Source organism: Puccinia triticina, chromosome 2A, assembly GCF_026914185.1.
Source record: "Puccinia triticina chromosome 2A, complete sequence".
Taxonomy (NCBI): domain Eukaryota; kingdom Fungi; phylum Basidiomycota; class Pucciniomycetes; order Pucciniales; family Pucciniaceae; genus Puccinia; species Puccinia triticina.
In genome coordinates, this window is record NC_070559.1 from 7,255,217 (window position 1) to 7,396,804 (window position 141,588).

Sequence of the window (141,588 nt, forward strand, 5' to 3'; positions counted from 1 at the left end):
CTTTTGCACAATCAATTCAACCAAATCCAGAGAAGTTGATGATGAGTAGTTTAGAACAATTTGAAATGCCAGACACAAAATGATTGGGAGAGAACACACCTGGATCCTCCGTAGAGTGTAAACCACATGTTCCCGAAAACGTTCCCCGGGAACAGAAGGCCGCCCAACATTTGTACACCACCAGTGAACCGTGTTCTGAAACCGGCAATCGCATTTATAAATCCTACTGCCAGACTACAGTGTGCGGGTCAGCTGAAACGCCACCTCACTTTATGAGATACCTGGGTAGTATTAGATGCTGCTAGAAATACTCACGTCATCAAGAAAGATAATGCCAAAGCAACAACTAAGCCTACGAAAGAAATTCCCGAGTTTACAAGCGATGCCATCCCGAGAGTCAAGGCAATGGCAACAACCGAGATCGCTGCAAACCCCCTGAGAGCGGATGGTGAAAATGTTAAGACTAAAAAAGGGGCAATTACAATATGTTGTTATGCGGGCGTACCATAGCGGGAAATCCTTGTATTTCATGCACTCTAATCGATGCGGGTCAATTCCTTGGGAAGTTTTGGATTTCTTGAAAACCGAACCGACAAGGTGGTAGTTATGCAACAAAACATGCGAAATGGAACTGGTTAAAAAAACCGAAGCCAAAACCTGGACTACGTAGAAGGTGGCGGTGAAAAATGGAAGTCCGGTTCTTTGTATGAATTCCTCGTTAGCTGTCCCGTCTGAATTAATAGCCTGACGATACGGATATGGTTTCCCGTCAGCAGTAAGTAGACTGGCAGACATGAACGGAAAGTTTTGAATCAAGCCGGCACCTGAATCATATTGCTCAAAATCTAGTCAGTGGTTTGATAAAAAAACCCAACTCATTGCAGATATCTCACCAAACCAGGATTTTGAATAAACCAGAAAAAAGGCCAGAATAGAAAACACCAAAACAAAAAATTCGTGGATCTAAAATGACCAGACAGCGCTGGAAACTTAATTCCGAGGACCAGGACTTTTCGTTTAGTAACTTGAGAATTTGAAAACCTACTTGCGTATTGAGAGGCGTATACAGTGGTCCCCGGCCACCGACCAGTGACCAATCTGCTGATATGCTGAAAATTCCCATGCCTTCAAATGGTCGAGCTCCTCCAAAAATGGTCGTGATCAGTGGATTTTTCGGTAAAGTTAAACAGAAGACACTGATGGCTTGGACAGCCGGCGTTATGTATGTGGGGAATATTTCGTCTTGACCCCCGAAATTAAAAAAAGAGAAGTCACTTGTCAGACACGTCGTACGCGTACTTGGAAACTGTTTTATGGAGCAAGTCTCCCTTTCCTGATTTGATGAGTTCTCAACTTACAAATCGCGGCTGCGAGGAAAGCCTTCTTGAAGAACTTGACTTGGTCATCGGATTCAGATCCCACTTTAAACAATGAATTCAAAAGAGCGACACTTGGAAGCATTTCACTGGGGAAAAAAATCCGTCAAAAAACAAAATGATCTAGATGACCGGGTGTGCCTTACGGAAATATAGTGCGAGAGGGATAAATGAGGATGGGCTGTAGCAATCCCGCCCATGCAAATCCAAGTAGTTGCGAGCTCATTGTAATCCCAAACCAAACGCCGTAACTTAAAATCCGGTCAAAGTACAGTTCGTACGCTGAAATGATCTGTATTGATAATAGTCATTCAGGAGATATCGAACTGATGTTTGATTACATAGATTCAAAAACGGGCCAAATTCACCTCGGCTGTCACCGTTGAACCGCTTGCTGTGGTTCCCATTAAAGCGGAGAATCCTGCCTCTTTCTTAAATTTGTATGGTGAATTGTCGAGTTCAATAAGCGTTAGAAGTAGAAATCTCATCAGCTTACTGCTAGAAGATCGGAAAATCGAATTGCAGTAGAATGATGGGGTAGTTCAAGAGTGAGAGTTCACACCAAACTGAAAGGCCCCGGATTCCACCATCTAGGGCCCGGGATAAATGCGCAACTTCGTCCAATGAGCACCGAAGCTATCTGATTAAAGCTGAATCCGTCAGTGACTAGACCATATCACATGTGAGGGTGAAAACTTACTTGAAGGAACATTATTTTTATCGACATATGAACAGGCTTGAAAAAGAATAGCTAGTTGATCGGACATAAAAGCTGCTTCAATAATTCAATTTCAAGGAGCTTGATGACAAGAGTGGATTCTTACCTGTGTAACTGAAACGCCAAAGGCGGAAAGAACTACACCAATCAAAACAGATCTCACGGTCATGATTGGAGACTCGGGATCATCTTTCACCGGTACTATCTCTATTATTTCTTCAGTCACAGGTGTTTCAATCTTCTGGTGTTCTTCTAGACCCTTCATCTGAGCAGTTGGTGACAAGTCCAGGTGTTGTTGCGATGAACTGAGTTTGAAAGTATCAGAATTTGGACTACAGGGATGATTTTCTTCGGTAATGCCTGTTAGGTCTTGATTTGTCGTGTTTGGAGGCATATGAATTGGTATTTTATTGAAGTTGATTAGAGATTCGCTTGATTCAATCCCTTTTTCTTGGAGAGAATCATCCGCGATGGTTTCTTGAGGCCGATATGGGCCTACCAGTGGGTCCATCTATGATCTATCCAATAAATGTGAATGACTGAGGGAGTGGTAGCTTTGTCTCCTGTTCAGGAGGAGAATGTGATTTCGGAAGCTGGGAATTATTGGCCTCTTGAGTCGACAGATGTAAGCAAGTACATACATAATTTATTTATATCGCTAGGATTCAGGACATGGACAGCAAGCTGGATTAATGTTCGAGGTATGTATTCATTCTCAGCTGCGCCCAAATCTTAAACCATTTCGAACAACCGCACAATCAAGGTGTCGGTGGAGGCGCCCAGGACCTGCGATATCCCTTGGCACATGACAATGATTTGTTCCCGAGTATCCCCGCCGTTGGATTCATTCGGCAATAGCGTCTAGATTAGTCTTTGGCACTCGCAGAAAAATTAAGCCCGGGCCCGGGTCAATTTTGCGAGCCCACAATTACGAAAATTCTTCAAATTCTTTTTTCTTTCAAAAAGGAAACATATTTACTTTGATTTGAAGTCCATGAAGACATAACAATGGGACTTGTATACCATGACCGGCCAACCATAAACTCTTTTAACCAGTCGAGATAAGGTGAGCGATGTAAATTTGCTCGCGATTGGGTACTAAAACTTGATTGAAGCCGTTGTCTCGAACTTAACTAAGTCCCTCTCTTGCCTGAGGCTTTGCCGGAGGGACTGATGACTTATCAGGAATTCTTGCATGAGAGAACCGGATATTTCAGCCCTAATTTCGTTACATCCGCCGTATGGCCCGTATCTCATGTAACTCTCAACCATCATTCACAAGACCAACTTTTTATGCATTGCATGCTTTTTCTCATATTTTACACATTTTTCAGATTCTCTATTTCTTAACTCAAAGTTTTTGAACATCTGATTGAGAAAATAATAATTCAATAAAAATACAGCGCTTTGGCTGAGCGCGCTCGGAACTTTTCTGTGTTATCCGGTCAATTTCTTCAAAAATGTGACTTTTCAAAAAACAAAAAAAGGGATGAAGATTGAGGCAAGGGAGTCTGATATTATATGAGAAGGAGGGGCAGATGCAGGCGTACCATCCACCAAAAACTTAGAAGGTTTGCAATGGTCAGAGTTGAGTTCTGGTGGTTCAAAGGAAAACACCACCAAAACAAAAATATCTCTCATGCAAGAATCCCTGATTAGTCATAAGTCCCTCCGGCAAAGCCTCAGGCAAGAGAGGGACTTAGTTAAGTTTGCCGTTGTCTGAGGAATTGGAATGACGCATGAACCAAATTTTTCGTGCTGGTGGGTTAGGCTTTGTAAAACAGATTTAAAAGAGAGAAGAACCCATTCAGCATGCACTTTGGATGAGCATCACAACTGCTGCCCAATGAACGTCTCCGGTATGCCTTTTAATACACATGGATTTGAACCAGAGCTTCTTACCTCTTGATAAGCAACAATAATATTTACTAGAGGCTATGGCAGCTTTGCCGTTGCACTCCCAGGTCTCAGCATCTAAGCTGTATGGAATAATTGTGATCCTCATGAAGTGATCTCTGGATTTACTATTCAATAATGGTGTTTAAATTTGAAATCATAAATTTTTAAGCATAATATCATAAAATCAAAAAGCTTTTGATTGCTGATTTTTTATGTACTGTTTAAAAATTAACACTCTCCTTTAAGTGTTTGGGTGATACACATTTTTTTGGCTTGAAGGTTTATGATTTTATTCTAGCCAAAGTCTGCTGATGGAAAGCCTCTTCCTCAGGATATACAGACATATGGTCTTGCAAGCGTGTCTGGGCACATGTCCAACTCCTGCTTGGCCAGGATCAATCTCTGGGCCAATGGAATATGTGACTTGGAATGCACACTGCACATGCCAGTGATCAGACTCTGGCCCTTGTCTCTGCCTTGAAACTCGAAGGCAGCAACAACATACCCTTGAGGAGGGTAAATGTTTCTCCTGGATGGCAGGCACAGCTTTTGCCGGTGTGGCACCCTCACTTGAAATCAGCCCAGCGGGGCTTTGTCCCAAACCCGAGAAGCTTTGCCATGTGCCAAGCAGGGGTTGGGAGTGTGCCAGGCGGGCTTTTGGATTGGCCAAGCGGGCTTTGGGATTGGCTAAGCGGGCTTGGGGATTGGCCAAGCGGGCTATGTGATTGGCCACACATGCTTGGCCTTTTTTGGCTGAACTTTGGCATGTGCCCAAACTGGCTCACAACACCATACTTCAGGAATATATTAGTTAATCATAGACATTGATCTGACCAGATTGATGTTTTCAAAGTTTTATCAAATCATCAGATGGGTAGAATATACTTCTAAGATTGAGATCCCATCGTTCTCTCAGGTTGGTCTTTAGGCCACAGTACCTTTTGATTGAGTCAAATTAATATTCCCTGAATTAAAAGTAGTTCCAGCCTGAATGTACTCCAAAATTTTACTATGTGCACTCCACATTTTTGGCTTTTCCTCCATTTCTATGTGCAAACCAAGCCTTGTAATTCAATTTACTTTTCTGACAACTTTTACTTTGGTTGTCTGAGAGGTTGGAAATATCCTGAGGGTTAAGTTTGATGAAGTTTGGGAAAAAATGTAAACAGTTACAAAGACAGCTAGCACGCAAGGCTCAAGATTGGGCATTTGAGGTTTTGCATGGATATCACTTGATTGCAAATGGTGCAAATCTGTTGGCATCAGTTCAAATCCTGGTCTATTGCTAGAATGAATCATTGTTTGCGCAGACCAACAAGACTGACTGCTAGAGTGTAAGTTCACCATGATTGAAATCAAGTTAGTGTCCAACCTTGTCAAAGATCTTGAAACATGAAGATTGTGTTGAGAGGTTTGTTGATCTGATGTTTAGATTTGTTGGTCAGATATTGGAGGAATTTACAGAGAAAGTAGTGACTTGGCAATCTGAGATGTGTGGGTGTTGTACCACATTGTAGAGAAGTTGAGCCCCTCTTGATGACGAGCACAGACTGGTCATTGAGAGGAGGTTTTGATGACTGGTGGTCTGTACTGGTCATTGAGGTTCATCAATGTTACTCCCCTTGATGACTGGTACAGACCAGTCATTGAGGAGAGGTGTGACTCACCTTGATGAACGGATGGCAAGAAGATATGAGTCCACTCAGTGACCGGTACAGAAAAGTTATCAAGAGGAGAATCAGTCCCCTCAATGGCCAGTCTGACTGGTCATTGAGAGTTGCGACTCTCCTTGATGACCGGCACAGACCAGTCATGGGGAGGATATCTGAGCTGATCTGAGTCCCCTCAATGACTGGTACAGACCGGTGTGGTGCTCCATCCCAAGCCACAAGTAGTATTTTCAGTATCTTCTTTTACATATCTTCATAATTAAATTTCCCATTACCCCATAACCCTTCCCAAATACTTCATTATTATTGCATATTCAGATTCTACGCCTCATTTCACCTATATTCACTCACACATAGTACCCCTTTATCTTCAATGGTTCAATAGTTATAAAGGATATAAGATTTACAGAAAACATACAGTCTTCATTAGTTACAACACTCATTTCATTAGTAACTTACTTAAATCATCATGGTACATTCCTTCTACAGATATTTCCTCACATATTAGGATGGTTCATGTAGGGTTTTTTTAACCCTGCTGATTTTATAAATCAGCAAGCCTTCCCAGCCAAATTGGCTGGGACCGTGGGATAAACTGTATATTGATCTTGCTGATTTCGGCCCTACGTGAAACGTCCTATTAAACCCTTTACATACATTGCTCATCATGTACTATGCCTATTGTACATATTACATCATTGGATCTGTGCTTACCTATTTCAGTAGTGCTCATCATTACAAGTTGTTACTATGTTCACATCACCTTCCCCATTTGTACAGTCTTTTTTCCCATAGCCAGAATTCCTCTTGACTGCTCATCTTTCAGCTTAACATAAGAGCTGTCTTTCCCCCCCACTTGTAGATTCCCCAGTGAAGATTATGCAGAAATTATAGTAGAAATTCCTCATCACCCATTTGCTTATTGAAAAAATTGCTATTGCCCCTCAACTATTGCTATTGAACATTTCCCATTGCACCTTTGAGCTCACCATTTCTATTGAATCATTGCCATTGCTTCCCCCTCTTCAATTATTGCCCCAACCCTATCATCCTCAGTAGCCAAACAGTAGTTAAGCTCATAGTACTAGTTCCTAAGATCAAGTAGAAATCAGCCACAACTTTTTCTTCTTTTTCTTAGTGTTACTCTCATCCCCTCAGAATTAGTCAGGAAGGGGACTAGAAATCATGGCAGCTCAGACCTGACAGGAGTCCATACCAATGACCGGTCTGTGCCGGTCATTGAGCCAAGTCACACCTCTTGATGACCGGTCTGACTGGCCATTGAGGGAACTCACACCTCTCAATGGCTGGTTGACCGGTCTGACCGGCCACTGAGGGGATGCAGATATCCTCCCAATGACCGGTCTTCACCGTTAATCAATGGGACTGATATCTCCACCCAATGACTGGTCTGTGCCGGTCATTGAGGGGTCACACCTCTTGATGACCAGTGTGGAACTACTCAAAGGGGGGAATAGAGCTTGGAAGGGAGATGGATAGCAACACTAGTAATAATGTAAGCTATTCAAGGATGCTGGTGAGGCTGCCAAAAGATACCAAAGAAGCTGGATTATTGCTCTCCAGTGAGTGATGCCTGGAGATTCAAGGTTTTGAGATAGTTGGTAGATTGCTAATGCAATATCTGGACAAGTGAAAACTGCAAGATACATGCGCATGCCAACCAATCAACAATATTTAGCGCCTATTTGTTCAAATAGCTGTCTCTCAAAGACTGTTGACTGGGTTAACTGAGTGTTGGGAATCATTGGAACAGAAGTTTGCCGGACATCTAACATGTTGTGATCTCTAAGAAATTTGGTGAGGTACGCTTCTTGAGAGAGATACATTTGTTTATCCCCAATACAAGCTATGTTGGCTCCAAGCAGATGTTTTAATTTGCCAATATCGTCCATCTTGAAGCAAGCAGAGATCACATCCTTGAAGCTTTGAACATCCTGACTAAAAATCACCATTTCATCTACATAGACGTGCACAAAACATGCCCATGAAGGCGAATTGCTAACAAATAAACAGGGATCGGCGGTGTGAGAATAGAAGCTGGTTGGTGAGTAGAAAATTCCACTAGCCCCCTTCTTCAAGAATATATGTGTCCAGGATGAGTGATTATTGGTGTCTTGGCTCTGCACTTCTACTTTCCGCTAGCCTTCAGCGCTCCTCAACAAGCCTGATCTATAGCGTAATAATCCGCAAGTGAATAAAGCTCTGCACTCCACAAGCACAAATACACAAATAATCTCCGTAAGCAAAAGATAAGGTCAGATAAAACTCTTCTAATACTCTATTAAGTTGTGGTGTTCCCACTGGTACAGGCAGCAGAGTTCAGTCATCATAAGCAGAGTCAGTGGAAGACATTTCAGGATCAAGATTCAAAACGGTGGAGTAGAATATTCATGATTCTGCTTCCCCCTTCCGCCTCCGCTTCTGCTTCCCCCTTCCGCCTCCGCTTCCGCTTCCCCCTTCTGCCTCCGCTTCCGCCTCTGCCGGAGGTCTCTCAAGCAACAAAAAAGAAAGAAAAGAATGTAGGCCGTAGCTGTTGGATTTCAGAGCTACAGCCTACATTCTATTATTTCTTTTTCCTACTTGTTTCTCTTTACTCTCATTGTCAATTGTACTGCGGCTTTTCTTTCTCTACTATCCTTTCCCACCCTTTTTGTTCCGTTTAGTGTTGTTGATCTCTTTAGTTGTTGTTGCGGAGCGTCTAGCCTGTTGTTGTTGTGCGGTTGCGGATGTGCCTCAGACACAAGGGTTCGGCGCATAGCAAGCTCCGCTGGAGTTAAAGTCTGGAGAGATGGAGACCTTTGTTCCCCATGCAATTCCATCCTGATCCAAGGGGAAGACTATCACTTTCTGAGCATTCTCGATCCCTCTTTGGAGTTTTTCTGAGTATTATTCTGCCATCCTGATCCCATTTCTACACTGATTTTATTTACTCCACGCGCATTCTCTCATCCTCAAGCCTTGTTTATCCAGCTCCACTCTTTGTTGCGGACTCTACTCCGCATTCCTGATTCTTTCTCTCTCTCAAAACAACCGCCAAGGGTATCCATCATCCTTTCTTTTCTCAACAAATACCCCCCCCAACTCTGCTATCATCTTGTATCCCTGATTTCCGCTTGATTTGATGGACCGCCACAAGGGCAGCTACACAGAACTACCTACGGTCTGACACCGTAGGAGCTCCATAACGTCTGTAAGTGTAATTACAATTATGAGTAGTAAATAAGATGATGGAAAAGAAAAGAGAAGAGAAACCGTAAACCTCCACCCCCTTCCTTCCCTCCATGCAATTTGCCGTTCCCACCCGATCCCGCAGATCCAACACTTTCCCACACTAGTCCGTCAGCTCCGCCCACTTTCCCGCATTTCATTGTCCCAGACTCTGCTCCTCTCCAATGCTTGACCTCCCACACCCTCTGTCTAGCCCCCGTCAGTCAGTCTTTCGCCACCACCTCCACCCCAGTTCCACCCGCAGGTGGAACCCGCTTTGGCTGACTTGGCTCACCTGCTGATGCACCGCTGATACCAGTCCACGAGTGTAGTCCGCTGCAGTCCAGCCCTGTCTTTCCGCTCTGGTCCGACTATCCAATCCAAAATCCGCAATCCATGATCCGTGCATTCCATCTGCACGCAACTTTCCATAAGCTTTCTTAGTGTGCTTTCTGATGTCATCCTCAGTGCTTATGTCACCAGAATGCACTCCGTGCTCAGCTGCTCTGTGCATTCCCACCCGCACTATCTCCAAGTGGACATTCTACCACACCTGCCTATATAAATCACCACATCCGCCCCAGTTTTGAAGTCCTGCCCCCAGGATCTTCCCACACTAAGCCACATCTCTTCACACCAATCACCACATCCTTTCCCACACCTCTTCCCCCGTTGTCATGGAATCCTGCGCCCGCTGCATGAAACTTGGCCTCCCTTGTGTCTACTCCCGCGCCGGTTGCACCTGTAACAACTGCCAAGACTCAAAACACTGCTGCTCCTCCTTCACCCCCAAATCCAAGGGTTCTCACAGACGCCGCCAATTGCAAAACCACCCACCACCTCCTGGGTCACAAAGTTCTTGTGTGGAACGTTCCCCGTCCATTATCTCAGGGAAAATCCTGCACCAAATCGCCCTCCGCACACGGTGAGGATCTCATGACGCCTCCTCCCAAGCGTAACGAGTGACTTGCCACGGGCGGCTGCGCCACAGCAGCCTGTAGCAAGTACCAGGAGAGAAGCGGCAGCCAAATGGATGGCCAATGATCAGAAAAAACCCATGCAAATAAATGAAAGTTCCCTGTGGCAGCAGCCAGTTTTATGGAGTGGTCACTGGAGCTAAAATGAGCCTTTAGGAGTTCAAGACAGACTGACCAGTGACTGCATGTCACCATTGTAATGAGTTTCAAAACAAGAGCAAGCAAGATGGGTGGGGAAATGTGATAAATTCAGAGTGGGTATGTACTATCATTCTCATGAAAATCTAGATAAAAAAAAGCAGAAGCCAACTATCCGGGCCTGATTGTTGGTTTTGATGAGAACATTGACAGATTTCAACTGGATACTTAATTTTTCTGTAAAGTATTGGGATCTTCTGCTCTCAACACACTTTTGAAGCTATTTTTCCCCTCATGAATGTTGATGAAGTCTGTTCCGAATTCCCAAGAGGCAAAAGTGTCTGCACGGGCGGCTAGGGGAGTAGATTGCGCACTATCAGGAGAGGTAGACTCGGAGCTGAAGGATGCGCTTCTGCCACTCCTGGAGGCGAAGGAAGAGTGTCTAGAAATCGACGACCCAGATTTGTATGAACCAGGGGTGGTTAAAGAAGGGTGAGCTTCATGCATTGATGCTGGCTCTTCGTGCAGGTGATTTTCATCCGGGAACAGGGCCGTCGAACCAATCTCAAAGGAAGCACGAATTGTGGCTGAGGGATGATCATGAACTGGATACTGGCACGGCTCCTTCTCATGGTCTTCATCCCGGCACAGCTTTTCATAATCATCATCTCTCCATCCGCACCCCGCTTTACATGTTTGACGTGTGCCCTTCTTTGTTGCTAAGCACTGGCGGCTGAGGCCGCGGTCCGGGTCGGTTATTGGAGATCCACACCTACACGTAAGCTGCCGTCCACAATAGTACTCGAATGGTACCAATCCTACCGATCCCTCGCATCCCGGGCATTTTTCGTGCAGACAAATGATCGGACTAATCAAGCTGAGGACGCAGGTGAGCAGGAGGATCCAGCGGGAGGCTGGAGAGTCGCTGGGCATAGTTATTGGGGATGAATATCTAAAACGTAAAGGATCAATGTGAATGACAGTTTCACTGGACGGAAAGAAGATGATGATTAATGGAATAAAACCAAAATGCCAGAATATAGCACGAGCTAGATGGTTTTCCTTACCGATCTCAATAAAGATGTTGGAGAGAGATGAGCAGGAAATTCCTTCAAAAAGACTAGAAATGATGATTACTCCAAGTGACCAATAGCCAGAAAGATCCAAGCAAGTGATCAATCTCAAGTAATCTAAAACCAGATGGGAAATTTACAAAAGCGCGGCCCCAATCTTCTCGTTTAAATAAATGAGTAATAAACCTGCCGAATTCCATCGATCTTGCAGATGTTGTGAGGGCATCATGAATTGGTGGTGGGTTCAAACCAACTTCATCCTTCAAACTCATACCCTCGGCCGCACTCTTCATACGTAATGATGCCAGGGCAAAGACGAGCTACCTGAGGGAATCATGTATATATCTCCGGTCGAAAGTTTCAAGATGTCAAGTAGATCCATATCAAAATATCTACTTGGTGACAACCGGTTCTGTTTGTTGGCAGTGGCTTCAGAGGAGTTGCTGTCACGGGGCTCGCTCGTACCAGCCCGGATGAGGGTGCTCAAATTGAGTAATCGTACTTCAGCCCGAGAACTCCCGCCAATGATTTCCCGTAGGACTCAGTGGAATACATAGTCTGGGTATTACGCACACGATTGAACACCGGAAGCGCCAGATCGGCAACCGAACAGCAAGGAAATACTCAAAAACACAGGAATCATCACATATGCTCATGCTGAAAGGGTTTCAGCTATTTGTGTTTGTGTGTACGTAGTCGTTTTAACAGTATTTGGGTAGAGAACTTTGTAGGCTTGTATCAGTGATGTTTGCGCAGGTTTGCGTACGAGTTCCACCTCAGTCTCGATTCCCGGTTTCCTCTCGAACTTAACACAATTCCCTCCCGTGCTCGCGGGGTGCGAGCACCCTCCCGCCAGGGCCTCCCGCCAGGGCCTCCCGCCAGGGCCTCCCGCCAGGGCCTCCCGCCAGGGAGGGACTTACACATATTAGGGGGGTTTACGTTAGCCTGATTTCGAAATCAGTCTAAAAACCATGCTAAAAATTGAGGTCTGCTCATGCAATGCAAGGATATTCTAGAAAATAAATAGAGTTCTCAGCAAGATCTCCCCTGTAAAGGCCTTGCTGAAAGGAATGCTTATGCAGTATTTTGTTTAAGGGCCTGTACCATAGCTACTCAAAAAGCAGTTTTTTGGCCGGAAATCTGCTTTTCTTACAGAAAACAGGTTCCCCTCAAAAACGTGTACCACAGCACCCGTTTTTGGGGGGATCTGATGAGCTAAACTGCGCTGAGGACAGCGGGCACGATGTGGGCGGTGTTCAAGGTTCGTGGAAGGATGATGATATTTCATCAGACTGAGAAGAAAGAAAACAAAAACAGGAGAGAAAGAGAGAAAAGACTGAAGAAACAGACCTGAGGACAGCGGGCACGATGTGGGCGGTGTTCGAGGGTCGTGGAAGGATGATGAAAGGGTCCTTCCACACCCGCTGCCTCAGATGAACTACATACAACTCGTGACATGTATGTGAAATGATAAAAGACATGGGAGAAGCAGAAACCGGAAACAAAACCTGAGTAATGTACTCAACACCCCCCCTTGCTGAAACCATGGAAAGAAAAGAAGAAGAAAAAAATGAAGGAAAAGAGAGAAAGAAAGAGAAAAAGAAAAGAGAAAGGGAGTTATGGCAGAGAAGTGGATGAGAGACAAAGTATAGAGAGGAGAGAGGAATTTGGGAAGAAGAGATAAATAAAAAAAATTCAGAGATGGGTCATTTGACGATACCAAACATTTCACAATGTCTTTCCAGGGAGACACAAGGTAGTGGCTTGGTGAGCATGTCCGCAAGCATGTTCTTTGTTGAGACATGTAGAAGAGCGATTCCGGCGTTTTGGACACATTCTCGTATGAAATGATAACGTGCATGGATGTGCTTCGTGCGGGTGTGGTGCTCGGGGTTCATTGCAAGTGCCTCAGCGCCTTCGTTATCAACATGCAGAGGGATAGCGGTGTCGGGGCGAAGACAAAGTTCCGTCAGGACGTGGCGAAGCCACATGCCTTCTTTGCAGGAATCCAAAAGCGCCTTGTATTCGGCCTCCGTGCTCGACAGAGAAACGGTGGCTTGTTTCCGGGACTTCCAAGAGATAGCACCGTCTCCGATGCGATAGGTGTAGGCTGAAGTGGAGCGACGGTCATCCCACTACCAAGATGGATGAATTTGCAATGTCGTATATTGATCAATTTATATTGATCATTTTTTTTTTTTTATTATTCTTCTTGATACCTTTGTCTGTTTTCCATGTCTCCTTAATACTATTCTATAATCTCTCTCCTTCCCCCTGTGTTAGCTTCAAGGCACAGGCATCTTTTTTTTTTTTTGCCGAATAACATTCATAAATTTCTACATACACCATTCAATTCTTCCTGAAAAAAAGACATTGCAAGTTTTAGGATGAATCCAGGGTGGCTGAGGGTTGTCAATTTTTTTTCTTTTTCTTTTTTTTTTTACTTCCACCATTGATCTTTTATCCGAAGTCTGCAAATCAACTTTTTTTCTCAAAATAGGAAAAACATTGACCCCTGACCTCTCTCATGATACCATCCTGCACACATTTTTAATTTGGTTGGTTGAACTTGCTCAAGATATTGCATATCATACTTGAAGTGCTACATGCATAGGAGGCCTTTTTGAAATTGGTTTACCATGGTTTAGCATATTTTTGTCAGGTTCTTTTTTTTTATCTACTTTTGTTTTCAACCACAGATTAATGAGGAATATTTCCACATAAAATTTCATTGGATAATTTTTCTGCATATAAAACCCAGAAATAATGTATTTGGGGTCACATCCATTATGCAGCAGCTACAATCTGATCAGTTGCCAAATCTGACTACTTTGTTAGTTTCTTGGTATTTCTGCAACTATATCTCAACACAGCCTGGGAATTTTTCCATAAAATTGGTAAAAAAATGTTTAAAAGCCCCCATAGATTCATTGTGTACCTTGAATGACCACAAAATCCCCAAATGTAGCTGCTAATATCTGATCAGTGGCCAAATATCACTAATTTGGTAGTTTCTTGGTGTTTCTGCCACTATATCTCAACACAGCCTGGGAGTTCTTCCATGATATTGGTTTCAAAATGATCCATAGTCCCCAAGGATTCATTGCGTACCTGAAATGACCACGAAACTCCCTAATGTAGCCCCTACGACCTGATCAGTTGCCAAATATCACTAATTTGGTAGTTTCTTGGTGTTTCTGCCACTATATCTCAACACAGCCTGCGGGTTCTTCCATGATATTGGTATCAAAATTTTCACTAGCCCCCAAGGATCCATTGTGTACCTTAAATGACCACAAAACCCCCAAATGTAGCAGCTACAATGTGATCAGTTGCCAAATATCATTAATTTGGTAGTTTCTTGGTGTTTCTGCCACTAGATCTCAGCCCAGCGTGGGAGTTCTTTGATTATATTGGTACCAAAATGATCTAACACCCTTAAAGATTCATTGTGTACATTGAATGACCACAATACCCCCAAATGTAGCAGCCACACTGTGATCAGTTGCCAAATATCACTAATTTGGTAGTTTGTTGGTGTTTCTGCCACTATATCTCAGCCCAGCATGGGAGTTCTTCCTTCATATTGGTACCAAAATGTTTAAATGCCCTCAAAGATGAATTTTGTTCCTTGGATGACCACAAAACCCCCAAATGAAGCAGCTACAATGTGAATGGTTGCCAAATATCACTAATTCGGCAACTGATCACATTTTGGCTGCTACACTTGGGGTTTTTCTGGTCATTCGAGGTACTCAATCAATCTTTGAGTTTCGATCATTTTGTTACCAATATCATGGAAGAAATCCCATGCTGCGCTGAGATATAGTGGCAGAAACACCAATAAACTACCAAATTAGTGATATTTTGCAACTGATCACATTGTATCTGCTACATTTGGGGGTATTGTGGTCATTTAGGGTACAAAATGAATCTTCAGGGGCATTTAATCATTTTGGTACCAATATCATGGAAGAACTCCCATGCTGCACTGAGATATAGTGGCAGAAACACCAAGAAACTACCAAATTAGTGATATTTGGCAACTGATCACATTGTGGCTGCTAAACTTGGGGGTTGTGTGGTAATTCAAGGTACAAAATCAATCTTTGAGGGCATGCAATCATCTTGGTACCAATATCATGGAAGAACTCCCATGATGCGGTGAGATATAGCGGCAGAAACACCAAGAAACTACCAAATTAGTGATATTTGGCACCTGATCACAATGTGGCTGCTACATTTGGGGGTATTGTGGTCATTCAATGTACAGAATGAATCTTCAGGGGCATTTGATCATTTTGGTACCAATATCATGGAAGAAATCCCACTCTGCGCTGAGATATAGTGGCAGAAACACCAAGAAACTACCAAATTAGTGATTTTGGCAACTGATCACATCGTAGCTGCTAAATTTGGGGTTTTTGTGGTCATTCAAGGTACACAATGAATCATTGGGGGCATCTGAACATTTTGGTACCAATATCATGGAAGAACTTCCATGCTGCGTTGAGATATAGTGGCAGAAACACCAAGAAACTACCAAATTAGTGATATTTGGCAACTGATCACATTGTGGCTGCTACATTTGGGGTTTTTTTGTTCATTCAAGGTACACAATGAATCTTCAGGGGCATTTGATCATTTTGGTACCAATATCATGGAAGAACTCCCAAGCTGCGCTGAGATATAGTGGCAGAAACACCAAGAAACTACCAAATTAGTGATATTTGGCAACTGATCACATCGTAGCTGCTACATTTGGGGTTTTTGTGGTCATTCAAGGTACACAATGAATCATTGGGGGCTTGAGATCATTTTGGTACCAATATAATGGGAGAAATCCCACGCTGTGCTGAGATATAGTGGCGGAATCACCAAGAAACTACCAAATTAGTGATATTTGGCAACTGATCACATTGTAGCTGCTACATTTGGGGTTTTTGTGGTCATTCAAGGTACACAATGAATCATTGGGGGCATGTGAACATTTTGGTACCAATATCATGGAAGAACTTCCATGCTGCGTTGAGATATAGTGGCAGAAACACCAAGAAACTACCAAATTAGTGATATTTGGCAACTGATCACATTGTGGCTGCTTCATTTGGGGTTTTTGTGTTCATTCAAGGTACACAATGAATCTTCAGGGGCATTTGATCATTTTGGTACCGATATCATGGAAGAACTCCCAAGCTGCGCTGAGATATAGTGGCAGAAACACCAAGAAACTACCAAATTAGTGATATTTGGCAACCGATCACATTGTGGCTGCTACATTTGAAGGTTGTGTGGTCATCCAAGGTACTCAATGAATCTTCAAGGGCGTTAGATCATTTTGGTACCAATATAATGGAAGACCTCCCAAGCTGCACTGAGATAAAGTGGCAGAAATGCCAAGAAACTACCAAATTAGTGATATTTGGCAACTAATCACATTATGGCTGCTACATTTGGGGCTTTTGTGGTCATTCAACGTACACAATGAATCACTGAGGGCATTTGAACATTTTGGTACCAATATCATGGAAGAACTGTCATGCTGCGCTGAGATATAGTGGCAGAAACACCAAGAAACCACCAAATTAGTGATATTTGGCAGCTGATCACATTGTAGCTGCTACATTTGGGGGTTTTGTGGTCATTCAAGGTGCACAATGAATCTTTGGGGGCATGTGATCATTTTGGTACCAATGTCATGGAAGAACTCCCATGCTGGGCTGAGATATAGTGGCAGAAACACCAAGAAACTACCAAATGAGTGATATTTGGCAACTCATCACATCGTAGCTGCTACATTTGGGGGTTTTGTGGTCGTTCAGGGTACACAATGAATCTTTGAAGGTGTTTGATCATTTTGGTACCAATATCATGGAAGAACTCCCATGCTGCGCTGAGATATAGCGGCAGAAACACCAAGAAACTACCAAATTAGTGATATTTGGCAACTGATCACATTGTGGCTGCTACATTTGGGGGTTTTGTGGTCATTCAAGGTACACAATGAATCGACAGGGGCATTTGATCATTTTGGTACCAATATCATGGAAGAATTCCCATGCTGGGCTGAGATATAGTGGCAGAAAACCAAGAAACTACCAAATATATTAGTGATATTTTGCAACTCATCACATCGTAGCTGCTACATTTGGGGGTTTTGTGGTCGTTCAGGGTACACAATGAATCTTTGAAGGTGTTTGATCATTTTGGTACCAACATCATGGAAGAACTCCCATGCTGCGCTGAGATATAGCGGCAGAAACACCAAGAAACTACCAAATTAGTGATATTTGGCAACTGATCACATTGTGGCTGCTACATTTGGCGGTTTTGTGGTCATTCAAGGTACACAATGAATCGTCAGGGGCATTTGATCATTTTGGTACCAATATCATGGAAGAAATCCCATGCTGCGCTGAGATATAGTGGCAGAAACACCAAGAAACTACCAATTTAGTGATATTTGGCCTGGCAACTGATCACAGTGTGGCTGCTACATTTGGCGGTTTTGTGGTCATTCAAGCTACACAATGAATCTTCAGGGCCATTTGATCATTTTGGTACCAATATCATGGAAGAACTCCCATGCTGCGTTGAGATATAGTGGCAGAAACACCAAGAAACTACCAAATTAGTGTTATTTGGCAACTGATCACAGTGTGGCTGCTACATTTGGACGTTTTGTGGTCATTCAAGGTACACAATGAATCTTCAGGGCATTTGATCATTTTGGTACCAATATCATGGAAGAACTCCCACGCTGCGCTGAGATATAGTGGCAGAAACACCAAGAAACTACCAAATTAGTGATATTTGGCAACTGATCACATCGTAGCTGCTACATTTGGGGGTTTTGTGGTCATTCAAGGTACACAATGAATCTTTGAGGGCTCTAGATCATTTTAATACCAATATCATGGAAGAACTCCCACGCTGTGTTGAGATATAGTGGCAGAAAGAGCCAGAAACTACCAAATTAGTGATATTATTTGGGAACTGATCACATTGTTGCTGCTGCATAATGGATGTGACCCCAAATAAATTATATTTTCAAATATTTCTGGGTTTTATATGCAGAAAAATTGTCTGATGAAATTTTATGTGGAAGTATTCCTCATTAATCTGTGGTTGATAACAAAAGTAGATAAAAAAAAGAACCTGACAAAAATATGCTAAACCATGGTAAACTAATTTCAAAAAGGCCTTTTATGCATACAGCACTTCAAGTATGATGGGCAATATTTTCAGGAAGTTCACCCAACCAAATTAAAAATGTGTGCAGGATGGTATCATGAGAGAGGTCAGGGGTCAATGTCTTTCCTTTTTTGAAAAAAAGTAGATTTGGAGACTTCTGATAATATCAATTGTTGAAGTAAAAAAAAAAGAAAAAAAAAAATTGAGACCCCTCAGCTACCCTGGATTAATCCTAACTTTTTTTCAGGAAGAATTGAATGGTGTATGTACAAATTTATGAATGTTATCAGGCAAAAAAAAAGAAAGATTCCTGTGGCTTGCAGCCAACACAGGCAGAAGGAGAGAGATTATAAAATAGTATCAAGGAGACATGGAAAACAGACAAAGGTATCAAGAGGAATAAAAAAAAATTGATCAATACAAATTGATCAATATATGCTATATTGATCAATATACAACATCGCAAATTCATCCATCTTGGTAGTGTCCCAGTCTTCGGCCCAGTCGGAATCCGAGAAACCCGAGCAAGTGAGATCCCCACCCAGACGGAGCTTTAAGTCCTTGGTCGAGACAAGATAGTGGAGAATACGAAGACCCGCTTGCCAGTGTGACGCCGATGGGTCACAGAGGTGTTGAGAGAGACGGTTGACCGCAAAAGAGATGTCGGGCCTTGTGCACTGCAAGACCCATAGGAGTGATCCAATGAGCTGTGGGTAGGGACCTGGTGAGGGAGGATCTGAGGGAAGACGGCGACCGAGATTTTTGAAGGAAGAGTCCGTGGGGGTGGAAGCTGAGAGCGGCTTGTCATTTAGGAACCGCGTGCAGAGCTCCGATATATAGTGAGCTTGATTGAGAAAAACGTGTTTGTCCGCTAGATTTCGAGAGATTTTCAGAGAGAGAAAATGATTAAGTTCCTCATTGGCCCCGATCTTGAAGCGACAACCGATTGCAGCAATGATAGAGTCAACCACTTCGGGTTCACCCACTATTGCAAGGTCGTCCACATGAGTGGTTAGAGCACCAACAAGTTTACCCGAGACAATTTTGTAATATAGAGTAGGGTCATAGGTTGAGTTGGACCAACCAATCTCCAGGAGGGCCTTATGCAGCTCGATGTTCCACTGACGCGGCAATTGTTTTAGACTGTAAAGGGATCGGCTGACCTCACAGACCCAATCCGGGTGGAGAGGATCCTCGAAGCCTGGGGGTTGCTCCATGTAGACCGGAGAGTCCAAATGGCCGTTGAGGAACGCGGTTTTGAAATCAACTTGGCGGCCTTTCCAACTGCAACTGGCCAAAAGACTGAAAATTAGACGCAGCGTTTCTAGACGGAGAGTAGGGGAAAACACTTTGTTGTAGTCTGTACCATGAACTTGGGAGTAGCCCATGGCAACTAGACGCGCCTTGAGCTTTTGGATGCTCCTATCGGTCCGGCGTTTAACTTTGAAGACCCACTTTGACTTGATGATTTTCCTTTTTCCGGGACGAGGTACCAGTTTCCAGGTCTGCATGCCAAGGAGGGACGCAAACTCTTCCTCCGCTGCTTTAAGCCAACAATGCTTGTTTGGGGACTTGAGGAGTTGTCGCCATGTTTTCGGTGTGTCTATGTCGGAGTCGGCGACCGCATTTTTCGCCCAGTTTCCGTAGCGATCAGGGGCCTTGCGTTGACGATTTGAGCGGCGAGGAGGCGAAGAGATGGGTCTGGGAAGAGGAGAAGGGGATGGGGATTTTGGAGGAGGTGACGGGGATTTTGGAGGAGGGATTGGAGAATTGGGAAGAGGGGATGAAGGCTGAGGAGGAGAGTGTGGTGGAGAATTAGATTGAGGGGAAGGGGAATTGTGGAATGGGGAGGAAGGTGGATTGACTGGGGGGGAACGGAGTGGAGGCAGCAATATTACTGACAGATCAGGGGAGATGTCGGGTGAGTCCCTGGCGGAGGAATCGGAGGCTGGAGAATCCGAGTCAGACGAAATGAACTCCGGTACCCTTGACGCGTTTCCAGGAGCATGAATGGAAGCCGTAAGACGTCGATCAAAACGGGGCTTGAGGGGAACATTCAGGGGAGGCGGCAGCACGGGTTGATGTGCTGGAAGAGATGAAGTGATTGGGGAGGGCACCACACGAGTATGATCGGGAGGAACGGGATGGTGGTCAGATGTAGGGGGAGACGTGGCAGGGGAGCCGTTGTCTTTGGCCTGAGTGGCAGGGGAGCCGTTGTCTTTGGCCTGAGGTTGTAGAAGGGGTTGGTTGACTCTTGGGTCAGAGGAGACGGTGATCGGCCACGAAATTTTGGCTGACAAGGGGGGAGGAGAAGTGGTGAGCTTGGAACCGTAAGGGAATGTGTCATCTTGGAAGATGACGTCTCTGGATTTCACGACAGACCGGTTCTCGAGATCCCACACTCAATAACCATTTCCGTCCGACAAATAGGAGAGAAGAAGAGACGCTCGGCCTTTTTGATCGAGTTTCTTCCGGTTAGCTTCCGGAACTTTGTACCAAGCTAGGCACCCAAAAGGATGAAGATATGAAAGGTCAACTGAGGCTAGATCAAGGACTGTGTTTGGGGATTTGAACCCTGCTGGTGAGGTGCAGGGAAAGGAATTGTACGCGAAAAGAGCGTGTCGGAATGCGTCCGTCCAGAAGGACTTTGGCGTGTGTGAGCTGATGAGAGCCAATCGGACCAAGTTACTTATAGTTTGGTTAGTCCTCTCCGCCACACCGTTCAGTTTGGGAGAGTGAGGTGGTCCCGGTTCGTGTCTGATACCCGCCGACAATAAGTAAGAGGAAAACTCATTCGAGACATACTCCCCGCCGTTATCGGACCGTAGGGCCAGGATTTTATGGGCCCCACTTTTCTCAAAGGATGCACGGAACAATTTGAAGCAGTTGAAGGAATCACTTTTGTATTTCATGGGAAATACAACGAGAAATTTGGAGTAATCATCAATGAAAGTGATCAAGTAGGAATACCCCTTGCGTGACTTCACCTCGTACGAACCAACGTCCGAGTGGATGAGTTGACCGGGAGATGTTGCGCAATGAGGAGACCGAGACTTGAAAGTTTTCCGTGGCATCTTTGCCTGGATACAGGTCGGGCATTGCTGAACGGCCGTTTTGTTCATCACTGTTGGAATAATTCCGTTTGTTTTAAGCAGAAGTTTGAGAGGTTTTAAACCAATGTGTGAGAATCGGTTGTGGAGTCCCAGGAGAGTGTGATCAAAGACTGGTGGGGTGAGGGTAAGAGAAGAGGAGGAGCTCACAGGCTCCGAGGGAAGATAATAAAGGTTTCCCCGTCGATATCCTCGACCAACAGTATCTCCTTTTATGGAGACGGCTTCCGAGTTGTAGAAATCGCACGAGTTCTTCGAGAATACCACCGTCATACCTCCGTCGCAGAGTCCGGCAACCGAAAGAAGCGGCTCGTGGAGAGAAGGCACAACTAGAGTCTTGAGAGGTTTGCTCCCTTCGATCGGGAGTTGAGAAAGGCCACGGTGTGTGGCTTCGACAACGGAGTGATCTGCGAGGCGAACCGGCGTGCGATCCACTTTGAGGTCGAGAAGAGAAGACCCATCCGGCGTCATTGACATGGAACACCCGGAATCGATGTTCGCATCCCCCCCTTGCGGAGAATCGGAAGGGATGGACAATGAAACGACTGCGTTGCCGGCCGTGACTTCAATTTCGGACCCTGAGTAGTCAGATTCCGCATCTTCATCGTATCTGTGTGAGGACTGCCCAAGAGTAGCTGCAGAGGTTCTGCCGGCCCGGGCTGCAGGTCTACTGGAGGAGGAGGATTTGTCCTGTTGGTTGGCCTCCCAGCGAGCCTTTTGAGAGGCTTTGTGTTCCGCAATACGTTTTCGAGTGTTGTTACACGAGTTGAGATTGTGCGAATCACTGTTGCAGAGAGGACAGCGGCGAGTCTTCTTGGAAGAATCGGGTCGGGGTCCTTTGGAAGCATTGGATGAGATGTTTGGCTTGGAGGAGTTGGCCTTCGTGGAGGAGACGGAGATGATATCTCCTTGGGATTCCCGGCGAATTGCCTCGTTTTTCAGAGCAGAGACAATTGTCTCTGTTTGCACGCCTTCCTGGTTCATTAGATTAGAAACACAATGAAGCCAGTCGGGGGTGAGAGATCCCAGTAAGGCAGCGTTGTGAACGTCCTCTGGAGTGAGAGGCTTCGCGGGTGTGACCAAGGAGTTGAGGCGTTTGTACGATTTCGCCAGCGATTCAATGTGCGCATGGATGTCGTTACCCTCCATCTGAGCGTTGAGGAGTTTACGAATCCAGAACACGCGACCCCCAGTTGAGGAGTCCTGGTGAGCTCGAGACAAGTCGCTCCAGATTTTCGCGGCATTGTCCTCGTCAGCCAGATGTCGCAAGTTGGATTCATCTACGATTTGGACTAGGATGGCCCAGACAAGATCGTTGTCCTCGTCCCATGTGGCCGGTCGAAGATTGGGCAATACCGAGTCAAGTACATAGCTTACTTTCGCTGATTTGAAGACTCGATGTACCACCTTTTTCCAATTCAGGTAGTTGGATTCGGATCCCGGAGATTTGAGTATCGGGAGCCTTGCAATGGATATTTTCGCCGAAGATGCCGACAATTGAGAGTTGATGCCGACGTCGGCGTGCGTGAGTAGAAGGGCCCTCCTTGATGTCGTTGGACATTGAGTGTAGAGAGGGTGAGTAAAGAGACGATCCTTGAAGTGAGCACGAAACCGAACACCCGATTCGCCAATATTTAACGTGTCTAGCGATGCTTAATCTTAGCTGGAGGCTAACTGGCGCTCATAACCTGATGAGCTAAACTGGGCTGAGGACAGCGGGCACGATGTGGGCGGTGTTCAAGGTTCGTGGAAGGATGATGATATTTCATCAGACTGAGAAGAAAGAAAACAAAAACAGGAGAGAAAGAGAGAAAAGACTGAAGAAACAGACCTGAGGACAGCGGGCACGATGTGGGCGGTGTTTGAGGGTCGTGGAAGGATGATGAAAGGGTCCTTCCACACCCGCTGCCTCAGATGAACTACATACAACTTGTGACATGTATGTGAAATGATAAAAGACATGGGAGAAGCAGAAACCGGAAACAAAACTGTTCAAATCTGAAGTTTATTTCTGAGAACCAAAACCAGAGCTAAAAGACAAGGAGTAAGATATTGAATCACACACAAAAGAAGATAGAGACAAGTGATATAAAGAACCAACCCTGGAGACAGTATAAAAGAATCTGATGGACAATTGGAGAGTGATTTGGAAAAGAACTGGGATGAAACTGTGAGATAAAAAAATGAGAAATTAGCAAGGAAACGGAGTTGATTAGTTGACGATAGATGATGAACAAACCCTATTGATATAGGTGACAATCTGAATAAGAAAAGGGAAAGTGACACGATCTAAGACAAATAAATAACTGTAGAAAAGGATTGAGGATTAGTATCAATGAGATTCGGACTGCTAGAGAATCGAGATCGCGGGTTTATTAATCACCAAGTTGGAAGCCAATCAGGCTGTCCAGAGTTAAGGCTTCGACCGATACTTGTGAGCGCGGAGCGAAAGAAGGATGTCAACTGAGGAGAGCCGACAAAGTGTCTTGATCAGATGTCAATAGGATTAGGAGGATTGATGATCGATTTGAGAGAAGTAGGAATTGAGATCAATAGTGTTTCTAGTACCAGGTGAGCGGTACCGAGTGCATTTGTCAGATTAGGTTTAGGTTGATGATATCTGACTCGGTTGATGACTGCGAGGACAGCTGCAAGATGCGCGCGTTGCGCACGAGGTTTCAACAAAAACCTGAGTAATGTACTCAACAGGATCCAGTAATCAATTTCCTTCAGAAATTGCCAATTTCCAGAAACAGGTCTGACCCTGTTTTCTCAAGCAATTTCCACACTTGCTGCGCCCGCCCGTCCCACCTCTCGGACAATACAACACTCATCCCGGATAGTCCTGCCACCGATACAAAGTATTGGTTTGAGAGGAGCTCTGTCCTCCACCCTCCCGGACCATCTATCATATAGGTCCAAGAGGAATCCTCCCCTCTTTCCACCTGATATAACTTGATCGGTCCGAGAAGAATTAGTGGACTCTGGAGTGTTCCCCTTGGACTGATACAATGTATATGTATTGGTCTGAGAGGATCTGTATTCTCTTCTCCCTTGGACGGAACAACCTACTTCCTTCATATCACTCAAAACCACCCCTTCTTCCTCTCCACCCAATTTAACTAGATCTGAGAGGAAGGAGAGGTTTGGCCCTCCTGCCTTCCGTTGTGGACCAATACGTGTTTATTGGCCTGATGTTGAGGAACCCTGTCAGCCTCAGACTGCATAATACAGCCAATCCAAAAAAGCTTGGCTTCTTTGGATGGAATTTCCAGCGGAAATTCCTTCTGGATTTGCCAAAGCTGTGGGAACTTTGCAGATAGTATCTGCACAGTTCCCACAGGTTACGTACGTACGCTAGTCACGCAACAACCCCTGCGCCCTCCATTGCCAGCAAGCGCCAGGCCCCACGACGTGGGTCTCTTTGATGGCGCCATTGCCCTCACCCCAGCCGGCCAAATCCAAACCGGATATTCCCCACGCCCAACGTTGATATCAAGGCTAGTGCCCCCCCCCCCCCCCTCAGATTTTTTCCCTCCTCCCACCATCCGCGGGTCAATTCAGCAATCAGAGCAAAATGGGTAACACATTTTTTTGCAGCCTTTTTCTCATTCCCCCGCACCTGTAGCTGATTAATGGATCATCACCACCCAGAAGACCTCCCAAACCCTGAATCGTTGTTGATTCCCAAGACGCAGGAGGCCCCGCCTCCTGGCCGAGTTCAAGAGGCCCCACCGCCTGGCCAAGTTACCCCGGTCCACATTGACTACGTCCTTTACATTGAGAAAACCATCTATCAACCATCACCATCCAGTTGGGGTTGAACCACTGCCCAACCAGCCAAACAATGGATGAAGATGGTTTGCAAGTCCTCTCTTGGTCCCTTGGAGATCAATATCCAGGCGTTATTGTGGCGCCTCTTCCAAAACCAGGTCATCATCCACATCTGTGGAAACAAGGAGAACCTGGCGAAGTTTCTAGACAATTCGAACGCCCTTGGCAACATCACTTGGTACGGATCAATCTACGGACACGCCACCTACGGGGTCTCCCACCTCTTTCAGGTCAAAAATGTGAGCTACTTCTCCGAGTTCACCAGGGCAGCAGCTGCTGCCCCCAATAAGAAGGTGGGTTTCAAACTTATAATGGTAGACGGAAAAGTGGAAAAATAAAAAGTTTTTTCTATGCCACATAATTACTCATACTAGGCCTCAAGATACCATCAAATGGACCCCAGAAATGGATTCTACGGCCAATTTCACCCCTAGTCACCACTGGAAGCACCCCTGGACCCCCTCTAGTGTGGAAGTTACACCTCATGGACACCTATCACACGGCCAGCCCCAGTAACCCAGCTGTCACCTGCTTCAACCCAAGTTTCACAGTACACTTATACATATCACAGGATACAAACATACATTTTCCTGTCAGGCTACACTCATTACATATTAGCTAAATACACTCGTTTATATACAATATAGTATGACATCATTTACACTGTTTCTGCAGCCTCAGACTTTGTGTATACACTAATTACCCCTGTATGACAGCTCATGCAGTCTACTGTCACCTCATTCATGCGTTAGAATGTTCTTTTGTATATTCTGACATCATGTATGCACCCCTGGCATATTTAGAATGTTCTGTGGTATATTCTAACACCATTCATGCACCCCTGAGGGGTTATGACATCATTTGTATCTACTCCCACCAGCTAAAATCCCTCACCCTGCTATCTAGATTAGCTGAAACCCTAACCCACAAGCCTCTTTGGGGCTCCACTTTTGTCTATAAAAGGAGCTCTCTCCACCCCCAGTGGTCTGCTCCCCAGTTCCTCACCCAGAACTCACAAGTCACCCAACACTCATCCACACTCAAATCCTAAAACCCTTATAACAATAAATCAACCCTTATAACAAAGTAATTCAACCCTTATAACAATTAAAACACTTACATGTTGCCAGTCAAACAGATTTCATCTGGAACAGACCAGACCTATCACTTAATAAAACTTGCCAAGCTGAGCTTGGTGGGTCTTGTTGACTGATAACAGAAGGGCAGAGCTTGCAACTCCACCATACCCTTCACCATTCAGCAAAAGGGTTTCATTACCACTTTTGAGTCTTACACCGCAAAGACCAGAAGGATAGCGCAAAGGTTTGTTTTATTATTAATTATTTGGCCCACTCACCTTGTCACATTACTGATTGTTTGGGCTGTCTACAGGAAGCCCAAATCAACACTGCGTTGAGATTGAAATATGGGCCACCGGAGGAACGCGCAGTTCTGGAGCGCAAACAGCGCCTCCTGGCTGCCAATGTGAGTCTTTCTTTCCTCAATTTCTTGAGGAAAGAAACCCCGCATGCTGATAATCACCCTACCAGCCCAAAGCCAACACAGATCCAATCAACCCCGTGGTTGCAAAAATCCAATTGAATTGTGTAGCTCATACGGCTGGAGGCCAAGAGTCCCAGGCGCTTGTGTTTACCTGCCCGGAGGACCCAACGCGCACAATGCTCCTGCCCTTCAAGCAGTTGTGGGCATGGGCGCAGGCCATTGTCAATAATGAAGCGGGGGTTGACTACGACCACCCCCCAACTTCGGACCTCTTTGTATGGCGATTGAACATCAAATCTACGCAAAAACACTCCTCAGGCGCCCTCAAACCAAGAAAGAAGATATCCCCTCCAAGCAAAAGGGGTTCAGAGTCCACTCTGGCCGTTGGGAAATCCGCAAAGCGTTTTGCCTCGTTCTGTTCTTCAATCTCCTCCACCTCGGTCATGGTTGGTGTCAGTCAAACACCATCTGGAGATACCATTAGTGAGCTGGATGAGATCAAAGTTCTTCTGACCTGCCCCAACACCAATCCGGCGCCGCACAACCCAATTACCCATCCAGCCTTGAATGACCCAACCACCAATCTGGCCTATCTAGCGACTCCTCTCCCTTCAACAGTGGGGCGCAGTGGCTCCTTTGGTACAAACATGTCCTTGGCCATCAGTACTTGGTTCTCGACCTTCCTGAACACTCCAGCGCCTCTTGTCCCTGAATGTCCAGCCTTGGAGAGCATCACCTTGGAAGAGTTCCTCTGCGAGGCAAACATTCCAGTTACTGACCGCGCCACCTGCCTCCGCTTGGAGCTCCTTGGGATCGTGGACTGGCTTTATTTCAGATCAGCAACCAATTTGCAGCTCATCCAGTTGGGTTTTACCGCGGGAGTGGCCCGCTACCTTTGCGAGGGGGTGCCGCGCTTGTTTAGGCGCTATGGAATCAGAGCTATGTCTCCCGACAACGATGAGGACAACTTGTATGAAGAATAGGTTGCAACGGTCTCCCACCCGGTTCCCATCCTTCAGAATCAGATCTACCATTTTCGCCCAACAACCAGGAGGACAAATTGTATAAGGAATTGGTTGTGACTGTCTCCCACCCGGTTCCCATCCTTCTTTCTATTGTTCTATCTTAATTTACTCCAAATATCCAATCAAAAAAAGGGCCTTTTTACTGTCGGCTTGTTAGGAAATCAGATGTTTTTTGGTTGAGAATAACTGAAGTGTGTGCAATCTGCTCTTGTTAAGAAATCTCATGTGTTGTGGTCGAGAATAAATCAAGTGTGTGCAATGATTGAAGAAACAGATCTACTTGTGTTGTGCGTGGGGCTGTGTTGCCCCAGTCCCACTTTCTTTTTTTTTGTTTTCCCAGTCCGACAAACACCTGAAGCCTTCACAGGCGGGATTTTTGGCCAAGTCCCACCAAAAACATTGAAGGCGCTTCACAGGCGAGAATTTTGGCCCAGTCCGACAATGAAGGCGCTTCACAGGCAGGATTTTTGGCCATTGGCCAAGTCCCACCAAAAACTTTGAAGGCGCTTCACAGGCAAGAGTTTTGGCCAAGTCCCACCAAAACCAGCTTTCAGCTTTGCGCGTGTCATGTTGTCCGCGCTTCCATGCAGTTTTTTGAGTCTCTTAATCAACATAAATTACCGTGTATGTATGTACTTGAAAAATTTACCATTCAAGATGACAAATGATGTCAAAAAGAACAAAACAAGAGGAAAACATTGGAATAACCCAACACAGTTGAGGGACAAGTTTGACATTGAGAAAAATGAACCAAACACAAAAGTTACATGTACCCACAGGACCAGAACTCCGTAGCCATCAAGGCGGGGGTGACCAGTTCATTAATGTAAAGCTTGATTAGATCTACATCTTCCATCTCGTCCCCAGTGAGAATCAGGTCCCGGCGGAGGTGGCTCTTGAGGACAGAAAAGACTTTTTTGATTGGGTTGAAGTCAGGCGAGTAAGGCGGGAGGTATATAAGCAGGACTTGATGATTGTCGCAAATCTCCATAATTTGCCCGTCGTGATGGATGCAAGCATTATCCATGATCAAAACACTGTTTGTACCTGGAAAAGGGTTCATCGTAGGCATCTGAGGGGTGTTTGATCTAATTTAGTCGCTCCGGCCAGTACATCACAAATGAATGAGATGCTCACAAGGACTTCTTTGAGGAAGTACTCAAAATCCATCCGCTGGATTGAGCCCGGTTGAGCTATGACTCCAAGGAGACCGCAGGCAAAAGACTGAGCCTTGGGGAGTCGTGTGTGCGTTTGATTTTCTTGGTTCGGGTCCCTTTGACGGCCCAGCCACTTTGATATTGTAGTTCATCTACGCAAATTGCAGACTCATCTGCAATTTGTGTAAGAGTCAGCTTAAAGTTGGCCAACAAAAAGCGGAAATAAGATTAAAGCTCACCTATGAACACCAAGAATTCAGGAGGTTGATTGGCCACCTTCCAAATGAAGTCGGCCCGTTTGATCTCGCACTGGGAGGGATGGACGGTTGGACCGTTCTAACTTTCTTTTTAGTGAGTCCAAGTCTGACGCAAAGGTCATTGTAGATGGTTGACAGAGGGATGCGAATTCCAGTCGCATCTTCAACACATTTCTGGATTTCGTCCAAGTACAGAGTTGGGTCTGTCGCAAGGATGTCAAGCATGAGTTCTCTTTGATCGGGATCAACTTGAAGAGGCCTCCCTCGTTGGAGGTACAAAGCTGGGTCTCGTACCACATTGGTTGTGGTGAGGAATAGATCCTTCCAGCATTGGAAGGATTGAGGCGAGATTTGGCTGTCCAATAGGTCAATGACCTCTTCCCTTTTTTTTCCTCGGAGGATGAGCTTGACCGCCACCGCCTTCACTTCCGGTGCGTACTTGACAAAAACCATTGGTACCGAGAATCCTCAATACACTGCGGTTTGGATTTTGGCGGGCAAAAGGAGAGATTTAGCTCTCCAAAATCTTTGAGGAGAGGCAAGGGAAGAAACTGTGGCTAACCTGGCTGAATGGGTTGACTGAGAGGCCTAGGCTACCTGCTCGGTCTGATTTGATTGGCGGATGGTGGGAGGAGGGAAAAAATCTGAGGGGGGGGGGGGGGGGGGGGGGGTGCTAGCCTTGATATCAACGTTGGGCGTGGGGAATATCCGGTTCGGATTTGGCCGGCTGGGGTGAGGGCGATGGCACCATCAAAGAGACCCACGTCGTGGGGCCTGGCGCTTGCTGGCGATGGAGGGCGCAGGGGTTGTTGCGTGACTAGCGTACGCGTAACCTGTGGGAACTGTGCAGATACTATCTGCACAGTTCCTGCAGCTTTGGCAAATCCAGAAGGAAATTCCATCCAAAGAAGCCAAGCTTTTTCGGATTGGCTGTAGATGTGTTATGTATGTATGTACATACATAGTCCAAGTGGAGAAGATTCTTGCAGCAAGGAACTCGGTGAAGGAACTTGTGGTTATGGTACCCGTTTATGCAGAGCTGTTTTTATTGCTTGATAAACAGAATATTGAAAAAAGAAAGCTGTTTTCCTTGCGCGGGAAAAACAGATTTTGTATGGTACAGGCCTAAGTTCATGCAGGAAGCGTGCATGAGATTTGAAACCATCCGTGACCAGCAGCCAAAATCAGTCAAAAAACCTTATTAAAAATTGATGGCTGCTCATGCATGCAGGTCTATGCAAGGAAAATAAATAGAGTTCTCAGCAAGACCTCCCTTTAAAAGCCTTGCTGAAGGGAATGCTTGTGCAGTATTTTTTTTAAGTTTATGCAGGAAGTGTGCATGAGATTTGAAACCATCCGTGATGAGCAGCCAAAATCAGGCTAACGTGACCCCCCCTAGGGGGTTTCAAACATGGTGCAGGTCCCAGTTCAGGGACCCCATTTAAGGTAAACAAAGTTTCTGCAAAAAGAATTTTCAAATTATTTTGCATGTTTTTTTGGTAAACTTGGGTGCAGGTATGCAGGGTGTGATGCATGTGCCCTGATTTCTTCCTGAATTAGGGGTTCCTGCAACAGGACCTGCACCATGTTTGAAACCCCCTACAAACCTTACCAATTGGAGAAACCAGAACTGGACGCAAGGATACTGTGTTTTGCAGAATGCTTGGATCTAGAGATTGCCGAGTGGACCCGGGTACCCGCAACGGTCACGGGTACCAGCGGTCATTTTGGGTGATGATCTGAACGGATCTGGAGGCAGCAGGCACGATGCCGAGGAGTGTTTGACGATGGTGGAAGGATGAGATTGCATCATTCAGAGAAGGAAAACAGGAAGAGAAAGGGAGAAGAGAAAGAAGGAAAGAGAACAATGGAAATGAGAACATACCTGGAGGCAGCAGGCACGATGCCGAGGAGTGTTTGACGATGGTGGAAGGATGAGGAGAAAGGGAGCCTTCCACGTCTGCTGCCTCCAGTATACTACAAGAACATGTGAAACTGAAGTGAAATGTGAGAAAAGAAGTGACATGTATGTAGCACACAAATGGAGAGATAGAAATGAAACAGTGACAGCTCTCCAACTCAACATTGGGCACATTTAGATACCTGGACTTGGACCTGGCACCCGTAGGGCGAGTACTGGTGGTACCCGTGGCGGGTATCACGGGTACTGCCTACAATTCAACCCTCTAGCCGGTCTATTCCGGCTTCGAGGGTGGTGTAAACTCTTGATGACCGGCACAGACCGGTCATCAAGGGTGTATATACCCTCTTGATGCCCAATGTGGGCCGGGTATTTAGAGGGTGTATGTATACCCTCTTGATGTCCGGTCTGTGCTGGACACTGAGAGAGCATACAGTCTTGATGACCGGTGTGGAACTTCTATGCAAGGCATGATCTGAGCTTGGAAGGGAAGAATAGCAAAACTAGCTAAGTTAAGCTATAAAGTGCTTCAAGGGCTGCCTTCCTTAAATAAGCTCTGGGAGAAATGTACACTAGAATTTAATAGTGTGGCACAATCTGCTGAAGTATTCTAGTATCTAGCTGCTAATTCAAAACCTTAAATACCAGTTTTTTTGCGCATAAAGAGAGATGTTATGAATGATGTGATTGAGATTTTTATCAAGGGCAATTTATATTTATATTTATCAAATTCTAATATATAATTTTATTATCATACTATGATGATCTAATTATAATGATGTGATTAATGCAGAAGTAATTTATCAACTATTACTATTTAGTGCAAGCATGGGGAAAAAAGGAAACAGGAAGTGGAAAGGAAGGCCTCCTTTTATAGATAAAAACTTGTCTGAGAGTGGCTGTAGTGATTTGCAATAATGTATGTAAATTGTAATGTGAAATAAAATAGCATAGTGTGAAAAAGAAATTAATTTGGTGTGAAAAGAAATGGCTACTTTGGGAAAGAAAATCATGTCTAAGATGAGATTTACCAACATGTGAAATGTAAATCATTGAGGGGAAATATGTGTGAAAACAAAACAGCCAGGAGTAGATGTGCACCTAGTATGAGTATGAATCTACGTGTGAAACTAATATTTTTACTGTGCTGATTTGTGGTGTGATTGAATTCTGCTGGGTGGACTATCACGGGTTTTCTGGGTGATAAAGAGACGTGAAATCTGAGAGAAAAGATTTAATTTAAAGAATTTGTACTTAATGTATTTAATATGTAATTTATATTGTACTTTGATATTTAAAACTATACTATTTTGATACTGTTGATGGTTGATTGATCTCACTACACCGGCACAGACCGGACATTGAGAGGGTGTGTGTATACCCTCCCAATGTCCGGTCTATGCCGGTCATCAAGAGTTTACACCACCCTCAAAGCCGGCATAGACCGTCATCAAGGGTGTATCTACCCTCTTGATGCCCAGTCTGGGCCAGGTATCAAGAGGGTATGTATGCGTGTGAATTCTTGATTTCCGGTCTGTGCGGGACATGGAGAGAGAGTGTGTATACCCTCCCAATTTCTGTTCTGTTCTGGACATGGAGTGGGTGTGTGTATACCCTCCCAATGTCTGCTCTGTGCCAGACATCAAGAGTGTATGCCCTCTTGGTTTCCAGCACATACTGGACATCAAGAGTTTATGCCCTCTCAGTATCCAGCCAGTGCTGGACACCAAGAGGGCATCCAGCACAGACCAGACATCAAGACGGGTTATAATCCCTTGGTGAGCGCACTTGGCGGATACATGAGCGGGTACCCACCCTAGACATGGGTACCTGCTGCTTTTTCTCCCAAATTTGAATACACGGACCCACCCACAGGTGCTGTGTGCGTGTACCCGCCCACGGATACTGGGTACCACCCAAGGGCAATCTCTACTTGGATCATTCTCCAAAATTTCTGGTTTTGTTGACAGGGGCAGTCACATACCTTTCATATCTTTTCTGCATGGTGGACCTGACAGATTTCAGATGAGGCCCAAGGCCAAATCCACCCCCAGAGCCAATGTCCTCCGTTATATTGTATTGGAATTGGGTTAGAGACTAAACAAGTTCACATTCAGAACCGGGACCACCTTCTTTCCCCTACCCTCCACTGCCCATGGCCATTGGCCGCTGCCCTCTGCCTGTACAGAGGGGGCAGGGCCAACCAAGCGCTGGGTCATTACAGAAGGAGATCCCAGGCAGGAGTCAATCTGAATGCTGGGTTTAAAGTTAAGTGTGGACTTTTGTCTGCATGTGCTTAAAAAATCTTGAATTCAAGGTTGGCCTAATGTGTGGTGTAAAGTTTAATTAAAGTTAAGTGAATAGCAAAACCAGAAAATTTGAGAAAAATCCAACCATTCTGCAAAACACAGTAGCTAACCTCCCAACACAGGATACCTGCAGTGTACCTGTCTGTCTCCTCACATTTTTGACTCCCCAAGTTCTCTAGGTGGTGTTTTTTTCAATTTAGAGCCAAAATCACAAATAACTATGTAGATCCCAGGACGCTGTTGACCTAGTCTAAATATCAACATGAGGGGGATGAATCCAGCCTAAACAATTCTCCTTTTGGGAGATCCCCATGGTTATCAGACTGAAAAAAACCATAGGTATGTAGTAGATTAATAGTAAGTACATACAACCTGGCACCTGCTTGCCAAAGTCCAGTAATACTCCCGGGTGATCGGGTACATGTACCCATGTACCTATGCACGCGCTTGCTGGAGGTGCTTTCCAAATGGGTACGCCTTTTTACATAATTGGTAGCTGAGGAACCTAAGGCTGTATCTGTCAGATTGCTTATATTGAAATTGAATACCAAAACAAAAATCACCTCTTTTAGATCTAGTTCTCCAGTTCCTGTTATTCCAAGAGATGCCAAAGATTTACTAGTTTGAGATTGATTTTGTTTGCAGAGGCAGATGGATGTGTGTTTGTTAAGATTACTACAAGAGGAGTCGGAGGTTGGTTGGTTGATCTTAATACCACATCTGAGTGTGAATAGGGAATGAGATTCAGCTATACCGGTTATAACAGTTCTCAGAGCGTGAAACTTGAATAACAATTTTCATTCATAAGCAATCATTCGCCTGCCAAACTTATCCTTCTGATATGAAAGCTGTGGTAGCTTATATGACTGATAGCTTAAACTGACAGCGTTTGAGGCAGCTTTCTGAGCCCTTACTGGATGCAGAAACAGAATCAGTAAATGAATAACAAAAAAAAACAAGTAGGCAAAAGATAGAAAACCCACATAACTCCTCCTCATTGGTCAATGCTTGGCCTCCACACAAGGGCTGGGCGCTGGTTGGAGTGTTGATCTCATTGGCTTTGCTTGTATCTTGAATCTTGCAGTGGCAAAGATTTGATGTTGAGATTTTTTGATTGGTTGCGCCTACAAGCCATGGTGAATTCTCCAGTGTTGTTGGAGGAGGGATTGGTTTATATCCAGCAGATACCTGCTTGGTGACTAAGAATGGGGGAACCCGACTACAGGGGCTGGCACAGGGTACTTGCTCCTGCCCCCGCCCTATCTGGGGGAGCCGGATGGGCGGGTACCGCCCCACTTTTCTCAAAAAAACAGGCACCTGGTACCGCACCCAGCACTGCCCATGGGTGCGCGGCGGGTGCTGGTGGTACCCGCCAGGCAGTGCCGGGTACCTAGCAACGGGTCCAAATTGTTATTCCCTACAGGGGAGTGTTATGGCCTGGTGTTATACCTCTCCGGGGGAGAGTTGATGCCCGCTACAATCGTGTACATAGTTGGGTGGTACCTAGGGATGATAATTGGGCGGGTCTGCCAATGGGCCGCCCAAACCCGGTTGGGTTTGGCCGGGCTTGGGCAGCTGTTTTTGGTAAATCTCAAATGTTGGCCCGGCCCGGAGGACCCGCAAGAGATCTCAGGTCCGGACGGGCAGCCCGTTGGGCCAACCCCGTATCACCCGGGGGCAATCCCTGTGCGGATGTATGGACTCCAGGAGTTCCGATTCGGAGTTCCCAAGGCCAATCCACAAACCACAACCAGACTACCAGTTACTTCGACAATATTGGCCGCCACCCTCAAGTCTTGACGTCATGGCCGGGGCTCCCAGTTAGGAAATTGACATCCAGGTTACTGCCGGCCCAAATTCGCAAGGCCAACACAATACTAGTACAGACTCCGAACCAACGGTGGGCCAATGCCTTACATTACGATATTTAGGCCTAAACGCGTAACGCATCAACCGTTATTTTTAAGAAAAAGGTGTTAATTTTATCAAAAAAATATCAAATTTTCAATACTTTACAATAAATTACAGTACGTTTTTGGCTGTATCTATGAAAAATGGCCAATATTTTCTGTTATTTAGGGTATTTTTGCATATTTTTGCACCCGTGGGTGTTATAGTTAACTTATTTTATACACTCGATAATCTTAATTTTCTGTATTGTAACTTATTTTTTGATACTTTACGATACTTTACAGTTACGGTCAACTGTAACGGCCCACCGTTGTCCGAACCACCACCCACTCCAGCTACCAAAATCCAGAGCAAATCACAAGAGAAAGATCACCAAAGCAAAAGGCAAAAACTCACCAGCGGGGTTTGGGAGCACTTCACAAATATAATAGGTGAGTCTTTTGTTTCTTCTATCTTTGGCTTCCCTATCAAACAAGCTCAGTTAATGATTTATTTCTGTGTCAATATCTAGATTCCAATGGCAAAGAGAAGGCCAAATGCAACTGCTGCGATCTGAAACTCACAGGTGCCTTGTCCTCTGGAACCAACCATCTCCATTGTCACTTGAAGAAATGTATAGTCAAAAAGGGAGGCGTTCAAGTAGCCAAACAGTCCCTCCTGAACTTCACCACGTCAGAAGCTGCCGCTGGCTGGGCCGTCTGGATTTACAGCCAAGATCAATTTTGAACCTGCTTGGCCAAAATGATCATACAACACAAATACCCCTTCGCCATGGCCGAGCACAAAGGCTTCATCAATTTCATGAAAGAATCCCAGCCTCAATTCAAGATGCTAGGCCATCAGACTGTCCAAAACAATTGTATTAAAATCTTCACCCAACAAAAGGCCGTCCTCATCAAGATGCTTTCCAAGGACGCCAAGCAGGTTGCACTGACAACCAATTTATGGACCGCCTCCGATCAGACCGGGTACATGGTGGTGACCATCCACTATGTCACCAAGAGTTGGGACCTGGAGAAGCTCATCGTCAGTTTCCAACCGCTCCCCCCTCCCCACTTGGGCCCTGCAATTGCCGGCCAACTCAGCCTAGTGCTCCGTGACTGGAAGCTTATCAGCAAGATTGCATTTTGAGAAAATTGGAAGAACTGGAAGTTTTATTTCATCAATATCAACTGTTTGTTTTTCAATCATTACAACTTTTGTCTACTAGATCATAATAATGACAGAAACGGAAAAGGTGAAAAGACCGTTGTGGTGAGCCTAATCAAAACCTTATTACATCACTCAGACACTCACCAGGAAGGGATCACCGCCCAACGCCCTCTAGAAATCACTCTGGTACATGTAATCCACGCCCACAGACACTTTATAATAGCCTAGAATCATCTCTACAAGGCGCCTCAACTTCTCAGTATTCACTTTCATGGATGGCCCTCCACAATGGGTAATAAAATATGTACAAAATCAGGTTCAAAGTGGGAGAAAGTCCACCATCAAACAGAGCCAGACTATTAGGAAGGACCCTGAGTGTTCACTAGAATTAACTCCTCTATATTCCAGCAAGGCGTAACTCTTTCTCAGATGCATGGCGGCTGATGCGCCATGGTTATTGTTTTCCTCTTATGTCATCCCAAGCCATGTAGTAGATGCCTTGTTGGTTTGTTGCCTTGTCACCTTGTTGGAGGCTTTTTGTACTCTGTTCCCATCTTTCTCTTCGTCTCAGAACCACCTGTTGTCCCCTCACTATAAATGTAGAGCCTTTTTGGCCCATTCTGTTTGTCCCCCATCAGATTGTCACTTTGCATCCCTGGTCACAGAATAAGAATTACATAGCCTATTTTACCACATATTTTACAGTATATTTTCCCCCTTGATTTCGTCTAGAAAGCACTATTCTCAATACTTCATCAGCCACACTTTTCTTTAAGAGTCCATACTCTTATTCTTGTCCCATATTACTCTCCCAACCTGAGAGGCAGCTTTTCACGCACTCATCCCTCTCTAAACTCTATTCCCCCAAAGAGTAGTTCCACAAGTGGTGTCCCAACAGTGGCCTGAAGATCTTTAGATTTATAGTCTTGTCATTTCTAGGCTAAATAAATACATTAGTTAAAAATTACTCTTAAAAATTCTATTGATCTTAGTAGAAAAATTATTCTTACTTCTAGTTTAAATTCTTTTCAAACAAAATTCCGACCTCGAATTCTTCTGAAATACCTTTAAACTCGACGCACCTAAGTCTTTCTACCTTAAATAACTATATCATCAACTTAGTAGACTCTAGAAACTTAACCGTAGAAATACCGCAAGAAATGCCTAACGCCGGCAGACGAAGCTCTTTCTCCGGACCGTACCCTAGGTTCCATTTATCTAATATGGAAATTCCGCCGTTTGGAGGAAATACTAGACAAGCAAATGTTGGATTAGCGCCTGCGCCGATGGACGTTGGATCGTCGGTTCCGCCGGGGAACGTTGGATCGTCAGTTACGCCGAGGAACGTCGGAGCTATGCCAATAGTGAATAGTGGGCTTACATTTTCGTCAAATCAAGCACCCTCAGTGCCATTTAATCCTGGACCAATGAGAAATACTAGCCCTTCGACCACAGGAAGTGCAGCATTGGATCCACTCCTAGGAAATAACTTCTTAAACAGTCAATACCGCCCTGCGCCGCAATACGTAAACCAGACTCGCCAATCAGGCGCAGCAGCTCAAGTTACGTCACATTTCTTACAAACTAGCATTCAGCTCCCCGCCTATAACCCAGAACCATTTGGAAGGAAACCAGTTAAAATCAAAGCTGGCGCCAAAGGACTTATCTTTGATGGTACAAACATGGACATTGGAGATTTTATTAAGCGCCTGGAATACGCGGCTAGATTGGATGGCGCCCAAGGATCTGATATTGCTCTACAAATTATATTCTTCTTGGAAGGGGAATCTTTAATCAAAGAAGTACAGGAAATGGCGGAGCGGGAAAGACACGACTGGGAAAAACTCAAGCTTAAATTAGTTCAACGTTGGGGAAAAATGCTTCCGCTTCTGCAGTACACAAGGAATGATTTGGACAAACTTATTTCAACCACAATGGCGAAGGGAATCAAAACCCAGAAGGAGTTCCAGGATTTCAGTATCCAGCTAGAAAACTTAGTAGCCTACTTAGTACGCTGTCGACACATGGTTAGCGCGGAAGAAATCAGGCACTCGGTTCTAAATTGCTTATCTTTTCCTATCCGGATCGCCGTAAACCGCGAACTCATAAGAGATAACCACATGGAAATGGCCTTGGATGGATCTCACATTCTTCCGCCATATAACACTATCTTGGACTATATTAATAGAGAGCTTAGGACTATGGCCATTTTAAACAACGAAAACATTCAGAAAGAAATTCAAACAATTCAGCCGCCGGCGCAGAAAGCTCAACCAAAAGACAATGCTATGGATCAACTTACTAAAAGCCTCTCTAGCTGGAATGTACAAAAGCAGCCATCTCCATTTGTGTCCTCAAGTCACGTTCCTTATAAACCCGCCCAACTAGACCGGTCTCCATCTAGCTATAAATGTAATTACTGTCACATGATTGGACATACCATCCACAGGTGCAGTCAAGTTAACTTGGACGAAATCAACGGATTAGTAAAAAAGGAAGGAACCAATGTTATTTTACCAGACGGAACTCAAATACCTTATGATAGAACCAGGCCTTTTAAAACCGTATTTGACACTTATCACCAAAGCAGAGGACAAACAGCGGGGGTTATCAATCTACCGCCAGGAACGCATACGGGAAAAAAGGAAGATAGCGCACCAGAAGTCCAGACCTCTTTTGGAAAGCTTGAGGAGGTTGAATACGCGGAGGAAGACACTTTCGACTGCGACATTGGAAAGAGAACAAGAAGTGGAGCAGAATATCCTGAAGAGTCAGAAAATTCGAAAACAAAGAAAGTCAGAAACACAAAGGAAGAGCTCATGGACGTCGACGACGAGAGGATCCTGGAGATTGTTCAACAGGATGATTATGACCCAGTTCCGCTTCCCGCATCTTCAAGAAAAGAAAAACCCACACCAAAGAAGGTTAAAATCCTCACGCCTCAGGAATCTACCAGCGCGCCAACAAAGGAGAAACCTGCCCGCAAAACCTATGTGGAAAGACCATTAGCTACACAGTTCCCCGACACGGAAGAGAAGTTGGTCTCACAAATGTTAAATGAGAAAATTCAACTCACCATTGGAGAAGTTTTTGCCATATCTAACGGCGCCGTGGATGCATTCAAAAAGAAGATTAGTCCTAAAAGAGTTCCTATAGATCAACCTAAGACAACCAATGCTGTCGACGTCAACTCTGAAGACGAAGAGGAGGAAGCGCAAGATAGTGGTCCGGCGCATTACGCTTGCCCCTTAGGATATGTTGCCGTCACCATTAATGGAAAGCAAATTCAGGCGCTCTTAGACAACGGTTCTCAAGTTAATCTTTTACCCAGGGATCTAGCGGGGAAAATGGGGCTTATAATTACTCAAAAACCTATGAAACTGCGCGGTATCGGCGGACACAAGAGTGACATTCTGGGAATTGCGGAAAATGTACCGGTTAAAGTAGGAAATATTACAAAAGAAGTGCATTTCTGGGTCTCTTCTGCGACGGTACAGCCTATACTAGGAAAACCATGGTTGATAGACGTCTCAGCTACTATTCAATTCAAGGACAGCGGTGTGGAATCCCTCTCAATAAATAAAAATGGTCAGACTTACCTGGTTCCAATTTTAAACCCATCAAACCAAAAATACAAGACCACTTTTCCTGTCAATTCAGCCGCAACCTCGAGTCATTTTTTAGCTTCTGGCACCTTCCAGAAGTAGGTGATTGGAAGGTGCCCAAATATAGTGTAGAAGAAAAGTTAGTGTTTGCGGCAAAATATAAATCAACGTCAAAAAAAATCAAGCCAGTAAATCAGTTCATGCCGCAGAACATAAACTCACCCTTATGTAGTCCTCCTTTATCTAGAGATCCTTATGTAACACCTTTAACTCCTCACCCGCCTAATTTTACCCCTACTTGGAAAATCACAGAAGACCGCCTTAAAGTCATTAATTTCGGTCCACCCGGGTGGCTCAAACCTGAAGAACTTAAATTATTCAAACATATCATTGTAATGCGGCAGGGAGGACTTGCTTTTCGGGAGGAAGAGAGAGGACTTCTCAAACACACTTACGGAAAACCTTACATCATTCCCGTCATCGCCCACAAACCTTGGCAGCAGCGACCTATTCCAATTCCTGCCGCAATCAAAGATCAATTCATAGAGTTAGTACGGGAGCGCATTCGAACAGGTCTTTACGAACAGTCTTATTCCTCTTATTCTAGTCCGGTCTTTTGCGTCAAAAAACAAGATGGAAGGCTCAGGATTGTCCACGACTTACAAAAACTTAATAAAGTAACCATTAAGGACTCTGGAATACCGCCTTCACTGGAAGAATTAATTGAATCTTTTACCGGGAGAGCTTGCTACGGTCTGGGAGATATAATGGGAGGCTACGATGAAAGAGAGTTATCATTAGAATCTAGGCCATTAACCACCTTTGAAACTCCTCTGGGACGATTCCAACTTACCAGATTACCACAAGGAGCAACCAATTCTGTCGCCGTATACCAGGCGCAAATGATGTGGATTCTACAAGACAAAATTCCTCAAAATGTTGGTATATTCATTGATGATGGTGGTATAAAAGGTCCTGTTTCAGATTAAAATCAAAAAACTTTGGCAGAAAACCCTGGCATCAGGAAATTTATCTGGGAGTACGCCGTCACTCTGGAGCAGATCTTGTTTAGAATAGAGGAAGCTGGACTCACAATTTCGGGAAAGAAATTTGCATGCTGCTTCCCCGCGTTGGATCTCGTAGGTCATGTTGTGTGCAAGGAGGGCAGAAGAATTTCGAAAAAACAGCTAAATAAAATTGAAACATGGCCGGTACCGAAAAATGCAACGGAAGTTCGAGGTTTTCTAGGAGTCTGCGTCTATGTCAGGATGTTTATTAAGGGACTTTCAGAGCTTGCCGCACCGCTTAGAAAATTAACCAGAAAAGACGCGGAATGGAACTGGAAAAAGGAGTGCCAGGATGCGTTTGATCTTTTGAAACAGATAGTAGGTCATGATATAACTCTAAAGAAATTGGACTACTCTGAAGGAGCGGGAAAAATAAAATTAGCGGTGGATTCTAGCTACATCGCGGCAGGAGCAGTACTCACTCAAGAAGATAACCAGAAAGACAGGCCAGTCTTATACGAATCCGTGGTTTTTTCGCCGGTGGAATCCAGATATTCTCAATCAAAACTGGAGCTCTGTGGCGTCGCAAAAATCCTAAAAAAATTACAAACTCAGCTTTGGGGCCAGCAATTCGACCTCTTAGTGGACGCTAAAAGCCTTATAGAAATGATTAACTCACCTGATCTTCCAAATGCTCCCATGACTCGTTGGGTGGCTTTTATTCAATTATTCTCTTATAATTTGGTTCACGTCCCTGGGAAAACTTTCACTATGCCCGACGGATTATCTAGAAGACCGCCAGACGATGATGAAGGAGAGCAGCCCAGTTTTGACGAAGATGAGAAATGGATTAAGCCTCACCCCGGTTTTGGCGTCAAAGAGGTTAACACTTTAAATTTGGGGGTGGAGTGCGGTCAATTTCAGCAAGAAGGAATTTGGGGCAAGCTTCAAGAATATTTGCTCACTCTAAATAGGCCAACAGATACCTCTGACGCGGATTGGAAAGTCATAAAGCTTAAATCTGCCGGCTTCATGGTCTCTGACGGCAAACTTAAAAAGAGAAATAAACCTTTCCCGCAACTAGTTATCAGCAATCCAAAATACCAAGAACACATTCTGGAGGCGCTTCACGAACAACTTGGCCATAGAGGAGTGGAAGAAACTTACAAACGGACTAAGCTTAGGTTTTGGTGGCCGCACATGAAAAGAAAAGTCAAGAGTTGGGTCCAGTCCTGCGACGCCTGTCAGAAGAGAAGCCCCTTGAAACCTTTGGAACATAAGCACGCAACAGGGAAATCTACCATTTTTGGGCGCGTCAGTATGGATACAGTACATATTAAAGCGGGAAAGTGGAAATACCTAGTGATTGCAAGAGATGATCTCTCCGGATGGGTCGAAGCTGTGGGATTGGAAACTCTTAAAGCTAAGAAGATTGCGCAGTGGTTTACGGACGAATGGATTTTCAGATATGGCGCACCTCACACAGTTGTAGTCGACGGCGGGGCGGAATTTGGGAAGGAACTTCAGGATTGCTTAAAGCAGAAAGGATCCATGGTAAAAGTCACTACGCCATATTATCCGGAAGCAAACGGGATGGTAGAAAGAGGTCATCAGCCCATCAAAGATACCTTGGTTAAACTGGCTGGGACGGACGGGAAGAAATGGCGCAGCTACTTATCTCTTGTCCTTTTTGCGGATAGAGTTTCTACAAAGAGAACCACTGGTTATACGCCTTATGAACTCATGTTTGGCCAACCGGCGGTTTTACCAATTGACCTCGAACTGGAAACTTTCTTAGGGACTGATTGGGAGTCAGTAAAATCAACCGCAGACCTCCTATTTGCCAGAGTTTGCCAACTGGAGAGGAGAGAATCAATTTTGCAAGAGGCTTACAAGAACATGAAGGACTCCAGGGAAAATTCTGCCGAATATTGGAATCAGAAGAAACCAGACAGAGGACCGCTTGCGCCGGGATCCCTAGTTCTTGTGTACAATAAATCTCTAGAAAGTCAGTGGGGAAAGCTCTTTGAAAACCGCTGGAATGGGCCGTACCGCATAAAATCACAAGAAAAAAGTGGCTCATATACTTTAGAAGAACTTGACGGTCAAGAACTCAAGCGCAGGTATGCGGCGCCTCATGTGAAGCTGTTCCATTCAAGAAAACTCTGATTTTATTCTGGTGTCGTTGCTTTTTTTTGGGAAAGATTAAATTTTCTATGGCTATTCACATTTCAGACGTTAGATCTATAAGGGCTTTCAAGATTTAAAACAAAAAAACAAAAAAAATATAAAAGAATAACTCAAGAAAAGAATAGAAGATGATTCCTGTCAAAACAGGGGTCGAAAAATAAGTGCTAAACCAATAAAAACACACAAAAAAAAAAAAAAAAAAAAGAAAGAGAAAAAGAAGTGGGGGACTGGTGTCGCCGATAGGAAGCATAAATTAGTAAAATAAAAGAGTTAATTTCAGTAAAAAAAAAAAAGAAATTAGGGGCTTACTTAGTAGGCCATTTGAATCTCAAAGCTACCATTTATCAGCGCCTCAAATTCGCGCTCAACATGGCGGAATTCCAGGACCACCGGACGACTGCCGCAGGCACGGCCATTTCGACGAGCTCTTCTAGTTGGTTGATTATGTTGGAATTGCGCTCTGGCGACAAGGAGGCGGAGGCGTTGCCGAAAAACATGAAGTTGCGGGAGCTCAACAACCCGAGTAACATAGGAGGCTGCTGCATGTGCTCCAGCGATGAAATCTTCGTCGTCGGAGTGGATTAAGATAGGATAGTTTTGTGAACCTAGGGGATAATTATTTACTAAAGATAAGGGAGTATTGGTTTCGCCGTAACCGCTGCGCGCGTTTGTTTGGGAGTTTGGGTCCCAGGCACCATCAACAGGCGATTCGGGAATAAAAGACATGGTCAACAGGAGAAGAGGCGAAGTTTGTGTGTTGGTTTAGCAAGGACTGATAGTAATGAGGAATTTGGGGGTGGATGTGGATTTTTGTCATCATCTCAATCCCCTTTATGTAGCTTTGGGTGCTCTCCTTTTGCTCGGAAGAATCCGAGGACTTCGGAATTTCGGCTAGTTGGGAACAAGACCATCGGCTTAGATCTCTGCGACCACGCCGGACTACAAGATTTTGTCTAGCCAGTAACATGACCTTCGGCCCATCTCCGTGACCACAAGGACTCACAGCTTTCGGCTGGCCGTAACATGATCTTTGGCCTACATCTCTGCGACCACGCCGACTTCGAGCTTTCGGCGGGTCAGTAAAAATAACATCGGTATAAATTAAAGAAAACAAGTTTCCGGCCTAGGCCGGTCCAAAAACAAAAACATCAAGCATAGCTTGCACAACTTGGACTGGAAATGGTGCTTGAGGCGATAGCGGTAGCGCCGTCCTCAGTCAAAGGTGGCCTTGCTAACAACGCGGCGCACAATACCATCTAGAAGCTAGACCGGAGACGAATCGCGTGGTGCTTGCTGTTTGAGGGGTTTGACCGACCAGCGCACTCCCCAGTTTCTTTCCTCCATCTCGCGAGAGCTTTCTTACCACGACACACTTACATCTCGCCAACCTGTTCGGATAAGCATTTTTTGTGATCAGCTCAGTAACAAACCCTTCAAAATGAGTGAAAATTATAAAGTCCCTTCACATCAGCCAGCAGAAATCTCCTTAGCACAGTTCTGGCCCATCTATCTCTTTAATATCGCGCCGGGAACGTCCGCCGCAGACATCACAGAAGCTCTAAAAGAGCACGGACCTATCAGAGAATCTTTTACGCCACACGTCGGATCTGGGATGGAGTTATTTGCGCTGGTTGTGTTCACAAGTCGGGAGGGGGCTAATAAAGCTATTGGAGCTCTTGATGGCGCGAAAGCCGACGGATTGCTATTGGAAGCGCGAGCAACGACGAAGGAGGAGCGCCGAGATCTGGAACTTCTAGCGCGGATGACATAAACAGCCCTGGAGACGAAACTAAGGATAGCTACGCCGCAAGGATCACACCAATTTGGGGGTGGTTTCTCCACCCATTTCCACTAAAAATTCTTGTTACATTTTTCCTTTAGTTCTTCATCTAGCTATACCTTTTCATCGTCACATTATTTCCTGGAAGATTACTATAAAATCAAACAAGAAAAACAGCATAAAATTCACTAAAGAAATATAAATCAACCAAATCCTATTTCTGTCTCACTTGTTCATATCTTTTCTATTCTTCAAACTCAACTCAATTCTTTTTACGCTAGAAGGAAAATCAAACATACAAAAAAATCTGCCCAAAAAACAACTTGCCACGTCACAGTCTTCTTTTGCCTTGCCCTATTTTCTTTCTCCTCTCTTTGTCACACCTCACTCAAGGTTGGATGATGGGGACATCATCTAATTTGGGGGTGGATGTGGTGAGCCTAATCAAAACCTTATTACATCACTCAGACACTCACCAGGAAGGGATCACCGCCCAACGCCCTCTAGAAATCACTCTGGTACATGTAATCCACGCCCACAGACACTTTATAATAGCCTAGAATCATCTCTACAAGGCGCCTCAACTTCTCAGTATTCACTTTCATGGATGGCCCTCCACAATGGGTAATAAAATATGTACAAAATCAGGTTCAAAGTGGGAGAAAGTCCACCATCAAACAGAGCCAGACTATTAGGAAGGACCCTGAGTGTTCACTAGAATTAACTCCTCTATATTCCAGCAAGGCGTAACTCTTTCTCAGATGCATGGCGGCTGATGCGCCATGGTTATTGTTTTCCTCTTATGTCATCCCAAGCCATGTAGTAGATGCCTTGTTGGTTTGTTGCCTTGTCACCTTGTTGGAGGCTTTTTATACTCTGTTCCCATCTTTCTCTTCGTCTCAGAACCACCTGTTGTCCCCTCACTATAAATGTAGAGCCTTTTTGGCCCATTCTGTTTGTCCCCCATCAGATTGTCACTTTGCATCCCTGGTCACAGAATAAGAATTACATAGCCTATTTTACCACATATTTTACAGTATATTTTCCCCCTTGATTTCGTCTAGAAAGCACTATTCTCAATACTTCATCAGCCACACTTTTCTTTAAGAGTCCATACTCTTATTCTTGTCCCATATTACTCTCCCAACCTGAGAGGCAGCTTTTCACGCACTCATCCCTCTCTAAACTCTATTCCCCCAAAGAGTAGTTCCACACCGTGATGTTTGCCTGGAAGCAGGTTGCTTAGCCAACGCCTGGTTTTGGTTTGAGGTTGAGAACGGTTGAGTGATTGGTGACAGCGCAAATTGCTGTTTGACACTAAGATTTTGCTATTGATCTGCTCTTAGCGCACCGTTAGCTCCTGCTCACAGTTCTTGTATTCCTCGGTAAGTCGTGCTTACTTGGCCGGAGGTTTACTCCTTCTTAGGCCAGGTTCAGACAAAGGATTAGGGCGGGGCTGCCGAGGTTGTCTACATTTGCGTAGGCTCTCTATTAGTCCCTGCTCCTTTGCTTCTAACTGTTATTAGGACCTGGCTCCTTACCTGATTCAGCTCCTTTTGGGGTTGAGTTGGTTTGCGCTCGGGTCTTGCTCTTGTCAACTTTGCCTACAATGAGGAGGGCATGCTTGTTAGCTTTGCCTAGTCAGTTATCTGGTTTGCTTAAGTATTTACTCACCTTTGGTGATTTCCGTAAATCTCTCCAGTAACGACGATCAACAGGTTAATCCTGTTTTTTTGATCTTGCTATCCGCGGCGACTGGTCCTGCTTTCATCAATTGGATGCACTCAGTTGTCTCAGTCTCGCTGGTAGCTGGGGCTGCGGAAAGAGGTTTGCTTTGCTTACCAATTTCTGCAGCTGTTGCGGTTCGCGGCACTCTCCTCACTTTGTGAGCAGAGTGTCGCTCCCCTAGGCCTGTATTCTTACACATTTGTCACTGTTGACAATGCTTCCTCAAACACCGCCGCCATGACTAGACTTCAACAATATGTTGATGATTGCAGGACTAACCCCAGTGCAGCAACCTCGACTTATTTCCACTTCCGCTGCTTAGCTCATATCATTAACCTAGTCGTCAAGGACGGAATCAAATTTGCCGGCACCGCCATTGATCAACTCCGAGATAGTGTACATTACATCCATGGATCCTTGAGTTGCATGGACGCTTTTGATAAGGCCCCCATTGCGGTCAATATTGACATCAGGTTGAAACATCCTTGCAAGGATGTTCCAACCCAATGGAACTCAACTTATCTTATGATCGAGGCCGCTCTTCCCTGTAAGTTAGCCTTTGAAGAGCTAGCCATCCAGGACAACAAATATGAATATTGTCCAACCCAGCTCCAATTGGAAGAACTCGCTTCCATGGAAAGTTTCCTTGAACCCTTTTATCAAGGTATGTTGTTTATTAGTGTCAGCTTTCTGATTAATCATTAACCATTTTTTTAACTCATTCTTTTTTGTAGCTACCGTGCTATTGAGTGGAACACAGTACCCAACAATCAACTATGGATACCGTGCAATGACTGCTATCAAGAGACAAATGAAGGAAACTGCGGCTAATCCTAGCAATCTAACAAATGTTGATAAGATGATCAGTCTGATGCAGGAAAAATTTGAAAAATATTGGGAGCCAGCCAAAGAACTCCTGGCTGTTGGTCTTGTCCTGGACCCACGATACAAGATGCAATATCTCCGGTTTGATCTCAGCAGCCAACAAAGATGTGAATGAGCTCATCACTAATGTAAGGTCCGCCATTTTTTCACTATGGAAACTCTATGTTCCAGCGCCATCATCTGTCACCAAACCGTAGCAGTCAACCGCAACTGAGCTCAAAGAAGATCATTAACAAGGACTTGACGGTGTTCCATCAATATATGGCCAGAACCATGGAAGCTTCTCATAATGCACCCGCGGCTAAGTTGGATCTGTACCTCAAAGTACAAAATCTCCTTCTCTCTGACGGAGCCGATTTAGAGTTCAATGTCCTTAGCTGGTGGAAGATGAATGCCGCACGATTCCCATTGCTATCCGAGATTTCCAGAACCATTCTAATGATCCCAACGACTTCAGTTGTGTCCGAGGCAGCTTTCTTAACAGGTGGGCATGTTCTTGATGATTATCAAATGTGCCTCAATGAAGACTCCGTCAAGGCATTAATCTGCACTCAAGACTGGATCAAGGCCGCCAAGCAGGCGGCCTTGGGGTGATTTTTCTTGTTTTTTCTTATGACTTTATGTATGTTATTAGCATTACCTCTTCTTGGGTATAAGCTAGAAAAGGATCCACATGCAATACATTCCCTATAGGGGGTCTGAAAATTAAAAATAGCTTTCTTTTTTTTTTGGCTGGGGCCTGCGGGCGGCCCATGGGCTGCCCATATATTAAACGGGTTTGGGCTGGGCTGCAATTTGGCTGACAATGGCCCGGCCCAACCCGTCAATTAACTAGTTGGGCTGTCTCAGGTTGGCCCGCGGGCGGCCCAAGCCCGCCCAATTATCATCCCTAGTGGTACCTTTTCTTCCTTCCCTGGGGTTTTTACACAAACAAAATTGTCAACGGACACCCTCAATACCCACCCTGGGCAAACCCTAGCCTAACTAAGCCTCTCAAACGGATCCCCGTACGGGGCTACCCGAACTTAACCAATTCCCTCCTGGGCGCGTCTTCCTAGCAGAATCAATGGACAAGCCATATCGTCTGCCAGCATGACGAAATTCTCCTACGAATGCTCAAGACTAATCTAGACGATATAGCCAAACAAACCCAGCGGCGAAACAGGTCATCTGCCAAGTGATATCAGAGGTCCTGGGTGAATCGGTTTGACCGTTTAATGATACCTTGATTGTGCGGTTGTTCAGCATCGTTTAGCATTTGACGCATCGTACTACAACTGCATGGCTCACTCGGAAGTCAATACGACTTGCTGTGCATGTCCTTACTCCTAGCAATGATGTATTGTATTTTTACAAATGCTTGGACAAATGGGTTTTTTTTTAATCCTTTGTGCACCGGTTATGCACTTACCAAGCAAAGGAGACACCGGTATTATCCCAGTTTCTGACTCTTTTTTTTTCTCTCTGGCATTCCTTACGTTCCCACCTCTCGGTGAGCTAGTTCTGAACTCCGAAGATCCGAAACGTAATGGATCTGCAGGATTTACACAGCCCAGCTCTCTCGATATCTGGGAAATTCAGCCCCTGCCTCCTACAGGGTCCAGCCACGGCCATCACATCCAACTTTCCCCCCACATTGCCTCGTCCTTTCCCGATCACACCAATTGCACCACCGCTCACCAAGTTTCCGGCCCTGGGTCATTTCAAGCCCATCCATCAAAGTTACTTTTCCTCATCGTTTTCCGCCCCCCGTTTTGCAGCTGAGCTAACTTGAATGAATGGCCTTTATGTCTAGGAAGGATGGTCTTTGTTCGTTATTCTCCAGCGATCAAGGTTGCAGCAATTCGCATGGTTATCCAAGGTCACTCGGCCGACTTCATTTGCGACGCTCTTGGAGAGTCGATTTCAAGACAATCATTCAGCCGCTGGTTGGAATTGTTCCAGCAGACCCGCTGTGTCATTAGGAATCCGACCGATTATGAACGACTAGGTCGGCCGGGCCTCCTCACGAGTGAAGATATCCAATTCATGATTAAGCTGGTTGAAGACGAACCGAGCCTCTTCTTGGACGAGATACGCAAGCGTTTGTATGATTATCACGATGAGGCACCGCTTCTCTCTATCGAGGCAATTCACCAAAATCTTGTTTTGAAGCTTTCTATAACCCTCAAGAAGCCAAGTACGGTCAACATACGCAAATGCATCGTTGCAAAATGTCTATACATTGAGCATATGTGATTCGTTCCCGCCAAATTCTTGGTTTTCTCGGGTGGGTCTTATATACTTTCCACTTAATCAAGTGGTGCAATTCCAGGGAAGACAAACAAAAAGGGTGACACATGGGGCTCTCCTCTCCTTAGACGAAACAGCTATATGCGATCGTGATTTGCTGCGTACCTTTGCCCGCTCACCCAAAGGCACTCCCTCGGCTCTATACATTGTCAACCAAAATCCCGAGCGCATTAGTGTGTTACCTGCGATTAGTATCTCCGGTGTGATTGCGTTGGCCCTCACCGATAACACATTCAACGCTAAAAAGTGGGAAGATTTCCTGGAGTGGGACTTGGTACGTACTTGCCTGTCAGAGCTCCCCAGATATCCAATGGATCATCACTAATCTAACTGTTTCTTGGGCTCTGGCTGACGCTAGATTCCTCGGATGAATCCGTATCCGGGCCCCAACTCCATTCTTGTTTGCAACAACGCCAAGATCCACAAGGGGAGTCGAGTGGAACAAATTTGCATAGACGCTGGCATCATGATCAAGTATCTCCCAACCTATACCCCAGAGCTCAATCCAATTGAGCTCTGCTTCTCAGCCCTCAAGTACAGACTTCGCCGCTCGAAGATACTGATGGATAGTTTAGATCCGGAGTGGGATATTTGCCTGACTGTTGAATCTGTGATAACCCCTGAGTTGTGCTACAATCATTTCAGGCATTGTGGGTACTCCGTGCCTGAGGAAGAAGACTAATAATCCTAAAGATGCACTGCTTGGGTTGTTCCCTTGTATTTCTTTCCTATTTTCCCGCTGCGGTCGAATTAAATAAATCTATACACGGTGCACCTTTATCATTTTTCGGACTTCCAACCAACCATTGGTGAGAAGTCAACGTGTTTTGGGTGTGCTCATGTGTCAGCGGTTGCCGCCCCCTCCCCGCCTTAGAGAGAGACAGAGTCCGATGGGGACCTGCCAAATCTACCGCCGGGAGCGGTTTGCACCTGGCTCTGCAGATTATCCCACTCCCGACGCTTAACAAATGGGTTAAGCTTTTGGGCAGGGGTATCGGTATCAAATCAACAATGTGGCCCACTGAATTTGTGGGCCATCACGGGATGACTACACCGTGGGCAGTTCTAACCAACAAGCACACAATCTTAATCTGCGCAGCACATACGATTGACATGACAGTCGTCACCTGACACTTGGGCATTCATTGAGATGCCCAAGGCCAATTCCCTGACCCACGGCGGCTAGTAACCGGGCGAGTCGAGTCGCCCTATGATCCGAGTGTGAGGTTGGGGCAAATGTTACTTCTTTGCCTCCGTTTGGAATATTTATTTATAGTGTGAGGTTGGATACAACACCTACTAGCCAGCCTGATCTGATCTGTTATCCACCGATCAATCAGTAGCACACCAACAAATAACTCATCAATCTCCTCTCAAAGCATCATGTACCCCGGCCATCCAGATTACATCCTCTGTGAAGAAACCCAAAATGCCGATGCCAATTCCCTAGCCGTATGGTACCTATTGACATTCGCTGTCTTTTGTTCTTGAGGAATGAGATCCCAGTTCGTCCACTAAATAATAAGCCCCTTATTTAGCGGATCAGATTTTGATATTTGCTGCCTTCCATTCTTGAAGGATGAGCACCCAGCCGGTCCACAGGATATTGATACCGCTCTTGAGTGGACCAAAGTTTCTTCCAAGGCGTGGACTTTACCCTGGTCAGCTCATATCCAATCGATGCACTGGAAGGAATTCCACGATGGTGCTTTGGCTTTTTTATCTCAAAAGTGCTTGGCTCTCCTCCCTGCTATGCAAAAGGCAAACCAAGGAAAGGAGATCAGCTGGTTTGGGTCAATTTCCGGCCACCCAAAGTACAGACCCCCACACGGATTTCTGCTCCAAGGCCACCTGGACTTTTTGGGCTTTGGTGCGGCAGCTTACAAGGCATACCCCGCGGATGTCAAGTTTCGTTTGATTATGAAGGACCCGCGCAAGGAACCATCCGTTTTGAAGGTGAGCTAGCTATCTCTTGATCAATGAGATCTTTGCCAATCAAGAATACTAACAATTTCAATGTTTAACCTACAATGGTAGTATGCATGGACTTTGTCGGAAGATGCCCACAACATTGTCATCACCGGCGGCCCAAGAATGTTGCTGACCGAAACCTATAAGAGGTGCCTTGCCTCTGTGGCCAATTCCCGGGATAGTTGGGACATGGACGAGTTGGCGAGCACCGATAACGAGTCAAATGATCCCAGCAAAGGACATGTTGCCAAGCATCCACAAAACTATGTGCACACCCCCACCAACAATAGTAGCGACATCGAATTCGTTGACCTTCCAAAACGCCTCTTTCTTCCCGAGGAAAATCCCGCTCCCAATCATCTCGAGGAGGAAACCAATTTGAAATGCCCCGTCAAAAACCTCAGAGTCCCGATGGGTCCCGCGCGCCGTTCCATGGAACAAATCGACATGGAGACTTACCTGTGGGTTGCCCACATTGATGCGAAGGACACAGAAACTCGCGAACTCCTCAAGAAACATCATATCACGCACTGGACGTTCTTCCGGAGCTCTGACAAGGACGATCTGATGGCTCTTGGTTTCTCCATCGGCGCCGCACGCTCACTCTGGGAAGGCGTGCCCAGATTAGAGGAGTATGTTGATGACATGGAGCGTAACCAAGCGCTTAGTCTTGGAAAATAGTTAATTACTACTCGTAGTGGCTCGGTCTACACCTATTACATTAGTATTTAAATTCGCGACATACTGTTGATCAAGCGCCTTCTGGCTGTCGTCTCTGTCCCATTGCTGTAGCGTCCACCAACCCTCCGGTTCTCTCAGCTGTTTAGGTTCTCGGTTATACAGTTTGTGTCCTGTCTTGGTCTTAGTTTAGTGGCCTGTTTGTTCTCCTTGGGGTTAGACCAGTGGCCTGTTTGTTTCTCTCTTCTGTCTCTCTGTGTGCGCAATCAATTGCCGCCAATTCTGAGTTGAGTGGAATTGCCACTCGACTCAACTAGAAGCAAGATTACAAATCTTGCGTCTTGATTTGTATTCCGAAATGGGTGCGGCGGTTGATCTGGTCTCCAGAAGCCAACCCGTAGAGTCAGGGACTCAAGCCAATAATCCTGCTCCCGGCAGGTTGCTGTCACCATCGTCTTCGACCAGGAAATTGATGTCTCAAACGACTTTGACCAGGAAGTCTCCACCGTCTTGTAAAAAGACTAGACTAAATGCAGCACAAGCTCAGTGGCCCCAGCAATTGAGATCAGCGACGAAGCGAGCAATGTCCCGAAGCAGGCTATTTCAAGCTCGTCCCCTGTTGCACGCTCTCAAGCTGATGAGGTTCAGTCTGAAGTCGCATTGTGTCACGCGCAAGCAAGCGAGTTACACATGCAAGAAAACATGGAAATAAAATAAATATGAGGCAGGGGCGCACAGAGCGCACGCAGGGGAGTGAGATGGGAAAGAAAAAGACAAAAGTAAGACGTTGTATCAGATCTTCATTCTTCTTGTGCTTCTTGGTGGGCGAGGTGCCTTTCGAACTTTCCCACATTATCAGCAAGCTCAGTAACTACCCCAATAGTCAATCCGAGTCCTCGTAGTTCCGCTCGATCCAAGTTTGATGACCTGAACGACTTATAGTTTATCATGTCGTTCTCGACAAGGATATCTATCACCTTGGACGCCTCCCGCAAACCAATGAACTCGACATATTCACGAATCCCAGCGTTGGGGCCTGGTCGAGGACCGTCAGAGCTAACCGGAGCCTGTGACTTATTCTGGTGGTGTGATGAACTGCAGCACCCGCCACAGTTTGGTTGTGATCCGCCGATTGCTTGAGCCTTCGCTTTTGATGAGATTTGGTTGGCCGAGACTGATTCATAGCGTAAAACTTTGGGTGGAGATTGGAGGGAAACACCTCTCTCGGATTGTATCTGAAACAAATAAATGAGCGCAAGAATGAGGATGAGTTTGGCCCATCGATCAAAGCAGACATCAACATGTGGCTTACCAACGATTTTGCCCATATCTGTGCATTTCCGTGGGTCAAGGGAATGAATAAAAAGGGATCGGCGGGGTGGACGTAGACGGGAAGTCCTCGGTCGTAATGGGTGTTTGCTGGGTGCGTTGCGTACAGCTTCCGCACCATCAGTTTCACGGCATCTGAATCCGTCTCGTTGTCATCATCAAGCAGATCCTCAACCTCATCATCATCGTCATCCTCCAGATTGCGCTTGCCCGACTTCAGGTCCTCAGCACGCTTCGCTTCCTTTGCCTCGATCACCATCCTCTTCGCCTCGGTACGTATGGCCTCTTTAGCTAGGACCTGAGCATTGTGTGCTCGTTTGGCTTCGGCGTTTGGGTTCTTCATTTTGAGGGATAGAGTTGTTGCATCACTCTTGTTTTCGACAAGAGCCTCGATCCACTTATTGTAAGCCTCCTCATTATTAACAAGGAATGGCTTGCCCTTCGCAAAACCAGCCACCCGAGGGATGGAGACGGCCCAGGTGACCGCAGGCTTTTCACTTTTCCAAGATTCGATGACAAGCCGACCGGTGTTTACCTCGACGGCTTTGCATTCAGCCGAGAGTTGAGTGACAAAGTCGGCATAGCTGGTTGCCTGGTCTGCTGGGCTAGCCGTGATCGGAATGTCAAAAGATCGTTCAGAGCTGATTGGCACCCATATTTTTTTCCCTTTCAAAGCTTGGTCCAAAACGTAGAATTTGAAAGTGGTCTCGCAAATGACAATCTGAATCTATAATGTCAGCAGGATGGCATGCATATTGTATAACATCAGATATAACCCCTCAATCAAGCTCGAAATAAAAATCAGAGGCCAACCTCTTCTCTATTTTCCTTGTGGTCACTGGCCACGGAGCCGTCGTTTGCGTTGTCTGAGTTATTAATGGATTTGCCGGATACTTTTCGTTTCTTCCTGACTCCGGCGGATTTCTTGATGGGAGTTTTCTTCTTAGTAGCCGCGGGATGGTCAGTAATCACTTGCGTATAGGTGGGGAGTGTAGCAGGGCTACAGTTATACAGGGAGACATAGTCCCCCTGTACGCTCACGACCACGAGGAGACCACGTGGACTCCTGCCGGACGCAGGAGGTTCGCTGGCTCCCTATGACGCACCACCGGGTTCGGCCCGGAGTTACGATCTGTATCCTTTCTCTCGTCATGTTTTAGTCGCAGGGGCTTGGCGCCCCTTGTCTAGTTGTTTTGTCTAGTTCAGTTTCACGGCCACCATTTAAGGTGGCCTCTTTTGTAGGGGTTCTCCCCAGTTCGCCCTGTCTCTTGAAATTCAGAGATCAGTTCGTTTCCTTTCCTTCGCGCCTCTTTTTTCCGTCTAAGCCTCTACCAGCCTGAAGAGCCCCGCTTCAGGAGAGAATCATTGACTGCAGCATCGCCGCCCAGGAGAGGGTCAATTGACTGATCCATATTCGTGGTTGTCATGATTGGTGTTGATTGTTTGGAACCGATCGAATTGGGTTGAGCTGGAGAGGGGTGAGGAGGCAAACGGGCCGAGAATGGTGTTGAATAACAATACCGATATCGGTGTGAGCCGGCATGGAAGGATGCGGGCGGATGGGGCAATGCCAAATGGGCCATGGTCGTGGGGCCTCATGTGATCGTGTGGTATTTGATGGGCTTTGATTGTGGTGTGAAAATCCGCACAAGTCAATTCAAGCTTGTTATTTGTCTTGAAAATCCGCAGGAGTCAGATCCTGCATGATGGGAAATCCCATGCAGGCCGATGATCTTACATTGGGAGACAAAACTTTGGTCCAAAACTGGCTTGTATGATACAGCTAACCCAGGAGAGCTTGCAACTTGGCGCGCAAACTCCGAGACTTTGTGCCGCAGCGGCCAGACTTGTCCGCAGCTCCAGACATCCGTGCGCGCGGACCGTGCCCGGGGGAACCCGGGGGAGGAGCCTGCAGGAGAGCTGCCTGCCGCCGACCCAAACCCTGCCTGCCGCCACCACCAACCCACCACCCACCACCGCCGAATCGACTGCCAAGCGACGCCAGCCTGCCACCGCCACCAATTTCATCCATCCCCGTTGTCCATTCCATCCACCGCCGCTGTCGAATCCAGCCACCACCACCATCATCAAACCCAGCAGTCGCCACTGACATTGCAGCTTGGATTCTCTCACAGGTATGTTCCTATTTGATTTCCCTTGAATGTCACAAAGCTGATCCCTCCTCTAGACACCATGTTTGTCAAGTATTCAGCCTCCTTCAAATTCATCGTTGTTTGGGCAGCCCTTGATGGAAAACCACTCGCCGAAATCAACACGGCAAATGGATCTGAGGTTAGTTCTGATTCCCTCCGACGGTGGTGTGTTCTATACGAAAAGACTCGTTCGGTTTTCGTCGATCCCGAAACGTACAAAAAAAGGGGGCGCCCTTTGGCTCTCAGTGAAGAAGAACAATTGTTTCTCTTGGAGCTAGTCACCAACAACCCAACGATCTACCTACAAGAAATTCAGCAGGCACTATCCACCGAATGCAACCTCCAAATCTCAGTCCAAACCATCTCGAACGAGCTTCATGGACGCCTCCAAATGAGTCAAAAAACTATGCGTAAGGTAAATCCGAATCAAGACCGGACTCAACGAGCCAAGTACCTCCTTTTGATGGCCAACTTTGAGCCTGAATGCCTCGTCTTCACTGGTCAGTTTTATTTCTTCTCTCTCTGAATTTTTATTTGTATATAGTAGCTAACACCCTCCCTCTCTGAAAGATGAAAGCGGGGTATGTTTGGATGCAGTGATCCGCACTCGGGGTTGGGCTCAAGTGGGTGAGAGGACGTCACGGCTCCCGGTAGCGCGGGCTACCCACCGCTTCAATTTAATCCCAGCGGTGGCCCTGAGCGGGCTGGTTGCAGTGATGATACAGTCTGAAACTGTCAAGCGAATCGATTTCGAGACATACTTAGAGCATGTGTTGGTGAGTAGCTTGATGGATTCTGCGCGCGGCATCCTAACTGACCACTTTTTTTTTTGAAGCTTCCAAATATGAATCCATACCCAGGACCCCAAAGCATCGTTGTGATGGATAATGCGCAAATCCATCACAACGGGAACATCGAACGCATAGTCGAGGATCACGGCTGTCTGCTGATCTATCTTCCGGCCTACTCCCCCGACCTGAACCCAATTGAAAAGGGTTTTAGTGTGTTAAAATCATCACTCAGACAATATGGCGAACTTGATGGGGGCGAAACCGATGGGGAGGCAATCGAGGCCTTTGCAAGGCTTGTTTTCACCGACGAACTCATGCGAGGCCTGTTCCAAGGGTCTGGTTACACCGATTAATGGATCCCCGGACTACCGGCTGCCCGTTTTTTTGACTACCGGCTGCCCGTTTTTTTGTATTGATAAACAACTTGCTCAATTCTTTGTAACATTACTTTGTAATCAATGTGCTCGATTCTTTGACTTAACATTTGGTTTTTCTGCATATTTATCTGACTCCGGATGTAATTAACCACAAGATTGAGACTTCATTGGGAAAACGGGTCTGCTGAGATCCTCCCGTTCCAAGAGCCTCCCATTCCAAGAGACCCATGTGATGCGCAAACTCATCTTGGACCAATCAAATGGACTATTGATTGCTCCTTCAAATGGACTATCGATTATAACAACGTTAACCAGTTTTATTTACAAAAAGAGATGGTCGGAAGGAGGTTAGAATTTACATAAAGAGATGGTCGGAAGGAGGCTAGAATGCTGGAGCTACAATGTATTGATGACTTTGAAACAATAAGGAAAAGGAGTACATAAGAATGGATCGGGGGAGTAAGATACTTATTGGTTTCTAGAACCCTGGTTTCTAGAAACCTTCATTAAGTGATGCGCATATTTCTTTGCAGATGAGACAATGGATCGGGCGGGGCCTTCGGGGATACCTCTGCTGGCAAGCTCGTCAGAACTGAAGGACTTGAACATAGTCCAGTGAGTGATCCCAAGGGTTCCGATCCCCTCAATGACTCCGGGGGAATCTGGATTGACGTGTGCAAATTTGAGGAAATCCTCGAGGCTGTGGTCCTCGCCGCTTGGAGGGGTTATTGGTGACAAAGCCCGGGTGGGATGTTCTGGGGTGCTGGGGCCGGTCGGGCCGGTCATTGAGTTCGAGGCGGCCAGTTGCATTGGGTTCAAGAACACTCCCGGAGGCATTGAAAATCCAAACTGTGTTGGATATTGGAATCCGGCCGACGTTGTTGGATACTGAAACGCGGCCGAAACGGGAGCTGGAAGTGTGGGGTGAACTGGAGCTTGAGGCGGCGGTACATCCTCCTTGGTCTGAAATTGAAAGCTGTCCGATTTTGGGGGAACACGGAGGGTGACTTGGCCGGGGTTGGTCTTCTATGAATCTCATGAGCAGTCAGATCAGATCCTCAGCCATACATCCCAAGGGAATAAAGGGAATAGAACACACTCACAATCGCTTTGGCCCACATAGCAATTCGCTTGGGAGTCATCTTGAAAAACTCGTTGGGGTTCTCGGGATTGATGATCACGCTGACCTCGTGACTTCTAGTCAGGTGTTCAGCGGGTTCGTGGATACAGCCAAGTTGCTGCACCAAGTCCGTGAGGGAAGCCGCTTCCTGTGCACCTGCGGAGGGCCCATTGGATGGAGTTTCTTCAGAGCTGGGACCGGCATGCATGGTCCTGAGGTGTTTGTAGGCAGATTCTTTCTAAAATATCACACAAAATGAGGTCAATGAGACATTCCGACTGGGTTGAGGTGGACAGGAAAAAGCCACTTACCTGAGCTACAACTATCGGATCTTTCTGGACCAAGCGACATATAATCTGGCGGCTTTCCGGAGTGCCCTCGGCAACCAGGAGGAACTGGGTGAATATCTCATCGGAATCAATTCTTTTTTTTTTGGGCTGCTGAAAACACGCGTCCATTTGGGATAATCGCATTCCAAACAATGTTACCTTTTAGAGCTTGGGCTCGGGCAAAGAATCCAAGCCCCTCGTCTTCGCTGTGTTCAATCTCATTGATTGCCGTAGCTTTGAAACTCTCGAGATCGTAGTTGTGAGTGTCCCAGTTGATCATCAGCTTGCCAGGTTCCGATTTGACTTTATTGTATTGGGGGCCAATGGAACCAGCTAGGCTTCGTCGCTTGCGGAGGTTTGCAGCAGGAGGTTTGGGAAGGGGCGTAAATAGGATGAACTCGATACTTATGGGAACCTCAGGGCGGCCCGAAGTGGATCCTGCACGATTGGGAAGTGCCTGGCTGTGTTGTTGAGAGTTGGTAGCCAATGATTGAGATAGTATCAAGTCGCTCGATCGGCTGGTGGCTGGTGAAGCTGGAGGTAAGCCCGAGAGTGATGGGTCGACGTGAGACGGTCTTTGCTGGCTTCGTATGAAGGCGTCCCGGCGGCGGTTGCGATCCGCGACCAAGTGAGCAGTGCCATCAAAAAGCGAGGGCACGTGTCTGTCGGCAGGCGGCGTCAGTGGGTGGTGGAACCATTCGCGGTATTCGGACGGTGAAACTGAACGATAACAGGAGTTATTGTCCATCCCGAACCTGCTACTTTTACGGAAATGATCAATTGCGGCATAGAAATTAGTTCGTGGTGAGAAAAGGCCCACACATGATGATGATAAACCAAAATAACTCACGCGTGTTGGATTGTTCCCCAATGGCACAATGGTTCCAAAGGACCGTTGGGGTTGATTTTACTGGGGGTGGCGGTGGCGGGGTTGATGGATTTGGCGGTGGTGGGTGGTGGGTTGGTGGTGGCGGCAGGCAGGGTTTGGGTCGGCGGCAGGCAGCTCTCCTGCAGGCTCCTCCCCCGGGTTCCCCCGGGCACGGTCCGCGCGCACGGATGTCTGGAGCTGCGGACAAGTCTGGCCGCTGCGGCACAAAGTCTCGGAGTTTGCGCGCCAAGTTGCAAGCTCTCCTGGGTTAGCTGTATTTTCATGGAAACAAAATTTCCAAAAAATTGCAGATCCGTCCAAGCATTTGTAAAAAGACAATACATAAACATATATGTATGCTCATCTCGCGACTCCAGAGGCCAAGAAGTTCCAGCTCTCGATATCCAATTCTTCTCCTAAACACTCAACAAAGCTATCCCTCCCTGGATCATATATTGTCATTCTTCAAGTAGATGTAGACCTGCATCCAAGAAACCATCGCGGATAATATTCTCAGAGGGACCCTTATCGTGTCAAGCGACTCTGTTCAATTTGAATAAATTACCAGTTCAAATGCCCCCAGACACAACAAACCAAGATACAACAGGCATTTCCGAGGAAACTCCTCCCTGTAGTTCAAATTCTGATGCCTTCATTTCATCGAAGAATCACCTAGGCTTGTCACCTACTCTTCAGGTGAAGGGTCTGGAAGAACACCAGAAGATTGAAAGGTCGGTAACTGAAGAAACAAATGAGATAGTGCCGCTGGTGGATGATCCTAAGTCTCCAATCATGACAGTGAGATCGGTTTTGATTGGTGTAGTTCTTTCCGCTTTTGGTGTTTCAGTTTCACAGGTAAGAATTAATTCTTGCCATCAATTACCTGCTTACAATTCATTTATGAAGTAATTTTTGTTTCCAAACTACTATTTAGCTGTTCTATTTCAAGCCTGTTCATATGTCGATAAAACTCATGTTCCTTCAGGTAGGTTTTCCATTCTCAAGTGATGTGATCTAGCCACCGACGGATTCACTTCAATTAGATAGCTTCGGTGCTCATTGGACGAAGTTGCGCATTTATCCCTGGTCCTAGATGGTGGAACCCGGGCCCTTTCGGTTTGGTATGAACTCTTAATCTTGGAACTACCTGGCCTTTTTACCCAATTCGATTTTCCGATCTTCCAACAGTAAAGCTGATGAGTTTTCTACTTTTAACGCAAATTGAACTCAATAATTAACCAATTTAGAAAGAGGCAGGTTTCGCCGCTTTAATGGGAACCACGGCAAGTGGTTCCTCGCCCACAGCCGAGGTGAAATATTTGGCCTGGCAATGCATCTTTGTATCAACCATCATCTAACCTGGTCCTTTTGAATGATTTTTATCAATGCAGGTGATTTCAGCGTACGAACTGTACTTTGACCGGATTTTAAGTTACGGTGTTTGGTTTGGGATTGCAATGAGCTCGCAGCTCCTTGGATTTGCCTGGGCAGGATTGCTACAGCCCATCCTCATTTATCCCTCTCGCACTGTATTTCCGTAAGGTACACGAAGTCATCTGGCCCATGTTATTTTCTGACGGATTTTTTTTTCAGTGAAATGCTTCCAAGCGTCTCTCTTTTAAACTCACTGTTTAAAGTGGGATCTGAGTCCGACGACCAAGTCAAATTCTTCAAGAAGGCTTTCCTCGCAGCTGCGATTTGTAAGTTTAGGACCCATTAAGTCTTGAAATCTCCGCAAAACGTTTTTCAAATCCCCGTACGACGTATCTGACTCTGTGATTTGTTTATTTCTGAATTCTCCTTGACTGAGATTAAAGACGAAATCTTTCCAACATACATAACGCCGGCTGTCCAAGCCATTAGCGTCTTCTGTTTGACTCTACCTAAAAATCCACTTGTTACGATCATTTTTGGGGGAGCCCGGCCATTTGAAGGCATGGGAATTTTGAGTTTATCTGCGGACTGGTCCTTGTTTGGTGGCCGGGGACCGCTGTATACGCCTCTCAACACGCAAGTATGTTTCCAGCAGCATATATAAGTTACAAAAAAAGTGCCTCGGTCCTTGGAATCCAATTTTAAGATCTTTTATGCTCGTTTCAGATCCACGAGATAGTTGCTCTGGTGTTTTCCATTTTCGTCTTTTTTCTGGTCTATTCGAAATCCTGGTTTGGTGAGACGTCTGCCCTTATTCAACCCAAAAAAACAAACGAGTCCCCTTTTTCCGATCAAATCGCTGACTGGGTCTTGAGCACCACATGATGCAGGTGCTGGTTTCAATCAAAACTTTCCATTCATGTCTTCCAGTCTACTTACTGCCGACGGGAAACCATATCCGTATCGACAGGCCATTAATTCAGACGGGACAGCCAACGAGGAGTTCATACAAAGGACCGGACTTCCATTTTTCACTGCCACCTTCTACGTAGTCCAGATTTTAGCTGCAGTTTTTTTAACCAGTTCTATTTCGTATGCTTTACTGCACAACTACCACCTCATTGGTTCAGTATTCAAGAAAACCAAGACTCTGCAAGGAATTGACCCGCATCGATTAGCGTGCATGAAATACAAGGACTTCCCGCGGTGGTACGCCCACACAACAGCATCATGTAATCCCCCCTTTTTACAAGTGCTTAACGTTTCAACCGTCCGCTTTCAGGGGATTCGCGGCAATCCTGGTTGTTGCCATTGCCTTGAGCCTAGGCATGTCATCGCTTGTGGATTCTGGAATTTCTTTCGGCGGCTTATTTGTTGCTTTGGCAATATCTTTCTCGATGACGTGCGTGTTTTTAACAGCATCGCGTATCACCCGATTCTTTTTTCCAAAGTATTTTGAGAAGTTAATGTAGGATTTTTGCTGCTCGAGCGCTGTAGACTAGCAGTAGGGTTTATAAGTGCGATGGCCGGTTTCAGAACACGGTTCCCTGTCGGCATTCAAATGTTGGGCGGCCTCCTGTTCCCAGGGAACGTTTTTGGTAACATGTGGTTTACACTCTACGGGGCATCCAGGTGCGTTTTCTCTCAGTCATCATGTGCCTTTCTCATATTTATTTTTGTTTTGCTCATCAACTCGGCTGGATATGGAGGTACTGGCCCGCCAATTTTGCCAGAAGAATTTAATTTCCGCCCCTGGACTGCCAAGTTGGCCAGTTTTCTGCCAAAGTTTCCAAAGTTGTGGCGCTGAACCGCCATCCATGCCAAGGAACTTCGGAAACAGACCCCTCCCCGGGTAGAGCACCGCAGCGGTGCCCGGGCTGTGAGCCCGGACCGGTACATCTGTCTTGACAGGCAACCGGAGGGACATATACCCCTCTCAATGACCGATAGGACATCGGTCAGTGAGGTGTATACCTCAATGGCCGATATAACACCGGTCAGTGAGGTGTACACCTCAAAGACCAATACGACATCAGTCAGTGAGGTGTGTGTGTACCTCAAAGACCAATATGATACCGGTCAGCAAGGTGCCTCAATGACTGTTGTTGTAGCTGGATGACTGGTGTCATGGCAGTAATCAAGGCATGTATCTTGATGACTGGCATTATATCACCAATATTGATTGGGCTGGTCAGTGAGGTGTATACCTCAATGACCAATACGATATTGGACATTGAGGTGTGTACCTCAATGACTGGGACCGTACCAGTCAAGGAGGTGTGTACCTCACTTTTTATCAAGTATTGATGACCGGAACAATACCGGTCATCAGGAGTATATGTCCCTCCGGTTGCCTGTCGAGACAGATGTACCGGTTCGGGCTCACAGCCCGGGCACCGCTGCGGTAATCTACCCGGGGAGGGCTCTGTTTCTGAAGTCCCCTGGCATGGATGGTGGTTCAGTGCCACAACTTTGGCAAGTTTGGCAGAAAACAGGCCAATTTGGCAGTTCAGGGGCGGAAATTCAACTTTTCTGGCAAAATTGGCGGGCCAGTACCTCCATAGCTGGATTTGGTTGACTCGATTGTGCAAAAGTGCTGTACAAGGTATCATCGTTCTAAGGGATTTGAAATACGGACAGTATATCCACCTACCACAAATTCTCGTAGTGTTCTCTCAATTACTAGGCTGCGCTATTGGAAGCTTGTTTTCACTGATAGTTGTAAAAACCATCGTGAAGAATCAACGCGAGGTCTTGCTTTCTCCCAACGGGGACGGTGTCTTCTCAGGTGCTGAAGTTGCTGCGTACCAGGCGCATTCTGTCAGGTTTGTGCCTCAATTTGACCATGGAAAAAACGCAACATTTACTCAAACCGCACGGCAATCGGTGCCGTAGCTGGGGGATTTTTTCTAGACGCATGTTTCTTTTTGGTCAGAAATACGTTAGCCTTGATTGCTTCTCTCTGCTTCTACTCCAGCAAAAGCCTCTTCACAGTTTGTGAAAAAAATCTTGAAGTGATATAACTCAATCGGGATTTTTTGATTTTTTTTTGTTGATTGATAAATCAAGTCGGCGGTTAGCTGGGGAATTTTAGTCGGACTGATCCTTCCCATCCCGTTTTTCGTTGCCGAGAAAATTTGGCCGCGATACAAACTCAGTTCCGTCAACATACCTCTCTTTTGTGGAATCGCACAGACCATGTACACTTGTGAGTTCTTTGAGATTCATCAAAGCTTGCTCAATTTGAGGGTAAATCTTTACATCTTCTTCAAGCGGCCTACGCAGGAGAACCAATGCGTATTATCATAGGGCTAATTTCCCAGTTCTGGGCGCGCAAGTATCGAGCCCGTTGGTAAGGGATATTCTATCACCCCAGGTTACACGTCAATGTTCTCTTATCCCCGTTTGTTCAACAACCGCTCGGCTCCAGGTTCACAAAGTACAACTACATTTTATCTGCCGCTCTTGATGGTGGAACCGAGCTGGTTATTTTCTTCTTGGCTATGGTCTTCCAAGGTGGTGGCTCTCGAAAAATCAATTTTCCGACGTAAGTTACTCCACCCAACATGGAAAAAAATACTTCAGCTGAATTTCTGAGTTGTAACAATTTCACAGGTATTTTCTCAATCCTTCCTCATCAACTGCCAGAGATTATTTCTTCATGAGTCGCGGGGGTGATTAGTAGCGGAGATTCAGCTGGAGGCATTAGGGGGGTTCACAATAGGAATTCGTAAAACTTTAGAGTCCATTTTATTATGTATCAAGGTGCTTATTTTTTTACAATATGATAAGTTTTACTGATTGATCAGCAACATACAATCACATACAGCTTGCCATAATTTTAATTTTTGGGGCAGAAAGGCCTTAAGTTTTGGGTCAGCCTTTTTGCAAACCAAAAAATTCCCCTGAGCAAACCAGAAAAAGTGCACACTCCAAGGTTTTTTGAAGTGCACAGAAGTACACTCCAATATTTCCTTGAGTGAAGATAGTCCACTCCAAATTAATCTGTAAGATGATGACAAAGGTGGAAGAGAGAAAATTGTCTGCTCCATCCTCCTTCCTTCACACTTTTTGACCTCTTTTCCCACTGACTCTGCTCCAACATTGCTCTCCTGCACTTGTTTGTCACCTCTGCCCAACATCTGCATTCTGCACTTCTGGTTCTCCTCTTATCCAACACTTAACCTCCCATGTCATCTGTCTAGCCCCCAACAGTCAGTCTCTCACAGGTGCCTCTGCCCCAGCTCCACCCGCTTCAGCTGCCCCAGCTCACCCTCTACCCCACCACTGCTATTGAGTCCATGGCCTCAATCCATCAAAAAGAAGAACTGGCAATTGGCTCTGCTCTGCTATCCAGTTTCAGCTCCCACTCTGCAAGTTTTCTCAAATGTAAAGCTCTCTACATGCTTCTTTATGAGCATTCTGATGTCACCATGGGGGATCTTATGTCACCAAATGTGCCATCAGCTCAGCAGAGCATGCATTCACCACTGCTCTTCCCCCAAGTAGACATTCCACCCACCTGTAGGCTGTCAGTGGCGGTGATACCAAGAGCTACACTGGCTGATGAGATGAATCTTTATTATCTTTAAAGACAATATTGTTGAGATATGCTTATATCCATTATGTAGTATGCTTCAATCCATAACACTAACAACTTGTATATATGGTGTTGCAAGCGCGTCTGGGCACATACCCAACTCCCGCTTGGCCGAGTGCCTCCGGAGGTTGGGTATGTGCCCAGCGGGCTTGATTGGGCAGCTTGCCCAGCAGGCTTGATTGGGCAGCTTGCGCGGGGGGCAGAGCTTGGCACACAGCCAAGTCCCGCTTGGCCAAGATCAAGCTCTGGGCCAATGGCAAGACGCCGGTCATGAGACGCCAGCCCTCATCTCTGCCTCAAAAGGCAAGAACAACGTGCCCTTGAGGAGGGGAAACGTTCTCCCTTCTTGACATTGCACATTGGACATTGACAAGGGAGCTTTGCCTTCTCAATGGTCGGTCTGTAGGCTGGTCATTGGGGAGGAAATACTCCCTTCGCGGTGGGCAATAATTGTATTGATCATCAAGAAGGGAGTATTCCCTTCTTGATGACCGGTTTGTAGACCGACCATTGAGGACGGAAACTTCTCTCCTTGATGGCGGGCACAGCGTTTGGCGTGCGTGGCACCCTCCCTTGAAATCGGCCCAGCGGGGCTTTGTGCCAAACCCCGCCCACTTTGCGATATGCCAAGCGGGGGTTGGGAGTGTGCCAGGTGGGCTTGAGGATTGGCCAAGCGGGCTTTAGCGTTGGCCACGCGCGCTTGGCATTTTTTCGGCCAAACTTTGGTGAGTGCCCAGACAGGCTTGCAACACCATAGTCTATACTGAGTTGTTCTAGGAGTTTCTTCCCCCAGTGAATCAGAACTATTATTTCTCACTCACCAAATTTTCACTGGTTTGTCAACGGTGAAATTTGGGTTTTCCATCCCGCATTCCACACAACAAATATGCTTTTCTCATAAGAGATAACAGTGTGGTATAAGGAAATGTGAAAATTCAAAATTTCTTTCTAATACATATAAATACCCATACTACATAGGTCTCAAGATCCCACCAAATGAGCCTCAGAAATGGATTCTCTGGTCAATTTCACTCTGAGTCACCACTGGAGGTGTTGTGGTGATCAATTCTGGAACATGTGTCAGATTGTCCATGGAGCAATCAGTGCGGAGGCAACGGTGGGCCGCTACGCTACACTACGCTACAGGGCCACTTAGCGTTAGCGTAGCGGCAAAAAGCGGCCGCCCATTTTGAGTAGCGTTAGCGCGCTGTTAGCGCCGCTACGCTGTGCTACGTTTCAGCGGCGCTAACAGCGCGCCAATTGTTTGTTAGTGTTAGCGCGCCGCTACGCTGCGCTAAAGCGCTTTTAGCGGAAAAAAGGCCTTTTTTCAGCTAAAAGCACTGTGGCGCACCGTAGCGCGCGCTCTTTTGCGCCCTGCGTGTGTAGCGTTAGCGCAATTGCGCGCATCTGCGCTAACGCTACGCTAACAGCTAAATTAGCTGCGCACCCTTTGCGCGTAGCGTTAGCGCAGAGAAGGCGCAATTCCGCTAACGCTACGCTAAAAGTTAGCGGAATTCCGCTACGCTACGCCACGCTAACGCTACGGTTAGCGTAGCTGGCCCACCGTTGGTGGAGGGCAGATAACACAGAATGGAGTGTAGCGGAGCGCACAAATGAAGGTGGCGGCAAGCAGAGCTGGACTCAAAGTGAGCAGGCCAGCGTGGACCGGCTAGTGGAGGCAGTGATTGGGGGAAGCCGTGGCAGCCAAAGCGGGCTACATCAGTGGGCCTAGCTGTGATGGAGGCGGCATATGGGATCCTGAAATCATAGGTTAGACAGGGGTGTTATGGACTCCAGCCGTGCCAGGTGGAGGCAGTTGTCTGAGGGGATAATGCATGCGCTGCCCTTGTGGGTGTTCCATGATATCTGGAGCAGGAGAGAATCAAGGATGGATAGTGGTGTAGAAAGAGGATTTGAGAGGAACAAGGGGCTTGGAAATTCCCTCAGCGTTGTGTGGATTTGGCTGTAGTCTATGTCTCAGAAAGGTTTGAAGGAAAGTAATAAAAAAAGAAACGTGGTTGAATAAAATTAGAACTCAATAACTCAGGGTGAATAAACTCAGGATCAAGAAGCTCAGAAAAATGATGATATTCCTTGTGGTGCGGAGGTGGATACCATGTGGATCCTTCCTCCAAGTTTGGATGAACTTGGATTCCAGAGCTGTGACAGACTGTGACAGGCAGTGTGAAAGACCCTTGTGTACTCCACGCGTGCGCGTACACTAAGAGAAGAGAGGAAGGGACAAGAAAACAAAAACAAACAAAAACAAAGGAAACAAATACTCCCCCTAATTCTTGCATTTTCACGGAGTTATCTTCTTTATGTGGTGGAGCTTTATTTTACTGTTACTTTTGCAGAGCTTTATTATTTTATGTGCTTTTCTTTATTTACACCGCCTGCAACAATGGGTAGTTATATTACAGATAACGGTAAAGTAACGGTTTATAGCCGTTAGCATTACAGTTACGCATAACAGCAGTGCGTTACGTTACCCCCACAATGTAACAGAAAAGTAGTGATGTTTGTTATGTTATCCGCGCCCACAGAGCGTTAGATAACTGATAAATTCTGGGCTGGAAAGAGCCTATTTTGGCCTGTTAGCGCATTATCCAGTGTATAACACACCATAACAACCTCAAAAAGAGAGGCCATCATGTTGTGTGTGAGGCCAGAAAAGATTCTGTTACAGATAATGTAACAAGGCACTGCAGGTAGCAAGGGTAGTTATTTTACCCAAATTGTGCGGATAACACAAAGTAATGTAATTACCCATTGTTGTCACTTGGAGCCCTAAAACATTGGCGGAGCTGCGGAGGGGAGTTCTCCAAATCACCCAACTTTCTCCGGGATACATTTTGTGAGGGTACCAGTTTCTTCCACTCCAGCGTCCCTGGAACCCCACTGGATTGGAAATTACACCTCTTTGGACCCCACTCAACACCTATCACACGTTGAACACACACAGTCACCAGCCTGTCACCAGCCTCAAGTCAAGGATCAGGGCATCATGCTTATACATATCACAGGATACAAACATAAATCTCCCCATCAGACTAAAGTCATTACATAGTGTCAAGTTTGACCTTATGTCCAGGACCATACTATGACATCATCTTACACTGCTTCTGCAGCCTCAGACTTCATTTACACACTCACTGCATCTGTATGACACTTCATGCAGCCTACTTTCACTTCCTGTCACTTTCATGCGGCACCACTGCAGCCTTCTGACGTCATTTATGTACCCCTGGCATATACTGACATCATTTGTACATATTATGACATCATTTGTACCTACTGCCACCAGCTAAAATGTCTCATACCCCTGTCTAGCCTAGCTGAAACCCTAACCCAGGAGCCCCCCTCTCAAGGGGGGCTAAAATCTCTCACATTTGTCTATAAAAAGAGCTCCTCCTCCTCCAAGTTGTCTTCTCTTAGAGATTGCCAACTGGACCCCCGCGCGGGTACCCGGCACCCGTGGGCGGGTACCCGCCACATGGCGTCGGGTACCCGCGCACGGGTGCCGTGTACGGGTCCGGGTGCGGGATTTTGGGCAAAAAAGCACCAGGTACCCGGATACCCGCCAAAAATACCCGCGGCAGGCGGGTATTTCAGGTACCCGGGTACCCGCTGTTACGGTCACTTGATTCCTCGAGATGACCGGGACAGATCCTGGTCATCAAGGGGAATCAGCCCTCTCGATGACCGGGACAGACCCCGGTCATCCAGAGGAATAGTACAGCCCTCTCGATGACCGCATCAAGAAGAATCAGCCCTCCCGATGACCGGGATCTGTGGCCTGGTCATCGGGAGGGTTGTTTTCTCTCGATGACCGGGACAGATCCTGGTCATCGGGAGTGATGGTTCCTCTCGATGACCGGGACAGACCCCGGTCATTGAGAGGAATTGAACCCTCTAGGTGACCCGGACAGATCTCGGTCATCAAGGGGAATCAGCCCTCTCGATGGCCGGGACAGATCCCGGTCATCAAGAGGAAACAACCCTCTCGATGACCGGGACAGAACCCGGTCATCGTGAGGAAACAACCCTCTCGATGACCGGGATAGAACCCGCTCATCGAGAGGGTTGTTTCCTCTCGATGACTGGGACAGACCCCGGTCATCAAGAGGAAACAAGCCTCTCGATGAGCGGGGTCTGAGGAAACAACCCTCTCGATGAGCGGGGTCTATCCCGGTCATCAAGAGGAACCATCACTCCCGATGACCAGGACCTGTCCCGGTCATCAAGAGGAAACAACCCTCCCGATGACTGGGACAGAGCCCGGTCATCGGGAGGAACCATCACTCCCAATGAACAGTCTGTAGCTGTCATCGAGTGAGGGTGTTGGATAAAAAAAAGCACAAGTACCCGCGGTACCCGCAAAAAGTACCGCCGGTACCCGCCCGCGGGTGCCGTGTACGGGTACGGGTGTCTGAATATCACGAAAAACACCGCGGGTACCCGGACACGCGGCGGGTACCCGGGTCCACTTGGTGATCTCTATCTTCTCTCATCAGGGAAGAAACTGTGGCACTAGAGAGTGCCAGACCATAATTTTATCATTCAACTGCTCTGAAGTCAGTTCAATTTCAGTGTGCAAATTTTGTTTGATTGTATTTATAACTCATTGGAAATTATTGCCTGATTTGATGTGTCAAATATTTTGAACTCGTGAGTCACTTTTTATGAATTGCTGTTTTACTGTAGTCTATCTTATTCATAAGTTTATATTTCATTATCTTTCATATGGCAATTTGGCAGAACATGCCAATGTCTGAGGTTCAGTTCCCTCTCCATAAGCATTGAAGTTTTCTGTCAGCAGAGAGCATCTGTGACAAGTATCTTCAGATGGGTTTGTTATAATGAACTCGGAGCTTTAAGGTGTAGTGATATAAGTAACTACACGAGTGTACGACTTAGTACCGCGAACGATCACTAACCTTTAAGGTGTAGTGATATAAGTAACTACACAAGTGTACGACTTAGTACCGCAAACGATCACTAACCTGATCAGTTGTGATGAGAGTTAGCGAAGAGTTGTTTGATGAAACTAAATGAGTTGATTGCTTTTGCACACCTTTAAGGTGTAGTGATATAAGTAACTACACGAGTGTACGACTTAGTACCGCGAACGATCACTAACCTGATCAGTTGTGATGAGAGTTAGCGAAGAGTTGTTTGATGAAACTAAATGAGTTGATTGAGAAAAGAACCGATACATGATAAGAACGGAGTTTTATAAGATCAACTAGGTTTTGGAACAACTGCGGCACAACTACACTAAAGGCGGGAAAATGAGAAAGAACCAAAAGAACTACTTTAAGTTCAACACCCCCCCTCGTTCTCAGTTTTCAGACTTGAAGTCTCGGAGCTGGTATCCGAGATAACGAAGAAACATTTTGTGACGGCGGGTCGATAAAGATTTAGTGAATCCGTCAGATTGATTGTCGGAAGTTGGAATGTATTTGATCTCGACTTGATTGTTTTCAACGGCTTTGCGAATGAAATGGAATTTGACATCGATGTGTTTGGAGCGCTGTTGAAAAAGAGGATTTCTTGCCAAAGCTATTGCACCTTGATTGTCGCAGAATATAGGAATTGGATAGATTGGCAAGTTAAGCGAAGTAAGAAGAGTGCGCATGGAAATAGCCTCTTGAACACTGTTGTACAAGGCTTTGTACTCTGCTTCGGTAGTCGAGGACGCGACAGAAACTTGCTTCTTGGCACGCCAGGAAATGATAGAGTTTCCCCAATGAACCAAGTAGGCCGAGTAAGAGCGACGAGTATCAACGCAACTCGCGTAGTCTGAGTCGACGTAGATGAAAACTCGATTATCATTGCCGCCAACGTTGAGGGAAAAATCGACCGTTTTTGAAAGATAACGGAGAAGATGGAGAAAAGCACGCCAATGAACAATCCCAGGGTTTTCTAGATGTTGGGAGAGTTGAGAAACGGCAAAAGTGATGTCGGGTCGAGTCGCCACCGCCGCCCAGTTCACTAAACCAATCGCCCTTCAATAACTTATATTTAAATCCTTGAAGGTTTGAATTTCGTCTGAAGTGGCTCGTACCAATCTTGTGTTCGGAACCATGGGAGTAAGCACAGGTCGACAATTCGCCATGTCGTATTCGGCCAGAATTTCAGAGACATAATTTTCTTGAGACAACTCAAGATGATCATCGGCGCAAGATATTTTCATCCCAAGAAGAGAGTTGATCGGACCCAAATCGTCCATCAAAAATTTATCGTTGATGAACTGTTTGAAACGACCAACATCCTCTGAGACGACGACGAGATTGTCCACATAGACGTGAACAAGACAAGTCCAATTGGGATCGGCGGAACTGAAGAGACAGGGATCATTCGGAGAAGGGAAAAAATTTATGGATTCGAAGAAGGCGGACAGTTCGCGATACCAAACCCTCGGTGCCTGCTTCAAACCGTAAATTGACTTTACCAGATGAAGACAGGTCCCAGCCGGAGCATCCAAACCTTGCGGAATTCGTAGGTAAACCGTTTCTTCCAAGGTCCCGTTCAAGAAGGCATTCTTGACGTCCATCTGATGTATATCAAGATTGTTGTTGACACCGTAAGCCAACACAGAGCGAAGAGCTGGAAGCCGACCAGTAGGAGCGAAAGTCTCGTTGTAGTCGATTCCATCCTGTTGTGCACTGCCTTGCGCACAAAGTCTAGCCTTAAATTTTACGAATTCACCCGCAGCATTGGTTTTAATCCTGAATACCCACACTGTGCCCAGAAGAGTGGCGTCGGATGGTATTGGTACGATTTCCCAAACATTAAGACGATCCATCGCAGCAAGTTCAGCCGAAATAGCTTCTAGCCAATTATGAGATTGAGCTGAGTTGACTGCGGCTTTGTAGGTTTTGGGAACCGAGTTAGATTCTTGAATGGAGGAGCAACACAAGCTATGATTAAAGAACGGCACAAACCAAGGTTCGGTCGTCAAAGTTTTGTTGACCAAGTGAGCTCTTTGTTTGGTGGTAAGGATGTTACTCGGGTCAGTCGGGTCTGAAGTGATATATTTAGGCGCAGGCTGGTTTGCGGGAACGTAATACCAGTTTGGTTTTGGCACTGATGACGAAGAATCACAAGGAAGCGAAGTGAGTGGAGCCTGGGAGGAAGTGGGTTGCGCTGACGACAAGGAATCAACTGCAACCGGAGCGAGCGAGGGAATAGGTTGAATCGACAGGATAGAAGAAGATGGAGAAGTTTGAATGATCGGAGAAACTGGAAGTAAAAGCGATGACGAATCGTCAAAGGATGACGTCATTGTATCATCAAGTTCTTCATGTAGCTCCGCATAGACAGAACTTGCGGGGGAGATTCCTGGAAAACTAGCCTCGTCAAAAGTGACGTCATGGCTGTACTCAACCCTGTAGTCCGAAGTTAATATTCTCCAGTTTGGAATATTAAGTCTATAGCCAACTAAAACACCTCTCTTCGAGGTATCGTCAAACTTCCCCTGCCTTCTTTCCTTCGGAATGTTAACATACGCCCGACAACCAAATACACGCAAACGAGCAAGGTTAAAACAATATCCGAACCAAACTTCATGCGGAGATTTCCACTTTATTTTCTTGGTTGGCGTAATATTCTCGTAGAAAACGGCAGTCATAACGGCTTCCCCCCACAAGGTAACAGGTAGCGAAGCTTGCTTCAGGAGAGATCGCGCCTTCTCACTCGTCGTCCTATTACCCCTTTCAGCAATTGAGTTTTGCTGAGGTGTATAAGGTGCAGTGATATGATGACGAATGCCTTGATCCTTAAGATAACTTTCAAACTCTGCGGAGCAAAATTCGCCACCGCCATCGGTTACCAGGTTAAGAAGCTTCCTTGAGTGAAACGTTGTTACTTCATTGAAATATTCTTTGAACTTTTCGAAAGCTTGACTTTTTGATGATAAAATATATACATGTTTATACAAAGAGAAAGCGTCGGTAATTTTGAAGTAGTATGAACATTTCCCAACAGTGGCTGGCGTTATTTTGCCGCTGAGATCCATGTAAACATAGTCAAGGACACAAGTAGGCTTAGGTAGTTGACTAGTAAATGGTTGACGGTGAGATTTTGAAATGCAACACGATTCACAATTTGAAGTTGAGTAGCTTAAGTCAAACATTTTAACTAATGCTTCTCGGCTAGGGTGCCCCGCTCGCCTGTGCGCAAGTTCAGAGTCAACATCCGCTGAGCTTAGTGAAGCGAATTTAGACGGACCTTGAGCTTACGTAGCATTCAATAACGACTTGGAGGAACCCGGTGGTTGAACAACTCTGACCTGGCAGACAAAGATGTTGCTGCTGATATTTGCTTCGAAAAGGACGATATTCTTAACAATATCCTTAACAAAGTATTGAGAACCATCCCGACGGAGCAAGTCACAGTTGAATGCTGACAAGCGCGCGAGACTCAAAAGCGCGTGAGTTAAATCAGGCACATGAAGAGCCTTAACGACGAAAGATTTCCCGTTGTCACTCTTGATTTTGATGAGACTGCGTCCTTTAATAGGTAAAGATTGTCCGCTAGCAACGTTCACCGCAGAGTCGAATTTTTCGTACTCAGTGAAATTACGACGTTCAGGAAACATATGATCAGAGCAGCAGCTGTCTAGGAAGATCAGTGCGTTGTCGTGGATCACCGCCAAAGCTTGAGGAGTAGAAACGCAGACGTAGACCCCGCTAATATCTTTGGATGTCACGGCGTTAGCTTTCTTCTTTGAAGCAGTTTGACTTCGACGTTTTTTGTATGCTTCGGTTGCCTTATTCGGATGAAGTTGATAGCAATTTGACTTAGAATGCGGAGCATCCTCGTTGTGAACACCGTTTTCACAGGTTGCCACGACGGACTTGAGAGCATTTTCACTCTTTATGATAACCCCTTTGGAAGCAGATGAGGAGTTTTCAGCGTTCAAACTCAAATATTTAGAGTTGAGGAATTGTTTGACAGTATCGATGTCGATCGGACTCTTATTGAGAAGAAGATCTTTAGTTCCTTCCAGTTTGGAAGGCAAAAGGTTGACAAGGTATTCGGCTAATAGATGTTCATCAAGCGTTTGCTTTTCCATCTTGACAATTTGGATCCCTACCGACCGAACACGAGATAACCCTACATCTATATCCGTCAAAAATTGCTCGAGAGTCGAGTTGAATCTAATTTTTAGAAAATCTTGGTAAAAAACCGATTGATTTTGAGCTGACTTTGACTGAAAGTGATCAGTCAAAGCGGTCCAAATAAGATGAGGTTGTTTCTTATTTTCTTCAGTGATGAACTTGGCGTAGTTTTCTACCCCTAAGTTGCGACCTAAGATTCCCGCCGCGACTCCTTTTTGAAGTTTAAGAGTTGCTTTGGCAATCGGATCTCTTTCACCAGTGACCAAGTCAGATAACAAGTGCTCATCGACTCCCTTCTCAAGACAGAATGAGAACATGACATTTCGCCAGTCGTCAAAAGTAGTCCTGGTGAGAATCGGAAGACGATGGATAGCCTTATTGGTCATTGCGTACAAAGACTCGGGTTCAAAGAGGTTGCAGATTTAAGCACAATCTGGGCTCATAACCTAATGAACTCGGAGCTTTAAGGTGTAGTGATATAAGTAACTACACGAGTGTACGACTTAGTACCGCGAACAATCACTAACCTTTAAGGTGTAGTGATATAAGTAACTACACAAGTGTACGACTTAGTACCGCGAACGATCACTAACCTGATCAGTTGTGATGAGAGTTAGTGAAGAGTTGTTTGATGAAACTAAATGAGTTGATTGCTTTTGCACACCTTTAAGGTGTAGTGATATAAGTAACTACACGAGTGTACGACTTAGTACCGCAAACGATCACTAACCTGATCAGTTGTGATGAGAGTTAGCAAAGAGTTGTTTGATGAAACTAAATGAGTTGATTGCTTTTGCACACCTTTAAGGTGTAGTGATATAAGTAACTACACGAGTGTACGACTTAGTACCGCAAACGATCACTAACCTGATCAGTTGTGATGAGAGTTAGCAAAGAGTTGTTTGATGAAACTAAATGAGTTGATTGAGAAAAGAACCGATACATGATAAGAACGGAGTTTTATAAGATCAACTAGGTTTCAGAACAACTGCGGCACAACTACACTAAAGGCGGGAAAATGAGAAAGAACCAAAAGAACTACTTTAAGTTCAACATGTTATGCGTGTAGGCCAATTGGTGATCACTCACCAGAGATGACCATTGGCCCCCACCGCAGGCACCTGTCACCCTTCAGCAGGTACCTGTGTGCTGTTTCAGGTGCCAGTGTGGAGCTATTTCTTTAAACTCATACCAAAATGGAACACCCAACTGCCACCATTGGTAACTGCAAGCGCACACAGGAACCTGCTGAAGGGTGATGCCACTGACAGGTAACCACTGTAGGTGGCAATGTGACATCTCTATCACACATCCAAGCAGTTTTGGAATTAAGCACATATACATTTGTATGAAGACTTATGCGTCTTAGACTTCTATCCCTTTTTCTGGCAGGGCTGGCTTCCTCAAAATGTTCGCATGCATGTGTAGTTTGAGGCACAGGAACCAGGTTATTGTGAAGTGACAGCTTCTCCCAATGATTGTCATGTACCAGTTATTCAGGGGAGTAACAACCCCACTGGAATACTGGTCTGTAGTGTACTGGTCATAGGAGCAAAGTGCTTCTGACTAATACTTGTCAGTCACAGTCAGGCAGTCCTCTATCAATGGAATACCGATGATGACATGATCAGCCAAGGCGCGACTCGCAAAACGGTGGAGGCAATAATCTTGAAGGATTGGGACACTGAAGATTGAATACTCAAACCAGCACAAAGATTGCACAAATCGGTCTTGCCGAAAGACGGGTGTTTGAGAAGTAGATCATGTCAATTTATGGGCTGCCCAAAAGTGTGCGGCGAAGGTAAGAGTGAGGAGCAAGGTTGGGGACAGTTTCCGCCAGTTGGCGTGACCCTGCAAAGATCTACCCGGCCCGGCGAAAGAATCGTCCGCAGTCCTCCTGGCCGAGTTCCATCGGGAGGTGGTCAGCTTCCAGATAGCTTCCGGCTTTGTCGGCTCAGCAGCGCTCCCCACCGGACTGTCGGCTGGTAAAGCGGCTAGTTCTACCGAACTGACCCCGCCGAAAAAGTCTGTCATTAGCACTTCACTCATCGATCGACCCAGCAGATCCGAACGTGCACCAGGGTTTGAGTGGAAGATGTCGTAGGAATATGCATTAACCTGCCACAAAAAAAAGAAGAAAAAAAAAGTCACGATGTAAGTGATCCTGATGGCAAGAAGGCCGTCTAGAGGAGTTGACTTACAAAGTCTTGGAGAGTTGATGATGATGTTTTATTCATGCCCTCCAGATGACTCAAAACAAAGTGACTAAATCGATCCACAACAGCCACGCCAATGTCAGAATCTGCGTGATGCTAGGATAAGATATATGGAAGAGGTCAATCCAAGATGAAACAACGGCGGAGGGGATCAAAAAAAAAAAAAAAAAGACTTACAGAATAAGAATTTTCGCCCTTGGCTGATGAACCGGTAGCGACGATGTTGGGCGAGTACAATTTGCTAGTCATCGTATTGGCCTGGCAAGTATCGATCATGAAAAGCAGCTCGTTGTACCTATTTTTAATCTCCAGGATATCAATTATCTATATGACACCAGTTGGTGAGCCCTAACAGAAAGAACAAAATGGCTTACCGTTTTTTGGCCCACATCGTCTGGAATGCATCGGCGAGATCAAATGCACTGATCTCTTCTGCGTCTTGAAATTTGAGGAACTCGTCTCCACCATGACCGGTCATATAGACCAGGATGTTAGACCGTTCATCGGTCATCAGTCTTTTCGATCGGGGAGTCCCTTCAGCCACTCGACCTATCAGTCAGGTCATCGATTTCAGTGTTTCCTGCCATCTTCATAGTTTCCGGTATTGGTGAGATCTGACCGGTCAACAAGCGGATAAAGTTCTCGACGGACACTTCCTCTCCTCGGTAATCGACCTCGATCCCATCGCCGTAGAGGTCCAACTTCCTCTCCGAATTACTGTAAACCGTCCCTGGGAACATGTTCCTTGGGTTACACGCCATGTCGTCTGCCAGCATGAGGATGATGTTGGAGTCGGGAATCCCGAGTCGTTTCACGGACCGATACCTGGGAAAAAGGAATGGACGAGGAAATTGAGTGTTATGTTCCGATTTCGTCTTCTGCCCCATAGTCTCCTCCCAAGCTCACATGCCCAAAGTATTAGCAATGTGCTAGCCGGACGAAGGAAGGCAAGTGGATCGAGTCCAATTCACGTGGCGGGTTAACATATGTTCAAAGCGGTTATCAAAGACGTGTCCTGGACGCACGCGATAGTTGAACCTGCAACGGACGATCAGATGGGGAAATGAGTTCTGATGTGAGGCCCAATGACACGAAGCTCGGGATGAGACTGACCAGAATCTGGAGGTGCAAACCAAGACGGCCCAGTTGTTAGAGTGGTTGACCGCATCCAGTCGATTGGCCAGCAGTAGGAAAGCGAGTGGGATGATCGCCAGCGGTAAACATCTTTTCCAAGCCGGCGAGGTGAATGGTGTTGTTGATGGCATCACTGGACACAATCAGAGTGGGACAAGTTCAGTAATCAGTCCTGCTGCTACACAGTCATGTGACTGTCACCCATCCCTGTGACATCTGCCCGGGTTCTCCACTCCTGACACCCTCGTGACATTCCCGCTCAAGATTGCGTCATGAAGTTTCCATGCAACTTGGTTCCTCTTAACCTCCGAAATTCGAGCTGCAGCCGTTTCCGCATTCCTGGAAACCACCGATTGGAATTCATACATACTAGGATTCGTTGCGCGGTCGTGATCCAGGCAGGAAAGAAGTCTTGATCTCTTTCGAACTGACCCGTTCCGAGGACAGACGTGACTTCTGTTTGGCATCTCCCCAGACACTTTCCAAGGAATTCTCCCAAGGCCCACAGCCACAAGGATTCCTCAAAATACACGTCAATGACTACTACCCCTGTTGTGATCTGGAAGCTCAGAAGAATTGACATCTGTCCACTTTCTATCTTTCAATATCCTTCTCGTGTGGTCAATAGTCGATTGGATATCTCTCCTTCCTTCTAAGTCGAGACTGCAAGCCACAAACACCTCGTGTCGATCTTCATGTGTATCAGCCTCAGAAATGTCTGTCTCTGATCGAACTCGAGTCCGGTCGCGGCTCTCCTCAGAGAACGCTGGCCCCACGACTCCAACTATGGACTCATCGACATCTCATCTGCCCACAAGTCACTCCACCGGCGAACTCTTCACCACGCCAGCATCCACCGCCAGCTCCACACTCCTCGCCCAATCCTCTCCTGACGCTTATGCTAACGACCCTTGGTCACATAAACCCCTCTCTGGCCATAACTCTGTCGACGGCTTCGAGCCAGATGCGCGCTTACAAGGAAACATCAGTTTGGTCGCTCGTTTCACTCGCCTTACGACGCCCTTCTCATGATCTTGACGCCGTTCTGATCTTTCGTACCTTTTACAGACGACTCAGCGTTGCCCCTCATCTACCACCAGGCCTTCAATGCCACCGATCCCGCCAATGGAACCGCTTCAATCGCAAATGTCCATCGAGTCCTGGCCAGCAGTGGGGTCGGCGCCAGTGCCATAGAACAAGTCCGTTGATTGCTCCGCCATTTTCACGAAACTTGTACCTGATCTCCTGCCATCATTTGCTAGATCCTCAGCGTCAGCTGTGGTCGCTCATCACGAGTATCTAAGCAGGAATTCAGTATTGCATTGGCCGCTGTGGCCTTTGCTCAGCAAGGAAGATCCCGTGAGTAACCCTTTACACCCCCAAATCTAGCCACCATCCCCTCCAAGGTTAACAAACGATCCAATGTCTATTCTCATACCATCGAAGCTGAAAATGAAAATCATCCCAGCTTTGTGACCGACTAATGACGTTTATCTATCTACGTGCAACCCTAATTGTTTTTTTTTCATTTTCTTCTATGGTTGAAGCATTGTGTGTACAGCGGATCATCTCCAGAAAGGCATCATTCCCACTCCCCACACTGGACCTAGGCACATCACTCATCAACCCTGCAAGGACACAGGCTCAACGGTCTGCGTTTCCCGAAGATCCATGGTGCACAAGTCCCTCCTCAACCATGAAGAGCCGAGCTGCCGAAGCTTCGACGAGTTTGCCATTCCTGATCGACCAGGCCGAGATCTCTGCACCCAGAGCACCCGAGCCCCGGATGAATAATCGGATCGAACCCGACCCTCAATTCTCAAATTCACGCTTCTTGCCGAACTTCAACCCTCTAATACGTGACTCAGTATCGATCAGATTGAGTTCTCCCGAGGGATGGCTTCTCAAACACAACGTCTATACGGTCGAACACGAACGGAAAGGTACCAGTGTCCCACGAAGATATAGTGACTTCGTCTGGCTCCACGAGTGTCTTTTGAAAAGATATCCTTTTAGACTCCTTCCGATCTTACCGCCCAAGCGGTTGGCCAGTCAGTCTCCATCATATTCTTTCAGATATATCTTCCTCTCCCCTCTCTTCTTACGGATACTTTGCTCTCCCTCTCCCTCTTTTGAAAAACTTCCTGATTTTGCCGGCCTCGGATTTTGGGAATTTTGGTGGACGAAATCTCCTTCAATCAACTAAAATTTGACATTAGTTTCTGGTCATCATCTTGTGGCAGGTGATGACTCCCAGTTTCTAGAGAGACGGCGTCGGGGCCTGCAGAGATGTATGAACTTCTTGGTAAACCATCCAGTGCTGTCGACGGACTCCATCCTCACAACATTTCTCAGTGAGCCCTCGGACCTAGCCACTTGGCGATCGCATTCGCGGGTCCATCTGGTTGAAGAGTCAGTCACGACTCGTCTGACGCCGGCCGAAGAGATGTCAATTCCGGAAGACCTGGACAACCATTCCGTGAACTTCCGATCTCGATTGCCGCTGATGATCGAGCATTGGGGAAGGATCTGCAACGGCTTGGAGCGGATGGTGCGTCGGAACGAGGCGCAGAGTGTGGATCTGACGAAGATCCAGTTTGCGATCGGATCGGCGCTCGAGAGCGGGCGGGCGGCGTTGAATAGTGAGCAGTCGGAATGGACCCTGAATGAGGTCCAACGGGCCGAAGAGGAGACCGAGCTCGTCGGCCAACATATCGGCAAACACGCCGAAATCATCGAGCACCGCGCCGGCCGATTGAGCCTTTCCACCCAAGAACAAATCCGAGCGCACAAGGAACTCTTCACGAACTTCGTCAGTCTCTTTGAGCGTATAGACCGGCTCAGCGGGGACGACGTAGATGAACGACTTAAGCCACGGGCGGAGTTGAACACGCGGAAGATCGAAGCGGCCCGGGAGGCGCAGAAGCCGGGCTGGGAGGACGAAGTGGATCGGCTAAAGAATCTGGTCGAGCAGGATCGCGCGGGGATCGAGTTCAAGCTTCGGAGAAGGGTCTTTATTCGCTGGTGTTTGTGGCAGGAAATCGTCCATACTCTGAGAGTCGCCAGTCTCATTCGGTTCACTTGGAAAGAATTCGTCGATCATGAGCGTCAATTTTCCGAACGCTCGGTACGAAACTGGTCCGACTTGATCGAGATCATTGATAGTGTTTCTCTCTAAACAATTGTACACTCAAAACCTTTAATTGTCCACACACATACCTTTTTTGTTCTAATCCTGTGGTTTCAGAACTTGTCTTTTTTAGTCTATTTATTTGGTCATCGTGTCTGCTCCATAATCTGCTTCATCTTTTGAAATCAAAGCCACAAAAAAAGCCTGTTGATTGTACGAAAACATAGCCCATCGCTTTTGTGATATCTGCCAACCTTTTGGGAATCGAAGCTACTGAAAAAAAGGAGTCTGGTTGCGAAACATTGAGCAGAAAATATCAACAGGGGTTCTAGCTCATCGGTAGAGCGCTCGCTTAGCATCTTCACAAGTTGTGTGCGAGAGGTACAGGATTCGACTCCCTGGTACTCCATCTCCTTTTGCATCTACTTTTTCCATATCGTTTGTTGTCTCCTTTCCCTCCGCCATTTTTTGCTGTTGTGGGAAGGAAGTTAATAAATTTCCGAAACCAGCAAGCAGCGGTACGGTAATAAGCAAGCCAGCAGCGGTCACCGTCAAATGTGAACTGTCCTTCCATTCCTTCCTGGTTCACATTTTTCCAACTGCCAACAAAATACTGGGACATTTCACACATACACCACAACCCCATGAGAGCACCAATCACTTCAGCCCTTAACACACGTTCAAAAGCGGACTTAAAATTGTCGAAATGTCTGCGTCATATTGATGGGGCTGCGAAGCACCAGCAAAAGACAAGAGCTAGTATATATTAGCGCCTATAACAGCGATCCACAAGCGGTGTGCATCATATGATATAGGGTTCGGATTTTTATCAGAGGGGTGGGGTTGATACAGCGTAACTGATATTAGAGAGAAAGAAACTACATAAAAATAATGGGATGGTGTGCACTGAAAGGGACCGGAAAAAGGGAGGAAGACACGCATGTGTATAGTAGAGAGGCCGAGAGAGACACAGAGAGAGAAACAAGGGGCAAGAAAAGAAAGAGATGAGAGGGGTCTATTTTTTGAGGCTTCTCTTCTTGTTGTGGTAACCCATTCGTTTGGCGTATTCGGCTTCTTCGATGGCCGTCAATTGGTCGGCGCCGGTCCAATTAGCCGACGAAGTGCGATGACGGAACTTGGAAGTCCTTCCTCTGAATATTTCTACAAAGCCCGACAAAAAAAGCATCATCACATTAGGTATTGCTGGGGGTGATATGACGGGACGATTTCGGGAAATTGTTGAGGATAAGGGAAGAAAGCTTACCATCCATTCTGGGAGGAGGGATCGTGCCTCCAAAGACGTCATCAGGGTTGACCTTTCTCTGGTTAGCCAAGGCCTCTCTCAAGGCGGGACTCTGAGCCCAATCGGGCAACTTAGCCTCCTTGCGCTCGTGTTCGGACTCGTCGTCGTCGGAGTACTCGGAGTCGATATCCGGGAGCTCGATGTACTCTTCCTCGACGGCGACCTTCTCCTCTCTCATCTTGCCCTTAGCAGCCGGCTGGGTAGTGGGCCTATTAACCGGATTGCTTTGGTGGGAGCTTTGGCCCGGGTTGTTGGCCTGTTGAGACGGCCCAGTGCTTTTGGGAAGCCCGCTGTGCTGCGACATTTGCGAGACCGGACGCGAGGGCGGATTGGGCTTGGCTTGTGTGCCCTGCTTCGTGCTCGTCGAGCTTCCCGCATGCACCGCTTTCGAGCCGGTCGCTTTGATAGCCGAGCCTGGTGCAATTGGCGCAGTCCGGGTAGGCAAGTATGAGGTCGTGGGTGCTTTTTGTGCACTGGAGGGGATCTTCCCATGCGTTTCCGCTGTCTGGGGCGCCTTGGCTTTCTTGGGTTCCACAGTCCGATTGGACTCATTCTCCCCCTTTCGCTTCTTGGTGGCGTCTCCGGTCATCGAGGCCTGTCGGCTTCCCGGCTGTTGTACCAGACAAGGTTAGTTTGATTGCGCAAAGACCTTAGCGGTGACAAAGAACTCACCGGCGCATGACTTGATGGGACTTTGACCTTAAACGTAGATCGAGCTTTAAGCGCCTCCTCGCGCTCTTGTTTCTTCTTCTCGACTTCTGCCATCCTGGCCTTTCTCTCATTCTCGGCTTTGGCCTTTTCTTCGGCCTGTTTTTTCTCTGCCGCCAGTAATCGTCGTTCTTCTTTCAACGTCGCTTTCCGATCCCTCTCATCTTGCTCCTATGCAATCAGGATAGGGAAAAAATGTTAGCGGAAAGGTTTCAACTAAGGTTTGACTTTTGCTGTAGTTACAAACCTTTTTGGCGGCTGCAGCTGCAAGCTGCAAGCTTTTCAGTTCTGGCTTTTCAGGCTTGGCCTTACTCGTGGTCCACGAGCTAGCGATCGCTGCGCCAGCTTTGAAGACGCCCATGAGACCAGTCGATGCAGGAGAGCTGGGTGTTGCTGGAGCATTCCAGGCCGTTTTAGCCTTCTCCGATTGTCCAGGATTACGCTGATGAGGATATCAGGCAAAAAGAGATGAAAGTAAACATCAGCTCCAATCAATACAATAATAATCAAAAAACAAAAATCACATGAGCATAGTAAGCCTTTTACTAACCTTGCTGGATTCCTGGTTTCGCGAATCTTGTTCATGATCTGAAGTATTGAAGATCTGCTTGGCCTGTGAACGGACAATTTCCACGGAGGGCTCTCCATAAGTATCGTCATCATTGCTCGCTTCTTCCTCTGCCTCAGACTGCTTCTCGTGATCTCCGTTGTCTTCACTAGATTGGTCGGAATTTTCATGTGGGTCGTCCATCTCGTGTTGCTCGGATAGTTTGCTGCTGGCAACCGATCGGCAGTCTTCACCTTCCCCATCATCTGTAGCCGTTCGAGCTTGAGGATCGGCATGCTCGGATGCTGCGGAATTGGAAGCGGGTTCAACACTCCCAGAGGGCGGGTTTCGAGTAGACTGGTCCAGCACCGTTGTCGGAGGTGGCGAAGTGCTGGCTCCCACGGCTCCTCTCAAGAACGCCAGATGCTTACTTTCTACTTTAGTAGTGGGTAAGACCGACGCCATTTCAGTTGGGGAGGAAAGGCCGTTATACTGACCGACGGTAGCCAGGGGACTGATGCGAGCCTCTGGGGCCAATGGCTTGATCTTTGCCTCATGGGTGGCCACCATATGGCCGACCACACTACCACTACTAGTACGTTTCCTCTGCATTTTCGTCTCCGGTTCTAGTGACTGAACACTGCCGGCCCCACTTAGTGAAGCCTCAGGGCGCATCTTTTGGGATGCCGATAGCTCAACAGGGCGGATCTGACTCTGATGAAGATTGATTGGTTCCGTCAGAGGATGTGAAGTTTGAATCTTGGATGAAGTCGGGATTTCAATTGGCGCGCTGAAATCTCGGTAGATATTGTGGGGGTTAGTTCGTATTCCGCTAGTCCTGTCTCTGTCGATTTGCTCGCCAGTACCTATGTTGGTGCTGCTAGAAAAGGCTGGGCCTTTTGTGGTGGACACCGCCGACGGCAGAGCCTTGGAGAGGGAGAGTGCGTTGGGCTGAGTGACGAGTGATGTACGTGGGTTGACGTTGAGAGGAGCATCTGCACTTGGAGCCGAGGGATGATGGTGCACGCGTTCATGCATCGCGCTTTCTCGCTGTATCTTAGACAGTCTACTCTTGAGGTCCTCCATCCCTTTTTTAGCCGGGGCACCAGTGGTTGATGATCTGACGTGCATCATTCCAGGATTATGAGATCGACTCATCTTAGCATCATGAGATTCGGAGGTGTGATTGAATCCAGCATCTGTAGACGTTCGCTTCAATCCTGACCGCCGAGGATGCTGTGCATCGATTGCCGAAGTGGGCCGTGTTAGTGAAGACGCTAACGGGTTGTCAGCTACCAGACTCTGTTGGGCCGCAGCGGATTGTAGATTCGACAGAAGATTGATGGGCTTGGACAAGTCTTCGAGTGGAGAACCGGAAGCCCCGCTCTTAGTCCTTTCGCTCTGAACAGCAATTCCCAAGTTGGAAAGCGCTGCAGGAGTCTTGAGGGGTTTGTGTTGGGTCCAGGTGGCACCACTAGGCTTACTAGACCACTGGCTGTGCGGCGATTGAATGACGGACGAGCGCGCGTTCCCGGGAGTAAACAAATTGGATGCGGTTGGATGGCCGGGGGTACGAGTTTGGTGAGCTGCCAGTTTGTCTGAAAGGGAAGGCCCAACCGAGGCATACAAATTGCTTCGAAGGCTTGACGGATTGTCTGCCAACGGAATTTCTACAACGGTATCAACATGCGATTGAGTAGGGACTGTTTGCTGAGGCAGTGACTGCTCCGCCTTTTCATCGGATTCCTGTTTGACCATAGTCGCAGCCGTGATATGGCTAGATGATGGTTGAAAGCTCTCGTTGTGACTTCCTTGTGCTTGGCCAGAGTTTGAAGCCAACAATGTGGGTTCATTGACTGGGACAGTGGCTGGGTTTTCTGGAGTAAGAGGTCTGTTGACCACAGCTGGTGAGACATTAGATACTGTCGAGGGCGCAGTAGAATTGAAAGGGGTTGAATCCGATGGAGCTTTGATTGGTTTAGGATCAGATGTGCGGACGTCGACAATGCTTGAGGTTGCTGCTTGAGAAGGCGAGTTGTTTGTGTTGGATATCTGGGCGGAGTGGAGCGCCTGAGGAGGGATGGGGTCAGAATCGAAGCCAGCCGCGTCAACCGAGTTTGTGTCTGGAGCCGATGGCGAGTCTGACGGCAAAGGTGGTCGATGAGACTCATCAACACAAGCCTCAAGATGTTCAGTATGCGTTGACGCGTGCTGAGGAGGGGGAGATTGGGGCTGGGGTGGTTGAGTGGTAGATTCAGACTGAGAGATGGTGGGCGGAGTCTTGGATTGGGGTGGCGGAGTAGCTTTCTTTAGGGGTGACGATGTGGAAACTTGATCTGCTTGTTGCGTCGGGTGCGAGATTTGTTTCGGTGGGGGCACAACTTCCAAGGCCGATTTGGCAGAGAACAATGATTTGGGCATCGGTGGTGCCTCAGCGAGATGATGGTGATCGTCCTCCTCTTCTCCTTCTTGGATAGCAGACAATTCATGACCAGCTGCGGCAAAGACATCGTTAGAATCCGTTGCCGACTCATGACTCGGCTCACTTTCTTCAAGTTCCGAGTCTTGCTGAGGAAATGGACCAAGTGCCTTGATAGTAAAGGGGTCTGGATGATCGGCTTTCTTCTTCGACGAAGACGGCACTGAAAAGATTGCGTCCTCGTTTGTTCCGATTGGTCCAGATGATAAGATTTGTGAAGAAAGAAGCGAGTCGACCGAATTCCAGAAGGGCGGGGGCGGCTTAGTTTGATCGGCCGAGATGAGGGTGGAACTGCCAGCAGTTTTTTTAACAGGAGACTCGTATTGGTTATCAAGCGACGAAAGTTCCTTCTGTAGGCGCGATTCGATTTCTATGTGGGGATAAAAAACCAAGACATGTTTAGCTAGATGCCGTTTTTTCTTCTAAAAATAAAATAAAAGCACCTCGTTTTTCTTTCTCAAGCTGCTGATTGATGATTTCTTGGATATCTTTGCTGTTTATGTTGAGATGAGATCGTTTGAGCTCAGAGAGTGGGTGAGCTGAGCCAGATTGGTCGAGGTGATTCAATCCGATGTGGTCTGGCTTGGATACCTTCTTGGAGAGTCTTTTGGTCCGTTTACGGGATGGGGTCTTGATTATACCGGCCATAACAGCTCTAAGAAGGCAAAGAAAATAGATGAGGACCAGCGGGAAAGGACGTGTTTTTTTTTTCTTCTCATGTGGTGCTTACCGCGTGCCTGTTTTCTTTTCGGTAACCTTGGTCAAGGTCTCTGTGATTTCGCTGAGATGGTCTTCGAGCCATTTGTGCTGGTCTTCATAGAGTGAGCTGACTTGGTTTTTGATCTCTGAGGCGTAGTAGGAGCATTTCAATCGGATGTCGTCGGGTAGTGCTGATCCAGCGGGGAGAGTGTGAGAGGAGGGATCCATTCCGAGCCGCAATCGACGAGGCGATGGGGTGGCTGGTGGAAGTTGTTGGGTTAGGACTATGTAGTCTACAAGACAGGGACTTGGTTTGCCTGAGTTGGCGAATATGTTGAGTAAAGTGGTGGGGAGGAGAAGAGCGGTCAACAGGCCAGCCTGAGTTCGCCACCCGCTGAGCAAACACTGCGCCCACCTCGCTGATTACATAATCCCAGTGCGATCGACCAACTCAAACACTCACACGCGACGCGCCGAAACTCAACCACAGTACTCCCACTCCAGTACTGCGATCCAAAATTATTCACGAACACTCCTCAACCTAGAACTTGCAGAGCCCGTTTTCTCGCTGTTCGGCTCAGCCCTGCAGATTGGAAAGAATATTGCAAATAACATTTCAAGTGACTGCCATATTGCAGCTATGTATACTCGCTGATTTTTATCAAGTTGCTCACGCACCATTGCTAAAAGCTTCAGGGAAACCAATTTATGCACATTTATCTGTCCCCTCCAATTTTCATGCTTCTAGTAAGAAGTTACAAACACAATTCTTTTTGGGAAAAATGAAGCAAATGGTCGGACGACTCCCACATGTCCGCTGAAGTTGGCCAACAAGTCCCAAAAAAGAGGACTGGTGGACGCCGGGGAGCTGGTTGAGAAACGGTGCTGCGGGCGTAAACAAACTTTGGGAGTTGTTTGACCAAAACTTGGGAGTCATTTTCCCAATGCTCTATTTATTTACATCCGAATCAACTTTCAGATTTATAGGCATTACATAGACTACAGTGCCCTGCTATATCTCTATGGTCCGATATTTGCGGCTACAGAACCTCTCCTGCTCTCTCATGGAGAGGCTTGGTGGAGCTATTGTGCAGGATAAGTCTCATAGAATGAGCTGCTGAGTACCAACAATGGGAACAGAAAGATCATGTAGACGGAGGGTGCAAAACTCTGATGTAAAATGGAAAGGAGATCTTTGCGCAATGATGCCTGAATTTCTAGCAGTCCTGGACTCTTCACTTTCACGGATGTACAACAACAATTAATGCTCATTCAGATGGCCCAAGAAGATAAAAGCATATTACAGTAACTCCTCATCTCCCTTCGCCAATACATGTCAACCATGAGAAGAAAATAGAACGACTTCAATAACTACCTGCAATTCCGCTATATAGTCCTTCCCAGGCTACAGGGACCAGATCTCGCGGGTGAGGAGGTTTCGCAGCAACATGACCGCCGGCCAGTTCCCAAAAGAACACACCCCCCAGTCCCCGCTGGCGGACGAACTGAGTCTTCCAAGTCATGCTGGTGGGAGAATCATATGAACACCATTCTTTTCCGTCATATGAATAGGCCACTCCCAGTTGACTGTCATGATATTCAGTCGCGTTGGGTCGAGGAAGCGTCTATGGGTATACAGAACCGTACATGATCAGCTTCAGTCCTTTTCTCCTTAGCAGGCTGTGATTCTATCTCACATTGTACATGTGGGTGCCTTCACTTGTGGCCTCTTCCTGGGGCCCACATACACGCTCATAGTGGTGTCCACATATGCCAGTTTTAGTGATGAACGAGCGGGAATACATCGGGACTCCAAGTATGAGCTTATGTAGCGCCACGCCGCGTGAATGATAGAACTGGACCGTCGATGCTGCCGAGAGACCCTTGCCATTGTGGGGGTGAAGCGGGGCATGATGATTCAGTGTTTTATCCCAACTCCCGGATGCATCATAGGTCATTAGATAAATCCTGGAATCATAGTTTTATCACATTTATACAGTGTGAGACTCGTCAGGGTCAAGAAAACACATGGGTGGGGCAGTTCAGCTCTGTTGGAGAGAATAAGATGGTGCTTACCTATCAAGAACCTCGTTCATTTCGCGAAGTGGTAGATGAGTAGCGGACCATTCGCCCATGCTGGTAGCAACTGATAGTAAATAACGTTCTTGACGACCAAGTTCATGAGCCAGCTGATCCAGAGTCGCTCGAGTATGACGGAGTAACTCTAGCAGACCGCGCCCTTCGGCCGTGTTTTCGGGATGCTCGTAATCTAAGCAATCAAATGAGAAGCAAACCAAGCGACCCCACCATAAGTTTTCCGGTGAAGCGCATGCCGAAAGGGGGGCAAAAAGCATGAGAAAGCAAGCTTCACCAACGTCGATCCCGTCAAAGCCGTACTTTCTGCAGAGTTCTTTACAATCATGGGCAAATTTACGCATGGCGTGTTCCGACTTGATGATCCGTTGGAAACTGCTCGTGATCTCTGCTCCTGCACCGCCGACCGAGAGCTGGCACCGCAGTTTAGTGTTTCGATATTTCATGATTGCAATCTCACCCAGATTGCCCTGTGTCGAGTGGACTTGTTCGCGTTAGCAAAACAGCGGGCCGAATGGATCACGGAGGACTAGTATCTATCGATCCCAAGTCAGCGAAACCCACGTACTTTGAATCCCGGATCAAACTCTGGACTCCCAAGAGAGGGCTCAAACGGTTTCTCAATATCGCCCCAGGGATCCGACAAGGACACCTCCCCGCTTGGACTGATCTTGGCAAACGCATACCTACAAAAAAAGGTAAATACGAATGCAAACGCAAAAATAGACTGATTAAATTTGTTCGGTGTGTTTGAAACGAAGCCCGACCGAGAATAATCAGTGTGAAGACGCACAAGATTGTATTTAGGTGGTAGTAGGCTGCGTGGGAAGGCGGAAAGGGCGGCTTGGAATACACGGTCCTGAGGGGAGGGGCCAGTGAAGTCACCAGGAGTCAGAGATGAGCTGTTGAGGTTTCTAGGAGCAGCTGCCGGGGATTATATTACCAATTCGCATAGTAACTGTTCCGGCACGCAGATGGAGCGTGAGCAACAGCGTAGGTTAGTGCTTCGCTGGAGCCGATGGTCAGAGGATGCCGTACTTACCCTCCAAGCACTGGTTCTGGGGGGTTTTGTGGTCCGGTCGATTGGGCGTGGGTCGGCCGGGGTGGTAATGGAGGCTTGTGGCCCGGACGGGTGTGGACTGGGGTATGCGGGCGTCAATCAGCTTGGTTCTGTTCCTTCTCTGGCTTGGCATGTGGAGCAAACAGATGAGACTTACATGGGATTTTGGGGGCGATGTGATTGATGAAGTTCTTCATGTCTGTGGATGACGTTTGTTTGCAGCACTTGGGGCTGGGCCCGCGATTTATGTGCGGAGGAAGGGTGAGCTCAAAGCCCAGGGTTGGCTGTAGATGGATGATAGGGCATCCATCCATCGCCAACTCGTTATTTTGCCCACCAGCACAGAACCATGTCGCTTCAGAGGATGATGTCCTCAAAAGATCTGTTCCGAAAACATCCAACTGAAAGACCTTTCGTAATTCAAATCCCCTTTAGAACTCTCAAGACGCACGTCACTGTCGTGCCCTTGGGCGATGCCCTCCCGGTGCCGAGGCCGGGGAAGGGGCTTGGCATGTGCAAGGCTGTGTTTGAGCATCCTCCCCGTTTTTCACATTTCAGTATTTGAGAATCCATCCCGCCCGCTTGGTGCTGCCTGCCCCCCCATCTTGCCATCTCGCCAATCAAATCCCGAGCTCTTTCATCACTCTGCCATCTTCATTACGACTATTCACGAGCAATGGCCTCAACTTACAAGATCGTCACTCTTCCCGGAGATGGTATCGGTGCGTCGTATGGGCTGAACGGGCCACTTGTGCTGGCGAGAGGCTGATGGAGATTTTGCAAGGCAGGCCCGGAAGTCATCGAACAAGCAACCCGAGTCTTGGATGTCATCTCGGAATCTGGAAAAGTCAAGTTTGAAGTGGAAGCTTGCGATTTCGGCGGCATTGCCATCGACAACCACGGTAACCCACTCCCACCCTCCACCCTCCAAGCATGCCAAGCGGCCGATGCAATCCTCCTGGGTATGTCCATATCAGTTCCTACTTAACTCGGTGTACCAGGCGCATCACTCACATGCGACTTACGTACTTAATCTTTCTATCTATGGCCTGTCGATCAAAGGCTCGGTTGGAGGACCGAAGTGGGGTGTAGGCAAAGTGCGACCTGAGCAAGGCTTACTAGAGCTGCGGAAAACCCTTGGCCTATATGCCAACATTCGACCTGCACTGTTTCCCTCCGAGTCGCTCGTCCAGCTATCGCCTCTCAAAGACTCGATCGCCTCTGGAACCGAGATCATCGTGGTACGGGAACTGATTGGAGGAATCTACTTTGGCCAACGAACCGAGGCAACCTCCTTCGAGGCCGACGGCGGAGAGGCCAGCGTAGCGAAAGATGAGTGTTCCTACAGTGTCGCCGAAATCCAAAGGATCGCACGAGTGGCAGCTTTCTTGGCCATGACCACATCACCTCCCATGGCCGTTCATTCGGTCGACAAGGCCAACGTTTTAGCAACTTCTCGTCTATGGCGAAAGGTCGTCACCGATCTGTTTGCCAAGGAATTCCCTCAACTGGCCTTGGACCATCATCTCGTCGATTCAGCTGCCATGTTGATCTGCTCCAATCCTAAGAAGCTAAACGGAATTGTGCTGAGTAAATTGCGCTTGTTTTTTTTTTTTTTTCTGAATTCTAGCTATGGCGGGTTGTTGACTTACCATGTTTCCGCGACAGCCGAAAACCTCTTTGGCGATGTTCTCAGTGACGAGACATCTGTGATCCCAGGCTCACTTGGGCTTCTTCCCTCAGCTTCCTTGGCCGGAATCCCAGACCGCAAGTCGAAATGTCTAGGAGTCTATGAGCCAATTCACGGGTCTGCCCCTGACATCGCTGGCCGCGGGGTCGCCAATCCTGTCGGTACGATCCTTTCTGTCGCGCTCATGCTGAGATACTCCTTGGGTCTCGATCGCGAAGCGGAGCAAATCGAGCTCGCCGTTCGTCGAGTTTTGGACTCTCCAGAAGCAGGTGGCCATGGCTTACGAACCGCTGATCTGAAAGGACAAGCATCAACCAAGCAGCTGGGTGATGCTGTGGTCTCAGCTCTCAAAAACATCCTATCTCCCTGATCAAGCTGCCCACTTTCACTAAACCTACGCATTTTCCGAAAGATCGTTGTGCTTGCATATGTAAACGTATCTTGGTTAATGCATACACATATTTCATCCTTTTCCCCATCGAGCTTGACAAAGCCTCTCTGGAGGAGAGCCCCGCAGGGTCTCTGTGCCTCGCGCGAAGGGCGAGCCTCCGACTAGGTTCGTTTCCCCATAGCCCACAAAAATTCAAGTGGCAGTGAACACCAACCGCATACTTTACAAGGCTAAAACCTGCCCTCCCTATCTGCAGTGAGATCGTAGGCAGACATCACTCATCTGAGTTTTCAACCCACGTTAGTAGATGAAGTACTAACCCCCGTTAGTAGATGAAGTACTTCTCACCTGGCCCGATGCATAGCTATGGTGAAGGGCTGCCTTTGAATAGCCTGCGGCCGGCTTAAAAGAAATATTGGTCAAATGGAAAATTTATTTCCAATCGAATGGTTTACAAAAAAATACACAGCGACTCTATTGATGTATTTGTCACTGATAATACATGAAGCTCAGCTTACATAGGAAACTCTATTAAAATCATAATGGTAACCGCGTATTCATGGTTGGCCTGCTTCTCATGATAGTGGTTTGCAGTTCAGGGGCATCTTTTCCTTGAGGTATCAAGGCGTCCTGATGGAAGAAAACGAAGAGATGCCCGGCTGGATATCGATCAGGCTGCAAGAAAGCTCTTGAACTCTGATGTCAACGAAGGTGTTTGTGTAGAGACGATCTGATAATCGTACTCTTTATGGTAGTTGAACCACGCGGCGGAAACGTAGTTCTTCAGCTCGGATCTGGCCGAGGTCACTTGAGAAAGCCATGAAAGTCGGTCGGCAGGAGTGCCTGCGTAGCCAAGCCTGATCCCAGAAGCAAGTTGTTAGCTGGGGCCAGTTAGATATCTCTCCTGCAATCGTCGAAGAGTCACTCACCCAGTCTCGCCAATGGCAAACATACGCCCATCGACGGCATATTTATCATGGAATTCCTTCATCGTGTCGAGAAATTCTTTACCAGTTTGAAGGGATTTAGGATAAAAGTCTATTCCAACCAAGTCAACAGTGGACATGTCATCGGGGGCATACTCGGCGTAGTTCTCGGCAGTGGAAATATTGGGCGACCACCACATCTTCACGTCAGGAGCAATGCTTTTGCATGCAGCAGCGACGGCTGCCCAGCCTGCTTTGAAATCCGCAGCATTACCGACGTAGGTCCCATCGGTTTGGTAACTAGAAAGCAAACGATTCATTCAAACAAGAGCAAGCAAAGCATAGTTGTGAGCACAGGTGGGTTCTGCAAGCGGTCATTTATGATCGGGGCTTACTAGTTCATCTCATGGGCAAAACGAAGCCAGACTGGTATTCCCTCGTCAGTGAATTTCTTCATTACTTGGGCACTTCATAAGATGGGTATGACAAGCAAAGTATCAGGACCAGTTAAGCCAGCGTTGGAAAGGAGAGAAGATGGAACTTGCATTGCTACAGCTTGACTATTATCCGAGCTGGTTAGTCCTTTCCAACCCTGAACTGGCATCACCGCCGGCTGGAACACAGCCTTCGAAGCTTTCACGTCATCCAGGACCGCAAGGAGTTGAGAGCCATCAAAGAGCGTCCCGCTGACTGCTTGCCCATACCAGCCGTAGGTGGAAGATGTGTGTCCGATGGCAGAGTTGATCGAAGCCATGGTCTGCCTAGTTCCTCCCGCATCACCACCGTCTGGAAGAAATCCAAGACTGACGGGAAGAACTCACTATTAGGGAGAATCTGGCACTTACTCGAAGGAAATTCAGTGATATGCAAGGACTCACTAGATGCCCGCATGATTAAGACTGTTGGCGTCTAGACCCAAGACTGCCGTGCTGGTAGATGCAGTGCCTGATGAGACAGGGACAGAAGCGGGAGTCGGCGAGGCCGGTTCTGCCGTGGAGTCACCGCTGACATTCACTGACGCCGAGATGGGCAAAGCCGATGATGCGGTGGAGTTTGGCGAGGCTACTGGCACAGTCGAGTTTGGCGTAGCCACTGGTACGGTTGAGTTTCCGATACCAGTCTGGTTGGTTTCCGCCACGGTCTGGGGGGTGGACTGACGCCCGGCAGACCTCGCAGGTGATCGACTGATACGCTCATGATCTGGGCAGGAAAAGAAAAATAAGGCGTGGTTGGTTAATAACTACACCGGGTACAGCTCACGGTAACCAATCGTGCACAACACTTTTCCTCGAGCATGATAACACAGGGACATTTGGGTAAGGATAGAACGCACCTTTTCTATGGCGATGTCGTCGACTGCTCGAAGAGGCATGCGACGTGGCTCTTGTCGAGCGACTTTCAATCGAAAAGTCGTCACAAATGGCGCCCAGCACCGCTAAGAAAGTTACGAAGAACGTGAAGAGAATCATATCTAAATAATTAATTTTGGCTCTAAAGGGTGGAATAGGTGTTGCCGCAAAATACCCTGCAAATGGGGCACTTCTTATAGGCCGATGCACACCTCTTAGGTCATTATAATGCACATGTTGACAAGTAGATACTGAGAGATGGTCAACCGGATTTTCTGGGCAGGTCCAGAGAATGTTGCCGTTCGCCCAAGCAGATGTCCTATAAGCACTAGTGGGTGTGTTACAAAGAAGATCTAGAGTCTGCAGCAGCGATCGATGATTTCATCATCTGTGCTGGTGTTTGCCATCTTTGCCCTCTGTTTTGCTCGTCAAAGAGCCGGACGGGTTGCATTTCCAGCGACTACTATGAGGGTCTTCGTGCATCGACATCAGTACACCGACCCAGCGAGCAGCATGATCTCGCGTCTCCCAAGCTTTGTGACGAAAGCTTCGACATAATCTTTGCCGTTAGCAACAAACGGGAACACTTCAACCCTTGAGATATCCCGTGCGGGATATCCGGCAAGCAATTTGCAATGTCCGAGGGGGCATCCGGGATATCCGGCATAGGTCCACAGATCACGCCAGATATCCGTGATCCAAGTGTCTCAAACCTGCGGATATTTCTGGATCCCACATTCCTATCACATTCCTATAGTTATAGGGATGGCAATTGGGCCGCCCAAGCCCAACCGGGTTCAGGCTTTAGCTTTTTGGGGAAATTTGTGATGTTGGCCCAACCCAACAGACCCACAACCATAGTTGGGTGTGCATGTGCTGCCCCTGTGTGCGCTGTGAGAACTCCTTTGGGATGGGTTGGCAGTCCTTTGAGGGGGAAATAACAATATGATATTCCAGCTAAGTAATACTACTGTTACGGGTGGTTTGAAAGACCTGCCCCTCTATTATACTACAGAATTCTGACAACAAATTTATTTATTGTTGTGGCGTGACTTTTATGACGGAGAAAACTTGTATGTAGTAGTCTCTATCAGACCTAGAGCAGTTTTAACAAGGACAAGATGCGTATACAACCTCTATATGGCGAGATGGGCAAAGAATATAATCAAGTGAGAATATGTTTTGTTGGGTTTTTAATGGTTTCAGCAGAGGGAAATGATGATGGAGTGTGGTATGAGATTTCTATGTTAATGTATGATGACTGTGTCTTCCGTGATGATGGCAAAATGATGACTGGTGACCACTGAGCTGGGGTGCCTGGGTCATGCTGGAAAAATGGTGGGAGGAGGGCCTCCTTATATATTCTTTTCTGAGTTATTTTTGCTGGTGAGGGCTGCACTCGAGGCATTTCTGCTGGTGGTGACCCTGTGGATTGCACTGCCTTCTGCAAGGGGTGCATAACTTAAACTGATGTTCCGCATGACAATGTGTGATTTGTACTTTTTAAGGCAAAGTCCACCTAGGTTGGTTGCACTGCCAAAGTGGAGGCTTTCTGACCGCATGCATTGATGTAAGGTCCGTGCAAATCTGTTGAGTTGTTGAGTGGAGGCCTAGTCAATGCAGTTTCCAACGCGCAGGTTGCGTGAGGTGATCTGTAGCTAATGGTGGAGGCCTGCCTAACTAGTAAATCTAACTATACTCTTCTATATATGCATGCCTTTTATGATTTATATGAATTTCCACCTGGGTGTGGCCTGTACTAAACCTATAATTGTAACCAAATTCTAAACTAAAAGAGCTAGCTGGGTAGTTGAAGTGAGTGACTAGGGTTAAGTTTCTATTTAGAATCTATTTCTCTAATAATATTCTATCATATGCTAGTATTGTAGGCTGTGAGTTGAGGTTTTGGCAGTTTTGTTGCGCGCAACAGATCTGGATCACCACAGCGCCCAGGTGGCTGCCGGTGGTGGGCTGATGATAAGTCACCAGATTGATGTTAAACTAGGTAACTTAGTTGTGTTCTTGTTCCTTCTGTTTTCTCTGCTACATCTAAGGTGTTCAAAGTTGAAATCATAAAATTTTCATTACATAAAATCATAAAACTTTCAAATGATGATTTTATATGTACCATTTTAGAAAGGTTGCTCTAATTTGAGTGTTTGGGTGTACATATTTTTTTCAGCTTAGAATTTTATTTTTATGGTGTTGTGATTTTATGCAAGTCACCTTTGAACACCCTAATCCATGTTCAATCAGTTTCAAACACATTTCATGTTTTTACATTTCACCTGAGTCATCTTTCCATCAAACTTGCATCAAGACTGCACATATTAAGCTACACTAAGCTTTGTAGCTTTGTAATTTAGCAGTTTTTGGGGCTGCTGAGCTAATCTTACAATGTAGCTGATAGTAATCTACAATTACAGCTACAAAGTTTTTTGAGAAAAAGTAAATTTTAGCAGACTAATACTACAGCTAAAGCTAATAGCCTGGAAATCCAGTGGCTCTGATCAGCTATAGCTTCTAGCAGAGCTAATGTAATTCAGCGTAATATGTGCAGTCTTGCCTGCATTGTGTCACAGTCCACTGGCTCAGGTGCAGTGTCTGTTCTTTATATTGGCTGTTTTCTTTCCTCTTTCTATGGCTGATGTGAAATGAATCTGATCCTTCTACAACCACTCCCATTCAACCCTACATCATGTCTAGTGATGGCTCAGCCCCAGTCTAGCTTATCAATTGACTGGATGTTTGACTTTGACCACAGAGTGGAGGACTTCCTGTGGGCTTAAATACTTGATCTGGAGGGAAAGGCTCAACCTTACTGACACCAGGGAGGGATCTGTTGCACTCTATAGAGAGTGCCAGACCATAATTTTGTCAGTTGCTTGGTATGATGTGAGTTCAATGTCAACTGTAACTTTGTTCAACCTTCTTCCCAATACAAGGGTAACTGCAGGTGAAGTTGTTGTGAAATGACATGTCACTCAATGTCAACACATCATTATCTCTCTGTTGAATTTTACACAAACCCGCGCGCGTACATTTGTGTGACACAATTTGTCACATAAAACCACACAGTTTACATGGTTTTGTGATAGTTGGCCCCACAGCGCCAAAGTCAAACCGTAGTACCAGAGCAAAATCAGACCTACCACTAGAGCTGACACTTTGCACCCGGGTACCCGCGGCGGGTCTGGGTACCTGCCTGAATTTTGACCCAGAATAGACACCCGCACCCGCTGGCAGTTACCTGTGTACTTCCATGGGTACCTGCCCACAGGTACCTAGTACCCGCCAATGGTCACTAGGGGCAAGCAGAGCTGTGCAGAATGGTGATTTGTGCGCAGGTACCTGCCTGAATTTGGACCCAGACTGGAAACCCGCACCCGCACCCGGCGGATACCTGCGCACTTCCACGGGTACCCGCCCGTGTACCCGCCAACGGGTTATAGGGACCAGCTCTACCTCCCACAGTATCACTACACTCCATCTAAAGTTTTAAGCATGTGTAATAGAAACAAATTAAAAAGAGCTGGCAGCTTTTTGGTGTGTGCCCTGAAAATAAATACAAAAACAGTTTCAGAGAAACCTACTGGGTATGGGTTTCCAAAGAGTTCAAAAATTGGGATAATTGAAATATGAGAAACCTTGGTCAAGCTTGAGGATCAAGTAAACCTTATCATTAAATTGGCCTAGTTTTCAGCATAGGTATGGCATACATCTACACAGACGTTGCACCACACATTTGGTATGATTCCAGTTCTTATAAACTTACTTTGTGGCAGACATGAGACTGCCTTCCAACCAGCCTCTAACTGAGATCCAACCAAATCTATGACTGATTTCAGAGATGGAACTTGCACACAAGTGCCAAGGAAACTCCCATGGTGACCACATTATGAAAAAGACTTTTAAAGTATAGCAACTTCAGAGGATCAGCCAACCAGTGGATGAATCCTAGTGAGTGATGTATTTCTGCCATTATATTAATGGGCAAGGAGAGTGTTTTGAAATCAAATTTCTATTCCTCAAAAACAGGGAAAAATCTAGGAAAACCTGTGTAACATGCAATTTGACTCCCAGCAATATGAAATGTGAAAATACCGGATTTATTTTTCCCTAACAATTTTACAAAGTGATGGAAAATTTAAGAATTTTAAATTCTGAAGTGTGAATAGCTTATCATTTGGGAATATGCACCTTGTTTAGTACAGGACTACAGATTGTACAATTATCATACCTTTACCCACAACTTACTCAAAAATGCAGTTTTGAGAGGCACAAGAAAAATCAAGGCAAAAGAGGTTGGATTGGTGGATATCAACAGGCACTTCAATATCCCCTTGCTTCCAAAACCAGATGGAGAAAAAATATGACAGCTTGTCTGAGAACTCCAAGGTGAAAATTCAATTCTTAAATGCTCACAAACATCTCAGCTTGGGTTATGTATGCCTCTTGTCTTTGAGATTTATTGTCTTCACATATTTGTCATATCTATTTCCTGTGTATTTCCTCCTGCACAGAGGATTCCTTAGTCACAGGTACCTTTTTTCCATGTGCATGGTGCAACAATGTGGTGTTTATTGCTCTTATCACTTTTTACTTAAGTAGCACAGGATGTCATATAAGACTTTGGTACTGCAGTCCTACTGTATCCAGAAGATTCAATTATTTGCTGCACAACAGCAGGATTGGCACGCACATGTGAGGAAAAGTGTTAAAAGAACTTTGTGTCTGGGGGCTTGAAGGTGGGCACAAGTGAACTATGGGCGCGCAGGGAAACTTGGATTGGTTATGTATCCTCCCAAAGTCCCCCGATGTGGTGTGCCAAATCTGTTTCAAGTATCAAATTACATAAAGTGATGGTTGAATACATGAGAAGGAGATATATTCTTAGATTTATTATTGCATAATTAGATTCTGAAGGTCATTTAACCCCTAGTCACTCACTTGAACCACTAGGATAGCTCCACTCAGTCAAAAGTTATTTGCATTAAAAGGTTTTGTCATAACATAATTACATAGTATAGGATTATAGTGATAGTACATATTATTTCATCTAGGCACAAGTACATAGTTAGGGTGTAGTTTCTACAGGTGCACACATGTACCCCTGTATGGTCGCATGACATCATCAATCACATGTTGGATCACACATTTATCAGAAGGCTCACTAGCTAAAATCCCTCAACGGAAGCTTCCATGCAGCAAAAATCCCTCACAGGAGAAGTCACACCAGCATAAATCCCTCAACTGACTTCCCCACAAGCAAAAATCCCTCACATTTTACTATATAAGGAGCCCTTCCTCCCCCCTCATTTGAATTCAGCATGTGAATAGCAGCCACCAACCAACCAGTCACTCATTCATTTAACAGTGCAATCTCAAACATCCACTCACCCAACACCTGTGATCATAATCAGGTTCTTAAATCGCTTGTGTCATTGCACATCATCTGCATTGTTTGATCTAAGTCTGATAGAGACTACTACACATAGTGATCTCTATCAAGGTTTTGCCACAACAATAAATAAATTTTGTTGTCAGAATCCTTGTGTAGTACAATAGAGGGGCAGGTCCTTCAAACCACCCATAACATAAATATTGCTCAACTGCAAATATCATATTTGTTATCTCCCCCTCACAGAACTGCCACCCGTCCCAAAGGAGTTCTCACATCTGGTGTCCCAACAGTGGCCTACAACCTTCAGAAGATTGACAAGTCAACTGATGGATCCCTGCAACTGACACATAATAGCAATGAACAAGTGAAGGATTCAAATGCGGAGTCTCACCTCAACATAACATTTGAAGATATGATCTCAACTGATGTGATCTTAACAGAGGTGATCTTAAGTGATGTGATCTCAACAGATGTGCTCTTAACCAAGGTGCTCTCAACCAGAATGTGATCTCAACCAAGGTGATCTCAACCAAGCAGAATGTGATCTCAACCAAGGTGCTCTCAACCAGAATGTGTTCTCAACCAAGGTGCTCTCAACCAAAATATGCTCTCAACCAAGGTGCTCTCAAGCAGAATGTGATCTTAACCAAGTCATCTTCACCTCCACCTTAAACACCAATCTAACTCCACCTTAACTCCATATTAACCCCATGGATCATCATCCAGTAAATTTGGTATCAATCATGCTAGATGGATGGATCAAGAGAGCAAGAGTCAATCACACCCACGGGGTCCATCAAGACCTTAAACTGATTCCATAGTTGTGAAGAGGAAAAGGGTCCATCATGACCATAAACTGATTATATAATTGTGAAAAGAATGGTCCTGCATGACCATAAACTGCAACTCCAATCAGCTAGGACCTTTATCAACATGAATTGCTGGATCAAAAGGAATAGAAATCAGCAGCTATGCCGAGGACTTACTGGCACAACCAAGACTGAAATGAATGAAGAAGAAAATAATTATGGCTCATACGGGATATCCTATCTCAATCTTCTAGACCAAGTAGTTTATCAAATTGACAGACATGGAAACGTGGAGAGACACCCAAGGAGGTAAAATATTGGATGACATTTGGCCCTTTGTTATATAAAATAGAAGTATAGTTAGGCCTTAAAAGGAAGGCGATGTAATGGAATGGAATCTGTCAGAAACATCAACCACATTCCTTTTCTTTGGGCCAATGACAGTGGTACGGAGTTACCAGGAGAGCGTTAGGATCCTTTGATTCGGGAGTGGCAGAGGGGGAAAAGGTTTACCTAGGACATACATATACTAGAATTTGAAATAACAGAAGGAGACTAGATCAGAAAATAGAATACCTGTTTGGATTTGAATCAACACCACACCAACAACTTATCTGAGGAACACAAGGAATAGGAGAGAAGGATACAAAATTTGGTAGAAAAAACAAGGATTTACCACAAAATCCATGGACTAGAATTTCAGACAGGCATGACAAGACAGAAGACGGGATGAAAAATTTATATCATGGAGAAGAACAGAAGACACAACATGGGACATTCATCAATTTCATTTTTGAGGAAGGTAGGTTATTTCCACCCTCAGGTTTGGGCAAACCTGAGGGTGGACATTGGCAAGTCGCTGGTACATGTACTGGGACTTGAGGAACAGTGTTTACTGTTCATCACACTAGGGAAGACCCAGCTGACTCCCAGTACATGTTGGCCATCATGCTGGGCCTATCCAAGCCTCGTAGGCAGTATAAACTGCCCATCAAGATCAGATAGGCCCAGATCAATGACCAGCAGGTGCTGGTTGTTGGGCTAGGGCTTCTCTGGCTCAATGGCAAGCACAAACTAGTCTTGAGTTGGCAGAGGCCGCGCTTGGTGACCAAAATGCACTGGTCATCAGCACCCTGGCTCTTTGAACTCAAACTCAAATCAAAATTATTCATCAAGCCTGGGAATCCCTTGCGCAATGACCAGCAAATGCTGGTCATCTATCTGGGATTTCACAAGCTCAGTACATGGCGGGCGTGTTTTGCCATCAGGGGGACAGAGATTTCCTGTACTTGGGACTCTGTTTGACCCACAAGTGGTTGACGACATGATGGCGGGGCGTACAATGTCTGCCAAAGAGCCGGCAGGCACACCGGTCAGATGGCCGGTGTAATAGCAGTATCAATGACAGCAAACAGATCATCCACACGACCAGGGCTGTCTTGATGACAACAGAATGGGTGGCATTGTGAAGAGCCCCCCACATGCCATAACCTTAAACACCGACCCCCAAGGTTGGTCATAGGTGGTAGAATACTGGCACTCAGACCCGGGCAGGCCGCAAGCCCAATTGGCAGTCTTATTGATGAACGGCAATGATTTTTACTTTAGAAAATTGGTTTTATTACACAAACTCAACAGGCAAAAAAATGTTTATGTACACCAAGGTGATCAGCAACTACAAACATGACACATAGACTATTACAAACTTTTTGAGCTTATTATCCGCAATAACGGGCCGATAGGCAAACAAAAAGAGAGCAAAACCAGGGCAAGAGATGAGGGAGGAGTGAGCAAGGAAGGAACAATGGAGGAAGGAGCGATGAAGCAATGGGGGCAGGAGCAAGAAGGGAGGATGGAGGAGGCAGAGAGGGGAGGAGGAGCAATGGAAGGAGGATGGAGGAGGGATGGAGGGAAGAGCAAGGAGGGATGGAGGGAGGAGTGAGAAGCGATGGAGGGAGGAGGATGAGGGGGGGGCTTGAGCCTTGGGAGGACAAGAGCATGCCTTTGTACTCTCAAAGTCAAGAAGCAGGTGACTTCACCCCTGCTGTTCAAAGTTGCCCCAAGGACTTGTGCACAGGACCGACTGCCATCTGCCCAGGAAACTGACCAAGTTGAGCAGCTCCCAACAGGTCTGGCATCATCACCGATAATATTTGGTCATGATGCCGGTCTCTAGCAAAGCGGACGTGGTTTTGCCAGGGTTGGGTCCGACCTCACGTCCTGGCCTTCAGAGATGGGGCAGCCCGTTGTCTGCGGGGCCCTAATCAGGCAATTTGCCATCATCTGGGGTCATTTTGGAATCAATCCTGCCTGCACGTTCGCTGGAAAGGCTGGATTGTCCTTGATTGCTCCCGCCGTGTAGGCAGTAAATGCTGTACACTGAGCTCCAGCTGAATGGCCAGTACATGCTAGCTGGTGAGCTGGGACTTTCCTAGTGCAATGTGTGGTTCATGCAGGCTCACCAGGCTGAGAAAAGCTTGGGTCCACCACCATTATTTGCTTGTCATTGAGCTGAAATTTTCACATGCCAGTGCCCCGTAATCAAGTGGATGGTGTCTCCATTTGATGGCCAGTACATACTGGTAATTGAGAGGAGAAAACCTCTATTTGATGGCCTTACAAACTGGACATTGAGCAGAGGATTTCTCCAATCAATGGCAAGTATAAATGGTCATCAAGTGAAGCTCTCCACTCCATGAACAGTAAACAGGCTCATCAAATGGATTATGTCTTGACTTGATGGCATTCCAAATCACCATTGATTGGAGGTTGTATCCACTCAATGCATGACCATACTGGTACTCAAGTGGAGGGTGATTTCCAGTACACACCGGCAAGTGGAGCCTGAGGATCCCTATATGTACCAGCAATTGATTGGAGAATCCCAATAGTTGAGTTTAACTCACCGTAACACACAAGATTGGATATGGAAAAACTCAGTATGAGCTCAGTATAAACATACAGCTGACCCACAATTGAGCTACACATGAAGAAATGGTTCACATATGGAAGACTTCCAGAGAGAAATTATGGTCTGGCACTCTCTATAAAGTGCAACAAATCCCTCCCTGGTGTGACTGGTGAAAATATATTCAGATTGTGTTTTCACTAGCAAACAAGATTTATCAGATCCCTCTGAATAAAAGCATTAGGCAATGAGAGCTTGGAGATCCTTGTTTTTTGTAACCAACCTTTACCGCAAGTCTCTGAGTTGACTCAACATGGCAGGTTCTAAAGATGTCATCAGGTACCTCTTTGCGGGTACCTTGTGTCCGTGGGCAGGTACCCGCCAGCAGGCAGCAGGTACCTGTTTGCGGGTACAGGTGCGGGTGTGGAAAATACCCCCCCGGGCACCGGTGACCCTGGAACATGTCACATGTATGTATGTGGCCCCCAGGGCCCAGATATCCACAGCACCCACCCACTCTGTCCGGACTCCGCACCAAATCATAATACACACCTTTGCCATGGGGAACAGTAGAAAGCGCCGCAAGGAGACCGAATCATCACTATCCAGTTCCCCAGCCCCATCTAAAGAAACTGTCAACAAGGATTGCAATCGAGGAGGACACAATATCGGCAACAATTCCAACGTTGAACATCTGCCTACAGGTTCCGAACATGTCGCAAACGTGCTCACGGACAAACAAGAGCTCAGTAAGCCACTCGCTCATCTAGTATACACATTCTATAAGCATAATTTGATTTTTTGTCTGCCTTTGAATATTCCAGGAAAGGCGCGACGGGTTCATAAGAATCAACTCAGCGGGTGCTATGCATTTTTTGATCCCCCTATACTTGCCGACCAAAAGGACAAAAATGGTCACCCAATGATCGCTTATCCGTGTAAGACGTCAGTTGGTTTTTTATTTTTGTTTTTCTCCTTAAAATCTTTGTGAATGTATCTAACTCTATTGGTGTACCTTTTCCTAGCTGTGGCAGCAAGATCCACCAACCAATTTACAAGACATCGCCAACAAACCTAGCAAAACATGTTGCCAGCTGCACCAAGAGGGAACGTGAGTCACAAGGGAATCAGAAACTTGGCACCATGGGGGTATCAGGAACGGGTGATATTGACCCACGCGAGGTGAATGCATCATTTGCTTTTTTCATTCTTCCTTTCATCGACTAAAGTCAATTATCTGGTAGGTCCCCCAGCTTTGTGCCATTTGGTGTGCACAAGCAGCGTGACCATTTACTTTGCTCGGAGAAACATCACATCTTGGACTCTTACATCCCATGGTCGTCAAGAATCTTCCAGCGCGCAGAACAGTCTCGAATGACATTGCAAAGCTATATACGGCTGTACAAGAGTCACTAATTGAATCATTCAAGGTAAGCTTGATCTCGTGTGCCTGCTCTCGGATTTGATTTGATCAAAATGACTCGTAACCTTTGTCTTTTCAGCATCATAAGGGTGCCATGTACCTCGGGCTTGACGCTTGGCAGTCTCCCAATGGGTTCAACATCTTAGGAACAGTTCTATATCGGTTGGTTGAAGAAGACAAAGGTGGCTTCCACTTGGATGCCGTGCCGCTTGACTTTGTAAGGTTGCAGAAGAGCCACACTGGCATTTACTTGGCCGAGACCGTCCAGCTTATTGTCGAAAAGTTTGGCCTGAAGGACAAGGTAAGTTCTCAAGACTCACACATCTATATACTCATCCTCTTCTGTGTAATTTCACTGATTGATAATTCTACTCATTTAGATTCATGGAATTGTCACGGACAATGCATCAAACAACCGCACTATGATTGAAGAGATCAAAACTTACCGGTGGCCTCGCTTCAAAGGTGAAACCCAATGGGTTTGTTGTTTTGCTCATGTACTCAATTTGATTGCCCAGATCATCCTGAGACCCTTCGGAAGCCACAAGAGAAAGAAGAATGTTGATCCAGTCTTAAACTCTGATAGCGAGGCATCAGACAAGGAGGAAGAAGAACCTGAGGATCGAGATGATCAGATCCGACTGTAAGTTTTTCTTATCCGCTGATAATCCTTCAGTGATTTCTAAACTGAAGGGACTGGTCACCGGTTTGATAGCTTGACCGGCGACTATCCAGATGGCGACAAAGACAACAACCATGATGAGGATGATAGTTCAATTGTCAACGATTCGGTACTGGCGGCCGAGCTCATTGATGATGAGGAGGTGGAACTTGAGGATGACGATGTAAATGACTTAAGTGAGGAAGAGCATGATGATCAATACACATCCAAATCATGCAAGAAAACGTTAGCCAAGGTAAGCCCATCTTTCTAGTTTCTGCTAACAAATCAGCCAATCACTTATATTTATTCAAATTGTTTAAATTTAGTTTTGAGCGATTTCTAGGAAGCTGAACAAGTCACCAAATTCAAAGGCTAACTTTGTGGAGATATGCCAAGATCTGGAGTGCTTGAGGCCGCATAACGTTGGCCGTGACGTCCGTACTAGGTGGAATTCAACCATGACTCAATTGGCTAGTATCGTGCGATGCTCGGAAGCAATGTAAGTTCATCTTTTGCTGCTTGCATTTCCAACCCAAGGAATTGATAAGTGTGCCTTTGAAGCCTTGAGTGGCAAAAAGACAGAAGGCATGGCCTATCTTGAGAATACCACATCAATGATGATGATATTTCCTTAGCTGCCGACCTTGTTGAGGTACTTGAACCATTTTATGAAATTACGCTGCAAGTATCAGTCCGTGGGGCCGCTCGAATATTGGACATTGTTATCTTTATCAACCAAATCACCTGTCATCTCTCTACCGTCATCTCTGATAAGAAAAAGTACCCACCAGCTTTGCGGAATGCATGCCGTGCCGGTCTCCAGCTCACGAATAAATATTACACACTGACTGACAACTCGCCTTTGTACCAAGTTGCTATGGGTATGTTTTGATTTCATTTTCTCATCATGAATCATGTAGACTGACTGTAATTCATCAGTCCTTCATCCGTCTTTCAAAGACGAATACTTTAAGCTAGCGAAGTGGAAACCAGAGTGGATTCAGGAATCCATCCGACTCACGCGCGAGATGTGGGAAGCCCACTACAGGCCTTCACCTCAGGAAACTAATTCCCAACCCCCAAATCCTCCTCCAAAGGTAACTGAAAAAACAAAAAATAAACTGTGTAACTAGTCTCATGCTAATCATTGATTTGAAAATCACAGCAGCCGCATGCAGGTATAGTCGCAGGTTTGGTTGGCGCCTCTGAAGCGCGTGGAGGTAGCGTCCCTACAGATCCGCTCTCTATGTGGCTTGCTGGAGGGTTGAGTTTAAATGAACTAGGAGGGCCGGTGAACCCCCTCAAATGGTGGATGCGACAACAACGCGCAGGTAACACTCATGGGGGTCTGTCCCAGATGGCCCTGGATGTTCTTAGTTGTCCAGGTAAGATTTTTCATCTTTCATCACTTTCTGATTGCGATACTCATTGATTTAATCATATACATATTAGCAACAACTGTCGACGTGGAGCGTGCTTTCAGCTTTGGAAGGGATTATGTATCTCTCCGAAGGCATCGACTTAGTGCGTCCTCAGTTACGAGAGGAATGGCTGTTGCATTTTACGCAAAGAACGGGGCGATACAGAGTGGTGTCTTACATAAATGGAAGACCAATAAGAGGAACGATGCAAAGTTCAAGGGCAAGGGCAAGGGAAGATCAACAGGAAACCGAATTAAAGAAGGATGATAGTTTCTTACTTATTATCTTGAAATGAATTGTTGGCTGGCATTTTTGCCTCAAAAAATGCCGAACACCCGCGGGTACCTCCCCCAGGTCCCCGGGTACCTGCTCCCTGCCCCTCAGGGGGGTGCGGGTGCGGGTGCGGGTGCCAAGGATTGGTGGTTTTTTTGGGGAGGTACCTGCACCTGTGGCGGGTACCCAGGTAACAAGTGACATCTTTAGCAGGTTCTGGTTTGCCTTCCAACAAAAACAACATAAAGGTTAATCCTAGTCCTGATTTGGAATAAGTTTAATCCAAGAGAAGCGGACATTGGAGCCTCAGACTCCAGCACCTAGTGAATCCCAAGAACAGATTCAATCAAAGAAGCAAAAACTTACAAGTGAGGTTTTGTCAGCCAGGCTACCATACTAAAGTAGAGCTGCCATAGTAAGAACATACAATAAGGAAGTGCAGAGAAGAAGTGCAGTTGTATAGCCACTCCAAACACCACTGTGCATACTGCACCACAGTTTAAGGAAAACCCCGGCCCTAAACCTGGCAACAGTAATTGGGATAGGAATAAAGCAGATAATGTAATGTATTTTTACTATTCTTTACAAAAAGTTGGTCCTAGATACCTAAGAAGTGGAGGTGGCTCAAACCAACGCTGAAACCGCTGCGCTAAATGTATTTGCAGCAGCCAGTAGCGTATTTTAAAAAGGCACTGTTAAATTGCAGCGGTGCTACGCCACTGTGTATTTGTATGTAGTGGTTGGCCAAGATTGCATCATGCGCCAAGAAATGAAGATTGGCAAACCCAATACACTGCAGCGGTAGCGCATTGGCACAGAGATGCACTACAATTTCCAAAAATACATGTATTTTTGGCTGATTACAATGCACTGTAATGGCCATTACAATACATGTATTGTAATGGTTTCACTGTTGCTCAAACATCCAACTAAAAATTTATAAAAAAAATTAAAGCCCTAAAAGCCACACAATTGTGACAGAGAGTATTAAAGGATCACATTGGTGAAACCAGCTGTAAGGAGGCAGCTAAACCTCAGATAAGATTTACTGGGAAGTGGTTGCCAAGCAACCCATCACCAAGATCCACAGGTCACACACATATCAGCCAGTTTAGAAAGGCTGTAACCTCAAATAGGAAGTATTGGAGGTCAGGCTTGGTGCTATGAGCCATAGCCCACATCCACAGTACAGGCTCTCATGTACATAGCTATCACTTACATGTCACAGACCACACACACATGGTTCAAGCAACAATGGGTAGTTACATTACATTGCAGTATCCACACAATTTGGGTAACACCTACCCTTGTTACCGGCTGTGCCATGTTACTTTATTTGTAACAGGGTCTTTGCAGGCCTCACGCATAACATAATACCCTATTTTTTGAGGTTGTTACTCCATGTTATTATCCATTAAATCACACGCTAACAGGCCAAAAGAGGTTCTTTCCAGCCCAATATTCATCTGTTATCCAGCGCTCCGCAGGCCCCAATAACGTAACAAACATGAGTATCTTCCCCTTACATTGTGGCAGTCACATAACACACTGCTGTTACAAGTAACTGTAACAATAACAGCCAAAAAATGGTTATGTTATCACTATTGGTAGTTTAACTACCCATTGTTGGTTCAAGAGGCTGGATCATATTGAATCCAGAAACCCAGACTTCATAATATTTCTACCTCTCCACAGATCAGAACTAATTAACACTTGGAGAACAGTGCATAGAGAAGGATAAAAGGTGCAGAATTGTGAGAGGAGAAAGTGAAGGAATTTTAGGGATGAGTAAAATTTGACCCCCATGCCAAGCCTTCTCCAGGCCTCCTCCCAGTGTCTGGGTCTGAATGGACTATCTTTTCCTGCTACACATGTTCCTGGAAGTTCAAGCATTCTTCCTCCATGAACCTTTAAACTTATGTGTCTTCAGCTAAGCCGTGTGACCTGTGTGTGAACCAACAGTGGGTCGCTACTTTACTCTACGATAACCAGGCCGGGAGAGTAAAGTAGCAACCTTCAGTTATTTTTTTCACGGTTATTGTTATTGCTAGCGCGCAGATAGCTGTGTCACGGTTATTGTAACTGGCCTTTCTTCATAAGGCTGTTACTGGTAAATTAACGAGTTATTGTAATGAAAGGCCAATTTTGCCCTAGAATGGCCCTTTCATACAGCGGTTACTGGTAAATGAACACATTAATGAGCAATGAAAGGCCAAATTTGCCCTAAAATGGCCTTTTATTGCTCAATATCTTGCTCAATAACTGCTGCTCTGCGCATAGATATTGTAGCTTCCTTGAAAAAAAAACTCTCCCTGAGTGTGTTATTGATATCACACCATATTTCACAGTGGTTACCAGTGCGGTTATTGTAGAGTGACCAAAAATTGCTACGATAACGCTACTTTACCAATAACTGTAAAGTAGTGACCCACCGTTGTGGGAACTGACCAAAGAAAACAGTATGGTTGTTCAATTATTACACAGGAACCAGGCTCTCCAAGCTCTGGTTAAGATGCCTTGGCCACTCCAGCTCCTGCATCCAATCCTCATCATGAGGACAGCCTACAGGGACATGAAGCCCAGATGGTCAGCTATCTTGATCCTTCAGGGCTTCAGTAGAGCCTGAGGTTGGCTAGTTTTTGCTGTGTGAAGGGTGAAAGGAAAAAAGGGCATAAAAAGCCAGGGACACAAGCCTCTCCTAAGAGAGTCCTACCGGGACGCGGGGGTCCTCCGTTCGAGAAGCTTACATTAGGCTAGGTATGATTAGGGTGTTCAATATTGATTTTTGAATATCATTTTACATAAAATCATGAGATTTATCAAAGTTTTGAGAGGCACTTGAAATGAAGTGAACCCTCAACTTTCACCCCATCAAAAGTTTGGACATGTAGATCTTATGATTTTATGTAGAAAGTGGTTTGAAAATCAATTTTGAACACCACAGATGTACTAGGGAACTGACAAGCTGCTCGCAGCTGGTGGAGATATTTCTATAGGAGAAAAATTACCAAGGACAAGGGAAGTGGGCGAGTTCAACTCAGCTTCTCCGAGGAGGCGCAAAGTGTCTTCGAAGTACGCGACTTCCGACGGAGGCACTTTCGCCGGGAAATGCCCAACCTCAGCCCGTACCAGCTCATAGCGCGCCCTCGAACTCCGCTCACCGAATCCTCGGCCTCCTTCCTCATCCGCACATCCCTGCCGTTCTTCAAGCATCCTATCAGAAGAGCCGCGTCCACCATGGCCGCCCCCGCCCCTGCTCGCGTACAGCCCATCGTCGTCTTCGGCCCCTCGGGAAGCGGCAAGTCTACCCTGATCAAGAAACTACAAGCCAGCCAGGACTGGCCCAAGTTTGGCTTCTCCGTCTCCCGTTCGTCTTTCTAACCTTCTCTTCGTCAAAAACTTGTGCTCATGAGTGGCGATCGGGACCTTATTCTTCGGTCGATCAGATACCACTCGAAAGCCGAGAGAAGGCGAATCTGATGGGGTGGCTTACCATTTCGTCACTCGAGACCAGTTCCAGGAAATGATCAAAAACGGCGAATTCATCGAGCATGCTGAATTCGGGGGCAATTGGTCAGTCGATGTTACTTCCTGGCTAGGTGAATTTCCTCAACATTTTTCTGACCATGGGGACGGCTTTGTTTTTTTTTTTTAGCTATGGGACATCGTTGAAGGCGGTTTCGGAGGTGTCGGAGCATCAGAAGAAGAGATGCATCCTGGATATTGATGCCCAAGTTGAGCAAGAATTTCCTCTACATCATGCACCAGAGCTGTGGATGAGTGCTGAATGCGTGGGGGCGTATGTTACAATCAAAAGGGAGTCAAGTTGATTCTGAAGAACCATCCCAGCCTCAGTCCGCTCATCATCTTCGTCTGCCCGCCCTCGATCGAGGAGCTCCAGGCCAGACTCGAAGCCCGAGGCACCGAGTCGGCCGAGAGCCTGAAATCGCGGCTCGGAATGGCTCAAAGCGAGATCGACTATGCCAAGGTATCTTCCCTGCTCATCTAAGTCCTTCCTCTCCATCTGCATACTCACCATACCTTTCTTTTCCCGCTTTCCGCTCATCGTTCTCGTATTTTCTCTCTCCAGTCTGGGATCTCCGACCTTATCATCGTCAATAAGAGTTTGGACGACGCTTATCTGAAGTTCCATGCCGCCTGCACCGTCGATAAGCGCGACGATCCGAGCCACTTTCCCCAATCCGATCCCATCCCTTTTTGATCCCGCCACCATCATCATCACGTATCTAGATAGACGTCCACAGAAAAGCTTGTACATATAGAGAAATAGAAAACAAAAGCAAGTTCATTTTGAATAAACCAATCCCTCTTAGTAAATAGATAAAGTAGATAGAACCGGTTCGATGCGTTTTTCATTTTGTTTTTCAGTACTGTTGAATGCAGTGTTTTTGTCTTTACCAGAGTTGACGATGGATGCGGATGTGAGATTGATTTCAGAAAAAGATGAAGAAAGTTGGAATAAGAGCATGAAAGGAGAAAGCAACTATCTACAAATACACTGATATGAGACTGATCAAGTTCAAGTCTGACACCACACATGTACAAAACACAAGGTCAAAAAGAGAATGGGAGTATGTATCTCTGCTGACATCGTGATTGGACTTGCTCCGGTACAACTTCAATCATTCTCAAGAGAGTCAGAGATAACAAATTGAAGGTTGCCATTGCTGCTTCTCACAGCCTCAAGTTTGCAACCCAACTTACTGACAAGTAGGCTCTCTCGAATCTCATCTACTATAGAGCATTTGCATTGGTTGGGTTAAATCAAGATTGTATAGTAAAGTAAAGACCCATTGTTGCTACAGGCTTAGGAAAACATTTTCCTTTTTCCTGAAAGTTAAGATGGTTGTGTAACTTGAGATCTGGGAGGCTCCCAGACTTGACTGGAAGTCCAATTTGCTTCACCTATGCATTTGGTGCTTTCATCCCAGAGACTCAGATTCTGGCCTGATTTCTGAATTATCTGAATATTTGGTAAAGTTATGTCCCTCTGGCTTGAAATAGCCACTCGAAAATAAATCTCAAAAACAGGGAGCTATGCCATTCTAGTATTCTTCAAATACAGCTGTCCTCTTGTGTCTCATTCCACTTGGTTTGTATTGCGGTGCTCTTCAGGGCTTGAGCCCGAGCCGATGCGGCATTGCGGATACTCCAATTGGGGTTGCGATTGTCTGGTCGTGCTCGTATGATGTCATATTTTGGCTTTCACGATCTGCACGCTTGGCTACAAACCTACACCCAAAGGCAAAGACTAGAGAATGGTTCCTCAGGCTTTTATCGCCGGCGCTAAGCGTACTGCGGTTTGCACAATCCTTGCCTTTAATTTCACTATTCTATCTCGCTGTTTTTGCACATTCAGCTAACTCGGCTGTATGTTCTTTACATAGTTCGGTGCTTATGGTGGATCTCTGAAATCGCTGACAGCCGCTCAACTCGGAGGACTCGCTTCCAAGGCCGCCTTAGCTCAGTTACCTGTGGACACGACGGTCGATCATGTGATTTTCGGCACTGTTCTGGGTTCGGATCCTTCAAGCGCATATCTGGCTCGCCATGTCGGTCATCTCAGTGGTTTACCCGTCACTGTACCGGCTTTGACGGTCAATCGACTTTGTGGAAGCGGATTCGAGAGCGCCATCCAAGCTAAAAACTTAATCGCTCTGGGTGAAGCTGATGTGGTGATCACGGGTGGGAGTGAGAGTATGTCACGGTGCCCCTACACGTTGGCTGGTGAGAGTCGATTCGGTAACCGCTATGGCGTGGACCTGAAGCTGGAAGACAGTTTGGCGCACGCTCTTATCGACCGGGTCCCTCATCCGACCCCCATGGGTATTACCGCTGAGAATCTGGCCGATAAATATGCAATCACTAGGGAGGTATGCAGCATCATACATCCTTATTTCCGCCAATCGTACCTGTCAGGATTCAGCTGATATAAAAACTTGAAACCTCAGGATTGCGATCGCTTTGCTTTGGAAAGCCAAAGAAGATGGGAACAAGGCAAAAAGGATGGAGCATTCGACCAGGAAGTCATACCGGTCGAGCTGGTCTCACGCAAAGCGACTATTCAATTCAGTGTAGATGAACATCCCCGACCTAAGACAGACGAAACTTCGCTCAAGAAGCTTACACCGGTTTTCAAGAAAGATGGCGTGGTGACAGCGGCGAATGCGAGTGGGATTTGTGATGGCGCATCTGCAAACATAGTGGTTTCGGAGGCGTGGCTCAAAAAAACCCAAGTCAAACCCCTTGCAAGAATCGTAAGCCATCATACCGTCGCCGTGGATCCAACTATCATGGGAATCGGCCCGGTTGGGGCTATTAAAGGTGCTCTGAAGTTAGCGGGACTCAGCATCGGTCAGGTAGATCTTTTCGATGTCAATGAAGCATTTGCCGCTCAGTGGTTGGCAGTCGCCAAAGAATTAGAGCTACCCTTTGATCGTTCCAATATGTTTGGAGGTGCGATTGGTACGTGAAGCTATAGCTAAACCAAAATGTTTACCTTAAGATGACATATTAAAACGGAACTCTAATATCATTTCCGTCTCTTTTGTAGCACTGGGGCACCCGTTAGGCGCATCAGGGGCCAGGATTCTCAACAATTTGACTTACAACTTGATCCGACTTAATAAAAGATACGGTGTGGGGGCCGCTTGTATCGGCGGGGGTCAAGGCATTGCTGTAGTATTGGAAAAGTGCTGAAGACACTTTTCTTTTCCCTTTCTTACATTTGATCTCCTTTGATCGTATAATCGCAATCTGTTTCCCCAATTGCTTCTGCTCATATTCAGTATTCATTTTCTCTCTTTATTGGGCCCTATAGCATTCCTGCATTAACCCCTTTTTCCTTTTTTGACGAGTGATTAGTGTAACACATACATCGTAGTTTGTGTCCTATTAGTATCTGGTTGACAAGAGTTGTATTACTTAGCCATGATTCATTTTTAGATTGGGTCCATAGTAAATGAGCAGCTTTTCATTTACTCTTTGAGTGTAATATGTAGAAATCTCAAATACGTCATTTATCACGAACCCTTCTAGGTGGATCATGTGACGAATGAAAGACACTCCAAAAAACCATCAATATGTCCTCTGAATCAACGAAGGTAGACACGCATTTATTCAAGACATGAAAACATTCTATGGCAATTATTATATTCATCTATGTACATATGTATATCCAACGTGTCCATAGCATACAATAATTAAGGGGAGACATCAAAAAAACAATTAATTTCCAAATATGAGGGAAAGAGTTGTTGGGGGGAGATCAGATTCTCTTGAACAAGAGCTTGATAGACTGGACGACAAGATGCGCTTGTTCACGAGCCAAGACGGTATCATTAAACGGGATCCTTCCGGCCTCGAAGCAAGCGAGCAGAAGGCCTATGACCGGGCGGCTGGACTGCTGATCGTCCGTTTTTTGAGGACCGGCGGTGCCGTCTTCCCCTGGGGTTTGTTTGTCCGGACTGGAACTGGTGGTCTCCGCAATAAACCAAGCATTTTGGTCCTTGAGAACCCGCGGTAGTTTCGAGTAGAAATCCTTGGTCCGGGCGATCAAATCATCCTCTGTGGAGAGTTTTGATTGCTCGACGAGCTTCCCAATCGTCTTTCGGGAGTTGTCTTTCAGATAGCTTCGTAGCTGAGCGAGCAGGTCGACTGAGAGCTTCTCCTCGACCACCCGGCTGCCGATCTCAGTCAGCTCGACTGCATCCAAGCCAAGAGATTTGAGACAGCTGAGATCGACCAATCGCTCGATCCATCGGTCCACAACCGCAGATTCAGCCCATCCGGTTTGGTCTTTTTGGGTCTCCTCACCGCTACCTCGGCCGGGACGAGTATCGATACCGTAGTACAAAGGATTGACTTGGATGCGCTCGAACAGCAACGTCCCCGCTAAGCACTTGATGGCTTCGGATCTGCTGATTCCTTTCCTCTTCTTCCCACCACCAGAAGCCAATTCCTGCAGTACAATATCGATATACAAACTCGAATCTAACTCGATCGTCGATTCTAGCGGCATTCCGGCCTTCAAGAAACTCTGGTATTTTTCCAACTGCTCCTCCTCACACATCACCACGAATTGTCCCGTGTTCGAGTTCCCCAATGGATCAGCGCTTGTCGCACCCACGAAGCCCTGCATTTGGACCAACTCTGATAGCTCGGTTTCGCTGGCCGATTGGGAAGCCGCTTCACCTGACTCGTTCCCCGAGAAATGCGTGGCGCCGTGGCGAGTACCCATGACGATCACCACTTCGGCCTTTAACTGGTCGTTCGAGATCTTCCACGATGATTCGCGAGGTAGGACCATGATTTTCAGCTTCCGTTGTTGAAACAGTTCGATCCCTAACCGCATCTCCCTCGCCGACATTCTTTCATTTAGCAGCATCACCCCGTGTACCAGCATGTCCGCCACTTCTGGATGCGTGAATTGTTCTGCGTAATACCACAATTCTTGAGTCGGCTCTGTCATGTCTTGGCGGCCCATACTCGATGCAGAGCATTGAACGAGCTGCTGAGCGACGGCTTGGCATTGATGTTTAGATGGAACGAAGATGAGGACAGATGAAGTCGGGCTCGCTTGGATAATTTTCCACACAGGTTTTACCATCACTTTCCATTGATTAGACGAGTACGGTAGATTGAATGGCAAGAATTCTACCCAAATAGGTTGTGAGCGACTACCGGGCGAGAAATTGGAGACCCGTCTTTCGTCAATCTTTAGCCAGCTTGAGAGTGAGCTGGGATCCATGAGGGAGCTCGAAAAACCAAGGAGGCGAGTGGTCGAACGATTCTTCAGGATAATGTTAATCATATTTTCGTAATCCTTGCTCATGTTGTGCAAGTCCATTAGAATGGTCAAGGTCCTGCTTCGGTAGAATGGGACCGCCACGGCCGAACCAAGTTTGGCAGTCATGACCACGATTTCTAAGGAGTCTATTGAAGAACTAGCGTACATTGAAAGATCAGAAGGCTCGACTAGGACAGATATTTTGACGGAAAATGCTTTCAAACTTCGGATCAAGAATGCGCTCAGCTGTCGTGCAATAGGTTTCCTATGGGCAATCACCAGAACCCGCTTTGCTTGATCAGAGCCCAGTTTCAGTGTTCGAGCGATAGCAAAAAGTGCCAGTCGATGGAGAGCTTGTTGCTCGGGCGCACATATTAGTGCATCGTGAGGGGTATGGAATAGCGTATGGAAGCATTGCGTTTCGATCGAAGACAGCTGATTAGACAATCCAGCTAATTGAGGATGTTCATTTAATCGAGCTAGCCGAGATGTTAAGAGGAGGGGCAATTCTAGCAGAGGCGTAGGTTGAGGTGGGATAGGACATAATTGGACATCCTTGAGCGGAACTTCTTTGAAACTATCCGAGCCGATCCAACGATCGGAGATAACTCTGAGACACAATTCTTTTGGAAGGGGCCCAGAACTGTTAGAGAAGGAGAGGATGAAATCCAGATCAAAGTCAGGGGCGGATTGGCGAAGGTAGATCCGAGTGATTCGAAGGATTTCTTGCTGTTCACCATCTTCGATCCAAACCCAGAACGGTTCACCTTGCCCATGAATCTTGGCCGACCAATCAAATTCCTGACGGGCATGGACCCTCACCCTCAGCAAGCTCTGGGTCAACGGTTGGAGAGTGTGCTCAATCGACAAGCGCGGAAATTGACGAGCTGCTCGTAAGATAACGCCTCCGAGTCGATCGTTTAATCTACAGACTGAAGCAATCTCTGGTGCTGTCATTTCTGCCAAATCTTCGACTTCAAGATCCCCAGCGCGATCGTCCAAGTCATGAATCAACTGATCCGAAAGACCAATTTGTGACAACGGATGAACGAACGGCCACATTCGCTCTGACATAACCAACGCAATCAATACAAGGTCAAAGTATCCATATGGCGTAGGCCTCTGAAAAACCCCGATTACTCAACTCTCTATACATTTGCTAATCTCGACCAAAACCTTTGAAGTCTCCGCAAATTTTTTCCAGATACTGATCTCGACCAGAGCGCGGACGATTCGGGCCGAGTTTTGAGCAACATAGGCGGTATCCGAGACGAGCGCGAAATCTTCCACGAAAGCGCGGGAAACGTGAGCTTGAAGTAGGATGCTGACTTTCCCAGCGGTTGCAGTTGGCCCGCCCTTAACCTGGCAGGGTGCTTGTTCTTGCAACTGCTCCAGTTCTTCTAATTCGGAATCTCGAACTTTGATTTGATCGAACTCTACACTCTGACTGAGCATTGCTAGCACCTGGATAAGTAATCGTAATGTATGACTCTTTAGCTGGCATTAAACTGAAAAGCATGTCGGAGAGGGTAGACATGAAACAGGAAGGACTTACATCGGCCTCAGTCATTTTTGGCCGGAATGACTGGTTAAAAATCTCGATGGTCGAATGCTTAATGTAATACTTGGACGCAATCCTGCCGAGCTCGGTAGGATCAAGCGATCCAGTCACTTGATCGAACTTGATCATGCCGATCTGGTGGAGTCTCTTGGCAGCGATCTCGATTAGTGAATGCCTCTTACTACCTAAGAACGGATCATCCTCCACATCTGAGATCGTGAGTCCGTAAACCATTGGATTTTTACGCATCCGTACGAATAGGTAAGTCCAACCAATCCACTGTACGCCTTCGTCTATAGTCCGCACCGTGCCTAGGGCAATCTCTGCGTTCAATGAGTCTACAATTCCCGCGATAAACCTCCAGGATCATGTGACAGTCAGCTACTATCATTAGGAACACGTCGGCAGTGTTAAACTCAAACTTACTGCGATTCGATCGGATGCTGTTGGGTTATGGCAGCAACATAATGATCCAATCGATCATGGGTAGTGCAAATGTACCCCACGCCATGGTCTTCGTACTGAGGCCGACCTAATAGGAGCAAAGGTATGAGCAACATGGCAAAACAAAATAGAGCAATGTTATAGATAGGTTCCGACTTACCAGCTCTTCCAAAGATCTGCAGGACATCGAGGATCCCCAGATCGACAAAGGAACCTTTGGAAGCGTCGTAGATTTGAGTACCTTTAATGATAACCGCGTACGCCGGTAAGTTGACACCCCATGCTAGTGTTGCTGTACAACAAAGTACCTGAGATTATGATCAGCACTGATAAGTTTTGTGCCAATTGTACTATTCGGCAAGCAAGTGTATACGTACTCGCGTAACACCAGCCTCAAACAAGCGTTCACTGATAGTTCTATCCGAACGTAACATTCCCGCGTGATGGATGCTGGGTATAAAGTTGAATCAGCTGGGGTAACACCAGACGTGAAATACTTGTGATCTCACCCGAAACCGTCTTGTATCAATTCTTTCATTTGTCTGTTGGAGGAAGCAGATAATTCCCGTTTGAATGAATCAAAACTGGCGTGCTCGGTGGGATCAAACAGCTCGAGAATATCCTCTTCCATGGCTTTCTCTTTCAACATCTGAGCCGTCTTGACAGTTTCCTTGCGCGCGTGTACAAACACCATCACTTGATGCCCCTCTTTGACTAGTTCTGATACCTGGGTTGAAAAAAGACATCGTGAAAGATTAATACAAGGCTGTATGAGATTCTTTTTCCATTCAAGGTGAGATTCACCTTCTCAAATGTGGCTTTGTCGAGATTGGTTCTTGAAGTGGCCGAATTAGGTTTACCGCGAACGCCGAGAAAATGTTGCTCCAGAGGTACAGGCCTAAAGCTGCTATCAAAGTAAAAGAGACCTTGCATTCTGTTGACCCTAAGGAAGTCAGACACATCGACGTAATTGGGCAAAGTGGCCGAAAGCCCTACGATCCGAATAAGAGATTGGGAGGATTCAACCTAAAATAGCCCAAGTTAGAAAAGTTTACCCATCTGATTTGCAGCGTCAAACCATGGTTGCTGGAGTGAAAGACACTTTACCTGCCGCAAGGTTCGGGCCACAATTGTCTCAATAACGGCCCCTCGGTCTTCGTGAAGGAGATGGACCTCGTCAATGATTAGTAATCGAACTCTCTTGATAGATAGAAGACAGGCAGAAGCATCTTAAGTTCTCAGTGATTTGCGGTCAAATTATATTGAAAGAAATGTTACTCACTGAGACGAGGCTCTCTTCACCAGAAGATTTACGCGTGACAACGTCCCACTTTTCGGGCGTGGTGACAATGAGATGTGTCGCGTTGATTTCTTCTCTGGTCAATTGCATGTCACCTAAAATTACCAACGGGCATTAGCGTCGACAAAGAAAGAAAGAAAGACTATACAGTTCGCCGTCTCAAACTTACCAGTCAGCTCTTTGACGACTGCGCCCAGCCAGCCGAGCCTCTTGCCCATTTTACGTACAATCTCGGCGGCTAAAGCCTTCATTGGAGCGACGTAAATTATTTTGAAGTCGTTCCTGAGGCCTTTGACTGGTTTATCAAGATTGAGATCGCCGTACTGAGAAATCGCTCGGAGAATAGTCAACATGGCCACATCTGTCTTTCCCTAAATTCAAGCAATGTAAGTTGAGGTAAGAAAAAATTGATTGTTACTATGGCGTAGTAACCTTCCGGTAACTTACTGCACCAGTGGGAGCACATATCAGCATGTTTTCATTGGTTTTGTACGCGATCGGATAGACAGCGCTCTGCAATCGGTTGAGAGTCTTATAACCCTATCTGCCATGAAGTGATATAGGGTGAGGGGGATTTGAAAATCAAGTGGGCTCAATAGAAGTTACTTTTCTGTTGATGGCGATGAAGCTATAACGAACCGAGAAGGATTTGCGTGAGATGGGATCGAGTTCATCAATCTCGATCAGATGTTCGTCCGAGCGCATCGGAATTTTATTGGAGGGGGGGATCATGATCTCTTCGAAGAGCTATCAAATGATTCGTTATGTCAGGCTTCTCTTGTCATGGTGGAAGCGTCCATAGATTGGATGTAACCTGACCTCATGGGTGGATCTGGTGGTCCCGATCGGAAGGGTGAACTTCTTCCCAGTGAGGCTTGTGAAGGCCTGTTGGCAGCCGTTGGAGAGGGTTGAGTCGAAGATGTGAGGGTTGATAGGCTGGTCTGTCAGGAACTGGTGGCGAGCGTGAAAAGAGAAAGAGATGGATTAGTTGAGGGAATCGAAATTACGTTCTTGATGATCAATTTGACTGACTCCATCTCGACTGAATAAAGGCCGGTTTGCAGCTTGAGCCAATTGTTGGGCTTTGAATGCGTCAAGATATGGAAGATCGAACGCGTCCTGCTGGATGTCTGTTCGAGTCCTTTGTGCGCGATTGAGGTCGACCCGTTCTGTGAAGTCAAACGTGCGAACTTTCTGGACGATTTGAGGGACGAGGTCGATTGCCTGGAAGCCTAGTAGGTCCAAGATCTGATTTGACAGCCCCTCCAAGCAGTTCGGATCTAGCGGGTCAGCCGAGTATTGCTTGAAATGGTTCTTGAAGAGGTGGATGATTGATTTTGCCAATTGCTCGTGATCGAGCTCGTTCGAGCCTGCCGGGTAAGACGAGATCAACAGTTGCCTGCAGAGGAAGAGAGAGAGAAGATGGTTAGTTGTTGTCTAGTAGGGTTTGATGATTTTTGATTGACTGACCGAATAGAATGGTGGGCAAATTGATAATCAGGATCTGAGAGGATGAGATCGTCTGGAGTGGGCAGTATAGGGTCCTCATCGATGCTGTTGAGTAGTAGGTTGCTGTCACTGCTGCTGTTAGTCTGCGTCAGTTGATCGAGTTGAGTTTTAATTGATGAGGCCAGTCGGTCGAGGTCTTCGCTCGAGCCTTCCATCTTTCCGTGGTGGTGTGGGTGACGTGGTGAAGATGGCGAGTGGTCGATTAGGGCCCGGAGAACTGTGTCTGGTTGACCCACCACTTCCCGTCAGCATTAAGAGAGCTCTAGATTCTCTAAACCTTAAATTAAGACACCTACCAAAACCACAAACAGCGTAACATGAAAGCAATGAACTATTGTGATTCCCGAACTTGTGGAAGTCCCTCTTCTGCGGGGGGGGGGGGGGGGCGGGCAGCCCTCGCCGAGCGACCCCTCCGAAGGAGGGACTTGAGTCTAAAACCGACTTACAACCGCGTCACGGTTGGCCAGTTTTGGTGTAGCCAACTTTTGGACGGCTGCACCTCCTGTACATCCATCTCCCCGGAGGTAAAAAGCTGGGTCGGAGATAGAGGAGGATGGTGCGGACCTCCTCATCCACTTTTCAAAAGAAAATATTGAAAATTGGAGGAGCAGGAATTTTTTCAAGATTTTGAAAATCTGAAAATCTGACTATTCAGGATTGAACTGAAGTTGATTCTTGGCTTCTCAACCAGGATCCCTCCTTCACAAAATTCCTCAAAAAAAATTCTGATTACTTATGAGACGAAAAGTCTTTGATAGAGTTTGAGGGTGCTGTTAGACACAAGCGGACAAGCGGACAGCGGTGGACAACGGCACAAGACAAACCTTTGATAGAGTTTGAGGGTGCTGTTAGACACAAGCGGACAAGCGGACAGCGGTGGACAACGGCACAAGACAAACCTAGACGGTAGTCAAACGTGATCAGCTTTAGCGAAGTGAGAGTTGAGCAATGTTGATTTGGTTGGAATTGCTAGCACACCTTTGATAGAGTTTGAGGGTGCTGTTAGACACAAGCGGACAAGCGGACAGCGGTGGACAACGGCACAAGACAAACCTAGAGAGTGAGCAGTAAAGATGAGACTAAAGAAACAATGGAGAGAAAAGATGGAAACGGAAACAGACCTAGACGGTAGTCGAACGTGATCAGCTTTAGCGAAGTGAGAGTTGAGCAATGTTGATTTGGTTAGAGAACCGTTACAAAGAATGAGATAGCGGTATAAAAACTAATCAACTAGGTTTACAACTCAAACGGAAAGCGGAACAAAGTGCGACTATCACAGAATATGCAAGATGAACTACGACTAGAATATGCATATGGAAAAACCGTCTAATATTACTATCCTGGGATGGCCATCTTGTCCTCTATTGATTACATAAGGAATGGTTTGGTTTGAAGAAAAAAAAAACAAAGTCATGTTGAACTAAAATTGGCTTGTAAAAAATCCTACACATACAATTTTTGAAATATTCAAAATCCTTCTTGATGGGGATGAAGACCCCCATCTTGAGCACACCCTGCCCAACGTTATTATTGACTGGGTATTTGGGTGTATTTTATAGGATTTTTACAAAAAAAAGGACCTCAGAAGCCCAACTGTGACACACGAGCATGCGCGCTTTAGACACAAGCCTCTCCCGCACTTCGTGCGGTCAACGGAGAGGCTGTACACGCTTGTGTGATTCCATGAACGCTTGGACGGATTTTCGAGCTGTGCAATGCTGTGCACTCAAAATCATGGGATGCTGGAATCCAAGTTCAGGATTTTATGACTTTCTGCCTGGCAACAATCATGATCTCTGAACCTCAAAGTAGATCTTTGATCCTTTGCCACAGCAGAAGGGATCACCATTGGTGGCTGGTGGTGATTGAGGTTTCTTTCCTCAACCATTCCATGAAGCGAAGCCATCAGCTCGATATATTGCTTAAATGTTTATTTTCCCTTGAAATCATTCAACAAAAATGTCATGTTTTGGAAGTGATATACTCGGACCAGAGGTTCCGCCTGATTGGACAGATTGTCTGGAAGACCATGATCTAGAATTCCTGCATTGCTTTGGTCAACAAGAGGTTGTACCATTCCAAGACAATCAAGCCTATTAGTTGTAGCGTGCCCGGCTGCTTCTTGGCTTCTGTCTGCCTTTTTCACCTTTGGGAGCTATGAGGTTCTCAGAAGTGAAGATGGGAGCACGCATGCCCTCCAAAGATGTTACAACTATGATCAATTTTGGGCAGTAAATTATGCTGTTGGTTGTGTATTTATTGCAAGGCTGAACAAATGGAATCATATCTTTACAACAGGATGTTTGGAAGATAAATGGGCTCATAAAGCTTGTGATTTTTTGAAGACAAGAAAGGTGAGCTATTGGAAAACAAAGATGATTGGTCGATAACAGGGCTAAGGTTCAAATCAAGAACAAAAGTGATGGTGAAGAGTTCCCAAAAACTGTTCAACTATGTACTCACCAATTTGACTTCAAAGAAAGAGGACACCTCCATTAGTCCGAGACATCATAGCTTGAAGGAAAAGTAAACTGACTCACCCTTTGAAACTGGAAAGTTGGCAGGAAAGAACTCCATTTGCTCGACGAATGCAAACTTTGCAACCAACGACTTCCTGGAGTTCACTGTTGAAGGTTTCTTCAAGGTGATTGATAACCTGTTGACTAGGTTCTTGTGTATTGCTTGGATGCTAAGAAGTGTGCCGGTTGAGTCAAACAGTTGCTGTCGCATCTCTTCAAGGAACAACCCCGGTTCAGAACGAACCAACTTGACCATGAATCAACATTCCTCGCTTGAGAGTGTCGGAGGCCATCCGCGAGTTTCGTAAGATTCAGGACTGCAAACAATTGCCTTGGTTTCTTGGTAAAGCAGCATCCATTGCTGGAAGGACTGCCTGGAGATCGTCTTGCCGAGGGTTTGACAGATGTGCGGTTTGGAAAACCCCTCGAGCGCCATTCGGACCGCCACAACCTCGATCGCTGGCGGATAGGGTACAAAAACCATGACGGTAACGAAGCGTGGTCGGTCGGGTTGGAGGTGTTTGTTGAGAACAAGGAGGGGAAGAGGGCACGATAGATCAGCTCCATGCAGTGTTGGGCAGAAAATGGCAGAAAACCAAACCTTTACTGGTGCTGTGCCTTGCTGTACACTCCAAACCCATAACTTTAGCCCAATGAAAATCTTGAGTGGTCCAAGATTAAGCAGAATCACAATACAGGCATAGGAAAACATTTTCCTTTTTACCAGGTGACTTCCCGTCGAGGATTCGAGGACCTCCCAGAAGTGATTCAGAGCCCAAAAATAGACTTTTGGGGTCTAAACCGTTGCACGGGATGTCCTCCAGTGTCCTGCTTTCGATGACCGGCACAGGAGGGGAGTACAACACTAAAATGCGCTGCCTTTCCCGGGCCAATCTGGTGCTGTTGAGAGTCCTCCAAAATACTTCAATTTACTTTCAAGTTTGACCGGATTCGGTTATTTGGCGGTGGCCGGGGTCGAGTCGATGAGACTTGGAGGATGATGTCATCCGTTGGGATGAGTGTGAATACTCCATTTCGGCGACAATCTCTGCTCGTTGACCGGCCAGCCCCCAATTCCCCACTCTCGACTCTCCCCAGCCCAAGTTCATCTCACCCTCAACCTCACCAATGGTAGTCCCATCGCCCTCTCTTCCAGCCAACTCCCGAACCGCCTCTCCTCATCGCAACCAGCAATCCGGCCCAGCGAACTATGAACAGCAGCCACTCCCGAGAACGTTAACCTCCACCACCAACATGAGCGTACCCAGGTCTCAAAACCGTCTCTCCTCGCGGAGTCGTCCATACATACCCTCTCAGTTCTACCAACAATCTGAGCATCTGCCTCATTCCAGTCAGAACCGATATTCAACCCCGCTCTCGTTCCACAGCAGCCATCATCAACCTCCCCACTCGCGCCCACCCCAATCCAACCAAACCATCCCGATACCTTCTGCCATCCCACCCATCGTTCCTCAGCAAGATGCTACTCCGCTGCCGACCCTACCAATCGTGGTACTCTGTTTCGCGATGATCTCCGAATTCTTATCGGCCTCGGTCTCCGGTCCATTCATCTTTTTTATGATTGAGGACTTTGGCGTCGGCGGAGGCGAAGCCGCGGTAGGATTCTGGGCAGGGATCGTGTCCTCCGTCTTCTTCTTAACACAGTTTCTGACCTCCCTACTCTGGTCGAACGTCTCCAACAAACACGGTCGGAGGGTCGTCCTCTTCACCTCCTTACTCGGAAATGCGATCACCTTGATCCTCTTTGGATCCAGTACCTCACTCGGAATGGCTATCTGTGCCAGGCTCGGTCAAGGTATCTTCAACGGCGCGATTGGTGTCGCTCGGGGTGCCGTCAGAGATCTCACCGATTCAACCAACGAGGGCTCCGCCATTGCCTGGATCGGTTTATGCTGGGGAATGGGGGGTATTGCCGGTCCAATCATTGGAGGTCCGTCTTCCTAAGATTTCTGGTCTAATCTTCTTACATGTGTTTATGTAGAGAAACTACTATGTGACCCCAGCATTAACTCACCTGTCCTTGTTCCCCAACTTGATCAGGTTTACTCGAGCATCCTGCTGAAAATTACCCTGCACTGTTTGGACGTTTCCAATTGCTGAAAGATTACCCATACCTGTTGCCATGCACAGTAGCAAGCTCTATCACTTTTACTGGCGCGATCCTTAGTCTCTTTTTGGGCTGGGATGGAGGTTACCGAACCGGCAAGATTCAGTTGACCGATTCGAACAAGCTCGACTTTCCTGACCGTTTGCTTGGCGCTGATGAAGAGGAGACTGATGAATCATTGAGCGTTCCCTCAAGGCAACAAACTGGTTTCTTGCGATCCCCCAACGCACAACCCATGGCGATGGACAATTCTAGCACGCATTCCCTCACCACCGCTAACACCTCCAGAGATGTGTCACGATCCATTGTCATCAAAAATCCTCTAGGAATTTCTCGCACCACAACTCGCCAGTCCAACGCTTTCGTACCCGGATCTGCCTATGGCTATGATCGCAATTCTACCCTTTCCCGGCGACCATCAAATTGGCGCCAATCCGGACACATGGGTAGTATCAGGAGTCACTTTTCCACGGTCAACCGCCGAAGCAGTCGCGCAATAAGTTTGGCAAGAAGCTTTGGTGAAGGAACTAACTATGCCCCGGATTACGAGGGTCTCAATGGCGAAGAAAACGCACCCGCTCTAAACTTTGCGCAGAGGTACGATTCTAGAAACTCAATGGATTCTTCTGCTTCTCTCCTGTTCTCTGATTTACTTAAGCTCTGTGATTTTGGAAATCAATGTTCAGATTGCTTTTGGCGAATGAGGATGCAGTCTTTGGTTTACACGACGTTTGGTTGGCCGCAGCTACAACGCAGGACCGTGATGACGAGTACAGTCAAATGGACATCGACGAGCAAGAGCCTTGGGACGGTTCTATCTTTGAGGATGACGATTCTAGATCAAATGACCCTGGGGCTGGCTTTGAGGATGAGGGAAGTTCTTCTGGCCCCAGCTCGTTCGACGAACGAGGCCGTTCATACTTGCTTCAGCAGCAACATCCACCTAGCCAACGTTTCCAATCGCAATCCTCCAGGCGTCCAAGTGCAGGCCAAGGAGCGGCTCGCCTTTCATTTGCTGATAACTCTAATCCCCCGCGTCCTGTCAGTGCTGTGCCTCCTTGGCTCGATCAGAAGATGAGGACTACGAGTATGGCATCTTCCATCCGACCTGCCATCTTTGGTAACACTGGACTTGCCACTCCACGGTCCATGTCACAAACGCCCTTCGTAGCTCCATCCTCCAAAGCACCAAACCCCGCAAATGAAGCAAATGCTACATCGACAACAGCTAATGAATCAGCCACAACTAATCTCACGGCAATCCCCGAAGGTAGAACCTCCACCAGCGGCCAAGCAAGTGAAGAAACCACGTTAGATGTCAATAAGGCATCTAGCATAGAAGAACTGGAGAAACCGACAGGCTTGTTCAAACAATTACCCTTGGCCATCATTGCTCAGTACGCTATATTGGCCTTGCACGGGACTACCTGTGACCAAATCTTCATGTGAGCAATTTCTTTTTTTACAAACTTGAATACTTTCGGTGATTGATTGACTCTTGATGCCTCCTTTTCAGGTCGTTCTTGGTGACGCCAATCCGCTCTGGTGGTCTCGGGCTGTCTGCAGGACATTACGCTGAATTGATTGCTGCTGTGAGTTTTCCTCTCCACAAATGAATAAAGAGCATGGAAACACTTGACCAACAAACATTGCCGATTCATACCCGAAAACAACAAAGATGTGCATTGCTCAAATCGTGTTTCAGTTCCGGTTTTACCCGACGGTCGGACCGCCCCGTGGACAATTAACCCATCTCTCGATGTTCAGATTAGGGCTGTGTTTATACATACCTGTCTACATGTTATTGCCGGAATTGAGAGGTTTGCTGCGAGAGAACCACAACGGGCTGGTGATGTTTGGGATGATCTTGTTGTGCACTTTCCGATGGCTTGGGAACGTTTGTGCTTACACTTCAGTGATGGTCATGAGTTGAGTCCAACGCAACTATTTCCGCTCTCGTATTGCGAATCCCACTAACTGATGTCAATTTCATGTTTTCCCTTTCAGTTAATGCTCAAACTCCTCCTCATCTGATTCCTCTGGCTAACGGATTAGCCCAGAGCGCAGTGAGCGCATCCAGATTCGTCGGCCCCGTCTTCGGAGGAATGGTTTGTATTTTTTTTCTCCTATCTTACCTGCTGAGTTTCGATCATAACACACAAATACTTGATTGACGCCGTGTTTTTTTCGTACCCTAGGTGTGGTCTTTTTCGATCACTCCATCGCCTGATTACAGGTCCTACCCATTCAACAACTCGTTTGGATTTCTGGTGGTCTCGATCATCTGCTTCATCGGTAAATTTTGTTCCTTCTATCTCTACAAAACCTTCCGTCATCCATGATTCTGATATTTTATCTCCTACATGCGCATGTCTATTTTTGCTTTCCTTTTACGCAGGACTTTCGCTGTCGTTCAGACTCAAGTAAACCGAACGTTCAAAATCGCTCGCCAAATTGCGCCTTGCAGCTAAACCCCAACACTCTCGATTTCCGACTTCCCTGTCCTACCATAGCATAGATGTACATAAAGCACACCTGTACAGATTGTTGTTTTTTCATTCTTTCTTTCACTTCTAATGGTCATTCTGCTCACTTCCATCTTCACAACACCCCTTTTTAATGAACTCTAAAAAAATCATGCGGTGGTATACGGCATCCGAAGTGTGTATAACCAGTCCCATCTCTTTTCTCCTATTCGCTCCCTGATGTTTTCCTTTCATCCTTCTGCATCGTCATTTTCTTTTGTCGTCATTAACATTGCCATCCCGTCATTTCCATCCTTCAGAACATCTTTTTAAGAATTGTATGAATAGATTTCAGCATTGGTTATATAAACCATATAATTCCTGCTGCTCACACTTTCTTGTTTCTTTCTACCCTTCTTTATGTGATGATTTTCTCTCCAGCAAATCTTCGCGTTATGTTTTGGCTTTTATCTTCCATCGTTCCCGCAGCTCTCTGCCCTTTCTCCCTGTTGTTGACCATTCATCTTTCCATTGCTTTCAATTTTTATTCAATTTCATTACATGTTGTGTTTGATCCCTTAGCAGATTTGCTAGCTTGATTGGTTGCTTCAAGAAACTGGAGGGCTTCCCGTCGGCTAAAATCTACAATCTAGAGGGACGGGCAAAACTTTACTGGCTGGTGAAAATTGACTGAGATCGAGTTTTCACCACCACCAAGGTTTAGCAGATCCCTCTAAATCAAGCCTTTAGGCCACCCCAGTAGACCGGAAAGTGGCTATACAATAGCACTGTTCACGTAAGCTAAACATCAGCAAGATTGAAATAAAGTTTATCCCATTGTGCCAGCCAATTTGGCTGGGAAAGTATGCTGATGTATATCTCTCACATGGTCATAGATTTCTTACGTGAACAGTGCTAATAGGCCCCGGGGGGGTGTTCCCGCGCCTACAGGATAGGCGCTTGGCGCAGTTCGGTACATCTCGCAAATTTTCGCAATCCATCTCCCCACTACCCCATACTTGAACTAAATTCGACCATCAACCTCTGCCTGGCAGCTGCGCAAGCTGTGCATCGCAGCATCCTGCACCACAACCCTTTACTTTTCAAATAAGGCTTTGACTTATGCGGTCGTAAAGGTATCAACTGTTCAATTGTAAGCCTTTCAACCATCATCCTGTTGCCGCATGAAATGCGAAATTGCTGACAACTCGCCCTCTCCCAACTTATCTGATCCCTTATTCCTTATCTAGCCCAATGGCCAATGCAAACCCCATCCGATCCAGGAGGAGGACCATCCGAACAAACACAGTGATTACCACTGTATCAACCAGAACATCTCGACGCAGACGCAACACCATTGCGAGACAAACCTCACTTCAAGAACCCTCCAACCGTGCCCAACAAGCTGATTCAAGACGGTTGGGCCAGCGCCTCAATATTATCTTAGGCCTGCAGGCCGAACGCAATTGAATTCAACCTGATGGAAATACAGAGTTTCAACCTCTCTTTGGAAGCTACGCCAAGCTCGACAACCGTGACAAGTGGGAAGATGATATACCGATTGCAGCCCACGCAGAGTACTTTTGACTTCAACGATACGCAGAAAGACAAGAGGAAGTTTCTTGGAAATGGGCCGCGCTGGACAACGAAGTTGTAGCAGCTTACCTACTCAACCAGGAAAAGACAAGGAACTGGACGCATGCATCCTGTGATTTTTTGGTTCACCCTGCTCGGTGCAAATGTCCATCAACACTCATCTCCCAGCGGAAGGTTGATTTAATTGACATTACAAGTTAGTCGTATTAGTGCTTTGAATCCCTTCACTCATCCGCTTACTTGTGTCTTTTTTTGTAGTCCGTCGGGCAGGTCAACTTGTAAACTTCTGCAAGTGTACTCCTGATGTTGTCTGCCTGATTCACCATGGGTATTTTGCCTGCTCCGCCGAACAACCTTGAACAGCCTTCTCGATTCGCCTCGTACAATACCATCATCACCTCTGGCAGGCATCAGCTGTATCTAACTCAGCATTCATAAAATCCCTCTCGTCATTTCTGGATAGCCGTTCCCACTCACCTTTGCATCAGCGCGGATCCAATCACAAGCGCCAAGACCTGCGGGTACCTTTCTCCCACTGCATTGATCTGTATATTCGGATTCTCACTAACTCCCGCAAGCTGTTAGAAGACGGATTACGATTCACCCAAGAAGACAAATGGGCCAATAAGTGTCCACGTTGCTTTGGACCTAGTCAAAATGAAGTCAAACAACATCCAAGCGAGCCAAATTTCATCATCGCAATGGACGGCAACTTCCAGCAGCGGCATTATGCTTATGCTAGCAAGGACAATCCCCGCGACGAGCAATATCCCGATCTTTTTCTTCCCCCCTCAAAGATTGCGAGTGACATAGAACGGTTGTCTGCCACTGAAAATTCTGCCACTGGAATTGATGTCAGTACATTTGATCTTTCCTCTTCATGTAATGTACTTTGCTCATATTTTTTGTCTTCTGCATTGTCTTACAATCATCTCAAGCCACCGTGCTCCGATTCGCATACAGCCGCCAACGACACCCAAAACGGATCCACTTGGGATAAATGCGATGACAATGGGATCTTTGCCAGCACATGTTGACATGATGTTCCGTTAATGCTGACCAACATCTATAAAACAGGCGAAAAGTATGTTTTTTTTTCATGTACGGAAAATAAGCATTCAATAGGAGATTGAAAATTGATTTGTATTGATTCAAGGCTCTACTACCCAATCTCAATTATCCGCAACCTTCTTGACAACTTCCCCAACCAAAAAGTGGGCATCCTTTATGATATTGGTTGTCACCTGGAGGCACATGTTGTAAAAGTAAGCTACATCGGATCCACCTTATCACTTGATTGCTTGATATTTTGTGCTGACAAGCTTCACGCCAGCGAAATCTTTTAAGTGATTGGATAAGCGACCTCCAATTTGGAACCTCTGTCTTTCATGCGTATGTGCATGAATGGTCGTGCCAGGTTAAGTACAATCCACGGTTCAATGATTGGTGGGGTCTATCAGACGGTGAGGGGCTGGAGAGATTCTGGGCGTTCCAGTCCCCTCTTGTCTCAACTCTTTGGGTATCAAATCGGTTACATCGACTAATATCCTTCCAAGATCGAGCCGAATGCTACTCGTCTCAGCTCACTGAAAGTTCTGGTATTTGGTTGCTAAGGAAGCTCGAAAACTGCAATGAAATAATAAAGTGTTCTGCAGAAAGTATTCGGCAACTCCACAGCCTACCAAATCCAATTACACCTGGCTCAAACTATACCGATCTGTTCTTTGAACAGTAGTGGTTGCTTGAACAGAATTATCATCTGAACTTCAACCACACTCGGGAAAAGGCAAGGCAAGAGTTGGGGCACCTCCTTTGTTTGTAGGAGGAACTTGATGAATCTTGGTAAGTCATGTTGTTTGATTGTGAGTAATCACATCTTGGTTAAATAATTGTTGGCTCTACAGGCAGCAACCCACCCCCACCGTAGAACAGGCTATCTCACGTGCCGATTCATGCCGAGATATTGCAAACCGTATTAGGAATCAACGCAGTGCGATTGGCCCACATGCTCTGATAGACAATCTGACATGTTGAGTTCTCCATCTGCTCCATCATTGCTAAATATTCAACAGCTAATGTAACGAAAAAGGGATATATTGTATCAGGACCTCAAAGTGACCTATTGTGGAAAGTCTGGTACACAAAAATTGATGTGCGAAGGTGATTTCTGGCGTTGGCAGAGGAGAAACAGCCGCTATTACAATTGTGCCGTGCCGGAGAGCACACTACACTAGGTGAGTTTTATCTTTTAATTGCGCAATCTGCTGGTACCCCCACTCTTGATACTGAATATCATCAATCTGGTTTGCTCGTAGGCACCCGTGCAAACCAAAGACTGATAAAATTGGTCCGAGCGCGCGCCGATCAACTACAGACCTCACTTAATGCGTACAACACTTGATCTTTGGCATTCAGAACCGCTTGCCCAACACAACATGCACCTCCAACAATCGAGTATGCCAAGCTTCTTCGTCTGTTGCCAGATGACCCCTTTTGGAATGATGGTCTCTTCACCAATGGGAATGAGCCATGGGCTGTTGATATAAATACCCAACGGGGTATTCGATATCTAGCTAGCCTCAAACGTGGAAACGAGGAAAAACGTCGGATTGGATGGGAGGTCCGTCGGGCCCTCCGCTGGGCAACCTCGCAGCACATAGTTATTTGGGACATCTTGCGTAGCATATCCCGAGTAAGTGATGATGCGATCGAAATCCCACAAGACCTACAGGCATTCATCTCACATGATTGTCTTGGCTCTCTCAGCAATCTAAATGAGAAGATCTCTTCGGTGATAGTCCTCATGCATCAAAGGTTGATTTCAATAGCTAGACTCCAAGTTGATTGGGATAGTCACATAATTGAGGTCTTTGAAAATACTGCCCAACAAACTGGCGATAATTCTCTTCTGGAACTATGGGAGCAGCAAATCAAGAAGATTGTTCTTCTGATGAAGAAAACACAACTCTCAGGCATCCCTGGTTATGTTTGGGACAAGACAGTTTTCACTGAAGGTACAGATGAAATTGGTGCCGAAAATAGAGCTTCAGCTACCAGAAATACCGGTTCAAGAGCCTCCAGCATCAATCATGCTGAGGAAAGACCTCAAGCCACTGATCCCTCCAACTCTCTTCCACAAAATAATGATTTTCATGCTGATGAAGATGATGAACTGGGAGAAGATGAGTACAATGATAACATTGATCATGTTGTACAATCTATGGAACAGTCCATGCTTGACAATCTTGTGGCTTGATAATCTTGTGCTTGCAGTTTTGGTGTGGTAGTGTGAAAGAATTTTGTCTTTGATTTTTATTAATCTCCATCATCTACCTCATAACATTGGGTGTCATCTAGATTTTTCCATTTTTATGGCAATAGTTTTATTTGCATGAACTGGACTACACTTAATGGTCATTTTTTTGACTAAGAGGCAACACTGAAAAGTCCACAGTGGAGGAATTTCATTCCTTGATTCATTTATAACCATATTGTTGAGTAAAGTATCAGTGATTCAGCCAACTCCCTCGAACATAACATCACAGTGTTAATAATTGGTTGAGTATTTAATTTTATCAGCCGACTGCCCCAAATGCAGTTCTCAGGGTAAAACATTTCACCTCTGGGAAGGGTCCAGTTGAGGCAAATGTTTAACAACTCTCAAAAAAGCCACAAGCCTGACTTGATTTCCCCTCTAGAGATTTTTGGGTTCACAGTGGTGAAATTTTTAAATACACTGAAAAAAACCACTATTATAGGTTGCCTTACTTGAATGTCTTTCACCTCTGTACCCTTTGGGTTTTTGGAGGTGAAATTTTTAGAAACTCTCACACAATTAACAAGTTTGGCTTGCCTTGCTTGACTTTCTTGCCTTGTCTTGCTTGACTTTCTTGGCTTCCTTTGCTTTACTTTCTTTCACCCCTGGGAATTTTTGGTTCCAGCAATGTGAAAACCAATGCTCAGGGGTAACTTTTATCTTCCTGTTTAATTTTTGATCTCAATATTATTGATAAATGATTTGGTGTTTTTGGAAGCAGTCTAGGAGCACCGGGCTGGCTTCATTAAGTTGCTGTTAGCGGGAACCACTGCCATATCAGTCATTATAAATTATCAACAAGAATGGTGAAAGAAAAAACACAGAGAGAGATGAAAGTTCAACATTAAAAACAAATATGATTGCAAACTTTTATTTTTTTAACCTCTTTCTAGTCATTCTGATAAAAATCAAGCAATGTATGTACTCCTTCCTTGTTATACCTCAGAAACACACTTCAATTCTGATTTTGATCATTTTCTCTCCCCTTTCTGTTGTTTTTTTTGTTTCATTAAATAATTTTAACCTTTTTCAGTTTCTTCAATTTTCTGTTGTGTAGGGCAACTTTTCTGTAGCATAGCATGACCTAAGATCAGTTATCCTAATTTTGGAAAAGATTTGTTTAGCGCAACAAAAGCTACTCTGAGTGTTAGTGTAGCAGTGATTATTTACAGCAAAAATCTGTACACAACATTTACCGCTACACTCCCTGTGAGTGTAGTGGAGTTTAAGTCCTTCCTACCCCAAGCAGATTAAAGGTTTCACCAACTAGCCATTGATTCTGGACTAACCCCCTAAGGGGGATTAATCCTTACAAATGAGTGGTGATAAATGTGTTTGACCCAAATTGGACTGCTTAACAAAGAATATTTGACAAGTATTATTAGCCCAACAGGACAGAGCAATCAACACAAGATTTAGGTAGACAAATGGAAAACAGACAAAGTTATCATAGTAAGACAAGTTAAAAAAGACAGCATAACAGGGATTAAAATTGCAGAACAGGTGGTGACAAACAGCTGGGAGAAAGAAAAATAAAACAAGAGATGTCTGATTAGATTCTAGTCAGAGTCAGAACGTTCATTTGATGAATCGGAATTGTCTTTGTCGCTGGACAATTTTATTGAGTAGCAGTGTTTCTTGACAACACCTTTCCTTTGAGGGCTGGACGACTCAGAGGGAGTTCTGGACCCTGATCTTGAGGAGCAATGTGAGCTAGACTTGTCGGAGCGCACGCGTTTGGTCGCTCTGGAAGACAATTGTGAAGACGTAGCAGTTGTGATTCGGACTATGTTGATGAATTTGTCATCCAAGTCGAGATAGAGCTGCCTGATATCGCCTGGCCCCAGGTAGCGAATTGGGTTGGTGATATTCTTGATTGGTGTTCTCATCCGGGGATTCAGCTCCAGCCTAAACCTTTGTTTGGCTAGTCTCTCCTCGCAGTTCGTCCAAGGCCATGTGGTGAAAACGTTTTTGGTTTTTTTAGCTGGGAGGAAGGCAAACCAGTCAGCAGAAACAAATATAAAGTAGCAGTCAATCAGCCTAGTCCACTGACCAGCAAGTCGTGCCATACGTGTGGTCACCTTCAGTGAATGCTTGGAGTTCGGGGGGTCTGGATCAAGTGCTGAGGAAACATAATCAGATGTATGGCCTACAACCCACGCATGCAAACGATTCCCAAAAGTATTTGGCCCATCTAGATCCTCAGCAATTTGAACAAACGGGGTGGCCCCGTGGGTGGTTGTTGTCAGTTGATAAGAGTGGCGGCCAAGATATTTTGATACTGTAAACAGAATCATCTCGCAATTGTATGTTTTTGAAACACAATTTGCCTGATTGCAAGTTGATCAGGCGAAACATCCGAATCACAATTTGAAACATTAAAAAACGTACCTGAATCGCCCAGGCATCCAAGAAAACTTGAACACAACCTGATGCTTGAGCCAGCGAAACAGTGGCCCGCAATCCTGGAGGACCAACCCTAGAAGAGGCAAGGGATGCAGCGGCCACCCCACTATTGTTGTCTGCCTCGGAGTCGTCGTCAAGCGCTAGCTCAGATGGGGTGAGTACATTGGATCAATCACCAGCTTTGGATGGTCTATCCTCCTCGGCGTCTGCAGGTAGCTTTCGTCCGGCTGCCTCATAAAGCTCTGATACCCGAGCCATGCCATCTTTCTGAGCAATCCCCCCCTTGCCTCCTGAGTAGTACATGTAAGCAATCAGTGTATGGATCGTTACAATTGTAGAAAGGGAATACTTACGACCACGAAAGACATCACGAGCGGGCTGTGTCTTCCAGAAGCGAATCCAATCGGATGGCTTTCGAATGGGTAAAGATTTGCCTCTGTACATGAAACACTTCGTCTCAGCTGTCAAGAGAAAATGTGACTGATGCAAGGCAGGTACTTACAAGAATTTGTCAATCATTTCAACAGAAACCTTGCGCTCAATTGCCTTTATAGCCAGCAGCTTACGTTGCTCCATGTGAAACTCAACAAAGAAACACCGATCCACATCGGACATTGCACCTTTTGATCTTTCCTGAGCCTCAGCCACCAGATTGCCAATCGAGTCCTTCAGGAGTTCGGACTAGGATCTTGGTGCTGGGAGGACTTTGCGACCGTCTTCACCCTGGCTTCGATTACACTTCTTGTTCTTTCTGGGGAGTGGATCGGATACACCTTCGAGCGGCGGGGCTGATCTCAGACCTTGCTGAAGGGATGGGGCAGGATTATTGCGAGATCGCTCATCTACATGAAGGGATGGGGTAGGATTGTTGCGAGATGGATCATCAGCATTGGGGGGAAGATTTAGGGAACAAGACTCATTTGCTGCCCCCTCGAGTTTGGTAATAACACCTGATCGGATTGAGGCGGGAAGAGGATGGTGACAACCATCAGCAGCAGGAGCATTCTCCTCAAGCGTAGGTTTGGGAGGATTCTTCCTGGGAGCAGTTGCAGCTGTTCGAGTTGTTGAACCAGAGGTAGCTGCTTGTTTCTTGCGCTGTTTCTTAGGTTGTGGCTTGGCGGATGGCTGAGGTGGCGGGTTGCAAGGCCGATCACCCACCGGGTCAAGACTACTGCAAGTTGGCTCGGGAGCGGGATAGATAACACCACGGCTTGCTTTGTGATGGTGATCTGTGATTGGGCCGGGCGCACTGTGAGGATAGCGAGTGCCATTGCCCGAGTAGCTTCCCTGGTGATAAAAATGACCTACAGCGCGTTTGTACATATATGATAAATCTGAGCATATCAAAATATTCAAAAAACACAAGAACATACTGGTCGTGTGATGGCCGAAGTGCTGAGGAGGGTTTTGTGAAAAAGCAGTGGTTCTTTCGATATCACGGTAAAAACTGGGCTGAAGACCTGAATTACTGGGCAAGAGCGAGCCGAAGGACACTGTTTGTTTTGGGTTTCCAGTGAGACGTGGGGTGTTTTCTTGATTGCTATACATGGTTTGTAAAGATAGAACTGGGTAAAAACGGTGATGATTGTACATCCTCAGCTATGAACTGCAATAGCCTACATGTCGTCCCATCCACATATGCAAGATTGGGTCCGCCATGCAAACCGTGAACAGCTTTGGTACGCTGAGAAAGATTAAAAGTACTCACAAGGACAAAGAAATTGGGAACGTGTATTGATAGCTGGCAGGATAGATGTTGGTTGAGGATGAGGTTGATCAGTTTGAGTTGGCAGGCGAGGTTGGTGAGAACGGGTGGTTAGTGGCCGAGTTGTTCATTGAGGGTGAAGTCAATCCGGCAGAGTTGGGTGGGGACCGGGATGCTTGAACGTCTTGTTGGGACTTGGCCCTTGACAATGATGGAGAGCTTGCGGACATAGGTTTCACTCTGCTGCGCGCAGCAAAGGCCGCGTGGGTCCACACAACTAGACATGTACATATGTAAATCAGAGATGGATTGCAAAAATTTGCGAGATGTACCGAACTGCGCCAAGCGCCTATCCTGTAGGTGCGGGAACACTCCCCCGGGGCCTATTGTATAGCCACTTTCCGGTCTACTGGGGTGCTTTAGGCAACGGGCAGTTCTCCACTTTACGCAGATAGATGCGCATCCAATTACATCTGTTGGTGATACCACATCACATTCAGCCTCTCAAAAACTGCGCTCCCACCGACCAGGTGATTGAACCTGGTCAACCGGCAGGAAAGACCGGGAGGAAACCCCGCCGACCGGGGTTATATCCTGATTGGCCAGCAGGGATCCCTCTCACTGACCAGGGGTAAATACTAGAGGACTTCCCGTTGGCTAAAATGCTTAATGTAGAGGGACGGGCTAATCTTTACTGGCTGGTGAAAGTTGATTGAGATCAAATTTTCACCAGCAAGCAAGATTTAGCAGAACCCTCTATATCAAGCCATTTAGGCGACGGGAAGTTCTCCACTTGATTGACCGCCGGGGTTTCCTGCCAGTATCGAGCTCTCTCTGGAGAAATGCTCAATCAGGTCAATGGGAGGTTGGGGAGAGTCCCTCAGGCTCAAGCTAGGGCACCTCGGGTTCACTAAAACTTGAAACTTCCGCCTTTGCTTTGCCACCGCTGCTCTCATGGGATGAGTTGCTGCTACTTGAAATTTCCTACGCATTTTCACTTCTTATCAATCCTGGCTCCGAGGTAGAGTTTCCCTGACAAAAGTCTCATACACCGGTTTGAACGTGCTGCATCTGAAATAACTCCAAATAGAGCAATAAGGCTCACTGATAATGCTACAAACATGGATCAAAGGGTTTAAAACCTCCCAACAGGTCACCAAATTTCTGCAACATGGGTAGAAGGTAATTTCATCATCATTTTATTGAACTTTCCAGTGATTACTCATTCTTCTTTGACATTTTTAATGTAATTAATTCCAAGGCAATGATCCTTCAACAACAAAGACAAGAGATGTCATCATCAAATATCATGATGCAAATCTATCAAGGATTTCTGAATTGGATCAAAAATATGACCCTCTCCATTATGTAATGTTACATCCAAATGGGAACTTGGATAGAGACCTGCACTCAAGGAAGAAATGCCACTTGCCACCGCCATGAATTATTATACATATTGTTTGGCTTTTCATCATGAAAACTACTCTCTATTAGATTGGTCTGGCCATCTTTTTCAACAATACTGTGTGGATCAATATATCAAAATTGAAACGGAAAGTTTGGTGTATATTATATTAAATCAAAAAGAATTTTGTGTAGAGCAATTCTATGGTGTTGTGGATGCTTATCAAAATGGTGTGCAGATGGGTCATGAAACAGGTACATGTGGATGCTCCCTCTTTAACCTTTTTAGGATAAATAATTTAATGATTCCCCTTCTTATCTGATGTCCTCAACTTATACAAGCTATGATTCTGTAGAGGATGATCCCCAAAACCTATATTTGCAAGAGCACATCAATGGCTTGAACATCTCAGGTTTCCCACCTCACATTCTGCAATTGAAATGTGGAGTGCCAATAATAATTCTCAGGAACCTTGATTGGACAATGGGACTTTGTAATGGAACCAGGTTTATTGTGGAAAACTTGGGTCCAAATGTGATTTACTATTGGGTAACAGAGTTAATTATTTGGTGGCCATCCCTCACATTGCTTTCATATCTGACCCAGATCAGTCTGGACTGCCTTTTCAAGGTCATACCAACACTGGGTCGCTACGCTAACCATAGCGGTTAGCGTAGCGCAGCGCAGCGCAAATGCGCTATTTTTTAGCGTAGCGTTAGCGCAATTGCACGCATATGCGCTAACGCTACGCGCACGCGGTGCGCAGCTATTTTAGCTGATAGCGTAGCGTTAGCGCAGATACACGCAATTGCGCTAACGCTAAACATGCAGGGCGCAAAAGAGCGCGCGCTACGCTGCGCTACAGCGCCTTTAGCGGGAAAAAAGGGCTTTTTTTCCGCTAAAAGCGCTGTAGCGCAGCGTAGCGTAGCGTAGCGACTGTAGCGGCGCGCTAACGCTAACAAAGAATTGGCGCGCTGTTAGCGCCGCTGAAAATTAGCGCAGCGTAGCGGCGCTAACAGCGCGCTAACGCTATGCAAAATAGATGGGCGCTTTTTGCCGCTACGCTAACGCGTAGCGCTGAAATAGCGTAGCGTAGCGTAGCGACCCAGTGTTGGTCATACACAAACAATTTCCTGTCAATCTGACCTTCTCCCTCACAATAAATAAATCTCAAGGTCAAAAAATTGGCAATGTTGGTATTGTACTTCATGAACCTGTGTTTAGTCATGGCCAGCTCTATGTTGCATTTTCAAGAAGCAAGTCAAGCCAAACTACAAATTTAGTGATTCCACAGCCTGAAAGTGGCCAGTCTTCATATGAAACTTCAAAAATTGTTTAAAAGGAGGTTCTCTCACATTTTCAGAGTTTTTGATTCTCTCTCATCACCATTTTTCCAAAGATTTACTTTTTCAGTAACAGGTTTTGTGTCTTTTCCCCCCAACAAAATGCCTTTATTTCACCCAGTTTTCACTTGAAATGTTGTTTTTCCACCCATTTTTCAGTTAAAAGTTGTTTTCTCCTTTGACTGAATGAATGCATAGTTACCCTGAAATTGCTTCATCAAAGGTTTGAAAATTTTATATCATTTCCTTTGATCTGTCCCATTCCCCTTTGGGCCTTTCACATCCTGTGGCTTTCACACCCCCTGTAACCCCAAATTTGGGGGCTATGGCCTTGGCATATGTAAAAAAATCTTATGCAATTTTGAATACCATAACTGTTCCCCTGGCGTGATTGTCCCAGGGGAGGATGGCGGAAGCGTGGGAGTGGCCCTGTCAGCGCTCCGTGTATTTAGATTGGGAGTAGAAAAATTGACTCCCGGAAATTAAATTATCGACTCCCAAATGGCATTTACGTCGCACGGACCGAGTCACCGCGTCAACCCCCGGTCCGCGGGACCAAAAGTTGACCTGCGCGGATTTTGGGAGTTGGAAAATTAATTCCTCACTTGAGAATGGTAGTCGAAAATTTAATTTTACAAAAATTCCACAAATATACAAATAAATTCATATCTCCTCAGTGGGGAACCCAAACCCGCCCAAAATTTTACAGTGGGCAGAATACCCTCTTAAAAGCATATGACAAGCTTCACGGCATTAGCACACCCCATAATAGGCATGTGCGGTTGGGGGTCAAATTTGGCTGATTTCCTACTAAGGAAATCCACCAAAGCCTTAGCTACAGTGCCCCAAAGTGCACCAAACTTTTACAGTGGGCAGAATGAACTTTTAAAAGCATATGATGAGCTTCAAGGCATTAGAAAACCCCAGAAAAGGCAAGTCCGGTTGGGGGTCAAATTTGGCCGATTTCCTACTAAGGAAATCCACCAAAGCCATAGCTACAGTGCCCCAAAGTGCACCAAAATTTTACAGTGGGCAGAATAAACTCTTGAAAGAATATGATGAGCTTCAAGGAAAACATAACATGAGAGATTTGCCATTTGAAAACATAACTTGCAAAAACCGTTTGAGGAAAACTTCACATGGAAAATTATGGTCATTGTGACGGAGGGACTAACAACTGAGGTGTAGGAACTATTGAATGTGTCAAAGGTACTAAAGGTTGTGGCAAATTTGGCGGACACACCATTAGCAGTGGTGGTTGCACTATTATCTGTGGCGGCGGAGGGATTCTTAACTGTGGCGGGGGAACTAATAACTTAGGTGTAGGCACTATTGACTGTGTCAAAGGGACTAAACACTGTGGCGAATTTGTTGGAAGCACTATATACTGTGGCGGTTGCACTATTATCTGTGGCGTAGGGACTATTGCCTGCGGCAGGGCCAAAAGCCCCAGCTGCCTTGAATTTATTTCATGTGCTTGAGTTACTGCCTTTATGCTAAAAGTTTGGGTGGAGAGTATTAAATTGATGAGCTAAAATTTTGGTGCACTTTGGGGCACTGTAGCTAAGGTTTTGGTGGATTTCCTTAGTAGGAAATCGGCCAAATTTGACACCCAACCGCACATGCCTATTATGGGGTGTGCTAATGCCGTGAAGCTTGTCATATGCTTTTAAGAGGGTATTCTTCCCTGTCAGGGCGCGTCTCTAAAGTGGCAACGCCCTGAATAGAACAGAACAAAGGGTGAGTTCCTAAAGAGGAAAACACGCTCAACTCAACCGCGGAGCGGGAGGAGAAAGC

At 46.3% G+C, this 141,588-nt stretch overlaps 17 protein-coding genes across 17 annotated transcripts in view; 8 read left to right on the forward strand and 9 right to left on the reverse strand.

Moving 5' to 3' along the window:
• Positions 1 to 2,605, reverse strand: part of PtA15_2A771 (uncharacterized protein) — a gene marked incomplete at both ends in the record, with an annotated part of 3,675 nt that extends 1,070 nt beyond the window's left edge. Inside the window, 11 exons of the mRNA XM_053166826.1 lie at positions 100 to 234; positions 316 to 435; positions 506 to 824; positions 894 to 963; positions 1,046 to 1,242; positions 1,359 to 1,465; positions 1,523 to 1,668; positions 1,745 to 1,807; positions 1,939 to 2,016; positions 2,077 to 2,127; positions 2,201 to 2,605. Of these exons, the coding sequence (XP_053018009.1) occupies positions 100 to 234; positions 316 to 435; positions 506 to 824; positions 894 to 963; positions 1,046 to 1,242; positions 1,359 to 1,465; positions 1,523 to 1,668; positions 1,745 to 1,807; positions 1,939 to 2,016; positions 2,077 to 2,127; positions 2,201 to 2,605 (1,691 nt within the window). The remainder of the gene's footprint in view (positions 1 to 99; positions 235 to 315; positions 436 to 505; positions 825 to 893; positions 964 to 1,045; positions 1,243 to 1,358; positions 1,466 to 1,522; positions 1,669 to 1,744; positions 1,808 to 1,938; positions 2,017 to 2,076; positions 2,128 to 2,200) is intronic.
• A 7,629-nt stretch (positions 2,606 to 10,234) lies between these two features.
• Positions 10,235 to 10,939, reverse strand: PtA15_2A772 (uncharacterized protein; the record flags this gene model as incomplete). The annotated part of the gene is made up of 1 exon (XM_053166827.1): positions 10,235 to 10,939. One exon carries the CDS (start codon positions 10,937 to 10,939, stop codon positions 10,235 to 10,237), a length of 705 nt encoding a protein of 234 aa, XP_053018010.1.
• A 40,383-nt stretch (positions 10,940 to 51,322) lies between these two features.
• On the forward strand, positions 51,323 to 53,104 carry PtA15_2A773 (uncharacterized protein; the record flags this gene model as incomplete). Its single annotated transcript, XM_053166828.1, has 4 exons — positions 51,323 to 51,391; positions 51,518 to 51,895; positions 51,977 to 52,315; positions 53,027 to 53,104. 4 exons carry the CDS (start codon positions 51,323 to 51,325, stop codon positions 53,102 to 53,104), a joined length of 864 nt encoding a protein of 287 aa, XP_053018011.1.
• Positions 53,105 to 53,388: 284 nt separating this feature from the next.
• On the reverse strand, positions 53,389 to 55,500 carry PtA15_2A774 (uncharacterized protein; the record flags this gene model as incomplete). Its single annotated transcript, XM_053166829.1, has 4 exons — positions 53,389 to 53,823; positions 53,901 to 54,644; positions 54,731 to 54,859; positions 55,288 to 55,500. The coding sequence occupies 4 exons, from the start codon at positions 55,498 to 55,500 to the stop codon at positions 53,389 to 53,391; spliced, it is 1,521 nt and encodes a 506-aa protein (XP_053018012.1).
• Positions 55,501 to 60,128: 4,628 nt separating this feature from the next.
• PtA15_2A775 (uncharacterized protein) lies at positions 60,129 to 64,611 on the forward strand (the record flags this gene model as incomplete). The annotated part of the gene is made up of 17 exons (XM_053166830.1): positions 60,129 to 60,286; positions 60,403 to 60,410; positions 60,490 to 60,540; positions 60,603 to 60,676; positions 60,803 to 60,865; positions 60,947 to 61,092; positions 61,149 to 61,255; positions 61,373 to 61,569; positions 61,656 to 61,725; positions 61,820 to 62,138; positions 62,212 to 62,331; positions 62,427 to 62,561; positions 63,907 to 63,922; positions 63,999 to 64,137; positions 64,203 to 64,281; positions 64,360 to 64,476; positions 64,545 to 64,611. The coding sequence occupies 17 exons, from the start codon at positions 60,129 to 60,131 to the stop codon at positions 64,609 to 64,611; spliced, it is 1,866 nt and encodes a 621-aa protein (XP_053018013.1).
• A 4,746-nt stretch (positions 64,612 to 69,357) lies between these two features.
• On the forward strand, positions 69,358 to 69,688 carry PtA15_2A776 (uncharacterized protein; the record flags this gene model as incomplete). The annotated part of the gene is made up of 2 exons (XM_053166831.1): positions 69,358 to 69,376; positions 69,462 to 69,688. The coding sequence occupies 2 exons, from the start codon at positions 69,358 to 69,360 to the stop codon at positions 69,686 to 69,688; spliced, it is 246 nt and encodes an 81-aa protein (XP_053018014.1).
• A 6,730-nt stretch (positions 69,689 to 76,418) lies between these two features.
• On the reverse strand, positions 76,419 to 78,138 carry PtA15_2A777 (uncharacterized protein; the record flags this gene model as incomplete). The annotated part of the gene is made up of 8 exons (XM_053166832.1): positions 76,419 to 76,775; positions 76,859 to 76,969; positions 77,051 to 77,168; positions 77,248 to 77,422; positions 77,493 to 77,698; positions 77,780 to 77,802; positions 77,899 to 77,911; positions 77,987 to 78,138. 8 exons carry the CDS (start codon positions 78,136 to 78,138, stop codon positions 76,419 to 76,421), a joined length of 1,155 nt encoding a protein of 384 aa, XP_053018015.1.
• Positions 78,139 to 78,793: 655 nt separating this feature from the next.
• Positions 78,794 to 81,185, forward strand: PtA15_2A778 (uncharacterized protein; the record flags this gene model as incomplete). Its single annotated transcript, XM_053166833.1, has 5 exons — positions 78,794 to 78,995; positions 79,076 to 79,206; positions 79,270 to 79,366; positions 79,555 to 80,058; positions 80,227 to 81,185. 5 exons carry the CDS (start codon positions 78,794 to 78,796, stop codon positions 81,183 to 81,185), a joined length of 1,893 nt encoding a protein of 630 aa, XP_053018016.1.
• Positions 81,186 to 82,152: 967 nt separating this feature from the next.
• Positions 82,153 to 87,101, reverse strand: PtA15_2A779 (uncharacterized protein; the record flags this gene model as incomplete). Its single annotated transcript, XM_053166834.1, has 7 exons — positions 82,153 to 82,298; positions 82,402 to 83,050; positions 83,113 to 83,319; positions 83,396 to 83,590; positions 83,699 to 86,544; positions 86,618 to 86,829; positions 86,905 to 87,101. The coding sequence occupies 7 exons, from the start codon at positions 87,099 to 87,101 to the stop codon at positions 82,153 to 82,155; spliced, it is 4,452 nt and encodes a 1,483-aa protein (XP_053018017.1).
• Positions 87,102 to 88,237: 1,136 nt separating this feature from the next.
• PtA15_2A780 (uncharacterized protein) lies at positions 88,238 to 90,341 on the reverse strand (the record flags this gene model as incomplete). The annotated part of the gene is made up of 9 exons (XM_053166836.1): positions 88,238 to 88,498; positions 88,571 to 88,841; positions 88,950 to 89,142; positions 89,245 to 89,437; positions 89,536 to 89,653; positions 89,761 to 89,826; positions 89,911 to 89,925; positions 90,010 to 90,106; positions 90,185 to 90,341. 9 exons carry the CDS (start codon positions 90,339 to 90,341, stop codon positions 88,238 to 88,240), a joined length of 1,371 nt encoding a protein of 456 aa, XP_053018018.1.
• Positions 90,342 to 90,703: 362 nt separating this feature from the next.
• Positions 90,704 to 92,087, forward strand: PtA15_2A781 (uncharacterized protein; the record flags this gene model as incomplete). Its single annotated transcript, XM_053166837.1, has 4 exons — positions 90,704 to 90,749; positions 90,816 to 90,989; positions 91,090 to 91,617; positions 91,696 to 92,087. 4 exons carry the CDS (start codon positions 90,704 to 90,706, stop codon positions 92,085 to 92,087), a joined length of 1,140 nt encoding a protein of 379 aa, XP_053018019.1.
• Positions 92,088 to 92,778: 691 nt separating this feature from the next.
• On the reverse strand, positions 92,779 to 94,898 carry PtA15_2A782 (uncharacterized protein; the record flags this gene model as incomplete). Its single annotated transcript, XM_053166838.1, has 7 exons — positions 92,779 to 92,965; positions 93,038 to 93,334; positions 93,430 to 93,501; positions 93,580 to 93,837; positions 93,913 to 94,234; positions 94,368 to 94,711; positions 94,885 to 94,898. The coding sequence occupies 7 exons, from the start codon at positions 94,896 to 94,898 to the stop codon at positions 92,779 to 92,781; spliced, it is 1,494 nt and encodes a 497-aa protein (XP_053018020.1).
• Positions 94,899 to 110,393: 15,495 nt separating this feature from the next.
• PtA15_2A783 (uncharacterized protein) lies at positions 110,394 to 111,507 on the forward strand (the record flags this gene model as incomplete). Its single annotated transcript, XM_053166839.1, has 5 exons — positions 110,394 to 110,652; positions 110,732 to 110,858; positions 110,941 to 111,019; positions 111,103 to 111,273; positions 111,376 to 111,507. The coding sequence occupies 5 exons, from the start codon at positions 110,394 to 110,396 to the stop codon at positions 111,505 to 111,507; spliced, it is 768 nt and encodes a 255-aa protein (XP_053018021.1).
• A 1,057-nt stretch (positions 111,508 to 112,564) lies between these two features.
• PtA15_2A784 (uncharacterized protein) lies at positions 112,565 to 114,005 on the forward strand (the record flags this gene model as incomplete). The annotated part of the gene is made up of 4 exons (XM_053166840.1): positions 112,565 to 112,606; positions 112,694 to 113,179; positions 113,258 to 113,771; positions 113,860 to 114,005. 4 exons carry the CDS (start codon positions 112,565 to 112,567, stop codon positions 114,003 to 114,005), a joined length of 1,188 nt encoding a protein of 395 aa, XP_053018022.1.
• A 568-nt stretch (positions 114,006 to 114,573) lies between these two features.
• On the reverse strand, positions 114,574 to 121,063 carry PtA15_2A785 (uncharacterized protein; the record flags this gene model as incomplete). Its single annotated transcript, XM_053166841.1, has 16 exons — positions 114,574 to 117,161; positions 117,240 to 117,558; positions 117,650 to 118,013; positions 118,082 to 118,187; positions 118,260 to 118,407; positions 118,477 to 118,549; positions 118,609 to 118,826; positions 118,904 to 119,125; positions 119,207 to 119,299; positions 119,382 to 119,494; positions 119,569 to 119,770; positions 119,847 to 119,939; positions 120,039 to 120,146; positions 120,219 to 120,350; positions 120,432 to 120,798; positions 120,870 to 121,063. 16 exons carry the CDS (start codon positions 121,061 to 121,063, stop codon positions 114,574 to 114,576), a joined length of 5,340 nt encoding a protein of 1,779 aa, XP_053018023.1.
• A 3,492-nt stretch (positions 121,064 to 124,555) lies between these two features.
• PtA15_2A786 (uncharacterized protein) lies at positions 124,556 to 127,982 on the forward strand (the record flags this gene model as incomplete). Its single annotated transcript, XM_053166842.1, has 8 exons — positions 124,556 to 125,378; positions 125,489 to 126,152; positions 126,242 to 127,000; positions 127,072 to 127,147; positions 127,234 to 127,483; positions 127,563 to 127,663; positions 127,754 to 127,850; positions 127,954 to 127,982. 8 exons carry the CDS (start codon positions 124,556 to 124,558, stop codon positions 127,980 to 127,982), a joined length of 2,799 nt encoding a protein of 932 aa, XP_053018024.1.
• An 8,037-nt stretch (positions 127,983 to 136,019) lies between these two features.
• On the reverse strand, positions 136,020 to 136,886 carry PtA15_2A787 (uncharacterized protein; the record flags this gene model as incomplete). The annotated part of the gene is made up of 2 exons (XM_053166843.1): positions 136,020 to 136,642; positions 136,712 to 136,886. 2 exons carry the CDS (start codon positions 136,884 to 136,886, stop codon positions 136,020 to 136,022), a joined length of 798 nt encoding a protein of 265 aa, XP_053018025.1.
• Positions 136,887 to 141,588: the final 4,702 nt, after the last annotated feature.